The following is a 135607-nucleotide window of genomic DNA, read 5'->3' as shown; positions in this document are numbered from 1 at the left end:
AACCTTGTGCATGGAATCGGCCCTTCTTCCCGGCGTGTCCTCTACCTCAAACCTTGCTACAGAGCCGCTGTGCCCCAGGGCTCGTCCCAAATGCCCAAGCCTAGGCCCTGGAGACAGGCTCTGCCTGAAGAATTCAACTTGGATCTCCATGGCCTGGAGCCCCTGCCCAACTCTGCCCTCAGACCTCTACCTCCCTCACCCAGTCCGGAGCCCACAATCTGCCACGAGGTTCTATGGAGGCCAATGTGCAAGGCCCGAAGACGTCTCTTCTCAGGCTGATGGGCCGTGAACCCTCAGGCACCAGATGGCAATCAGAGATGCTCTGTTCAGAATGAAGCACGCCTGCGTTTTCATGGTGTCTGCCTGCACAGGTGTCTCTGCTCCTCGGAGGAGAGATGCTGCGCGAGCTGGAGAGGTGGAGAAATGCTCCGTCCTCTCACCTGAACCTTTGCTCTGCCTCAGATGCTCTTGATTTGTATAAAAGAGCAACCTTGAGATTGGGGCACAAAATATTTGCAAATCTATACACGCAAGGACTGCTCATACCCAGAATACACGGAGACTTGTCAATACTCCAATGGAACAAACAAACGATTCTGTTCAAAACCCAGCAAGAGACTTGAGCAGACATTTCCTCAAAGAGGATGCAAACAAACACTTCAGAAAGTGTTCAGTATCCCTCCCCGGGGAAATGTATGTCAAATACACCTTGAAATACAACCGAGAAGCTCTTAGAGAAGCCACCATGACAATGCCTGACCGTCCCAAGCGCTGCAGAGCATGTGGAGAAAGTGGAACGCTCTGACAGTGCCGGTTGAAATCCAAATGGGACAACCCGCAGGGAGAAAGAGTTTCATTGATTCCTAATCAATGCAATAGGCACTTCTTGGAACCATCTTTCCCACCCTGAGATAGTTGTTCTAAAGAAATTAGAACTCATGTGGACAAGGTTGAGGGCAGAGGCTTCTAGCACCTGTCCTCACCATCGCCAAAACATGGAAGGCACTTTAATGTCACTCAGCAGTGACTAGAAACAGGAACTGTGACCCATTCTTTCAATGGGATGCAATTCAGCAATGAATGGGCTGGGATTTTTGTTTGTAAATTCAGTTCCAAGAATGAGTAGTGAATAAGTTGTTGGAACACTTGAAGGTATGTTTGGACTCTTAGGCTATGTGAGACTTATCCCGAGATTGTAACTCTCATGAAATTGACACGCACATCAAGCCTGTGTGATCGACATTCAGTTTCCAATTGAGGTTTGCTGTAAAACACATACTAGATTTTGCATCAGATAATGAAGCCTTGTAGCATGTATCTTATTCATCACTGCAATGTAAATTCTATTGCTGTTGATTCTATCTGTATTTCTTGGGTTAAATAAAAATGTTAAAATGATTTTCGTCTATTTGCGTTTATTTGCTTTAATGTGTTTGCCCAAAAATCTCCATTTCTGGGCCGGGCGAGGTGGCTGATGCCTGTCATCCCAGCACTTCCGGAGACCGAGGCGGGTGGATCACGAGGTCAGGAGATCGAGACCTTCCTAGCTAACACAGCGAAACCCCATCTCTACGAAAAAACAAATACAAAAAAATCAGCTGGGTGTGGCGGCGGGCGCGCGTAGTCCCAGCTACTCGGGAGGCCGAGGCAGGAGAATGGCGTGAAGACAGGAGGCAGAGCCTGCAGTGAGCCGAGGTCACTCCACTGCACTCCAGCCTGGACGAGAGTGAAAGACCCTGTCTCAAAAAAAAAGAAAACTAAATCTCCATTTCTGCCCACGCCCAGTACTTCCCACTTGTAAACCCAGCACATCGGGAGGCTGAGGGGCGCTGATCACTAGAGCCCAGGAGATGGAAACCAGCCTGGGCAACATGAGGAAACCCCATATCTAGACACAATGCAAAAACTAGGCAGGTGTGGGATCTCCCCACTCCAGAGGCTGAGGAGGGAGGATGCCTTCAGTCCAGGAAGCAGAGGTTGCAGTGATCTGAGATCGTGCCATTGCACTCCATCCTGAGTGACAGAGTGAGACCCGCTCTAAAAATAATTATAATAATAAATAAAGTAAAATGAAATAAAACTCCATTTCTACAGCAAATTGTTTTATTTCTGTTGGGTACAAGGCACAGATGGTAGAGCCCACAGTAAGTGGATTGAGAGGAGCTTTCTCCAGGCAAAAGAGCATCCGCCACTCCACAGATAACAGCACACACACACACACACACACACACACACACACACACACTCAAACAATCACAAAAGACATCTACGAGTCCATTTATACCCCCACCACAGGTCATCTTCAGATTTCCCCCAGCGTTTCTCAAATGCATGAGTTTGCACTTCTAAGGAGTCTTTTGTGAATAGATCCCCAGAGGTGGTCTCTTTGGACTATTATAGGGGAGTCACAAATAGAAACTCTCTCACAACATCTCATATGCTGCCCCCTTTTTTTTTTTGAGACACAATCTCCCTCTGTCATCCAGGCTGGAGTGCAATGGGACCATCTCAGCTCATCTCACTACAACTTCCGCCTCCCAGGTTCAAGCAATTCTCGTGTCTCAGCCTCCCAAGTAGCTGGGTCTACAGGTGCACCCCACCATACTTGGCTAATTTTTATATTTTCAGTAGAGTTGGGGTTTCACCACATTGGTCAAGCTGCTCTTCAACTCCTGACATCTGGTGATCCGCCCGCCTCGACCTCCCAGAGTGCTGGGATTACAGGCATGTGCCATTGTGCTCGGCATACTTCCATTTTTTAGGAGTTCAAACAAATTCTGGGTAACAATCCCCAAAAGAGTCACTGTAAAAGTCAATTCATTTTGTACTATGGAAACATTAGTAAGACACATAAAAAAAAATCATTTCAGCCAATAAATAAAGAGGCTAGAGAAAAAGTGAGAATCACTCTTATGCCATGTCTACTGGAATGGGTGGGGGGTGGGGCAGGGCTCTCCTGGCCCACCAGGAAGCACCAACACTAGCCGATCAAATGGTCAACAAACAGCATTCTTTTTTTTTTTTTCTTTAATTTTTTGAGATAGAGTTTAGCTTTTGTTGCCCAGGCTGGAGTGCAATGGCGCGATCTCAGCTCACCACAACCTCTGCCTCCCAGGTTCAAGTGATTCTCCTGCCTCAGCCTCCCGAGTAGCTGGGATTAAAGGCACGTGCCACTATGACAGGCTGATTTGTATTTTTAGTAGAGTCAGGGTTTCTCCATGTTGGTCAGGCTGATCTTGAACTCCCGACTTCAGATGACTGGCCCCCTTGGCCTCCCAATGTGCTGGGATTACAGGGGTGAACGACCATTCCACCCTGGACAGTATTCTTTACTGATGTATTTATTAATTCACTAACATGAATATTCTAACATTACAAACTAGGCCATTCAACACAACTATGTATTAAGATATAGTTAAGGAAAGAATGTACTAAAAGCGATTGGGAACATTAACATTGCTTTCCACACATTTTCTTTTTAAGAACGGACATGTGTTTATCACAGTTCTGGAGGCTGGAAGTCCAAGATGAGGGTGCCAGCATTATCTGGGTCTGGTGAGGACCCTCTTCCAGGTTGGAGACTGTCATATCCTCCCTGTCTCCTCTCATGGAAGGTGCTGGCGAGCTCTCTTCTGTCACTTTCAGAAGGGCACTAATCCCATCTACGAGGGCTCCACCTTCATAATCTCATCATCTCCCAATGGCCCCACCTGCTAATACCTTCACATTGGAGGTTTGAGGGTTAAAATTTAAGCCTAAAGGAAAAAACCTTTTCTTTTTGAGACACGGGCTTGCTCTGTTGCCCAGGCTGAAGTTGAGTGGCACGATCTCGGCTCTCTGCAGCCTTGACATCCCAGGCTCAAGCGATCCTCCCACTTCACCTTCTGAAATACCTGCGACTACAGGCACTTACCACCACACTTGGCTGATTTTTAAATTTTTTGTAGAGGTGGGGACTCGCTACGTTGTCCTGGCTGGTCTCTACCTCCTGGGCCCTTGGGCTCAAGCCAGCCTCCTGCCTTTGCCTCCCAAAGTACTGGGATCACAGGCATTAGCCATCACTCCTAGCCCAAGATATTAATACAGTAAATATTAACACCTATCTCGGATTGGATATCTCATAACGATTACAGGTGGTCACAGGTTACAAGGGTAGTGATAATGGAATCACCACGATCTTGGTGATGCACCATCTAAAACTCCTGCCTTCCTCAATTCTGATCACAGAGATGAAGACCACATGAAACTCTTGCACATTTTCTTTCACGATTTGGCCTAGAAATGATACATCCAGTCTCCTGGATTTTAGAATGTCCATTTTGAAAATCAAGGAGATGAGGCCAAGACGGTCTTCTGTGTGTGCAGAATGAGATGAGAACTGCATAAATGTCTGAGGCAGTTATTCCATAATTCTCCTATTCACCAATTGTTTTTACACCCCAGATGGAAGGAAGGAAGGAAGGAAGGAAGGGAGGGAGGAGGGAAGGAAGGAAGTAAGGAAGCAGGGAAGGGGAAGGGAGGAAGAAAGGAAGTGCGGAAGGAGGGAGGGAGGGAGGGACAGAGGGAGGGAGGGAGGGAGGGACAAAGGGAGGGAGCGAGGGAGAGACGCAGGGATGGAGGGAGGGAGGCAGGAAGGGACGGAGGGACGGAGGGAGGGACGGAGGGAGGCAGGGAGGGAAGGGACTTAGGGAGGGAGGAAGGGAAGTGATGGAGGGAGGGTGGGAGGCAGGAAGGAAGGAGAAAATATCTGAAAGAAAGAAGAAAAGGAAAGATAGAAAGAGAAAATATCCACCGAAAACACAATGAGTTAACACCAATGGACTTTCTCCATTCAAAGAAGGGTCTGCACCCCAGGAACAGCCACTTCATCCTGGTTAAACGCACACACACACACACACACACACACACGCTTTCTTAGCACATTCAGAAATCCAATCCAAGTTTCCTTCGGGTCATCGTGAGATTCGCAGCAGTATTTGTCAAATGCTCTTAGATTGAACTCCTACAGCACCTTCTTACTTGGATAGGAAGAAAGAAGGCAGCTGATTTAGAAAAAATGGCAGGAATTCAAGGAGAGTCGCTCGGAGATGCTTGTGAATTTCCTTCCGCTTCTGTTCCCTTGACACTTCATTTCATATACATCACATGCCCCAGGACAGCCACTGTGAAAGTTAACATGTTTTTATTGCATGAAAATATAAAAGGCACACATTAAAATCTCTTTGAGCGATAGATGAATTGGGTATTACAGCAAGTGTCTATCATTATTAGGCAAGACCTAGAGGTTGGGAGGGGGCAGGAAACAGGTCGCCTGTTGATGGGATTAGGCAGCTTCTGTTGATTGGTCATCTATCGATTGAGCTATGGCTAAATCCTCCTTGAGGGCCCCTCCCATTGTCATACCGGGAACAGCCAATCACATCAGTTCCTGCTGACAAATCCCCTGGCTCCACACCCTGTTGACAGTATAAAGGATTCCCCCAAGAGCTCAGTTGTCAGAGCCTGATGCACCTGCCGCTGGCTGGCCACGGCCCCGTCGCTCCACAGCGCAAGTCTTCGGGAGCAGCTTTGGGGCTGACACCGCTCTCTCAAATTAAGTAAAGGATCCAGAAACCAAAAAGAAATCTTTGCAGGACACAGACAAACACTGGCATTGGCTGACTTGGAGAACCCTGGAAGTTTTCACCATGAAAGGTTCCCGGCGCCCAAGAAGCCCCAGTGATTCCTGCACGGAATCCAAGAGCGAACACGCGGGAGAGAGCGGGTGAGCTTTGCTATGTGCTGGGGACACCTGCAGGGTGACCTGCCTGTGGGGTGTGTGGGTGTGTGTTGGAGAGAGAGGGGAAGGGAAAGGAGACGCATGAACCTGCCATGAGATTGGGTGTTTTGAATTTGGGGCAAGAGGGAAGTGAGTTGCCCCTAAGTCATCACAAGGTGCTGGGAAGGCTTCTACAACCCAACCACACACATATCTCAGGGCAGCCCCACTTTCAATCCACCCAACCAGCTCCACAGGGAATGGGCTCTGTGGTCTGCAAGAAGGGAGATTGTAGGACCTGATGTCAGGAGTTCATGATCTACTGAGGAAAAAAAGAAAGAGCAGTTTCCCCCTTTTTTAATTTTTAATTTTTATATTTGTATTATTTACTGATTTATTTTATTGAGACAGCGTCTCACTCCGATGGTCCACACTGGAGTGCAGTGGCGCGGTTTTAGCTGACTGCAGGCTCCACCTCTGAGTCTCAGGCCATCCTCCCGCCTGAGCCTCCTGAGTAGGTGAGACCACAGGCGTGCACCACCGTGCCCCACTAATGTTTTGTATTTTTAGTAGAGACTAGGTTTCACCATGTTGCCCAGGCTGCTCTCAAACTCCTGGACTCAAGCAATCCTCCTACCTCGGCCTCCCAAAGTGCTGGGATTATAGGCGTGTGCCATCATGTCTGACAAATTCCTTCCTCTCTTCTTGCTTTTCTTGGAATCCTAAGACCCCGTTCCTATGTTACCTCTACAGACAGAGGTGCCACATTTCCGGCATCTCAACGTCTTTCTCCAGGTCCTCACACCCAAGGAGAGGTTTCTAACTCTCGCCTGCGTGAGCTCCTGAAAGGGTAAACTGCTCCCTGCGGGCACCGACCCTCCTTCCCTGCCTTTTCTTCACCCAGGGAAGCTCAGGTAGATGGGGTGAGAACAAGAACAGCTGGGAGTTAGGACAGATTGGGAGCAGGTCTCACAGGAAGTGGATGACGAGTCCGTGACCTTGAATGAAAGGCAGGGAAGTGGAGTGAATTCGTGGGGATTCGGGGAATTGGACGTCAGGTAACTGCCCGAAATCTGACTGTGTCTCTCTGTCCTACAGCTCCAGCAGCACGCAATCGAATGCCCCAAAACGCCAGAAAGTGGAGGAGCTGGGTCCTCAGCCAGGTGAGGCATCTTCTCTTTTTCATCCTGAGTCTCCTGCTAGGAAGCCTGTGTCCCATCACATCATGAGATGAGCAGCTGTGCTGTCCAGAGTGTCGGGAGCTTCCTCCTGCAGCTCCGTGGGCGGGTGTCCTGTACCTGGCTTCTTCTGCATTTGGTCTTTCTCACGGTGGCACCTTTAACCCTCAAGGGCATCCTGCATGACAAGGGCTTTCACCTGCACACTCTGCTCTCTCCACAGGTGTAGAACCAGCTCCAGTACAGCCAGGTCCCCACCACCCTGCACAGCAGCCCCTGGAGCTGCCCCAGGTAAGGTCGCTCCATCTAGGTGGGCGCGGGTGAGACAGGTCTGCCTGAGCTCCAGGCCCTAGGGGACTTCCAGGAAATGACCCTCCCAAGGGGCGTCAATGAAAGTGCAAATTCTGGGTGTCCCTGCAGGGTTTAATTTATGCCTGGGGAAGTTACCGACAGCTCTCCTGCCTTGGTCTGTCCCTGTTTGAGCCCCCCCTCAGAGGACAATGACTGACCCATGGCTTTTCTCCCCCAGGGCCCACAGCTTCCCCACAGGAAGCTGATCATCGTGGTCCTGGAACCAGGAATGCTCCTGCACCTGCGGCTGGGAGAGGAGGTCTTGCTGCTGGACCCACAGGGAGCCCTGCGACTCAGCCTCGTCAGTGTGCTCCTCCTGGTGGTCCCTGAGCAAGTCCTGATGTCCTTGAAGGATCTCTTGTACCCTGCCCATGCCCGCTGGCTCCTGTTCACGAGCACAGAGACTGTCTGGGAGATTGACATTGAAAATGGATCTGTGAGAGCCCAGAGAGCAGAGAATGTGTGCGTGGCGCCTTCAGTAAAAGAGAGTGAGGCTCCCCAAGGCTTCCTGCCCGTGATGGGACCCCCGTCAAACCTTGTGCATGGAATCGGCCCTTCTTCCCGGCGTGTCCTCTACCTCAAACCTTGCTACAGAGCCGCTGTGCCCCAGGGCTCGTCCCAAATGCCCAAGCCTAGGCCCTGGAGACAGGCTCTGCCTGAAGAATTCAACTTGGATCTCCATGGCCTGGAGCCCCTGCCCAACTCTGCCCTCAGACCTCTACCTCCCTCACCCAGTCCGGAGCCCACAATCTGCCACGAGGTTCTATGGAGGCCAATGTGCAAGGCCCGAAGACGTCTCTTCTCAGGCTGATGGGCCGTGAACCCTCAGGCACCAGATGGCAATCAGAGATGCTCTGTTCAGAATGAAGCACGCCTGCGTTTTCATGGTGTCTGCCTGCACAGGTGTCTCTGCTCCTCGGAGGAGAGATGCTGCGCGAGCTGGAGAGGTGGAGAAATGCTCCGTCCTCTCACCTGAACCTTTGCTCTGCCTCAGATGCTCTTGATTTGTATAAAAGAGCAACCTTGAGATTGGGGCACAAAATATTTGCAAATCTATACACGCAAGGACTGCTCATACCCAGAATACACGGAGACTTGTCAATACTCCAATGGAACAAACAAACGATTCTGTTCAAAACCCAGCAAGAGACTTGAGCAGACATTTCCTCAAAGAGGATGCAAACAAACACTTCAGAAAGTGTTCAGTATCCCTCCCCGGGGAAATGTATGTCAAATACACCTTGAAATACAACCGAGAAGCTCTTAGAGAAGCCACCATGACAATGCCTGACCGTCCCAAGCGCTGCAGAGCATGTGGAGAAAGTGGAACGCTCTGACAGTGCCGGTTGAAATCCAAATGGGACAACCCGCAGGGAGAAAGAGTTTCATTGATTCCTAATCAATGCAATAGGCACTTCTTGGAACCATCTTTCCCACCCTGAGATAGTTGTTCTAAAGAAATTAGAACTCATGTGGACAAGGTTGAGGGCAGAGGCTTCTAGCACCTGTCCTCACCATCGCCAAAACATGGAAGGCACTTTAATGTCACTCAGCAGTGACTAGAAACAGGAACTGTGACCCATTCTTTCAATGGGATGCAATTCAGCAATGAATGGGCTGGGATTTTTGTTTGTAAATTCAGTTCCAAGAATGAGTAGTGAATAAGTTGTTGGAACACTTGAAGGTATGTTTGGACTCTTAGGCTATGTGAGACTTATCCCGAGATTGTAACTCTCATGAAATTGACACGCACATCAAGCCTGTGTGATCGACATTCAGTTTCCAATTGAGGTTTGCTGTAAAACACATACTAGATTTTGCATCAGATAATGAAGCCTTGTAGCATGTATCTTATTCATCACTGCAATGTAAATTCTATTGCTGTTGATTCTATCTGTATTTCTTGGGTTAAATAAAAATGTTAAAATGATTTTCGTCTATTTGCGTTTATTTGCTTTAATGTGTTTGCCCAAAAATCTCCATTTCTGGGCCGGGCGAGGTGGCTGATGCCTGTCATCCCAGCACTTCCGGAGACCGAGGCGGGTGGATCACGAGGTCAGGAGATCGAGACCTTCCTAGCTAACACAGCGAAACCCCATCTCTACGAAAAAACAAATACAAAAAAATCAGCTGGGTGTGGCGGCGGGCGCGCGTAGTCCCAGCTACTCGGGAGGCCGAGGCAGGAGAATGGCGTGAAGACAGGAGGCAGAGCCTGCAGTGAGCCGAGGTCACTCCACTGCACTCCAGCCTGGACGAGAGTGAAAGACCCTGTCTCAAAAAAAAAGAAAACTAAATCTCCATTTCTGCCCACGCCCAGTACTTCCCACTTGTAAACCCAGCACATCGGGAGGCTGAGGGGCGCTGATCACTAGAGCCCAGGAGATGGAAACCAGCCTGGGCAACATGAGGAAACCCCATATCTAGACACAATGCAAAAACTAGGCAGGTGTGGGATCTCCCCACTCCAGAGGCTGAGGAGGGAGGATGCCTTCAGTCCAGGAAGCAGAGGTTGCAGTGATCTGAGATCGTGCCATTGCACTCCATCCTGAGTGACAGAGTGAGACCCGCTCTAAAAATAATTATAATAATAAATAAAGTAAAATGAAATAAAACTCCATTTCTACAGCAAATTGTTTTATTTCTGTTGGGTACAAGGCACAGATGGTAGAGCCCACAGTAAGTGGATTGAGAGGAGCTTTCTCCAGGCAAAAGAGCATCCGCCACTCCACAGATAACAGCACACACACACACACACACACACACACACACACACACACTCAAACAATCACAAAAGACATCTACGAGTCCATTTATACCCCCACCACAGGTCATCTTCAGATTTCCCCCAGCGTTTCTCAAATGCATGAGTTTGCACTTCTAAGGAGTCTTTTGTGAATAGATCCCCAGAGGTGGTCTCTTTGGACTATTATAGGGGAGTCACAAATAGAAACTCTCTCACAACATCTCATATGCTGCCCCCTTTTTTTTTTTGAGACACAATCTCCCTCTGTCATCCAGGCTGGAGTGCAATGGGACCATCTCAGCTCATCTCACTACAACTTCCGCCTCCCAGGTTCAAGCAATTCTCGTGTCTCAGCCTCCCAAGTAGCTGGGTCTACAGGTGCACCCCACCATACTTGGCTAATTTTTATATTTTCAGTAGAGTTGGGGTTTCACCACATTGGTCAAGCTGCTCTTCAACTCCTGACATCTGGTGATCCGCCCGCCTCGACCTCCCAGAGTGCTGGGATTACAGGCATGTGCCATTGTGCTCGGCATACTTCCATTTTTTAGGAGTTCAAACAAATTCTGGGTAACAATCCCCAAAAGAGTCACTGTAAAAGTCAATTCATTTTGTACTATGGAAACATTAGTAAGACACATAAAAAAAAATCATTTCAGCCAATAAATAAAGAGGCTAGAGAAAAAGTGAGAATCACTCTTATGCCATGTCTACTGGAATGGGTGGGGGGTGGGGCAGGGCTCTCCTGGCCCACCAGGAAGCACCAACACTAGCCGATCAAATGGTCAACAAACAGCATTCTTTTTTTTTTTTTCTTTAATTTTTTGAGATAGAGTTTAGCTTTTGTTGCCCAGGCTGGAGTGCAATGGCGCGATCTCAGCTCACCACAACCTCTGCCTCCCAGGTTCAAGTGATTCTCCTGCCTCAGCCTCCCGAGTAGCTGGGATTAAAGGCACGTGCCACTATGACAGGCTGATTTGTATTTTTAGTAGAGTCAGGGTTTCTCCATGTTGGTCAGGCTGATCTTGAACTCCCGACTTCAGATGACTGGCCCCCTTGGCCTCCCAATGTGCTGGGATTACAGGGGTGAACGACCATTCCACCCTGGACAGTATTCTTTACTGATGTATTTATTAATTCACTAACATGAATATTCTAACATTACAAACTAGGCCATTCAACACAACTATGTATTAAGATATAGTTAAGGAAAGAATGTACTAAAAGCGATTGGGAACATTAACATTGCTTTCCACACATTTTCTTTTTAAGAACGGACATGTGTTTATCACAGTTCTGGAGGCTGGAAGTCCAAGATGAGGGTGCCAGCATTATCTGGGTCTGGTGAGGACCCTCTTCCAGGTTGGAGACTGTCATATCCTCCCTGTCTCCTCTCATGGAAGGTGCTGGCGAGCTCTCTTCTGTCACTTTCAGAAGGGCACTAATCCCATCTACGAGGGCTCCACCTTCATAATCTCATCATCTCCCAATGGCCCCACCTGCTAATACCTTCACATTGGAGGTTTGAGGGTTAAAATTTAAGCCTAAAGGAAAAAACCTTTTCTTTTTGAGACACGGGCTTGCTCTGTTGCCCAGGCTGAAGTTGAGTGGCACGATCTCGGCTCTCTGCAGCCTTGACATCCCAGGCTCAAGCGATCCTCCCACTTCACCTTCTGAAATACCTGCGACTACAGGCACTTACCACCACACTTGGCTGATTTTTAAATTTTTTGTAGAGGTGGGGACTCGCTACGTTGTCCTGGCTGGTCTCTACCTCCTGGGCCCTTGGGCTCAAGCCAGCCTCCTGCCTTTGCCTCCCAAAGTACTGGGATCACAGGCATTAGCCATCACTCCTAGCCCAAGATATTAATACAGTAAATATTAACACCTATCTCGGATTGGATATCTCATAACGATTACAGGTGGTCACAGGTTACAAGGGTAGTGATAATGGAATCACCACGATCTTGGTGATGCACCATCTAAAACTCCTGCCTTCCTCAATTCTGATCACAGAGATGAAGACCACATGAAACTCTTGCACGTTTTCTTTCACGATTTGGCCTAGAAATGATACATCCAGTCTCCTGGATTTTAGAATGTCCATTTTGAAAATCAAGGAGATGAGGCCAAGACGGTCTTCTGTGTGTGCAGAATGAGATGAGAACTGCATAAATGTCTGAGGCAGTTATTCCATAATTCTCCTATTCACCAATTGTTTTTACACCCCAGATGGAAGGAAGGAAGGAAGGAAGGAAGGGAGGGAGGAGGGAAGGAAGGAAGTAAGGAAGCAGGGAAGGGGAAGGGAGGAAGAAAGGAAGTGCGGAAGGAGGGAGGGAGGGAGGGACAGAGGGAGGGAGGGAGGGAGGGACAAAGGGAGGGAGCGAGGGAGAGACGCAGGGATGGAGGGAGGGAGGCAGGAAGGGACGGAGGGACGGAGGGAGGGACGGAGGGAGGCAGGGAGGGAAGGGACTTAGGGAGGGAGGAAGGGAAGTGATGGAGGGAGGGTGGGAGGCAGGAAGGAAGGAGAAAATATCTGAAAGAAAGAAGAAAAGGAAAGATAGAAAGAGAAAATATCCACCGAAAACACAATGAGTTAACACCAATGGACTTTCTCCATTCAAAGAAGGGTCTGCACCCCAGGAACAGCCACTTCATCCTGGTTAAACGCACACACACACACACACACACACACACGCTTTCTTAGCACATTCAGAAATCCAATCCAAGTTTCCTTCGGGTCATCGTGAGATTCGCAGCAGTATTTGTCAAATGCTCTTAGATTGAACTCCTACAGCACCTTCTTACTTGGATAGGAAGAAAGAAGGCAGCTGATTTAGAAAAAATGGCAGGAATTCAAGGAGAGTCGCTCGGAGATGCTTGTGAATTTCCTTCCGCTTCTGTTCCCTTGACACTTCATTTCATATACATCACATGCCCCAGGACAGCCACTGTGAAAGTTAACATGTTTTTATTGCATGAAAATATAAAAGGCACACATTAAAATCTCTTTGAGCGATAGATGAATTGGGTATTACAGCAAGTGTCTATCATTATTAGGCAAGACCTAGAGGTTGGGAGGGGGCAGGAAACAGGTCGCCTGTTGATGGGATTAGGCAGCTTCTGTTGATTGGTCATCTATCGATTGAGCTATGGCTAAATCCTCCTTGAGGGCCCCTCCCATTGTCATACCGGGAACAGCCAATCACATCAGTTCCTGCTGACAAATCCCCTGGCTCCACACCCTGTTGACAGTATAAAGGATTCCCCCAAGAGCTCAGTTGTCAGAGCCTGATGCACCTGCCGCTGGCTGGCCACGGCCCCGTCGCTCCACAGCGCAAGTCTTCGGGAGCAGCTTTGGGGCTGACACCGCTCTCTCAAATTAAGTAAAGGATCCAGAAACCAAAAAGAAATCTTTGCAGGACACAGACAAACACTGGCATTGGCTGACTTGGAGAACCCTGGAAGTTTTCACCATGAAAGGTTCCCGGCGCCCAAGAAGCCCCAGTGATTCCTGCACGGAATCCAAGAGCGAACACGCGGGAGAGAGCGGGTGAGCTTTGCTATGTGCTGGGGACACCTGCAGGGTGACCTGCCTGTGGGGTGTGTGGGTGTGTGTTGGAGAGAGAGGGGAAGGGAAAGGAGACGCATGAACCTGCCATGAGATTGGGTGTTTTGAATTTGGGGCAAGAGGGAAGTGAGTTGCCCCTAAGTCATCACAAGGTGCTGGGAAGGCTTCTACAACCCAACCACACACATATCTCAGGGCAGCCCCACTTTCAATCCACCCAACCAGCTCCACAGGGAATGGGCTCTGTGGTCTGCAAGAAGGGAGATTGTAGGACCTGATGTCAGGAGTTCATGATCTACTGAGGAAAAAAAGAAAGAGCAGTTTCCCCCTTTTTTAATTTTTAATTTTTATATTTGTATTATTTACTGATTTATTTTATTGAGACAGCGTCTCACTCCGATGGTCCACACTGGAGTGCAGTGGCGCGGTTTTAGCTGACTGCAGGCTCCACCTCTGAGTCTCAGGCCATCCTCCCGCCTGAGCCTCCTGAGTAGGTGAGACCACAGGCGTGCACCACCGTGCCCCACTAATGTTTTGTATTTTTAGTAGAGACTAGGTTTCACCATGTTGCCCAGGCTGCTCTCAAACTCCTGGACTCAAGCAATCCTCCTACCTCGGCCTCCCAAAGTGCTGGGATTATAGGCGTGTGCCATCATGTCTGACAAATTCCTTCCTCTCTTCTTGCTTTTCTTGGAATCCTAAGACCCCGTTCCTATGTTACCTCTACAGACAGAGGTGCCACATTTCCGGCATCTCAACGTCTTTCTCCAGGTCCTCACACCCAAGGAGAGGTTTCTAACTCTCGCCTGCGTGAGCTCCTGAAAGGGTAAACTGCTCCCTGCGGGCACCGACCCTCCTTCCCTGCCTTTTCTTCACCCAGGGAAGCTCAGGTAGATGGGGTGAGAACAAGAACAGCTGGGAGTTAGGACAGATTGGGAGCAGGTCTCACAGGAAGTGGATGACGAGTCCGTGACCTTGAATGAAAGGCAGGGAAGTGGAGTGAATTCGTGGGGATTCGGGGAATTGGACGTCAGGTAACTGCCCGAAATCTGACTGTGTCTCTCTGTCCTACAGCTCCAGCAGCACGCAATCGAATGCCCCAAAACGCCAGAAAGTGGAGGAGCTGGGTCCTCAGCCAGGTGAGGCATCTTCTCTTTTTCATCCTGAGTCTCCTGCTAGGAAGCCTGTGTCCCATCACATCATGAGATGAGCAGCTGTGCTGTCCAGAGTGTCGGGAGCTTCCTCCTGCAGCTCCGTGGGCGGGTGTCCTGTACCTGGCTTCTTCTGCATTTGGTCTTTCTCACGGTGGCACCTTTAACCCTCAAGGGCATCCTGCATGACAAGGGCTTTCACCTGCACACTCTGCTCTCTCCACAGGTGTAGAACCAGCTCCAGTACAGCCAGGTCCCCACCACCCTGCACAGCAGCCCCTGGAGCTGCCCCAGGTAAGGTCGCTCCATCTAGGTGGGCGCGGGTGAGACAGGTCTGCCTGAGCTCCAGGCCCTAGGGGACTTCCAGGAAATGACCCTCCCAAGGGGCGTCAATGAAAGTGCAAATTCTGGGTGTCCCTGCAGGGTTTAATTTATGCCTGGGGAAGTTACCGACAGCTCTCCTGCCTTGGTCTGTCCCTGTTTGAGCCCCCCCTCAGAGGACAATGACTGACCCATGGCTTTTCTCCCCCAGGGCCCACAGCTTCCCCACAGGAAGCTGATCATCGTGGTCCTGGAACCAGGAATGCTCCTGCACCTGCGGCTGGGAGAGGAGGTCTTGCTGCTGGACCCACAGGGAGCCCTGCGACTCAGCCTCGTCAGTGTGCTCCTCCTGGTGGTCCCTGAGCAAGTCCTGATGTCCTTGAAGGATCTCTTGTACCCTGCCCATGCCCGCTGGCTCCTGTTCACGAGCACAGAGACTGTCTGGGAGATTGACATTGAAAATGGATCTGTGAGAGCCCAGAGAGCAGAGAATGTGTGCGTGGCGCCTTCAGTAAAAGAGAGTGAGGCTCCCCAAGGCTTCCTGCCCGTGATGGGACCCCCGTCAAACCTTGTGCATGGAATCGGCCCTTCTTCCCGGCGTGTCCTCTACCTCAAACCTTGCTACAGAGCCGCTGTGCCCCAGGGCTCGTCCCAAATGCCCAAGCCTAGGCCCTGGAGACAGGCTCTGCCTGAAGAATTCAACTTGGATCTCCATGGCCTGGAGCCCCTGCCCAACTCTGCCCTCAGACCTCTACCTCCCTCACCCAGTCCGGAGCCCACAATCTGCCACGAGGTTCTATGGAGGCCAATGTGCAAGGCCCGAAGACGTCTCTTCTCAGGCTGATGGGCCGTGAACCCTCAGGCACCAGATGGCAATCAGAGATGCTCTGTTCAGAATGAAGCACGCCTGCGTTTTCATGGTGTCTGCCTGCACAGGTGTCTCTGCTCCTCGGAGGAGAGATGCTGCGCGAGCTGGAGAGGTGGAGAAATGCTCCGTCCTCTCACCTGAACCTTTGCTCTGCCTCAGATGCTCTTGATTTGTATAAAAGAGCAACCTTGAGATTGGGGCACAAAATATTTGCAAATCTATACACGCAAGGACTGCTCATACCCAGAATACACGGAGACTTGTCAATACTCCAATGGAACAAACAAACGATTCTGTTCAAAACCCAGCAAGAGACTTGAGCAGACATTTCCTCAAAGAGGATGCAAACAAACACTTCAGAAAGTGTTCAGTATCCCTCCCCGGGGAAATGTATGTCAAATACACCTTGAAATACAACCGAGAAGCTCTTAGAGAAGCCACCATGACAATGCCTGACCGTCCCAAGCGCTGCAGAGCATGTGGAGAAAGTGGAACGCTCTGACAGTGCCGGTTGAAATCCAAATGGGACAACCCGCAGGGAGAAAGAGTTTCATTGATTCCTAATCAATGCAATAGGCACTTCTTGGAACCATCTTTCCCACCCTGAGATAGTTGTTCTAAAGAAATTAGAACTCATGTGGACAAGGTTGAGGGCAGAGGCTTCTAGCACCTGTCCTCACCATCGCCAAAACATGGAAGGCACTTTAATGTCACTCAGCAGTGACTAGAAACAGGAACTGTGACCCATTCTTTCAATGGGATGCAATTCAGCAATGAATGGGCTGGGATTTTTGTTTGTAAATTCAGTTCCAAGAATGAGTAGTGAATAAGTTGTTGGAACACTTGAAGGTATGTTTGGACTCTTAGGCTATGTGAGACTTATCCCGAGATTGTAACTCTCATGAAATTGACACGCACATCAAGCCTGTGTGATCGACATTCAGTTTCCAATTGAGGTTTGCTGTAAAACACATACTAGATTTTGCATCAGATAATGAAGCCTTGTAGCATGTATCTTATTCATCACTGCAATGTAAATTCTATTGCTGTTGATTCTATCTGTATTTCTTGGGTTAAATAAAAATGTTAAAATGATTTTCGTCTATTTGCGTTTATTTGCTTTAATGTGTTTGCCCAAAAATCTCCATTTCTGGGCCGGGCGAGGTGGCTGATGCCTGTCATCCCAGCACTTCCGGAGACCGAGGCGGGTGGATCACGAGGTCAGGAGATCGAGACCTTCCTAGCTAACACAGCGAAACCCCATCTCTACGAAAAAACAAATACAAAAAAATCAGCTGGGTGTGGCGGCGGGCGCGCGTAGTCCCAGCTACTCGGGAGGCCGAGGCAGGAGAATGGCGTGAAGACAGGAGGCAGAGCCTGCAGTGAGCCGAGGTCACTCCACTGCACTCCAGCCTGGACGAGAGTGAAAGACCCTGTCTCAAAAAAAAAGAAAACTAAATCTCCATTTCTGCCCACGCCCAGTACTTCCCACTTGTAAACCCAGCACATCGGGAGGCTGAGGGGCGCTGATCACTAGAGCCCAGGAGATGGAAACCAGCCTGGGCAACATGAGGAAACCCCATATCTAGACACAATGCAAAAACTAGGCAGGTGTGGGATCTCCCCACTCCAGAGGCTGAGGAGGGAGGATGCCTTCAGTCCAGGAAGCAGAGGTTGCAGTGATCTGAGATCGTGCCATTGCACTCCATCCTGAGTGACAGAGTGAGACCCGCTCTAAAAATAATTATAATAATAAATAAAGTAAAATGAAATAAAACTCCATTTCTACAGCAAATTGTTTTATTTCTGTTGGGTACAAGGCACAGATGGTAGAGCCCACAGTAAGTGGATTGAGAGGAGCTTTCTCCAGGCAAAAGAGCATCCGCCACTCCACAGATAACAGCACACACACACACACACACACACACACACACTCAAACAATCACAAAAGACATCTACGAGTCCATTTATACCCCCACCACAGGTCATCTTCAGATTTCCCCCAGCGTTTCTCAAATGCATGAGTTTGCACTTCTAAGGAGTCTTTTGTGAATAGATCCCCAGAGGTGGTCTCTTTGGACTATTATAGGGGAGTCACAAATAGAAACTCTCTCACAACATCTCATATGCTGCCCCCTTTTTTTTTTTGAGACACAATCTCCCTCTGTCATCCAGGCTGGAGTGCAATGGGACCATCTCAGCTCATCTCACTACAACTTCCGCCTCCCAGGTTCAAGCAATTCTCGTGTCTCAGCCTCCCAAGTAGCTGGGTCTACAGGTGCACCCCACCATACTTGGCTAATTTTTATATTTTCAGTAGAGTTGGGGTTTCACCACATTGGTCAAGCTGCTCTTCAACTCCTGACATCTGGTGATCCGCCCGCCTCGACCTCCCAGAGTGCTGGGATTACAGGCATGTGCCATTGTGCTCGGCATACTTCCATTTTTTAGGAGTTCAAACAAATTCTGGGTAACAATCCCCAAAAGAGTCACTGTAAAAGTCAATTCATTTTGTACTATGGAAACATTAGTAAGACACATAAAAAAAAATCATTTCAGCCAATAAATAAAGAGGCTAGAGAAAAAGTGAGAATCACTCTTATGCCATGTCTACTGGAATGGGTGGGGGGTGGGGCAGGGCTCTCCTGGCCCACCAGGAAGCACCAACACTAGCCGATCAAATGGTCAACAAACAGCATTCTTTTTTTTTTTTTCTTTAATTTTTTGAGATAGAGTTTAGCTTTTGTTGCCCAGGCTGGAGTGCAATGGCGCGATCTCAGCTCACCACAACCTCTGCCTCCCAGGTTCAAGTGATTCTCCTGCCTCAGCCTCCCGAGTAGCTGGGATTAAAGGCACGTGCCACTATGACAGGCTGATTTGTATTTTTAGTAGAGTCAGGGTTTCTCCATGTTGGTCAGGCTGATCTTGAACTCCCGACTTCAGATGACTGGCCCCCTTGGCCTCCCAATGTGCTGGGATTACAGGGGTGAACGACCATTCCACCCTGGACAGTATTCTTTACTGATGTATTTATTAATTCACTAACATGAATATTCTAACATTACAAACTAGGCCATTCAACACAACTATGTATTAAGATATAGTTAAGGAAAGAATGTACTAAAAGCGATTGGGAACATTAACATTGCTTTCCACACATTTTCTTTTTAAGAACGGACATGTGTTTATCACAGTTCTGGAGGCTGGAAGTCCAAGATGAGGGTGCCAGCATTATCTGGGTCTGGTGAGGACCCTCTTCCAGGTTGGAGACTGTCATATCCTCCCTGTCTCCTCTCATGGAAGGTGCTGGCGAGCTCTCTTCTGTCACTTTCAGAAGGGCACTAATCCCATCTACGAGGGCTCCACCTTCATAATCTCATCATCTCCCAATGGCCCCACCTGCTAATACCTTCACATTGGAGGTTTGAGGGTTAAAATTTAAGCCTAAAGGAAAAAACCTTTTCTTTTTGAGACACGGGCTTGCTCTGTTGCCCAGGCTGAAGTTGAGTGGCACGATCTCGGCTCTCTGCAGCCTTGACATCCCAGGCTCAAGCGATCCTCCCACTTCACCTTCTGAAATACCTGCGACTACAGGCACTTACCACCACACTTGGCTGATTTTTAAATTTTTTGTAGAGGTGGGGACTCGCTACGTTGTCCTGGCTGGTCTCTACCTCCTGGGCCCTTGGGCTCAAGCCAGCCTCCTGCCTTTGCCTCCCAAAGTACTGGGATCACAGGCATTAGCCATCACTCCTAGCCCAAGATATTAATACAGTAAATATTAACACCTATCTCGGATTGGATATCTCATAACGATTACAGGTGGTCACAGGTTACAAGGGTAGTGATAATGGAATCACCACGATCTTGGTGATGCACCATCTAAAACTCCTGCCTTCCTCAATTCTGATCACAGAGATGAAGACCACATGAAACTCTTGCACGTTTTCTTTCACGATTTGGCCTAGAAATGATACATCCAGTCTCCTGGATTTTAGAATGTCCATTTTGAAAATCAAGGAGATGAGGCCAAGACGGTCTTCTGTGTGTGCAGAATGAGATGAGAACTGCATAAATGTCTGAGGCAGTTATTCCATAATTCTCCTATTCACCAATTGTTTTTACACCCCAGATGGAAGGAAGGAAGGAAGGAAGGAAGGGAGGGAGGAGGGAAGGAAGGAAGTAAGGAAGCAGGGAAGGGGAAGGGAGGAAGAAAGGAAGTGCGGAAGGAGGGAGGGAGGGAGGGACAGAGGGAGGGAGGGAGGGAGGGACAAAGGGAGGGAGCGAGGGAGAGACGCAGGGATGGAGGGAGGGAGGCAGGAAGGGACGGAGGGACGGAGGGAGGGACGGAGGGAGGCAGGGAGGGAAGGGACTTAGGGAGGGAGGAAGGGAAGTGATGGAGGGAGGGTGGGAGGCAGGAAGGAAGGAGAAAATATCTGAAAGAAAGAAGAAAAGGAAAGATAGAAAGAGAAAATATCCACCGAAAACACAATGAGTTAACACCAATGGACTTTCTCCATTCAAAGAAGGGTCTGCACCCCAGGAACAGCCACTTCATCCTGGTTAAACGCACACACACACACACACACACACACACGCTTTCTTAGCACATTCAGAAATCCAATCCAAGTTTCCTTCGGGTCATCGTGAGATTCGCAGCAGTATTTGTCAAATGCTCTTAGATTGAACTCCTACAGCACCTTCTTACTTGGATAGGAAGAAAGAAGGCAGCTGATTTAGAAAAAATGGCAGGAATTCAAGGAGAGTCGCTCGGAGATGCTTGTGAATTTCCTTCCGCTTCTGTTCCCTTGACACTTCATTTCATATACATCACATGCCCCAGGACAGCCACTGTGAAAGTTAACATGTTTTTATTGCATGAAAATATAAAAGGCACACATTAAAATCTCTTTGAGCGATAGATGAATTGGGTATTACAGCAAGTGTCTATCATTATTAGGCAAGACCTAGAGGTTGGGAGGGGGCAGGAAACAGGTCGCCTGTTGATGGGATTAGGCAGCTTCTGTTGATTGGTCATCTATCGATTGAGCTATGGCTAAATCCTCCTTGAGGGCCCCTCCCATTGTCATACCGGGAACAGCCAATCACATCAGTTCCTGCTGACAAATCCCCTGGCTCCACACCCTGTTGACAGTATAAAGGATTCCCCCAAGAGCTCAGTTGTCAGAGCCTGATGCACCTGCCGCTGGCTGGCCACGGCCCCGTCGCTCCACAGCGCAAGTCTTCGGGAGCAGCTTTGGGGCTGACACCGCTCTCTCAAATTAAGTAAAGGATCCAGAAACCAAAAAGAAATCTTTGCAGGACACAGACAAACACTGGCATTGGCTGACTTGGAGAACCCTGGAAGTTTTCACCATGAAAGGTTCCCGGCGCCCAAGAAGCCCCAGTGATTCCTGCACGGAATCCAAGAGCGAACACGCGGGAGAGAGCGGGTGAGCTTTGCTATGTGCTGGGGACACCTGCAGGGTGACCTGCCTGTGGGGTGTGTGGGTGTGTGTTGGAGAGAGAGGGGAAGGGAAAGGAGACGCATGAACCTGCCATGAGATTGGGTGTTTTGAATTTGGGGCAAGAGGGAAGTGAGTTGCCCCTAAGTCATCACAAGGTGCTGGGAAGGCTTCTACAACCCAACCACACACATATCTCAGGGCAGCCCCACTTTCAATCCACCCAACCAGCTCCACAGGGAATGGGCTCTGTGGTCTGCAAGAAGGGAGATTGTAGGACCTGATGTCAGGAGTTCATGATCTACTGAGGAAAAAAAGAAAGAGCAGTTTCCCCCTTTTTTAATTTTTAATTTTTATATTTGTATTATTTACTGATTTATTTTATTGAGACAGCGTCTCACTCCGATGGTCCACACTGGAGTGCAGTGGCGCGGTTTTAGCTGACTGCAGGCTCCACCTCTGAGTCTCAGGCCATCCTCCCGCCTGAGCCTCCTGAGTAGGTGAGACCACAGGCGTGCACCACCGTGCCCCACTAATGTTTTGTATTTTTAGTAGAGACTAGGTTTCACCATGTTGCCCAGGCTGCTCTCAAACTCCTGGACTCAAGCAATCCTCCTACCTCGGCCTCCCAAAGTGCTGGGATTATAGGCGTGTGCCATCATGTCTGACAAATTCCTTCCTCTCTTCTTGCTTTTCTTGGAATCCTAAGACCCCGTTCCTATGTTACCTCTACAGACAGAGGTGCCACATTTCCGGCATCTCAACGTCTTTCTCCAGGTCCTCACACCCAAGGAGAGGTTTCTAACTCTCGCCTGCGTGAGCTCCTGAAAGGGTAAACTGCTCCCTGCGGGCACCGACCCTCCTTCCCTGCCTTTTCTTCACCCAGGGAAGCTCAGGTAGATGGGGTGAGAACAAGAACAGCTGGGAGTTAGGACAGATTGGGAGCAGGTCTCACAGGAAGTGGATGACGAGTCCGTGACCTTGAATGAAAGGCAGGGAAGTGGAGTGAATTCGTGGGGATTCGGGGAATTGGACGTCAGGTAACTGCCCGAAATCTGACTGTGTCTCTCTGTCCTACAGCTCCAGCAGCACGCAATCGAATGCCCCAAAACGCCAGAAAGTGGAGGAGCTGGGTCCTCAGCCAGGTGAGGCATCTTCTCTTTTTCATCCTGAGTCTCCTGCTAGGAAGCCTGTGTCCCATCACATCATGAGATGAGCAGCTGTGCTGTCCAGAGTGTCGGGAGCTTCCTCCTGCAGCTCCGTGGGCGGGTGTCCTGTACCTGGCTTCTTCTGCATTTGGTCTTTCTCACGGTGGCACCTTTAACCCTCAAGGGCATCCTGCATGACAAGGGCTTTCACCTGCACACTCTGCTCTCTCCACAGGTGTAGAACCAGCTCCAGTACAGCCAGGTCCCCACCACCCTGCACAGCAGCCCCTGGAGCTGCCCCAGGTAAGGTCGCTCCATCTAGGTGGGCGCGGGTGAGACAGGTCTGCCTGAGCTCCAGGCCCTAGGGGACTTCCAGGAAATGACCCTCCCAAGGGGCGTCAATGAAAGTGCAAATTCTGGGTGTCCCTGCAGGGTTTAATTTATGCCTGGGGAAGTTACCGACAGCTCTCCTGCCTTGGTCTGTCCCTGTTTGAGCCCCCCCTCAGAGGACAATGACTGACCCATGGCTTTTCTCCCCCAGGGCCCACAGCTTCCCCACAGGAAGCTGATCATCGTGGTCCTGGAACCAGGAATGCTCCTGCACCTGCGGCTGGGAGAGGAGGTCTTGCTGCTGGACCCACAGGGAGCCCTGCGACTCAGCCTCGTCAGTGTGCTCCTCCTGGTGGTCCCTGAGCAAGTCCTGATGTCCTTGAAGGATCTCTTGTACCCTGCCCATGCCCGCTGGCTCCTGTTCACGAGCACAGAGACTGTCTGGGAGATTGACATTGAAAATGGATCTGTGAGAGCCCAGAGAGCAGAGAATGTGTGCGTGGCGCCTTCAGTAAAAGAGAGTGAGGCTCCCCAAGGCTTCCTGCCCGTGATGGGACCCCCGTCAAACCTTGTGCATGGAATCGGCCCTTCTTCCCGGCGTGTCCTCTACCTCAAACCTTGCTACAGAGCCGCTGTGCCCCAGGGCTCGTCCCAAATGCCCAAGCCTAGGCCCTGGAGACAGGCTCTGCCTGAAGAATTCAACTTGGATCTCCATGGCCTGGAGCCCCTGCCCAACTCTGCCCTCAGACCTCTACCTCCCTCACCCAGTCCGGAGCCCACAATCTGCCACGAGGTTCTATGGAGGCCAATGTGCAAGGCCCGAAGACGTCTCTTCTCAGGCTGATGGGCCGTGAACCCTCAGGCACCAGATGGCAATCAGAGATGCTCTGTTCAGAATGAAGCACGCCTGCGTTTTCATGGTGTCTGCCTGCACAGGTGTCTCTGCTCCTCGGAGGAGAGATGCTGCGCGAGCTGGAGAGGTGGAGAAATGCTCCGTCCTCTCACCTGAACCTTTGCTCTGCCTCAGATGCTCTTGATTTGTATAAAAGAGCAACCTTGAGATTGGGGCACAAAATATTTGCAAATCTATACACGCAAGGACTGCTCATACCCAGAATACACGGAGACTTGTCAATACTCCAATGGAACAAACAAACGATTCTGTTCAAAACCCAGCAAGAGACTTGAGCAGACATTTCCTCAAAGAGGATGCAAACAAACACTTCAGAAAGTGTTCAGTATCCCTCCCCGGGGAAATGTATGTCAAATACACCTTGAAATACAACCGAGAAGCTCTTAGAGAAGCCACCATGACAATGCCTGACCGTCCCAAGCGCTGCAGAGCATGTGGAGAAAGTGGAACGCTCTGACAGTGCCGGTTGAAATCCAAATGGGACAACCCGCAGGGAGAAAGAGTTTCATTGATTCCTAATCAATGCAATAGGCACTTCTTGGAACCATCTTTCCCACCCTGAGATAGTTGTTCTAAAGAAATTAGAACTCATGTGGACAAGGTTGAGGGCAGAGGCTTCTAGCACCTGTCCTCACCATCGCCAAAACATGGAAGGCACTTTAATGTCACTCAGCAGTGACTAGAAACAGGAACTGTGACCCATTCTTTCAATGGGATGCAATTCAGCAATGAATGGGCTGGGATTTTTGTTTGTAAATTCAGTTCTAAGAATGAGTAGTGAATAAGTTGTTGGAACACTTGAAGGTATGTTTGGACTCTTAGGCTATGTGAGACTTATCCCGAGATTGTAACTCTCATGAAATTGACACGCACATCAAGCCTGTGTGATCGACATTCAGTTTCCAATTGAGGTTTGCTGTAAAACACATACTAGATTTTGCATCAGATAATGAAGCCTTGTAGCATGTATCTTATTCATCACTGCAATGTAAATTCTATTGCTGTTGATTCTATCTGTATTTCTTGGGTTAAATAAAAATGTTAAAATGATTTTCGTCTATTTGCGTTTATTTGCTTTAATGTGTTTGCCCAAAAATCTCCATTTCTGGGCCGGGCGAGGTGGCTGATGCCTGTCATCCCAGCACTTCCGGAGACCGAGGCGGGTGGATCACGAGGTCAGGAGATCGAGACCTTCCTAGCTAACACAGCGAAACCCCATCTCTACGAAAAAACAAATACAAAAAAATCAGCTGGGTGTGGCGGCGGGCGCGCGTAGTCCCAGCTACTCGGGAGGCCGAGGCAGGAGAATGGCGTGAAGACAGGAGGCAGAGCCTGCAGTGAGCCGAGGTCACTCCACTGCACTCCAGCCTGGACGAGAGTGAAAGACCCTGTCTCAAAAAAAAAGAAAACTAAATCTCCATTTCTGCCCACGCCCAGTACTTCCCACTTGTAAACCCAGCACATCGGGAGGCTGAGGGGCGCTGATCACTAGAGCCCAGGAGATGGAAACCAGCCTGGGCAACATGAGGAAACCCCATATCTAGACACAATGCAAAAACTAGGCAGGTGTGGGATCTCCCCACTCCAGAGGCTGAGGAGGGAGGATGCCTTCAGTCCAGGAAGCAGAGGTTGCAGTGATCTGAGATCGTGCCATTGCACTCCATCCTGAGTGACAGAGTGAGACCCGCTCTAAAAATAATTATAATAATAAATAAAGTAAAATGAAATAAAACTCCATTTCTACAGCAAATTGTTTTATTTCTGTTGGGTACAAGGCACAGATGGTAGAGCCCACAGTAAGTGGATTGAGAGGAGCTTTCTCCAGGCAAAAGAGCATCCGCCACTCCACAGATAACAGCACACACACACACACACACACACACACACACACACACACACTCAAACAATCACAAAAGACATCTACGAGTCCATTTATACCCCCACCACAGGTCATCTTCAGATTTCCCCCAGCGTTTCTCAAATGCATGAGTTTGCACTTCTAAGGAGTCTTTTGTGAATAGATCCCCAGAGGTGGTCTCTTTGGACTATTATAGGGGAGTCACAAATAGAAACTCTCTCACAACATCTCATATGCTGCCCCCTTTTTTTTTTTGAGACACAATCTCCCTCTGTCATCCAGGCTGGAGTGCAATGGGACCATCTCAGCTCATCTCACTACAACTTCCGCCTCCCAGGTTCAAGCAATTCTCGTGTCTCAGCCTCCCAAGTAGCTGGGTCTACAGGTGCACCCCACCATACTTGGCTAATTTTTATATTTTCAGTAGAGTTGGGGTTTCACCACATTGGTCAAGCTGCTCTTCAACTCCTGACATCTGGTGATCCGCCCGCCTCGACCTCCCAGAGTGCTGGGATTACAGGCATGTGCCATTGTGCTCGGCATACTTCCATTTTTTAGGAGTTCAAACAAATTCTGGGTAACAATCCCCAAAAGAGTCACTGTAAAAGTCAATTCATTTTGTACTATGGAAACATTAGTAAGACACATAAAAAAAAATCATTTCAGCCAATAAATAAAGAGGCTAGAGAAAAAGTGAGAATCACTCTTATGCCATGTCTACTGGAATGGGTGGGGGGTGGGGCAGGGCTCTCCTGGCCCACCAGGAAGCACCAACACTAGCCGATCAAATGGTCAACAAACAGCATTCTTTTTTTTTTTTCTTTAATTTTTTGAGATAGAGTTTAGCTTTTGTTGCCCAGGCTGGAGTGCAATGGCGCGATCTCAGCTCACCACAACCTCTGCCTCCCAGGTTCAAGTGATTCTCCTGCCTCAGCCTCCCGAGTAGCTGGGATTAAAGGCACGTGCCACTATGACAGGCTGATTTGTATTTTTAGTAGAGTCAGGGTTTCTCCATGTTGGTCAGGCTGATCTTGAACTCCCGACTTCAGATGACTGGCCCCCTTGGCCTCCCAATGTGCTGGGATTACAGGGGTGAACGACCATTCCACCCTGGACAGTATTCTTTACTGATGTATTTATTAATTCACTAACATGAATATTCTAACATTACAAACTAGGCCATTCAACACAACTATGTATTAAGATATAGTTAAGGAAAGAATGTAGTAAAAGCGATTGGGAACATTAACATTGCTTTCCACACATTTTCTTTTTAAGAACGGACATGTGTTTATCACAGTTCTGGAGGCTGGAAGTCCAAGATGAGGGTGCCAGCATTATCTGGGTCTGGTGAGGACCCTCTTCCAGGTTGGAGACTGTCATATCCTCCCTGTCTCCTCTCATGGAAGGTGCTGGCGAGCTCTCTTCTGTCACTTTCAGAAGGGCACTAATCCCATCTACGAGGGCTCCACCTTCATAATCTCATCATCTCCCAATGGCCCCACCTGCTAATACCTTCACATTGGAGGTTTGAGGGTTAAAATTTAAGCCTAAAGGAAAAAACCTTTTCTTTTTGAGACACAGGCTTGCTCTGTTGCCCAGGCTGAAGTTGAGTGGCACGATCTCGGCTCTCTGCAGCCTTGACATCCCAGGCTCAAGCGATCCTCCCACTTCACCTTCTGAAATACCTGCGACTACAGGCACTTACCACCACACTTGGCTGATTTTTAAATTTTTTGTAGAGGTGGGGACTCGCTACGTTGTCCTGGCTGGTCTCTACCTCCTGGGCCCTTGGGCTCAAGCCAGCCTCCTGCCTTTGCCTCCCAAAGTACTGGGATCACAGGCATTAGCCATCACTCCTAGCCCAAGATATTAATACAGTAAATATTAACACCTATCTCGGATTGGATATCTCATAACGATTACAGGTGGTCACAGGTTACAAGGGTAGTGATAATGGAATCACCACGATCTTGGTGATGCACCATCTAAAACTCCTGCCTTCCTCAATTCTGATCACAGAGATGAAGACCACATGAAACTCTTGCACGTTTTCTTTCACGATTTGGCCTAGAAATGATACATCCAGTCTCCTGGATTTTAGAATGTCCATTTTGAAAATCAAGGAGATGAGGCCAAGACGGTCTTCTGTGTGTGCAGAATGAGATGAGAACTGCATAAATGTCTGAGGCAGTTATTCCATAATTCTCCTATTCACCAATTGTTTTTACACCCCAGATGGAAGGAAGGAAGGAAGGAAGGAAGGGAGGGAGGAGGGAAGGAAGGAAGTAAGGAAGCAGGGAAGGGGAAGGGAGGAAGAAAGGAAGTGCGGAAGGAGGGAGGGAGGGAGGGACAGAGGGAGGGAGGGACAAAGGGAGGGAGCGAGGGAGAGACGCAGGGATGGAGGGAGGGAGGCAGGAAGGGACGGAGGGACGGAGGGAGGGACGGAGGGAGGCAGGGAGGGAAGGGACTTAGGGAGGGAGGAAGGGAAGTGATGGAGGGAGGGTGGGAGGCAGGAAGGAAGGAGAAAATATCTGAAAGAAAGAAGAAAAGGAAAGATAGAAAGAGAAAATATCCACCGAAAACACAATGAGTTAACACCAATGGACTTTCTCCATTCAAAGAAGGGTCTGCACCCCAGGAACAGCCACTTCATCCTGGTTAAACACACACACACACACACACACACACACACGCTTTCTTAGCACATTCAGAAATCCAATCCAAGTTTCCTTCGGGTCATCGTGAGATTCGCAGCAGTATTTGTCAAATGCTCTTAGATTGAACTCCTACAGCACCTTCTTACTTGGATAGGAAGAAAGAAGGCAGCTGATTTAGAAAAAATGGCAGGAATTCAAGGAGAGTCGCTCGGAGATGCTTGTGAATTTCCTTCCGCTTCTGTTCCCTTGACACTTCATTTCATATACATCACATGCCCCAGGACAGCCACTGTGAAAGTTAACATGTTTTTATTGCATGAAAATATAAAAGGCACACATTAAAATCTCCTTGAGCGATAGATGAATTGGGTATTACAGCAAGTGTCTATCATTATTAGGCAAGACCTAGAGGTTGGGAGGGGGCAGGAAACAGGTCGCCTGTTGATGGGATTAAGCAGCTTCTGTTGATTGGTCATCTATCGATTGAGCTATGGCTAAATCCTCCTTGAGGGCCCCTCCCATTGTCATACCGGGAACAGCCAATCACATCAGTTCCTGCTGACAAATCCCCTGGCTCCACACCCTGTTGACAGTATAAAGGATTCCCCCAAGAGCTCAGTTGTCAGAGCCTGATGCACCTGCCGCTGGCTGGCCACGGCCCCGTCGCTCCACAGCGCAAGTCTTCGGGAGCAGCTTTGGGGCTGACACCGCTCTCTCAAATTAAGTAAAGGATCCAGAAACCAAAAAGAAATCTTTGCAGGACACAGACAAACACTGGCATTGGCTGACTTGGAGAACCCTGGAAGTTTTCACCATGAAAGGTTCCCGGCGCCCAAGAAGCCCCAGTGATTCCTGCACGGAATCCAAGAGCGAACACGCGGGAGAGAGCGGGTGAGCTTTGCTATGTGCTGGGGACACCTGCAGGGTGACCTGCCTGTGGGGTGTGTGGGTGTGTGTTGGAGAGAGAGGGGAAGGGAAAGGAGACGCATGAACCTGCCATGAGATTGGGTGTTTTGAATTTGGGGCAAGAGGGAAGTGAGTTGCCCCTAAGTCATCACAAGGTGCTGGGAAGGCTTCTACAACCCAACCACACACATATCTCAGGGCAGCCCCACTTTCAATCCACCCAACCAGCTCCACAGGGAATGGGCTCTGTGGTCTGCAAGAAGGGAGATTGTAGGACCTGATGTCAGGAGTTCATGATCTACTGAGGAAAAAAAGAAAGAGCAGTTTCCCCCTTTTTTAATTTTTAATTTTTATATTTGTATTATTTACTGATTTATTTTATTGAGACAGCGTCTCACTCCGATGGTCCACACTGGAGTGCAGTGGCGCGGTTTTAGCTGACTGCAGGCTCCACCTCTGAGTCTCAGGCCATCCTCCCGCCTGAGCCTCCTGAGTAGGTGAGACCACAGGCGTGCACCACCGTGCCCCACTAATGTTTTGTATTTTTAGTAGAGACTAGGTTTCACCATGTTGCCCAGGCTGCTCTCAAACTCCTGGACTCAAGCAATCCTCCTACCTCGGCCTCCCAAAGTGCTGGGATTATAGGCGTGTGCCATCATGTCTGACAAATTCCTTCCTCTCTTCTTGCTTTTCTTGGAATCCTAAGACCCCGTTCCTATGTTACCTCTACAGACAGAGGTGCCACATTTCCGGCATCTCAACGTCTTTCTCCAGGTCCTCACACCCAAGGAGAGGTTTCTAACTCTCGCCTGCGTGAGCTCCTGAAAGGGTAAACTGCTCCCTGCGGGCACCGACCCTCCTTCCCTGCCTTTTCTTCACCCAGGGAAGCTCAGGTAGATGGGGTGAGAACAAGAACAGCTGGGAGTTAGGACAGATTGGGAGCAGGTCTCACAGGAAGTGGATGACGAGTCCGTGACCTTGAATGAAAGGCAGGGAAGTGGAGTGAATTCGTGGGGATTCGGGGAATTGGACGTCAGGTAACTGCCCGAAATCTGACTGTGTCTCTCTGTCCTACAGCTCCAGCAGCACGCAATCGAATGCCCCAAAACGCCAGAAAGTGGAGGAGCTGGGTCCTCAGCCAGGTGAGGCATCTTCTCTTTTTCATCCTGAGTCTCCTGCTAGGAAGCCTGTGTCCCATCACATCATGAGATGAGCAGCTGTGCTGTCCAGAGTGTCGGGAGCTTCCTCCTGCAGCTCCGTGGGCGGGTGTCCTGTACCTGGCTTCTTCTGCATTTGGTCTTTCTCACGGTGGCACCTTTAACCCTCAAGGGCATCCTGCATGACAAGGGCTTTCACCTGCACACTCTGCTCTCTCCACAGGTGTAGAACCAGCTCCAGTACAGCCAGGTCCCCACCACCCTGCACAGCAGCCCCTGGAGCTGCCCCAGGTAAGGTCGCTCCATCTAGGTGGGCGCGGGTGAGACAGGTCTGCCTGAGCTCCAGGCCCTAGGGGACTTCCAGGAAATGACCCTCCCAAGGGGCGTCAATGAAAGTGCAAATTCTGGGTGTCCCTGCAGGGTTTAATTTATGCCTGGGGAAGTTACCGACAGCTCTCCTGCCTTGGTCTGTCCCTGTTTGAGCCCCCCCTCAGAGGACAATGACTGACCCATGGCTTTTCTCCCCCAGGGCCCACAGCTTCCCCACAGGAAGCTGATCATCGTGGTCCTGGAACCAGGAATGCTCCTGCACCTGCGGCTGGGAGAGGAGGTCTTGCTGCTGGACCCACAGGGAGCCCTGCGACTCAGCCTCGTCAGTGTGCTCCTCCTGGTGGTCCCTGAGCAAGTCCTGATGTCCTTGAAGGACCTCTTGTACCCTGCCCATGCCCGCTGGCTCCTGTTCACGAGCACAGAGACTGTCTGGGAGATTGACATTGAAAATGGATCTGTGAGAGCCCAGAGAGCAGAGAATGTGTGCGTGGCGCCTTCAGTAAAAGAGAGTGAGGCTCCCCAAGGCTTCCTGCCCGTGATGGGACCCCCGTCAAACCTTGTGCATGGAATCGGCCCTTCTTCCCGGCGTGTCCTCTACCTCAAACCTTGCTACAGAGCCGCTGTGCCCCAGGGCTCGTCCCAAATGCCCAAGCCTAGGCCCTGGAGACAGGCTCTGCCTGAAGAATTCAACTTGGATCTCCATGGCCTGGAGCCCCTGCCCAACTCTGCCCTCAGACCTCTACCTCCCTCACCCAGTCCGGAGCCCACAATCTGCCACGAGGTTCTATGGAGGCCAATGTGCAAGGCCCGAAGACGTCTCTTCTCAGGCTGATGGGCCGTGAACCCTCAGGCACCAGATGGCAATCAGAGATGCTCTGTTCAGAATGAAGCACGCCTGCGTTTTCATGGTGTCTGCCTGCACAGGTGTCTCTGCTCCTCGGAGGAGAGATGCTGCGCGAGCTGGAGAGGTGGAGAAATGCTCCGTCCTCTCACCTGAACCTTTGCTCTGCCTCAGATGCTCTTGATTTGTATAAAAGAGCAACCTTGAGATTGGGGCACAAAATATTTGCAAATCTATACACGCAAGGACTGCTCATACCCAGAATACACGGAGACTTGTCAATACTCCAATGGAACAAACAAACGATTCTGTTCAAAACCCAGCAAGAGACTTGAGCAGACATTTCCTCAAAGAGGATGCAAACAAACACTTCAGAAAGTGTTCAGTATCCCTCCCCGGGGAAATGTATGTCAAATACACCTTGAAATACAACCGAGAAGCTCTTAGAGAAGCCACCATGACAATGCCTGACCGTCCCAAGCGCTGCAGAGCATGTGGAGAAAGTGGAACGCTCTGACAGTGCCGGTTGAAATCCAAATGGGACAACCCGCAGGGAGAAAGAGTTTCATTGATTCCTAATCAATGCAATAGGCACTTCTTGGAACCATCTTTCCCACCCTGAGATAGTTGTTCTAAAGAAATTAGAACTCATGTGGACAAGGTTGAGGGCAGAGGCTTCTAGCACCTGTCCTCACCATCGCCAAAACATGGAAGGCACTTTAATGTCACTCAGCAGTGACTAGAAACAGGAACTGTGACCCATTCTTTCAATGGGATGCAATTCAGCAATGAATGGGCTGGGATTTTTGTTTGTAAATTCAGTTCCAAGAATGAGTAGTGAATAAGTTGTTGGAACACTTGAAGGTATGTTTGGACTCTTAGGCTATGTGAGACTTATCCCGAGATTGTAACTCTCATGAAATTGACACGCACATCAAGCCTGTGTGATCGACATTCAGTTTCCAATTGAGGTTTGCTGTAAAACACATACTAGATTTTGCATCAGATAATGAAGCCTTGTAGCATGTATCTTATTCATCACTGCAATGTAAATTCTATTGCTGTTGATTCTATCTGTATTTCTTGGGTTAAATAAAAATGTTAAAATGATTTTCGTCTATTTGCGTTTATTTGCTTTAATGTGTTTGCCCAAAAATCTCCATTTCTGGGCCGGGCGAGGTGGCTGATGCCTGTCATCCCAGCACTTCCGGAGACCGAGGCGGGTGGATCACGAGGTCAGGAGATCGAGACCTTCCTAGCTAACACAGCGAAACCCCATCTCTACGAAAAAACAAATACAAAAAAATCAGCTGGGTGTGGCGGCGGGCGCGCGTAGTCCCAGCTACTCGGGAGGCCGAGGCAGGAGAATGGCGTGAAGACAGGAGGCAGAGCCTGCAGTGAGCCGAGGTCACTCCACTGCACTCCAGCCTGGACGAGAGTGAAAGACCCTGTCTCAAAAAAAAAGAAAACTAAATCTCCATTTCTGCCCACGCCCAGTACTTCCCACTTGTAAACCCAGCACATCGGGAGGCTGAGGGGCGCTGATCACTAGAGCCCAGGAGATGGAAACCAGCCTGGGCAACATGAGGAAACCCCATATCTAGACACAATGCAAAAACTAGGCAGGTGTGGGATCTCCCCACTCCAGAGGCTGAGGAGGGAGGATGCCTTCAGTCCAGGAAGCAGAGGTTGCAGTGATCTGAGATCGTGCCATTGCACTCCATCCTGAGTGACAGAGTGAGACCCGCTCTAAAAATAATTATAATAATAAATAAAGTAAAATGAAATAAAACTCCATTTCTACAGCAAATTGTTTTATTTCTGTTGGGTACAAGGCACAGATGGTAGAGCCCACAGTAAGTGGATTGAGAGGAGCTTTCTCCAGGCAAAAGAGCATCCGCCACTCCACAGATAACAGCACACACACACACACACACACACACACACACTCAAACAATCACAAAAGACATCTACGAGTCCATTTATACCCCCACCACAGGTCATCTTCAGATTTCCCCCAGCGTTTCTCAAATGCATGAGTTTGCACTTCTAAGGAGTCTTTTGTGAATAGATCCCCAGAGGTGGTCTCTTTGGACTATTATAGGGGAGTCACAAATAGAAACTCTCTCACAACATCTCATATGCTGCCCCCTTTTTTTTTTTGAGACACAATCTCCCTCTGTCATCCAGGCTGGAGTGCAATGGGACCATCTCAGCTCATCTCACTACAACTTCCGCCTCCCAGGTTCAAGCAATTCTCGTGTCTCAGCCTCCCAAGTAGCTGGGTCTACAGGTGCACCCCACCATACTTGGCTAATTTTTATATTTTCAGTAGAGTTGGGGTTTCACCACATTGGTCAAGCTGCTCTTCAACTCCTGACATCTGGTGATCCGCCCGCCTCGACCTCCCAGAGTGCTGGGATTACAGGCATGTGCCATTGTGCTCGGCATACTTCCATTTTTTAGGAGTTCAAACAAATTCTGGGTAACAATCCCCAAAAGAGTCACTGTAAAAGTCAATTCATTTTGTACTATGGAAACATTAGTAAGACACATAAAAAAAAATCATTTCAGCCAATAAATAAAGAGGCTAGAGAAAAAGTGAGAATCACTCTTATGCCATGTCTACTGGAATGGGTGGGGGGTGGGGCAGGGCTCTCCTGGCCCACCAGGAAGCACCAACACTAGCCGATCAAATGGTCAACAAACAGCATTCTTTTTTTTTTTTTCTTTAATTTTTTGAGATAGAGTTTAGCTTTTGTTGCCCAGGCTGGAGTGCAATGGCGCGATCTCAGCTCACCACAACCTCTGCCTCCCAGGTTCAAGTGATTCTCCTGCCTCAGCCTCCCGAGTAGCTGGGATTAAAGGCACGTGCCACTATGACAGGCTGATTTGTATTTTTAGTAGAGTCAGGGTTTCTCCATGTTGGTCAGGCTGATCTTGAACTCCCGACTTCAGATGACTGGCCCCCTTGGCCTCCCAATGTGCTGGGATTACAGGGGTGAACGACCATTCCACCCTGGACAGTATTCTTTACTGATGTATTTATTAATTCACTAACATGAATATTCTAACATTACAAACTAGGCCATTCAACACAACTATGTATTAAGATATAGTTAAGGAAAGAATGTACTAAAAGCGATTGGGAACATTAACATTGCTTTCCACACATTTTCTTTTTAAGAACGGACATGTGTTTATCACAGTTCTGGAGGCTGGAAGTCCAAGATGAGGGTGCCAGCATTATCTGGGTCTGGTGAGGACCCTCTTCCAGGTTGGAGACTGTCATATCCTCCCTGTCTCCTCTCATGGAAGGTGCTGGCGAGCTCTCTTCTGTCACTTTCAGAAGGGCACTAATCCCATCTACGAGGGCTCCACCTTCATAATCTCATCATCTCCCAATGGCCCCACCTGCTAATACCTTCACATTGGAGGTTTGAGGGTTAAAATTTAAGCCTAAAGGAAAAAACCTTTTCTTTTTGAGACACGGGCTTGCTCTGTTGCCCAGGCTGAAGTTGAGTGGCACGATCTCGGCTCTCTGCAGCCTTGACATCCCAGGCTCAAGCGATCCTCCCACTTCACCTTCTGAAATACCTGCGACTACAGGCACTTACCACCACACTTGGCTGATTTTTAAATTTTTTGTAGAGGTGGGGACTCGCTACGTTGTCCTGGCTGGTCTCTACCTCCTGGGCCCTTGGGCTCAAGCCAGCCTCCTGCCTTTGCCTCCCAAAGTACTGGGATCACAGGCATTAGCCATCACTCCTAGCCCAAGATATTAATACAGTAAATATTAACACCTATCTCGGATTGGATATCTCATAACGATTACAGGTGGTCACAGGTTACAAGGGTAGTGATAATGGAATCACCACGATCTTGGTGATGCACCATCTAAAACTCCTGCCTTCCTCAATTCTGATCACAGAGATGAAGACCACATGAAACTCTTGCACGTTTTCTTTCACGATTTGGCCTAGAAATGATACATCCAGTCTCCTGGATTTTAGAATGTCCATTTTGAAAATCAAGGAGATGAGGCCAAGACGGTCTTCTGTGTGTGCAGAATGAGATGAGAACTGCATAAATGTCTGAGGCAGTTATTCCATAATTCTCCTATTCACCAATTGTTTTTACACCCCAGATGGAAGGAAGGAAGGAAGGAAGGAAGGGAGGGAGGAGGGAAGGAAGGAAGTAAGGAAGCAGGGAAGGGGAAGGGAGGAAGAAAGGAAGTGCGGAAGGAGGGAGGGAGGGAGGGACAGAGGGAGGGAGGGAGGGAGGGACAAAGGGAGGGAGCGAGGGAGAGACGCAGGGATGGAGGGAGGGAGGCAGGAAGGGACGGAGGGACGGAGGGAGGGACGGAGGGAGGCAGGGAGGGAAGGGACTTAGGGAGGGAGGAAGGGAAGTGATGGAGGGAGGGTGGGAGGCAGGAAGGAAGGAGAAAATATCTGAAAGAAAGAAGAAAAGGAAAGATAGAAAGAGAAAATATCCACCGAAAACACAATGAGTTAACACCAATGGACTTTCTCCATTCAAAGAAGGGTCTGCACCCCAGGAACAGCCACTTCATCCTGGTTAAACGCACACACACACACACACACACACACACGCTTTCTTAGCACATTCAGAAATCCAATCCAAGTTTCCTTCGGGTCATCGTGAGATTCGCAGCAGTATTTGTCAAATGCTCTTAGATTGAACTCCTACAGCACCTTCTTACTTGGATAGGAAGAAAGAAGGCAGCTGATTTAGAAAAAATGGCAGGAATTCAAGGAGAGTCGCTCGGAGATGCTTGTGAATTTCCTTCCGCTTCTGTTCCCTTGACACTTCATTTCATATACATCACATGCCCCAGGACAGCCACTGTGAAAGTTAACATGTTTTTATTGCATGAAAATATAAAAGGCACACATTAAAATCTCTTTGAGCGATAGATGAATTGGGTATTACAGCAAGTGTCTATCATTATTAGGCAAGACCTAGAGGTTGGGAGGGGGCAGGAAACAGGTCGCCTGTTGATGGGATTAGGCAGCTTCTGTTGATTGGTCATCTATCGATTGAGCTATGGCTAAATCCTCCTTGAGGGCCCCTCCCATTGTCATACCGGGAACAGCCAATCACATCAGTTCCTGCTGACAAATCCCCTGGCTCCACACCCTGTTGACAGTATAAAGGATTCCCCCAAGAGCTCAGTTGTCAGAGCCTGATGCACCTGCCGCTGGCTGGCCACGGCCCCGTCGCTCCACAGCGCAAGTCTTCGGGAGCAGCTTTGGGGCTGACACCGCTCTCTCAAATTAAGTAAAGGATCCAGAAACCAAAAAGAAATCTTTGCAGGACACAGACAAACACTGGCATTGGCTGACTTGGAGAACCCTGGAAGTTTTCACCATGAAAGGTTCCCGGCGCCCAAGAAGCCCCAGTGATTCCTGCACGGAATCCAAGAGCGAACACGCGGGAGAGAGCGGGTGAGCTTTGCTATGTGCTGGGGACACCTGCAGGGTGACCTGCCTGTGGGGTGTGTGGGTGTGTGTTGGAGAGAGAGGGGAAGGGAAAGGAGACGCATGAACCTGCCATGAGATTGGGTGTTTTGAATTTGGGGCAAGAGGGAAGTGAGTTGCCCCTAAGTCATCACAAGGTGCTGGGAAGGCTTCTACAACCCAACCACACACATATCTCAGGGCAGCCCCACTTTCAATCCACCCAACCAGCTCCACAGGGAATGGGCTCTGTGGTCTGCAAGAAGGGAGATTGTAGGACCTGATGTCAGGAGTTCATGATCTACTGAGGAAAAAAAGAAAGAGCAGTTTCCCCCTTTTTTAATTTTTAATTTTTATATTTGTATTATTTACTGATTTATTTTATTGAGACAGCGTCTCACTCCGATGGTCCACACTGGAGTGCAGTGGCGCGGTTTTAGCTGACTGCAGGCTCCACCTCTGAGTCTCAGGCCATCCTCCCGCCTGAGCCTCCTGAGTAGGTGAGACCACAGGCGTGCACCACCGTGCCCCACTAATGTTTTGTATTTTTAGTAGAGACTAGGTTTCACCATGTTGCCCAGGCTGCTCTCAAACTCCTGGACTCAAGCAATCCTCCTACCTCGGCCTCCCAAAGTGCTGGGATTATAGGCGTGTGCCATCATGTCTGACAAATTCCTTCCTCTCTTCTTGCTTTTCTTGGAATCCTAAGACCCCGTTCCTATGTTACCTCTACAGACAGAGGTGCCACATTTCCGGCATCTCAACGTCTTTCTCCAGGTCCTCACACCCAAGGAGAGGTTTCTAACTCTCGCCTGCGTGAGCTCCTGAAAGGGTAAACTGCTCCCTGCGGGCACCGACCCTCCTTCCCTGCCTTTTCTTCACCCAGGGAAGCTCAGGTAGATGGGGTGAGAACAAGAACAGCTGGGAGTTAGGACAGATTGGGAGCAGGTCTCACAGGAAGTGGATGACGAGTCCGTGACCTTGAATGAAAGGCAGGGAAGTGGAGTGAATTCGTGGGGATTCGGGGAATTGGACGTCAGGTAACTGCCCGAAATCTGACTGTGTCTCTCTGTCCTACAGCTCCAGCAGCACGCAATCGAATGCCCCAAAACGCCAGAAAGTGGAGGAGCTGGGTCCTCAGCCAGGTGAGGCATCTTCTCTTTTTCATCCTGAGTCTCCTGCTAGGAAGCCTGTGTCCCATCACATCATGAGATGAGCAGCTGTGCTGTCCAGAGTGTCGGGAGCTTCCTCCTGCAGCTCCGTGGGCGGGTGTCCTGTACCTGGCTTCTTCTGCATTTGGTCTTTCTCACGGTGGCACCTTTAACCCTCAAGGGCATCCTGCATGACAAGGGCTTTCACCTGCACACTCTGCTCTCTCCACAGGTGTAGAACCAGCTCCAGTACAGCCAGGTCCCCACCACCCTGCACAGCAGCCCCTGGAGCTGCCCCAGGTAAGGTCGCTCCATCTAGGTGGGCGCGGGTGAGACAGGTCTGCCTGAGCTCCAGGCCCTAGGGGACTTCCAGGAAATGACCCTCCCAAGGGGCGTCAATGAAAGTGCAAATTCTGGGTGTCCCTGCAGGGTTTAATTTATGCCTGGGGAAGTTACCGACAGCTCTCCTGCCTTGGTCTGTCCCTGTTTGAGCCCCCCCTCAGAGGACAATGACTGACCCATGGCTTTTCTCCCCCAGGGCCCACAGCTTCCCCACAGGAAGCTGATCATCGTGGTCCTGGAACCAGGAATGCTCCTGCACCTGCGGCTGGGAGAGGAGGTCTTGCTGCTGGACCCACAGGGAGCCCTGCGACTCAGCCTCGTCAGTGTGCTCCTCCTGGTGGTCCCTGAGCAAGTCCTGATGTCCTTGAAGGATCTCTTGTACCCTGCCCATGCCCGCTGGCTCCTGTTCACGAGCACAGAGACTGTCTGGGAGATTGACATTGAAAATGGATCTGTGAGAGCCCAGAGAGCAGAGAATGTGTGCGTGGCGCCTTCAGTAAAAGAGAGTGAGGCTCCCCAAGGCTTCCTGCCCGTGATGGGACCCCCGTCAAACCTTGTGCATGGAATCGGCCCTTCTTCCCGGCGTGTCCTCTACCTCAAACCTTGCTACAGAGCCGCTGTGCCCCAGGGCTCGTCCCAAATGCCCAAGCCTAGGCCCTGGAGACAGGCTCTGCCTGAAGAATTCAACTTGGATCTCCATGGCCTGGAGCCCCTGCCCAACTCTGCCCTCAGACCTCTACCTCCCTCACCCAGTCCGGAGCCCACAATCTGCCACGAGGTTCTATGGAGGCCAATGTGCAAGGCCCGAAGACGTCTCTTCTCAGGCTGATGGGCCGTGAACCCTCAGGCACCAGATGGCAATCAGAGATGCTCTGTTCAGAATGAAGCACGCCTGCGTTTTCATGGTGTCTGCCTGCACAGGTGTCTCTGCTCCTCGGAGGAGAGATGCTGCGCGAGCTGGAGAGGTGGAGAAATGCTCCGTCCTCTCACCTGAACCTTTGCTCTGCCTCAGATGCTCTTGATTTGTATAAAAGAGCAACCTTGAGATTGGGGCACAAAATATTTGCAAATCTATACACGCAAGGACTGCTCATACCCAGAATACACGGAGACTTGTCAATACTCCAATGGAACAAACAAACGATTCTGTTCAAAACCCAGCAAGAGACTTGAGCAGACATTTCCTCAAAGAGGATGCAAACAAACACTTCAGAAAGTGTTCAGTATCCCTCCCCGGGGAAATGTATGTCAAATACACCTTGAAATACAACCGAGAAGCTCTTAGAGAAGCCACCATGACAATGCCTGACCGTCCCAAGCGCTGCAGAGCATGTGGAGAAAGTGGAACGCTCTGACAGTGCCGGTTGAAATCCAAATGGGACAACCCGCAGGGAGAAAGAGTTTCATTGATTCCTAATCAATGCAATAGGCACTTCTTGGAACCATCTTTCCCACCCTGAGATAGTTGTTCTAAAGAAATTAGAACTCATGTGGACAAGGTTGAGGGCAGAGGCTTCTAGCACCTGTCCTCACCATCGCCAAAACATGGAAGGCACTTTAATGTCACTCAGCAGTGACTAGAAACAGGAACTGTGACCCATTCTTTCAATGGGATGCAATTCAGCAATGAATGGGCTGGGATTTTTGTTTGTAAATTCAGTTCCAAGAATGAGTAGTGAATAAGTTGTTGGAACACTTGAAGGTATGTTTGGACTCTTAGGCTATGTGAGACTTATCCCGAGATTGTAACTCTCATGAAATTGACACGCACATCAAGCCTGTGTGATCGACATTCAGTTTCCAATTGAGGTTTGCTGTAAAACACATACTAGATTTTGCATCAGATAATGAAGCCTTGTAGCATGTATCTTATTCATCACTGCAATGTAAATTCTATTGCTGTTGATTCTATCTGTATTTCTTGGGTTAAATAAAAATGTTAAAATGATTTTCGTCTATTTGCGTTTATTTGCTTTAATGTGTTTGCCCAAAAATCTCCATTTCTGGGCCGGGCGAGGTGGCTGATGCCTGTCATCCCAGCACTTCCGGAGACCGAGGCGGGTGGATCACGAGGTCAGGAGATCGAGACCTTCCTAGCTAACACAGCGAAACCCCATCTCTACGAAAAAACAAATACAAAAAAATCAGCTGGGTGTGGCGGCGGGCGCGCGTAGTCCCAGCTACTCGGGAGGCCGAGGCAGGAGAATGGCGTGAAGACAGGAGGCAGAGCCTGCAGTGAGCCGAGGTCACTCCACTGCACTCCAGCCTGGACGAGAGTGAAAGACCCTGTCTCAAAAAAAAAGAAAACTAAATCTCCATTTCTGCCCACGCCCAGTACTTCCCACTTGTAAACCCAGCACATCGGGAGGCTGAGGGGCGCTGATCACTAGAGCCCAGGAGATGGAAACCAGCCTGGGCAACATGAGGAAACCCCATATCTAGACACAATGCAAAAACTAGGCAGGTGTGGGATCTCCCCACTCCAGAGGCTGAGGAGGGAGGATGCCTTCAGTCCAGGAAGCAGAGGTTGCAGTGATCTGAGATCGTGCCATTGCACTCCATCCTGAGTGACAGAGTGAGACCCGCTCTAAAAATAATTATAATAATAAATAAAGTAAAATGAAATAAAACTCCATTTCTACAGCAAATTGTTTTATTTCTGTTGGGTACAAGGCACAGATGGTAGAGCCCACAGTAAGTGGATTGAGAGGAGCTTTCTCCAGGCAAAAGAGCATCCGCCACTCCACAGATAACAGCACACACACACACACACACACACACACACACACACTCAAACAATCACAAAAGACATCTACGAGTCCATTTATACCCCCACCACAGGTCATCTTCAGATTTCCCCCAGCGTTTCTCAAATGCATGAGTTTGCACTTCTAAGGAGTCTTTTGTGAATAGATCCCCAGAGGTGGTCTCTTTGGACTATTATAGGGGAGTCACAAATAGAAACTCTCTCACAACATCTCATATGCTGCCCCCTTTTTTTTTTTGAGACACAATCTCCCTCTGTCATCCAGGCTGGAGTGCAATGGGACCATCTCAGCTCATCTCACTACAACTTCCGCCTCCCAGGTTCAAGCAATTCTCGTGTCTCAGCCTCCCAAGTAGCTGGGTCTACAGGTGCACCCCACCATACTTGGCTAATTTTTATATTTTCAGTAGAGTTGGGGTTTCACCACATTGGTCAAGCTGCTCTTCAACTCCTGACATCTGGTGATCCGCCCGCCTCGACCTCCCAGAGTGCTGGGATTACAGGCATGTGCCATTGTGCTCGGCATACTTCCATTTTTTAGGAGTTCAAACAAATTCTGGGTAACAATCCCCAAAAGAGTCACTGTAAAAGTCAATTCATTTTGTACTATGGAAACATTAGTAAGACACATAAAAAAAAATCATTTCAGCCAATAAATAAAGAGGCTAGAGAAAAAGTGAGAATCACTCTTATGCCATGTCTACTGGAATGGGTGGGGGGTGGGGCAGGGCTCTCCTGGCCCACCAGGAAGCACCAACACTAGCCGATCAAATGGTCAACAAACAGCATTCTTTTTTTTTTTTCTTTAATTTTTTGAGATAGAGTTTAGCTTTTGTTGCCCAGGCTGGAGTGCAATGGCGCGATCTCAGCTCACCACAACCTCTGCCTCCCAGGTTCAAGTGATTCTCCTGCCTCAGCCTCCCGAGTAGCTGGGATTAAAGGCACGTGCCACTATGACAGGCTGATTTGTATTTTTAGTAGAGTCAGGGTTTCTCCATGTTGGTCAGGCTGATCTTGAACTCCCGACTTCAGATGACTGGCCCCCTTGGCCTCCCAATGTGCTGGGATTACAGGGGTGAACGACCATTCCACCCTGGACAGTATTCTTTACTGATGTATTTATTAATTCACTAACATGAATATTCTAACATTACAAACTAGGCCATTCAACACAACTATGTATTAAGATATAGTTAAGGAAAGAATGTACTAAAAGCGATTGGGAACATTAACATTGCTTTCCACACATTTTCTTTTTAAGAACGGACATGTGTTTATCACAGTTCTGGAGGCTGGAAGTCCAAGATGAGGGTGCCAGCATTATCTGGGTCTGGTGAGGACCCTCTTCCAGGTTGGAGACTGTCATATCCTCCCTGTCTCCTCTCATGGAAGGTGCTGGCGAGCTCTCTTCTGTCACTTTCAGAAGGGCACTAATCCCATCTACGAGGGCTCCACCTTCATAATCTCATCATCTCCCAATGGCCCCACCTGCTAATACCTTCACATTGGAGGTTTGAGGGTTAAAATTTAAGCCTAAAGGAAAAAACCTTTTCTTTTTGAGACACAGGCTTGCTCTGTTGCCCAGGCTGAAGTTGAGTGGCACGATCTCGGCTCTCTGCAGCCTTGACATCCCAGGCTCAAGCGATCCTCCCACTTCACCTTCTGAAATACCTGCGACTACAGGCACTTACCACCACACTTGGCTGATTTTTAAATTTTTTGTAGAGGTGGGGACTCGCTACGTTGTCCTGGCTGGTCTCTACCTCCTGGGCCCTTGGGCTCAAGCCAGCCTCCTGCCTTTGCCTCCCAAAGTACTGGGATCACAGGCATTAGCCATCACTCCTAGCCCAAGATATTAATACAGTAAATATTAACACCTATCTCGGATTGGATATCTCATAACGATTACAGGTGGTCACAGGTTACAAGGGTAGTGATAATGGAATCACCACGATCTTGGTGATGCACCATCTAAAACTCCTGCCTTCCTCAATTCTGATCACAGAGATGAAGACCACATGAAACTCTTGCACGTTTTCTTTCACGATTTGGCCTAGAAATGATACATCCAGTCTCCTGGATTTTAGAATGTCCATTTTGAAAATCAAGGAGATGAGGCCAAGACGGTCTTCTGTGTGTGCAGAATGAGATGAGAACTGCATAAATGTCTGAGGCAGTTATTCCATAATTCTCCTATTCACCAATTGTTTTTACACCCCAGATGGAAGGAAGGAAGGAAGGAAGGAAGGAAGGGAGGGAGGAGGGAAGGAAGGAAGTAAGGAAGCAGGGAAGGGGAAGGGAGGAAGAAAGGAAGTGCGGAAGGAGGGAGGGAGGGAGGGACAGAGGGAGGGAGGGAGGGAGGGACAAAGGGAGGGAGCGAGGGAGAGACGCAGGGATGGAGGGAGGGAGGCAGGAAGGGACGGAGGGACGGAGGGAGGGACGGAGGGAGGCAGGGAGGGAAGGGACTTAGGGAGGGAGGAAGGGAAGTGATGGAGGGAGGGTGGGAGGCAGGAAGGAAGGAGAAAATATCTGAAAGAAAGAAGAAAAGGAAAGATAGAAAGAGAAAATATCCACCGAAAACACAATGAGTTAACACCAATGGACTTTCTCCATTCAAAGAAGGGTCTGCACCCCAGGAACAGCCACTTCATCCTGGTTAAACGCACACACACACACACACACACACACACGCTTTCTTAGCACATTCAGAAATCCAATCCAAGTTTCCTTCGGGTCATCGTGAGATTCGCAGCAGTATTTGTCAAATGCTCTTAGATTGAACTCCTACAGCACCTTCTTACTTGGATAGGAAGAAAGAAGGCAGCTGATTTAGAAAAAATGGCAGGAATTCAAGGAGAGTCGCTCGGAGATGCTTGTGAATTTCCTTCCGCTTCTGTTCCCTTGACACTTCATTTCATATACATCACATGCCCCAGGACAGCCACTGTGAAAGTTAACATGTTTTTATTGCATGAAAATATAAAAGGCACACATTAAAATCTCTTTGAGCGATAGATGAATTGGGTATTACAGCAAGTGTCTATCATTATTAGGCAAGACCTAGAGGTTGGGAGGGGGCAGGAAACAGGTCGCCTGTTGATGGGATTAGGCAGCTTCTGTTGATTGGTCATCTATCGATTGAGCTATGGCTAAATCCTCCTTGAGGGCCCCTCCCATTGTCATACCGGGAACAGCCAATCACATCAGTTCCTGCTGACAAATCCCCTGGCTCCACACCCTGTTGACAGTATAAAGGATTCCCCCAAGAGCTCAGTTGTCAGAGCCTGATGCACCTGCCGCTGGCTGGCCACGGCCCCGTCGCTCCACAGCGCAAGTCTTCGGGAGCAGCTTTGGGGCTGACACCGCTCTCTCAAATTAAGTAAAGGATCCAGAAACCAAAAAGAAATCTTTGCAGGACACAGACAAACACTGGCATTGGCTGACTTGGAGAACCCTGGAAGTTTTCACCATGAAAGGTTCCCGGCGCCCAAGAAGCCCCAGTGATTCCTGCACGGAATCCAAGAGCGAACACGCGGGAGAGAGCGGGTGAGCTTTGCTATGTGCTGGGGACACCTGCAGGGTGACCTGCCTGTGGGGTGTGTGGGTGTGTGTTGGAGAGAGAGGGGAAGGGAAAGGAGACGCATGAACCTGCCATGAGATTGGGTGTTTTGAATTTGGGGCAAGAGGGAAGTGAGTTGCCCCTAAGTCATCACAAGGTGCTGGGAAGGCTTCTACAACCCAACCACACACATATCTCAGGGCAGCCCCACTTTCAATCCACCCAACCAGCTCCACAGGGAATGGGCTCTGTGGTCTGCAAGAAGGGAGATTGTAGGACCTGATGTCAGGAGTTCATGATCTACTGAGGAAAAAAAGAAAGAGCAGTTTCCCCCTTTTTTAATTTTTAATTTTTATATTTGTATTATTTACTGATTTATTTTATTGAGACAGCGTCTCACTCCGATGGTCCACACTGGAGTGCAGTGGCGCGGTTTTAGCTGACTGCAGGCTCCACCTCTGAGTCTCAGGCCATCCTCCCGCCTGAGCCTCCTGAGTAGGTGAGACCACAGGCGTGCACCACCGTGCCCCACTAATGTTTTGTATTTTTAGTAGAGACTAGGTTTCACCATGTTGCCCAGGCTGCTCTCAAACTCCTGGACTCAAGCAATCCTCCTACCTCGGCCTCCCAAAGTGCTGGGATTATAGGCGTGTGCCATCATGTCTGACAAATTCCTTCCTCTCTTCTTGCTTTTCTTGGAATCCTAAGACCCCGTTCCTATGTTACCTCTACAGACAGAGGTGCCACATTTCCGGCATCTCAACGTCTTTCTCCAGGTCCTCACACCCAAGGAGAGGTTTCTAACTCTCGCCTGCGTGAGCTCCTGAAAGGGTAAACTGCTCCCTGCGGGCACCGACCCTCCTTCCCTGCCTTTTCTTCACCCAGGGAAGCTCAGGTAGATGGGGTGAGAACAAGAACAGCTGGGAGTTAGGACAGATTGGGAGCAGGTCTCACAGGAAGTGGATGACGAGTCCGTGACCTTGAATGAAAGGCAGGGAAGTGGAGTGAATTCGTGGGGATTCGGGGAATTGGACGTCAGGTAACTGCCCGAAATCTGACTGTGTCTCTCTGTCCTACAGCTCCAGCAGCACGCAATCGAATGCCCCAAAACGCCAGAAAGTGGAGGAGCTGGGTCCTCAGCCAGGTGAGGCATCTTCTCTTTTTCATCCTGAGTCTCCTGCTAGGAAGCCTGTGTCCCATCACATCATGAGATGAGCAGCTGTGCTGTCCAGAGTGTCGGGAGCTTCCTCCTGCAGCTCCGTGGGCGGGTGTCCTGTACCTGGCTTCTTCTGCATTTGGTCTTTCTCACGGTGGCACCTTTAACCCTCAAGGGCATCCTGCATGACAAGGGCTTTCACCTGCACACTCTGCTCTCTCCACAGGTGTAGAACCAGCTCCAGTACAGCCAGGTCCCCACCACCCTGCACAGCAGCCCCTGGAGCTGCCCCAGGTAAGGTCGCTCCATCTAGGTGGGCGCGGGTGAGACAGGTCTGCCTGAGCTCCAGGCCCTAGGGGACTTCCAGGAAATGACCCTCCCAAGGGGCGTCAATGAAAGTGCAAATTCTGGGTGTCCCTGCAGGGTTTAATTTATGCCTGGGGAAGTTACCGACAGCTCTCCTGCCTTGGTCTGTCCCTGTTTGAGCCCCCCCTCAGAGGACAATGACTGACCCATGGCTTTTCTCCCCCAGGGCCCACAGCTTCCCCACAGGAAGCTGATCATCGTGGTCCTGGAACCAGGAATGCTCCTGCACCTGCGGCTGGGAGAGGAGGTCTTGCTGCTGGACCCACAGGGAGCCCTGCGACTCAGCCTCGTCAGTGTGCTCCTCCTGGTGGTCCCTGAGCAAGTCCTGATGTCCTTGAAGGATCTCTTGTACCCTGCCCATGCCCGCTGGCTCCTGTTCACGAGCACAGAGACTGTCTGGGAGATTGACATTGAAAATGGATCTGTGAGAGCCCAGAGAGCAGAGAATGTGTGCGTGGCGCCTTCAGTAAAAGAGAGTGAGGCTCCCCAAGGCTTCCTGCCCGTGATGGGACCCCCGTCAAACCTTGTGCATGGAATCGGCCCTTCTTCCCGGCGTGTCCTCTACCTCAAACCTTGCTACAGAGCCGCTGTGCCCCAGGGCTCGTCCCAAATGCCCAAGCCTAGGCCCTGGAGACAGGCTCTGCCTGAAGAATTCAACTTGGATCTCCATGGCCTGGAGCCCCTGCCCAACTCTGCCCTCAGACCTCTACCTCCCTCACCCAGTCCGGAGCCCACAATCTGCCACGAGGTTCTATGGAGGCCAATGTGCAAGGCCCGAAGACGTCTCTTCTCAGGCTGATGGGCCGTGAACCCTCAGGCACCAGATGGCAATCAGAGATGCTCTGTTCAGAATGAAGCACGCCTGCGTTTTCATGGTGTCTGCCTGCACAGGTGTCTCTGCTCCTCGGAGGAGAGATGCTGCGCGAGCTGGAGAGGTGGAGAAATGCTCCGTCCTCTCACCTGAACCTTTGCTCTGCCTCAGATGCTCTTGATTTGTATAAAAGAGCAACCTTGAGATTGGGGCACAAAATATTTGCAAATCTATACACGCAAGGACTGCTCATACCCAGAATACACGGAGACTTGTCAATACTCCAATGGAACAAACAAACGATTCTGTTCAAAACCCAGCAAGAGACTTGAGCAGACATTTCCTCAAAGAGGATGCAAACAAACACTTCAGAAAGTGTTCAGTATCCCTCCCCGGGGAAATGTATGTCAAATACACCTTGAAATACAACCGAGAAGCTCTTAGAGAAGCCACCATGACAATGCCTGACCGTCCCAAGCGCTGCAGAGCATGTGGAGAAAGTGGAACGCTCTGACAGTGCCGGTTGAAATCCAAATGGGACAACCCGCAGGGAGAAAGAGTTTCATTGATTCCTAATCAATGCAATAGGCACTTCTTGGAACCATCTTTCCCACCCTGAGATAGTTGTTCTAAAGAAATTAGAACTCATGTGGACAAGGTTGAGGGCAGAGGCTTCTAGCACCTGTCCTCACCATCGCCAAAACATGGAAGGCACTTTAATGTCACTCAGCAGTGACTAGAAACAGGAACTGTGACCCATTCTTTCAATGGGATGCAATTCAGCAATGAATGGGCTGGGATTTTTGTTTGTAAATTCAGTTCCAAGAATGAGTAGTGAATAAGTTGTTGGAACACTTGAAGGTATGTTTGGACTCTTAGGCTATGTGAGACTTATCCCGAGATTGTAACTCTCATGAAATTGACACGCACATCAAGCCTGTGTGATCGACATTCAGTTTCCAATTGAGGTTTGCTGTAAAACACATACTAGATTTTGCATCAGATAATGAAGCCTTGTAGCATGTATCTTATTCATCACTGCAATGTAAATTCTATTGCTGTTGATTCTATCTGTATTTCTTGGGTTAAATAAAAATGTTAAAATGATTTTCGTCTATTTGCGTTTATTTGCTTTAATGTGTTTGCCCAAAAATCTCCATTTCTGGGCCGGGCGAGGTGGCTGATGCCTGTCATCCCAGCACTTCCGGAGACCGAGGCGGGTGGATCACGAGGTCAGGAGATCGAGACCTTCCTAGCTAACACAGCGAAACCCCATCTCTACGAAAAAACAAATACAAAAAAATCAGCTGGGTGTGGCGGCGGGCGCGCGTAGTCCCAGCTACTCGGGAGGCCGAGGCAGGAGAATGGCGTGAAGACAGGAGGCAGAGCCTGCAGTGAGCCGAGGTCACTCCACTGCACTCCAGCCTGGACGAGAGTGAAAGACCCTGTCTCAAAAAAAAAGAAAACTAAATCTCCATTTCTGCCCACGCCCAGTACTTCCCACTTGTAAACCCAGCACATCGGGAGGCTGAGGGGCGCTGATCACTAGAGCCCAGGAGATGGAAACCAGCCTGGGCAACATGAGGAAACCCCATATCTAGACACAATGCAAAAACTAGGCAGGTGTGGGATCTCCCCACTCCAGAGGCTGAGGAGGGAGGATGCCTTCAGTCCAGGAAGCAGAGGTTGCAGTGATCTGAGATCGTGCCATTGCACTCCATCCTGAGTGACAGAGTGAGACCCGCTCTAAAAATAATTATAATAATAAATAAAGTAAAATGAAATAAAACTCCATTTCTACAGCAAATTGTTTTATTTCTGTTGGGTACAAGGCACAGATGGTAGAGCCCACAGTAAGTGGATTGAGAGGAGCTTTCTCCAGGCAAAAGAGCATCCGCCACTCCACAGATAACAGCACACACACACACACACACACACACACACACTCAAACAATCACAAAAGACATCTACGAGTCCATTTATACCCCCACCACAGGTCATCTTCAGATTTCCCCCAGCGTTTCTCAAATGCATGAGTTTGCACTTCTAAGGAGTCTTTTGTGAATAGATCCCCAGAGGTGGTCTCTTTGGACTATTATAGGGGAGTCACAAATAGAAACTCTCTCACAACATCTCATATGCTGCCCCCTTTTTTTTTTTGAGACACAATCTCCCTCTGTCATCCAGGCTGGAGTGCAATGGGACCATCTCAGCTCATCTCACTACAACTTCCGCCTCCCAGGTTCAAGCAATTCTCGTGTCTCAGCCTCCCAAGTAGCTGGGTCTACAGGTGCACCCCACCATACTTGGCTAATTTTTATATTTTCAGTAGAGTTGGGGTTTCACCACATTGGTCAAGCTGCTCTTCAACTCCTGACATCTGGTGATCCGCCCGCCTCGACCTCCCAGAGTGCTGGGATTACAGGCATGTGCCATTGTGCTCGGCATACTTCCATTTTTTAGGAGTTCAAACAAATTCTGGGTAACAATCCCCAAAAGAGTCACTGTAAAAGTCAATTCATTTTGTACTATGGAAACATTAGTAAGACACATAAAAAAAAATCATTTCAGCCAATAAATAAAGAGGCTAGAGAAAAAGTGAGAATCACTCTTATGCCATGTCTACTGGAATGGGTGGGGGGTGGGGCAGGGCTCTCCTGGCCCACCAGGAAGCACCAACACTAGCCGATCAAATGGTCAACAAACAGCATTCTTTTTTTTTTTTCTTTAATTTTTTGAGATAGAGTTTAGCTTTTGTTGCCCAGGCTGGAGTGCAATGGCGCGATCTCAGCTCACCACAACCTCTGCCTCCCAGGTTCAAGTGATTCTCCTGCCTCAGCCTCCCGAGTAGCTGGGATTAAAGGCACGTGCCACTATGACAGGCTGATTTGTATTTTTAGTAGAGTCAGGGTTTCTCCATGTTGGTCAGGCTGATCTTGAACTCCCGACTTCAGATGACTGGCCCCCTTGGCCTCCCAATGTGCTGGGATTACAGGGGTGAACGACCATTCCACCCTGGACAGTATTCTTTACTGATGTATTTATTAATTCACTAACATGAATATTCTAACATTACAAACTAGGCCATTCAACACAACTATGTATTAAGATATAGTTAAGGAAAGAATGTACTAAAAGCGATTGGGAACATTAACATTGCTTTCCACACATTTTCTTTTTAAGAACGGACATGTGTTTATCACAGTTCTGGAGGCTGGAAGTCCAAGATGAGGGTGCCAGCATTATCTGGGTCTGGTGAGGACCCTCTTCCAGGTTGGAGACTGTCATATCCTCCCTGTCTCCTCTCATGGAAGGTGCTGGCGAGCTCTCTTCTGTCACTTTCAGAAGGGCACTAATCCCATCTACGAGGGCTCCACCTTCATAATCTCATCATCTCCCAATGGCCCCACCTGCTAATACCTTCACATTGGAGGTTTGAGGGTTAAAATTTAAGCCTAAAGGAAAAAACCTTTTCTTTTTGAGACACAGGCTTGCTCTGTTGCCCAGGCTGAAGTTGAGTGGCACGATCTCGGCTCTCTGCAGCCTTGACATCCCAGGCTCAAGCGATCCTCCCACTTCACCTTCTGAAATACCTGCGACTACAGGCACTTACCACCACACTTGGCTGATTTTTAAATTTTTTGTAGAGGTGGGGACTCGCTACGTTGTCCTGGCTGGTCTCTACCTCCTGGGCCCTTGGGCTCAAGCCAGCCTCCTGCCTTTGCCTCCCAAAGTACTGGGATCACAGGCATTAGCCATCACTCCTAGCCCAAGATATTAATACAGTAAATATTAACACCTATCTCGGATTGGATATCTCATAACGATTACAGGTGGTCACAGGTTACAAGGGTAGTGATAATGGAATCACCACGATCTTGGTGATGCACCATCTAAAACTCCTGCCTTCCTCAATTCTGATCACAGAGATGAAGACCACATGAAACTCTTGCACGTTTTCTTTCACGATTTGGCCTAGAAATGATACATCCAGTCTCCTGGATTTTAGAATGTCCATTTTGAAAATCAAGGAGATGAGGCCAAGACGGTCTTCTGTGTGTGCAGAATGAGATGAGAACTGCATAAATGTCTGAGGCAGTTATTCCATAATTCTCCTATTCACCAATTGTTTTTACACCCCAGATGGAAGGAAGGAAGGAAGGAAGGAAGGGAGGGAGGAGGGAAGGAAGGAAGTAAGGAAGCAGGGAAGGGGAAGGGAGGAAGAAAGGAAGTGCGGAAGGAGGGAGGGAGGGAGGGACAGAGGGAGGGAGGGAGGGAGGGACAAAGGGAGGGAGCGAGGGAGAGACGCAGGGATGGAGGGAGGGAGGCAGGAAGGGACGGAGGGACGGAGGGAGGGACGGAGGGAGGCAGGGAGGGAAGGGACTTAGGGAGGGAGGAAGGGAAGTGATGGAGGGAGGGTGGGAGGCAGGAAGGAAGGAGAAAATATCTGAAAGAAAGAAGAAAAGGAAAGATAGAAAGAGAAAATATCCACCGAAAACACAATGAGTTAACACCAATGGACTTTCTCCATTCAAAGAAGGGTCTGCACCCCAGGAACAGCCACTTCATCCTGGTTAAACACACACACACACACACACACACACGCTTTCTTAGCACATTCAGAAATCCAATCCAAGTTTCCTTCGGGTCATCGTGAGATTCGCAGCAGTATTTGTCAAATGCTCTTAGATTGAACTCCTACAGCACCTTCTTACTTGGATAGGAAGAAAGAAGGCAGCTGATTTAGAAAAAATGGCAGGAATTCAAGGAGAGTCGCTCGGAGATGCTTGTGAATTTCCTTCCGCTTCTGTTCCCTTGACACTTCATTTCATATACATCACATGCCCCAGGACAGCCACTGTGAAAGTTAACATGTTTTTATTGCATGAAAATATAAAAGGCACACATTAAAATCTCTTTGAGCGATAGATGAATTGGGTATTACAGCAAGTGTCTATCATTATTAGGCAAGACCTAGAGGTTGGGAGGGGGCAGGAAACAGGTCGCCTGTTGATGGGATTAGGCAGCTTCTGTTGATTGGTCATCTATCGATTGAGCTATGGCTAAATCCTCCTTGAGGGCCCCTCCCATTGTCATACCGGGAACAGCCAATCACATCAGTTCCTGCTGACAAATCCCCTGGCTCCACACCCTGTTGACAGTATAAAGGATTCCCCCAAGAGCTCAGTTGTCAGAGCCTGATGCACCTGCCGCTGGCTGGCCACGGCCCCGTCGCTCCACAGCGCAAGTCTTCGGGAGCAGCTTTGGGGCTGACACCGCTCTCTCAAATTAAGTAAAGGATCCAGAAACCAAAAAGAAATCTTTGCAGGACACAGACAAACACTGGCATTGGCTGACTTGGAGAACCCTGGAAGTTTTCACCATGAAAGGTTCCCGGCGCCCAAGAAGCCCCAGTGATTCCTGCACGGAATCCAAGAGCGAACACGCGGGAGAGAGCGGGTGAGCTTTGCTATGTGCTGGGGACACCTGCAGGGTGACCTGCCTGTGGGGTGTGTGGGTGTGTGTTGGAGAGAGAGGGGAAGGGAAAGGAGACGCATGAACCTGCCATGAGATTGGGTGTTTTGAATTTGGGGCAAGAGGGAAGTGAGTTGCCCCTAAGTCATCACAAGGTGCTGGGAAGGCTTCTACAACCCAACCACACACATATCTCAGGGCAGCCCCACTTTCAATCCACCCAACCAGCTCCACAGGGAATGGGCTCTGTGGTCTGCAAGAAGGGAGATTGTAGGACCTGATGTCAGGAGTTCATGATCTACTGAGGAAAAAAAGAAAGAGCAGTTTCCCCCTTTTTTAATTTTTAATTTTTATATTTGTATTATTTACTGATTTATTTTATTGAGACAGCGTCTCACTCCGATGGTCCACACTGGAGTGCAGTGGCGCGGTTTTAGCTGACTGCAGGCTCCACCTCTGAGTCTCAGGCCATCCTCCCGCCTGAGCCTCCTGAGTAGGTGAGACCACAGGCGTGCACCACCGTGCCCCACTAATGTTTTGTATTTTTAGTAGAGACTAGGTTTCACCATGTTGCCCAGGCTGCTCTCAAACTCCTGGACTCAAGCAATCCTCCTACCTCGGCCTCCCAAAGTGCTGGGATTATAGGCGTGTGCCATCATGTCTGACAAATTCCTTCCTCTCTTCTTGCTTTTCTTGGAATCCTAAGACCCCGTTCCTATGTTACCTCTACAGACAGAGGTGCCACATTTCCGGCATCTCAACGTCTTTCTCCAGGTCCTCACACCCAAGGAGAGGTTTCTAACTCTCGCCTGCGTGAGCTCCTGAAAGGGTAAACTGCTCCCTGCGGGCACCGACCCTCCTTCCCTGCCTTTTCTTCACCCAGGGAAGCTCAGGTAGATGGGGTGAGAACAAGAACAGCTGGGAGTTAGGACAGATTGGGAGCAGGTCTCACAGGAAGTGGATGACGAGTCCGTGACCTTGAATGAAAGGCAGGGAAGTGGAGTGAATTCGTGGGGATTCGGGGAATTGGACGTCAGGTAACTGCCCGAAATCTGACTGTGTCTCTCTGTCCTACAGCTCCAGCAGCACGCAATCGAATGCCCCAAAACGCCAGAAAGTGGAGGAGCTGGGTCCTCAGCCAGGTGAGGCATCTTCTCTTTTTCATCCTGAGTCTCCTGCTAGGAAGCCTGTGTCCCATCACATCATGAGATGAGCAGCTGTGCTGTCCAGAGTGTCGGGAGCTTCCTCCTGCAGCTCCGTGGGCGGGTGTCCTGTACCTGGCTTCTTCTGCATTTGGTCTTTCTCACGGTGGCACCTTTAACCCTCAAGGGCATCCTGCATGACAAGGGCTTTCACCTGCACACTCTGCTCTCTCCACAGGTGTAGAACCAGCTCCAGTACAGCCAGGTCCCCACCACCCTGCACAGCAGCCCCTGGAGCTGCCCCAGGTAAGGTCGCTCCATCTAGGTGGGCGCGGGTGAGACAGGTCTGCCTGAGCTCCAGGCCCTAGGGGACTTCCAGGAAATGACCCTCCCAAGGGGCGTCAATGAAAGTGCAAATTCTGGGTGTCCCTGCAGGGTTTAATTTATGCCTGGGGAAGTTACCGACAGCTCTCCTGCCTTGGTCTGTCCCTGTTTGAGCCCCCCCTCAGAGGACAATGACTGACCCATGGCTTTTCTCCCCCAGGGCCCACAGCTTCCCCACAGGAAGCTGATCATCGTGGTCCTGGAACCAGGAATGCTCCTGCACCTGCGGCTGGGAGAGGAGGTCTTGCTGCTGGACCCACAGGGAGCCCTGCGACTCAGCCTCGTCAGTGTGCTCCTCCTGGTGGTCCCTGAGCAAGTCCTGATGTCCTTGAAGGATCTCTTGTACCCTGCCCATGCCCGCTGGCTCCTGTTCACGAGCACAGAGACTGTCTGGGAGATTGACATTGAAAATGGATCTGTGAGAGCCCAGAGAGCAGAGAATGTGTGCGTGGCGCCTTCAGTAAAAGAGAGTGAGGCTCCCCAAGGCTTCCTGCCCGTGATGGGACCCCCGTCAAACCTTGTGCATGGAATCGGCCCTTCTTCCCGGCGTGTCCTCTACCTCAAACCTTGCTACAGAGCCGCTGTGCCCCAGGGCTCGTCCCAAATGCCCAAGCCTAGGCCCTGGAGACAGGCTCTGCCTGAAGAATTCAACTTGGATCTCCATGGCCTGGAGCCCCTGCCCAACTCTGCCCTCAGACCTCTACCTCCCTCACCCAGTCCGGAGCCCACAATCTGCCACGAGGTTCTATGGAGGCCAATGTGCAAGGCCCGAAGACGTCTCTTCTCAGGCTGATGGGCCGTGAACCCTCAGGCACCAGATGGCAATCAGAGATGCTCTGTTCAGAATGAAGCACGCCTGCGTTTTCATGGTGTCTGCCTGCACAGGTGTCTCTGCTCCTCGGAGGAGAGATGCTGCGCGAGCTGGAGAGGTGGAGAAATGCTCCGTCCTCTCACCTGAACCTTTGCTCTGCCTCAGATGCTCTTGATTTGTATAAAAGAGCAACCTTGAGATTGGGGCACAAAATATTTGCAAATCTATACACGCAAGGACTGCTCATACCCAGAATACACGGAGACTTGTCAATACTCCAATGGAACAAACAAACGATTCTGTTCAAAACCCAGCAAGAGACTTGAGCAGACATTTCCTCAAAGAGGATGCAAACAAACACTTCAGAAAGTGTTCAGTATCCCTCCCCGGGGAAATGTATGTCAAATACACCTTGAAATACAACCGAGAAGCTCTTAGAGAAGCCACCATGACAATGCCTGACCGTCCCAAGCGCTGCAGAGCATGTGGAGAAAGTGGAACGCTCTGACAGTGCCGGTTGAAATCCAAATGGGACAACCCGCAGGGAGAAAGAGTTTCATTGATTCCTAATCAATGCAATAGGCACTTCTTGGAACCATCTTTCCCACCCTGAGATAGTTGTTCTAAAGAAATTAGAACTCATGTGGACAAGGTTGAGGGCAGAGGCTTCTAGCACCTGTCCTCACCATCGCCAAAACATGGAAGGCACTTTAATGTCACTCAGCAGTGACTAGAAACAGGAACTGTGACCCATTCTTTCAATGGGATGCAATTCAGCAATGAATGGGCTGGGATTTTTGTTTGTAAATTCAGTTCCAAGAATGAGTAGTGAATAAGTTGTTGGAACACTTGAAGGTATGTTTGGACTCTTAGGCTATGTGAGACTTATCCCGAGATTGTAACTCTCATGAAATTGACACGCACATCAAGCCTGTGTGATCGACATTCAGTTTCCAATTGAGGTTTGCTGTAAAACACATACTAGATTTTGCATCAGATAATGAAGCCTTGTAGCATGTATCTTATTCATCACTGCAATGTAAATTCTATTGCTGTTGATTCTATCTGTATTTCTTGGGTTAAATAAAAATGTTAAAATGATTTTCGTCTATTTGCGTTTATTTGCTTTAATGTGTTTGCCCAAAAATCTCCATTTCTGGGCCGGGCGAGGTGGCTGATGCCTGTCATCCCAGCACTTCCGGAGACCGAGGCGGGTGGATCACGAGGTCAGGAGATCGAGACCTTCCTAGCTAACACAGCGAAACCCCATCTCTACGAAAAAACAAATACAAAAAAATCAGCTGGGTGTGGCGGCGGGCGCGCGTAGTCCCAGCTACTCGGGAGGCCGAGGCAGGAGAATGGCGTGAAGACAGGAGGCAGAGCCTGCAGTGAGCCGAGGTCACTCCACTGCACTCCAGCCTGGACGAGAGTGAAAGACCCTGTCTCAAAAAAAAAGAAAACTAAATCTCCATTTCTGCCCACGCCCAGTACTTCCCACTTGTAAACCCAGCACATCGGGAGGCTGAGGGGCGCTGATCACTAGAGCCCAGGAGATGGAAACCAGCCTGGGCAACATGAGGAAACCCCATATCTAGACACAATGCAAAAACTAGGCAGGTGTGGGATCTCCCCACTCCAGAGGCTGAGGAGGGAGGATGCCTTCAGTCCAGGAAGCAGAGGTTGCAGTGATCTGAGATCGTGCCATTGCACTCCATCCTGAGTGACAGAGTGAGACCCGCTCTAAAAATAATTATAATAATAAATAAAGTAAAATGAAATAAAACTCCATTTCTACAGCAAATTGTTTTATTTCTGTTGGGTACAAGGCACAGATGGTAGAGCCCACAGTAAGTGGATTGAGAGGAGCTTTCTCCAGGCAAAAGAGCATCCGCCACTCCACAGATAACAGCACACACACACACACACACACACACACACACACACTCAAACAATCACAAAAGACATCTACGAGTCCATTTATACCCCCACCACAGGTCATCTTCAGATTTCCCCCAGCGTTTCTCAAATGCATGAGTTTGCACTTCTAAGGAGTCTTTTGTGAATAGATCCCCAGAGGTGGTCTCTTTGGACTATTATAGGGGAGTCACAAATAGAAACTCTCTCACAACATCTCATATGCTGCCCCCTTTTTTTTTTTGAGACACAATCTCCCTCTGTCATCCAGGCTGGAGTGCAATGGGACCATCTCAGCTCATCTCACTACAACTTCCGCCTCCCAGGTTCAAGCAATTCTCGTGTCTCAGCCTCCCAAGTAGCTGGGTCTACAGGTGCACCCCACCATACTTGGCTAATTTTTATATTTTCAGTAGAGTTGGGGTTTCACCACATTGGTCAAGCTGCTCTTCAACTCCTGACATCTGGTGATCCGCCCGCCTCGACCTCCCAGAGTGCTGGGATTACAGGCATGTGCCATTGTGCTCGGCATACTTCCATTTTTTAGGAGTTCAAACAAATTCTGGGTAACAATCCCCAAAAGAGTCACTGTAAAAGTCAATTCATTTTGTACTATGGAAACATTAGTAAGACACATAAAAAAAAATCATTTCAGCCAATAAATAAAGAGGCTAGAGAAAAAGTGAGAATCACTCTTATGCCATGTCTACTGGAATGGGTGGGGGGTGGGGCAGGGCTCTCCTGGCCCACCAGGAAGCACCAACACTAGCCGATCAAATGGTCAACAAACAGCATTCTTTTTTTTTTTTCTTTAATTTTTTGAGATAGAGTTTAGCTTTTGTTGCCCAGGCTGGAGTGCAATGGCGCGATCTCAGCTCACCACAACCTCTGCCTCCCAGGTTCAAGTGATTCTCCTGCCTCAGCCTCCCGAGTAGCTGGGATTAAAGGCACGTGCCACTATGACAGGCTGATTTGTATTTTTAGTAGAGTCAGGGTTTCTCCATGTTGGTCAGGCTGATCTTGAACTCCCGACTTCAGATGACTGGCCCCCTTGGCCTCCCAATGTGCTGGGATTACAGGGGTGAACGACCATTCCACCCTGGACAGTATTCTTTACTGATGTATTTATTAATTCACTAACATGAATATTCTAACATTACAAACTAGGCCATTCAACACAACTATGTATTAAGATATAGTTAAGGAAAGAATGTACTAAAAGCGATTGGGAACATTAACATTGCTTTCCACACATTTTCTTTTTAAGAACGGACATGTGTTTATCACAGTTCTGGAGGCTGGAAGTCCAAGATGAGGGTGCCAGCATTATCTGGGTCTGGTGAGGACCCTCTTCCAGGTTGGAGACTGTCATATCCTCCCTGTCTCCTCTCATGGAAGGTGCTGGCGAGCTCTCTTCTGTCACTTTCAGAAGGGCACTAATCCCATCTACGAGGGCTCCACCTTCATAATCTCATCATCTCCCAATGGCCCCACCTGCTAATACCTTCACATTGGAGGTTTGAGGGTTAAAATTTAAGCCTAAAGGAAAAAACCTTTTCTTTTTGAGACACAGGCTTGCTCTGTTGCCCAGGCTGAAGTTGAGTGGCACGATCTCGGCTCTCTGCAGCCTTGACATCCCAGGCTCAAGCGATCCTCCCACTTCACCTTCTGAAATACCTGCGACTACAGGCACTTACCACCACACTTGGCTGATTTTTAAATTTTTTGTAGAGGTGGGGACTCGCTACGTTGTCCTGGCTGGTCTCTACCTCCTGGGCCCTTGGGCTCAAGCCAGCCTCCTGCCTTTGCCTCCCAAAGTACTGGGATCACAGGCATTAGCCATCACTCCTAGCCCAAGATATTAATACAGTAAATATTAACACCTATCTCGGATTGGATATCTCATAACGATTACAGGTGGTCACAGGTTACAAGGGTAGTGATAATGGAATCACCACGATCTTGGTGATGCACCATCTAAAACTCCTGCCTTCCTCAATTCTGATCACAGAGATGAAGACCACATGAAACTCTTGCACGTTTTCTTTCACGATTTGGCCTAGAAATGATACATCCAGTCTCCTGGATTTTAGAATGTCCATTTTGAAAATCAAGGAGATGAGGCCAAGACGGTCTTCTGTGTGTGCAGAATGAGATGAGAACTGCATAAATGTCTGAGGCAGTTATTCCATAATTCTCCTATTCACCAATTGTTTTTACACCCCAGATGGAAGGAAGGAAGGAAGGAAGGAAGGGAGGGAGGAGGGAAGGAAGGAAGTAAGGAAGCAGGGAAGGGGAAGGGAGGAAGAAAGGAAGTGCGGAAGGAGGGAGGGAGGGAGGGACAGAGGGAGGGAGGGAGGGAGGGACAAAGGGAGGGAGCGAGGGAGAGACGCAGGGATGGAGGGAGGGAGGCAGGAAGGGACGGAGGGACGGAGGGAGGGACGGAGGGAGGCAGGGAGGGAAGGGACTTAGGGAGGGAGGAAGGGAAGTGATGGAGGGAGGGTGGGAGGCAGGAAGGAAGGAGAAAATATCTGAAAGAAAGAAGAAAAGGAAAGATAGAAAGAGAAAATATCCACCGAAAACACAATGAGTTAACACCAATGGACTTTCTCCATTCAAAGAAGGGTCTGCACCCCAGGAACAGCCACTTCATCCTGGTTAAACACACACACACACACACACACACACGCTTTCTTAGCACATTCAGAAATCCAATCCAAGTTTCCTTCGGGTCATCGTGAGATTCGCAGCAGTATTTGTCAAATGCTCTTAGATTGAACTCCTACAGCACCTTCTTACTTGGATAGGAAGAAAGAAGGCAGCTGATTTAGAAAAAATGGCAGGAATTCAAGGAGAGTCGCTCGGAGATGCTTGTGAATTTCCTTCCGCTTCTGTTCCCTTGACACTTCATTTCATATACATCACATGCCCCAGGACAGCCACTGTGAAAGTTAACATGTTTTTATTGCATGAAAATATAAAAGGCACACATTAAAATCTCTTTGAGCGATAGATGAATTGGGTATTACAGCAAGTGTCTATCATTATTAGGCAAGACCTAGAGGTTGGGAGGGGGCAGGAAACAGGTCGCCTGTTGATGGGATTAGGCAGCTTCTGTTGATTGGTCATCTATCGATTGAGCTATGGCTAAATCCTCCTTGAGGGCCCCTCCCATTGTCATACCGGGAACAGCCAATCACATCAGTTCCTGCTGACAAATCCCCTGGCTCCACACCCTGTTGACAGTATAAAGGATTCCCCCAAGAGCTCAGTTGTCAGAGCCTGATGCACCTGCCGCTGGCTGGCCACGGCCCCGTCGCTCCACAGCGCAAGTCTTCGGGAGCAGCTTTGGGGCTGACACCGCTCTCTCAAATTAAGTAAAGGATCCAGAAACCAAAAAGAAATCTTTGCAGGACACAGACAAACACTGGCATTGGCTGACTTGGAGAACCCTGGAAGTTTTCACCATGAAAGGTTCCCGGCGCCCAAGAAGCCCCAGTGATTCCTGCACGGAATCCAAGAGCGAACACGCGGGAGAGAGCGGGTGAGCTTTGCTATGTGCTGGGGACACCTGCAGGGTGACCTGCCTGTGGGGTGTGTGGGTGTGTGTTGGAGAGAGAGGGGAAGGGAAAGGAGACGCATGAACCTGCCATGAGATTGGGTGTTTTGAATTTGGGGCAAGAGGGAAGTGAGTTGCCCCTAAGTCATCACAAGGTGCTGGGAAGGCTTCTACAACCCAACCACACACATATCTCAGGGCAGCCCCACTTTCAATCCACCCAACCAGCTCCACAGGGAATGGGCTCTGTGGTCTGCAAGAAGGGAGATTGTAGGACCTGATGTCAGGAGTTCATGATCTACTGAGGAAAAAAAGAAAGAGCAGTTTCCCCCTTTTTTAATTTTTAATTTTTATATTTGTATTATTTACTGATTTATTTTATTGAGACAGCGTCTCACTCCGATGGTCCACACTGGAGTGCAGTGGCGCGGTTTTAGCTGACTGCAGGCTCCACCTCTGAGTCTCAGGCCATCCTCCCGCCTGAGCCTCCTGAGTAGGTGAGACCACAGGCGTGCACCACCGTGCCCCACTAATGTTTTGTATTTTTAGTAGAGACTAGGTTTCACCATGTTGCCCAGGCTGCTCTCAAACTCCTGGACTCAAGCAATCCTCCTACCTCGGCCTCCCAAAGTGCTGGGATTATAGGCGTGTGCCATCATGTCTGACAAATTCCTTCCTCTCTTCTTGCTTTTCTTGGAATCCTAAGACCCCGTTCCTATGTTACCTCTACAGACAGAGGTGCCACATTTCCGGCATCTCAACGTCTTTCTCCAGGTCCTCACACCCAAGGAGAGGTTTCTAACTCTCGCCTGCGTGAGCTCCTGAAAGGGTAAACTGCTCCCTGCGGGCACCGACCCTCCTTCCCTGCCTTTTCTTCACCCAGGGAAGCTCAGGTAGATGGGGTGAGAACAAGAACAGCTGGGAGTTAGGACAGATTGGGAGCAGGTCTCACAGGAAGTGGATGACGAGTCCGTGACCTTGAATGAAAGGCAGGGAAGTGGAGTGAATTCGTGGGGATTCGGGGAATTGGACGTCAGGTAACTGCCCGAAATCTGACTGTGTCTCTCTGTCCTACAGCTCCAGCAGCACGCAATCGAATGCCCCAAAACGCCAGAAAGTGGAGGAGCTGGGTCCTCAGCCAGGTGAGGCATCTTCTCTTTTTCATCCTGAGTCTCCTGCTAGGAAGCCTGTGTCCCATCACATCATGAGATGAGCAGCTGTGCTGTCCAGAGTGTCGGGAGCTTCCTCCTGCAGCTCCGTGGGCGGGTGTCCTGTACCTGGCTTCTTCTGCATTTGGTCTTTCTCACGGTGGCACCTTTAACCCTCAAGGGCATCCTGCATGACAAGGGCTTTCACCTGCACACTCTGCTCTCTCCACAGGTGTAGAACCAGCTCCAGTACAGCCAGGTCCCCACCACCCTGCACAGCAGCCCCTGGAGCTGCCCCAGGTAAGGTCGCTCCATCTAGGTGGGCGCGGGTGAGACAGGTCTGCCTGAGCTCCAGGCCCTAGGGGACTTCCAGGAAATGACCCTCCCAAGGGGCGTCAATGAAAGTGCAAATTCTGGGTGTCCCTGCAGGGTTTAATTTATGCCTGGGGAAGTTACCGACAGCTCTCCTGCCTTGGTCTGTCCCTGTTTGAGCCCCCCCTCAGAGGACAATGACTGACCCATGGCTTTTCTCCCCCAGGGCCCACAGCTTCCCCACAGGAAGCTGATCATCGTGGTCCTGGAACCAGGAATGCTCCTGCACCTGCGGCTGGGAGAGGAGGTCTTGCTGCTGGACCCACAGGGAGCCCTGCGACTCAGCCTCGTCAGTGTGCTCCTCCTGGTGGTCCCTGAGCAAGTCCTGATGTCCTTGAAGGATCTCTTGTACCCTGCCCATGCCCGCTGGCTCCTGTTCACGAGCACAGAGACTGTCTGGGAGATTGACATTGAAAATGGATCTGTGAGAGCCCAGAGAGCAGAGAATGTGTGCGTGGCGCCTTCAGTAAAAGAGAGTGAGGCTCCCCAAGGCTTCCTGCCCGTGATGGGACCCCCGTCAAACCTTGTGCATGGAATCGGCCCTTCTTCCCGGCGTGTCCTCTACCTCAAACCTTGCTACAGAGCCGCTGTGCCCCAGGGCTCGTCCCAAATGCCCAAGCCTAGGCCCTGGAGACAGGCTCTGCCTGAAGAATTCAACTTGGATCTCCATGGCCTGGAGCCCCTGCCCAACTCTGCCCTCAGACCTCTACCTCCCTCACCCAGTCCGGAGCCCACAATCTGCCACGAGGTTCTATGGAGGCCAATGTGCAAGGCCCGAAGACGTCTCTTCTCAGGCTGATGGGCCGTGAACCCTCAGGCACCAGATGGCAATCAGAGATGCTCTGTTCAGAATGAAGCACGCCTGCGTTTTCATGGTGTCTGCCTGCACAGGTGTCTCTGCTCCTCGGAGGAGAGATGCTGCGCGAGCTGGAGAGGTGGAGAAATGCTCCGTCCTCTCACCTGAACCTTTGCTCTGCCTCAGATGCTCTTGATTTGTATAAAAGAGCAACCTTGAGATTGGGGCACAAAATATTTGCAAATCTATACACGCAAGGACTGCTCATACCCAGAATACACGGAGACTTGTCAATACTCCAATGGAACAAACAAACGATTCTGTTCAAAACCCAGCAAGAGACTTGAGCAGACATTTCCTCAAAGAGGATGCAAACAAACACTTCAGAAAGTGTTCAGTATCCCTCCCCGGGGAAATGTATGTCAAATACACCTTGAAATACAACCGAGAAGCTCTTAGAGAAGCCACCATGACAATGCCTGACCGTCCCAAGCGCTGCAGAGCATGTGGAGAAAGTGGAACGCTCTGACAGTGCCGGTTGAAATCCAAATGGGACAACCCGCAGGGAGAAAGAGTTTCATTGATTCCTAATCAATGCAATAGGCACTTCTTGGAACCATCTTTCCCACCCTGAGATAGTTGTTCTAAAGAAATTAGAACTCATGTGGACAAGGTTGAGGGCAGAGGCTTCTAGCACCTGTCCTCACCATCGCCAAAACATGGAAGGCACTTTAATGTCACTCAGCAGTGACTAGAAACAGGAACTGTGACCCATTCTTTCAATGGGATGCAATTCAGCAATGAATGGGCTGGGATTTTTGTTTGTAAATTCAGTTCTAAGAATGAGTAGTGAATAAGTTGTTGGAACACTTGAAGGTATGTTTGGACTCTTAGGCTATGTGAGACTTATCCCGAGATTGTAACTCTCATGAAATTGACACGCACATCAAGCCTGTGTGATCGACATTCAGTTTCCAATTGAGGTTTGCTGTAAAACACATACTAGATTTTGCATCAGATAATGAAGCCTTGTAGCATGTATCTTATTCATCACTGCAATGTAAATTCTATTGCTGTTGATTCTATCTGTATTTCTTGGGTTAAATAAAAATGTTAAAATGATTTTCGTCTATTTGCGTTTATTTGCTTTAATGTGTTTGCCCAAAAATCTCCATTTCTGGGCCGGGCGAGGTGGCTGATGCCTGTCATCCCAGCACTTCCGGAGACCGAGGCGGGTGGATCACGAGGTCAGGAGATCGAGACCTTCCTAGCTAACACAGCGAAACCCCATCTCTACGAAAAAACAAATACAAAAAAATCAGCTGGGTGTGGCGGCGGGCGCGCGTAGTCCCAGCTACTCGGGAGGCCGAGGCAGGAGAATGGCGTGAAGACAGGAGGCAGAGCCTGCAGTGAGCCGAGGTCACTCCACTGCACTCCAGCCTGGACGAGAGTGAAAGACCCTGTCTCAAAAAAAAAGAAAACTAAATCTCCATTTCTGCCCACGCCCAGTACTTCCCACTTGTAAACCCAGCACATCGGGAGGCTGAGGGGCGCTGATCACTAGAGCCCAGGAGATGGAAACCAGCCTGGGCAACATGAGGAAACCCCATATCTAGACACAATGCAAAAACTAGGCAGGTGTGGGATCTCCCCACTCCAGAGGCTGAGGAGGGAGGATGCCTTCAGTCCAGGAAGCAGAGGTTGCAGTGATCTGAGATCGTGCCATTGCACTCCATCCTGAGTGACAGAGTGAGACCCGCTCTAAAAATAATTATAATAATAAATAAAGTAAAATGAAATAAAACTCCATTTCTACAGCAAATTGTTTTATTTCTGTTGGGTACAAGGCACAGATGGTAGAGCCCACAGTAAGTGGATTGAGAGGAGCTTTCTCCAGGCAAAAGAGCATCCGCCACTCCACAGATAACAGCACACACACACACACACACACACACACACACACACACACACTCAAACAATCACAAAAGACATCTACGAGTCCATTTATACCCCCACCACAGGTCATCTTCAGATTTCCCCCAGCGTTTCTCAAATGCATGAGTTTGCACTTCTAAGGAGTCTTTTGTGAATAGATCCCCAGAGGTGGTCTCTTTGGACTATTATAGGGGAGTCACAAATAGAAACTCTCTCACAACATCTCATATGCTGCCCCCTTTTTTTTTTTGAGACACAATCTCCCTCTGTCATCCAGGCTGGAGTGCAATGGGACCATCTCAGCTCATCTCACTACAACTTCCGCCTCCCAGGTTCAAGCAATTCTCGTGTCTCAGCCTCCCAAGTAGCTGGGTCTACAGGTGCACCCCACCATACTTGGCTAATTTTTATATTTTCAGTAGAGTTGGGGTTTCACCACATTGGTCAAGCTGCTCTTCAACTCCTGACATCTGGTGATCCGCCCGCCTCGACCTCCCAGAGTGCTGGGATTACAGGCATGTGCCATTGTGCTCGGCATACTTCCATTTTTTAGGAGTTCAAACAAATTCTGGGTAACAATCCCCAAAAGAGTCACTGTAAAAGTCAATTCATTTTGTACTATGGAAACATTAGTAAGACACATAAAAAAAAATCATTTCAGCCAATAAATAAAGAGGCTAGAGAAAAAGTGAGAATCACTCTTATGCCATGTCTACTGGAATGGGTGGGGGGTGGGGCAGGGCTCTCCTGGCCCACCAGGAAGCACCAACACTAGCCGATCAAATGGTCAACAAACAGCATTCTTTTTTTTTTTTCTTTAATTTTTTGAGATAGAGTTTAGCTTTTGTTGCCCAGGCTGGAGTGCAATGGCGCGATCTCAGCTCACCACAACCTCTGCCTCCCAGGTTCAAGTGATTCTCCTGCCTCAGCCTCCCGAGTAGCTGGGATTAAAGGCACGTGCCACTATGACAGGCTGATTTGTATTTTTAGTAGAGTCAGGGTTTCTCCATGTTGGTCAGGCTGATCTTGAACTCCCGACTTCAGATGACTGGCCCCCTTGGCCTCCCAATGTGCTGGGATTACAGGGGTGAACGACCATTCCACCCTGGACAGTATTCTTTACTGATGTATTTATTAATTCACTAACATGAATATTCTAACATTACAAACTAGGCCATTCAACACAACTATGTATTAAGATATAGTTAAGGAAAGAATGTACTAAAAGCGATTGGGAACATTAACATTGCTTTCCACACATTTTCTTTTTAAGAACGGACATGTGTTTATCACAGTTCTGGAGGCTGGAAGTCCAAGATGAGGGTGCCAGCATTATCTGGGTCTGGTGAGGACCCTCTTCCAGGTTGGAGACTGTCATATCCTCCCTGTCTCCTCTCATGGAAGGTGCTGGCGAGCTCTCTTCTGTCACTTTCAGAAGGGCACTAATCCCATCTACGAGGGCTCCACCTTCATAATCTCATCATCTCCCAATGGCCCCACCTGCTAATACCTTCACATTGGAGGTTTGAGGGTTAAAATTTAAGCCTAAAGGAAAAAACCTTTTCTTTTTGAGACACAGGCTTGCTCTGTTGCCCAGGCTGAAGTTGAGTGGCACGATCTCGGCTCTCTGCAGCCTTGACATCCCAGGCTCAAGCGATCCTCCCACTTCACCTTCTGAAATACCTGCGACTACAGGCACTTACCACCACACTTGGCTGATTTTTAAATTTTTTGTAGAGGTGGGGACTCGCTACGTTGTCCTGGCTGGTCTCTACCTCCTGGGCCCTTGGGCTCAAGCCAGCCTCCTGCCTTTGCCTCCCAAAGTACTGGGATCACAGGCATTAGCCATCACTCCTAGCCCAAGATATTAATACAGTAAATATTAACACCTATCTCGGATTGGATATCTCATAACGATTACAGGTGGTCACAGGTTACAAGGGTAGTGATAATGGAATCACCACGATCTTGGTGATGCACCATCTAAAACTCCTGCCTTCCTCAATTCTGATCACAGAGATGAAGACCACATGAAACTCTTGCACGTTTTCTTTCACGATTTGGCCTAGAAATGATACATCCAGTCTCCTGGATTTTAGAATGTCCATTTTGAAAATCAAGGAGATGAGGCCAAGACGGTCTTCTGTGTGTGCAGAATGAGATGAGAACTGCATAAATGTCTGAGGCAGTTATTCCATAATTCTCCTATTCACCAATTGTTTTTACACCCCAGATGGAAGGAAGGAAGGAAGGAAGGAAGGGAGGGAGGAGGGAAGGAAGGAAGTAAGGAAGCAGGGAAGGGGAAGGGAGGAAGAAAGGAAGTGCGGAAGGAGGGAGGGAGGGAGGGACAGAGGGAGGGAGGGACAAAGGGAGGGAGCGAGGGAGAGACGCAGGGATGGAGGGAGGGAGGCAGGAAGGGACGGAGGGACGGAGGGAGGGACGGAGGGAGGCAGGGAGGGAAGGGACTTAGGGAGGGAGGAAGGGAAGTGATGGAGGGAGGGTGGGAGGCAGGAAGGAAGGAGAAAATATCTGAAAGAAAGAAGAAAAGGAAAGATAGAAAGAGAAAATATCCACCGAAAACACAATGAGTTAACACCAATGGACTTTCTCCATTCAAAGAAGGGTCTGCACCCCAGGAACAGCCACTTCATCCTGGTTAAACACACACACACACACACACACACACACACGCTTTCTTAGCACATTCAGAAATCCAATCCAAGTTTCCTTCGGGTCATCGTGAGATTCGCAGCAGTATTTGTCAAATGCTCTTAGATTGAACTCCTACAGCACCTTCTTACTTGGATAGGAAGAAAGAAGGCAGCTGATTTAGAAAAAATGGCAGGAATTCAAGGAGAGTCGCTCGGAGATGCTTGTGAATTTCCTTCCGCTTCTGTTCCCTTGACACTTCATTTCATATACATCACATGCCCCAGGACAGCCACTGTGAAAGTTAACATGTTTTTATTGCATGAAAATATAAAAGGCACACATTAAAATCTCTTTGAGCGATAGATGAATTGGGTATTACAGCAAGTGTCTATCATTATTAGGCAAGACCTAGAGGTTGGGAGGGGGCAGGAAACAGGTCGCCTGTTGATGGGATTAGGCAGCTTCTGTTGATTGGTCATCTATCGATTGAGCTATGGCTAAATCCTCCTTGAGGGCCCCTCCCATTGTCATACCGGGAACAGCCAATCACATCAGTTCCTGCTGACAAATCCCCTGGCTCCACACCCTGTTGACAGTATAAAGGATTCCCCCAAGAGCTCAGTTGTCAGAGCCTGATGCACCTGCCGCTGGCTGGCCACGGCCCCGTCGCTCCACAGCGCAAGTCTTCGGGAGCAGCTTTGGGGCTGACACCGCTCTCTCAAATTAAGTAAAGGATCCAGAAACCAAAAAGAAATCTTTGCAGGACACAGACAAACACTGGCATTGGCTGACTTGGAGAACCCTGGAAGTTTTCACCATGAAAGGTTCCCGGCGCCCAAGAAGCCCCAGTGATTCCTGCACGGAATCCAAGAGCGAACACGCGGGAGAGAGCGGGTGAGCTTTGCTATGTGCTGGGGACACCTGCAGGGTGACCTGCCTGTGGGGTGTGTGGGTGTGTGTTGGAGAGAGAGGGGAAGGGAAAGGAGACGCATGAACCTGCCATGAGATTGGGTGTTTTGAATTTGGGGCAAGAGGGAAGTGAGTTGCCCCTAAGTCATCACAAGGTGCTGGGAAGGCTTCTACAACCCAACCACACACATATCTCAGGGCAGCCCCACTTTCAATCCACCCAACCAGCTCCACAGGGAATGGGCTCTGTGGTCTGCAAGAAGGGAGATTGTAGGACCTGATGTCAGGAGTTCATGATCTACTGAGGAAAAAAAGAAAGAGCAGTTTCCCCCTTTTTTAATTTTTAATTTTTATATTTGTATTATTTACTGATTTATTTTATTGAGACAGCGTCTCACTCCGATGGTCCACACTGGAGTGCAGTGGCGCGGTTTTAGCTGACTGCAGGCTCCACCTCTGAGTCTCAGGCCATCCTCCCGCCTGAGCCTCCTGAGTAGGTGAGACCACAGGCGTGCACCACCGTGCCCCACTAATGTTTTGTATTTTTAGTAGAGACTAGGTTTCACCATGTTGCCCAGGCTGCTCTCAAACTCCTGGACTCAAGCAATCCTCCTACCTCGGCCTCCCAAAGTGCTGGGATTATAGGCGTGTGCCATCATGTCTGACAAATTCCTTCCTCTCTTCTTGCTTTTCTTGGAATCCTAAGACCCCGTTCCTATGTTACCTCTACAGACAGAGGTGCCACATTTCCGGCATCTCAACGTCTTTCTCCAGGTCCTCACACCCAAGGAGAGGTTTCTAACTCTCGCCTGCGTGAGCTCCTGAAAGGGTAAACTGCTCCCTGCGGGCACCGACCCTCCTTCCCTGCCTTTTCTTCACCCAGGGAAGCTCAGGTAGATGGGGTGAGAACAAGAACAGCTGGGAGTTAGGACAGATTGGGAGCAGGTCTCACAGGAAGTGGATGACGAGTCCGTGACCTTGAATGAAAGGCAGGGAAGTGGAGTGAATTCGTGGGGATTCGGGGAATTGGACGTCAGGTAACTGCCCGAAATCTGACTGTGTCTCTCTGTCCTACAGCTCCAGCAGCACGCAATCGAATGCCCCAAAACGCCAGAAAGTGGAGGAGCTGGGTCCTCAGCCAGGTGAGGCATCTTCTCTTTTTCATCCTGAGTCTCCTGCTAGGAAGCCTGTGTCCCATCACATCATGAGATGAGCAGCTGTGCTGTCCAGAGTGTCGGGAGCTTCCTCCTGCAGCTCCGTGGGCGGGTGTCCTGTACCTGGCTTCTTCTGCATTTGGTCTTTCTCACGGTGGCACCTTTAACCCTCAAGGGCATCCTGCATGACAAGGGCTTTCACCTGCACACTCTGCTCTCTCCACAGGTGTAGAACCAGCTCCAGTACAGCCAGGTCCCCACCACCCTGCACAGCAGCCCCTGGAGCTGCCCCAGGTAAGGTCGCTCCATCTAGGTGGGCGCGGGTGAGACAGGTCTGCCTGAGCTCCAGGCCCTAGGGGACTTCCAGGAAATGACCCTCCCAAGGGGCGTCAATGAAAGTGCAAATTCTGGGTGTCCCTGCAGGGTTTAATTTATGCCTGGGGAAGTTACCGACAGCTCTCCTGCCTTGGTCTGTCCCTGTTTGAGCCCCCCCTCAGAGGACAATGACTGACCCATGGCTTTTCTCCCCCAGGGCCCACAGCTTCCCCACAGGAAGCTGATCATCGTGGTCCTGGAACCAGGAATGCTCCTGCACCTGCGGCTGGGAGAGGAGGTCTTGCTGCTGGACCCACAGGGAGCCCTGCGACTCAGCCTCGTCAGTGTGCTCCTCCTGGTGGTCCCTGAGCAAGTCCTGATGTCCTTGAAGGATCTCTTGTACCCTGCCCATGCCCGCTGGCTCCTGTTCACGAGCACAGAGACTGTCTGGGAGATTGACATTGAAAATGGATCTGTGAGAGCCCAGAGAGCAGAGAATGTGTGCGTGGCGCCTTCAGTAAAAGAGAGTGAGGCTCCCCAAGGCTTCCTGCCCGTGATGGGACCCCCGTCAAACCTTGTGCATGGAATCGGCCCTTCTTCCCGGCGTGTCCTCTACCTCAAACCTTGCTACAGAGCCGCTGTGCCCCAGGGCTCGTCCCAAATGCCCAAGCCTAGGCCCTGGAGACAGGCTCTGCCTGAAGAATTCAACTTGGATCTCCATGGCCTGGAGCCCCTGCCCAACTCTGCCCTCAGACCTCTACCTCCCTCACCCAGTCCGGAGCCCACAATCTGCCACGAGGTTCTATGGAGGCCAATGTGCAAGGCCCGAAGACGTCTCTTCTCAGGCTGATGGGCCGTGAACCCTCAGGCACCAGATGGCAATCAGAGATGCTCTGTTCAGAATGAAGCACGCCTGCGTTTTCATGGTGTCTGCCTGCACAGGTGTCTCTGCTCCTCGGAGGAGAGATGCTGCGCGAGCTGGAGAGGTGGAGAAATGCTCCGTCCTCTCACCTGAACCTTTGCTCTGCCTCAGATGCTCTTGATTTGTATAAAAGAGCAACCTTGAGATTGGGGCACAAAATATTTGCAAATCTATACACGCAAGGACTGCTCATACCCAGAATACACGGAGACTTGTCAATACTCCAATGGAACAAACAAACGATTCTGTTCAAAACCCAGCAAGAGACTTGAGCAGACATTTCCTCAAAGAGGATGCAAACAAACACTTCAGAAAGTGTTCAGTATCCCTCCCCGGGGAAATGTATGTCAAATACACCTTGAAATACAACCGAGAAGCTCTTAGAGAAGCCACCATGACAATGCCTGACCGTCCCAAGCGCTGCAGAGCATGTGGAGAAAGTGGAACGCTCTGACAGTGCCGGTTGAAATCCAAATGGGACAACCCGCAGGGAGAAAGAGTTTCATTGATTCCTAATCAATGCAATAGGCACTTCTTGGAACCATCTTTCCCACCCTGAGATAGTTGTTCTAAAGAAATTAGAACTCATGTGGACAAGGTTGAGGGCAGAGGCTTCTAGCACCTGTCCTCACCATCGCCAAAACATGGAAGGCACTTTAATGTCACTCAGCAGTGACTAGAAACAGGAACTGTGACCCATTCTTTCAATGGGATGCAATTCAGCAATGAATGGGCTGGGATTTTTGTTTGTAAATTCAGTTCTAAGAATGAGTAGTGAATAAGTTGTTGGAACACTTGAAGGTATGTTTGGACTCTTAGGCTATGTGAGACTTATCCCGAGATTGTAACTCTCATGAAATTGACACGCACATCAAGCCTGTGTGATCGACATTCAGTTTCCAATTGAGGTTTGCTGTAAAACACATACTAGATTTTGCATCAGATAATGAAGCCTTGTAGCATGTATCTTATTCATCACTGCAATGTAAATTCTATTGCTGTTGATTCTATCTGTATTTCTTGGGTTAAATAAAAATGTTAAAATGATTTTCGTCTATTTGCGTTTATTTGCTTTAATGTGTTTGCCCAAAAATCTCCATTTCTGGGCCGGGCGAGGTGGCTGATGCCTGTCATCCCAGCACTTCCGGAGACCGAGGCGGGTGGATCACGAGGTCAGGAGATCGAGACCTTCCTAGCTAACACAGCGAAACCCCATCTCTACGAAAAAACAAATACAAAAAAATCAGCTGGGTGTGGCGGCGGGCGCGCGTAGTCCCAGCTACTCGGGAGGCCGAGGCAGGAGAATGGCGTGAAGACAGGAGGCAGAGCCTGCAGTGAGCCGAGGTCACTCCACTGCACTCCAGCCTGGACGAGAGTGAAAGACCCTGTCTCAAAAAAAAAGAAAACTAAATCTCCATTTCTGCCCACGCCCAGTACTTCCCACTTGTAAACCCAGCACATCGGGAGGCTGAGGGGCGCTGATCACTAGAGCCCAGGAGATGGAAACCAGCCTGGGCAACATGAGGAAACCCCATATCTAGACACAATGCAAAAACTAGGCAGGTGTGGGATCTCCCCACTCCAGAGGCTGAGGAGGGAGGATGCCTTCAGTCCAGGAAGCAGAGGTTGCAGTGATCTGAGATCGTGCCATTGCACTCCATCCTGAGTGACAGAGTGAGACCCGCTCTAAAAATAATTATAATAATAAATAAAGTAAAATGAAATAAAACTCCATTTCTACAGCAAATTGTTTTATTTCTGTTGGGTACAAGGCACAGATGGTAGAGCCCACAGTAAGTGGATTGAGAGGAGCTTTCTCCAGGCAAAAGAGCATCCGCCACTCCACAGATAACAGCACACACACACACACACACACACACACACACACACACACACTCAAACAATCACAAAAGACATCTACGAGTCCATTTATACCCCCACCACAGGTCATCTTCAGATTTCCCCCAGCGTTTCTCAAATGCATGAGTTTGCACTTCTAAGGAGTCTTTTGTGAATAGATCCCCAGAGGTGGTCTCTTTGGACTATTATAGGGGAGTCACAAATAGAAACTCTCTCACAACATCTCATATGCTGCCCCCTTTTTTTTTTTGAGACACAATCTCCCTCTGTCATCCAGGCTGGAGTGCAATGGGACCATCTCAGCTCATCTCACTACAACTTCCGCCTCCCAGGTTCAAGCAATTCTCGTGTCTCAGCCTCCCAAGTAGCTGGGTCTACAGGTGCACCCCACCATACTTGGCTAATTTTTATATTTTCAGTAGAGTTGGGGTTTCACCACATTGGTCAAGCTGCTCTTCAACTCCTGACATCTGGTGATCCGCCCGCCTCGACCTCCCAGAGTGCTGGGATTACAGGCATGTGCCATTGTGCTCGGCATACTTCCATTTTTTAGGAGTTCAAACAAATTCTGGGTAACAATCCCCAAAAGAGTCACTGTAAAAGTCAATTCATTTTGTACTATGGAAACATTAGTAAGACACATAAAAAAAAATCATTTCAGCCAATAAATAAAGAGGCTAGAGAAAAAGTGAGAATCACTCTTATGCCATGTCTACTGGAATGGGTGGGGGGTGGGGCAGGGCTCTCCTGGCCCACCAGGAAGCACCAACACTAGCCGATCAAATGGTCAACAAACAGCATTCTTTTTTTTTTTTTCTTTAATTTTTTGAGATAGAGTTTAGCTTTTGTTGCCCAGGCTGGAGTGCAATGGCGCGATCTCAGCTCACCACAACCTCTGCCTCCCAGGTTCAAGTGATTCTCCTGCCTCAGCCTCCCGAGTAGCTGGGATTAAAGGCACGTGCCACTATGACAGGCTGATTTGTATTTTTAGTAGAGTCAGGGTTTCTCCATGTTGGTCAGGCTGATCTTGAACTCCCGACTTCAGATGACTGGCCCCCTTGGCCTCCCAATGTGCTGGGATTACAGGGGTGAACGACCATTCCACCCTGGACAGTATTCTTTACTGATGTATTTATTAATTCACTAACATGAATATTCTAACATTACAAACTAGGCCATTCAACACAACTATGTATTAAGATATAGTTAAGGAAAGAATGTACTAAAAGCGATTGGGAACATTAACATTGCTTTCCACACATTTTCTTTTTAAGAACGGACATGTGTTTATCACAGTTCTGGAGGCTGGAAGTCCAAGATGAGGGTGCCAGCATTATCTGGGTCTGGTGAGGACCCTCTTCCAGGTTGGAGACTGTCATATCCTCCCTGTCTCCTCTCATGGAAGGTGCTGGCGAGCTCTCTTCTGTCACTTTCAGAAGGGCACTAATCCCATCTACGAGGGCTCCACCTTCATAATCTCATCATCTCCCAATGGCCCCACCTGCTAATACCTTCACATTGGAGGTTTGAGGGTTAAAATTTAAGCCTAAAGGAAAAAACCTTTTCTTTTTGAGACACGGGCTTGCTCTGTTGCCCAGGCTGAAGTTGAGTGGCACGATCTCGGCTCTCTGCAGCCTTGACATCCCAGGCTCAAGCGATCCTCCCACTTCACCTTCTGAAATACCTGCGACTACAGGCACTTACCACCACACTTGGCTGATTTTTAAATTTTTTGTAGAGGTGGGGACTCGCTACGTTGTCCTGGCTGGTCTCTACCTCCTGGGCCCTTGGGCTCAAGCCAGCCTCCTGCCTTTGCCTCCCAAAGTACTGGGATCACAGGCATTAGCCATCACTCCTAGCCCAAGATATTAATACAGTAAATATTAACACCTATCTCGGATTGGATATCTCATAACGATTACAGGTGGTCACAGGTTACAAGGGTAGTGATAATGGAATCACCACGATCTTGGTGATGCACCATCTAAAACTCCTGCCTTCCTCAATTCTGATCACAGAGATGAAGACCACATGAAACTCTTGCACGTTTTCTTTCACGATTTGGCCTAGAAATGATACATCCAGTCTCCTGGATTTTAGAATGTCCATTTTGAAAATCAAGGAGATGAGGCCAAGACGGTCTTCTGTGTGTGCAGAATGAGATGAGAACTGCATAAATGTCTGAGGCAGTTATTCCATAATTCTCCTATTCACCAATTGTTTTTACACCCCAGATGGAAGGAAGGAAGGAAGGAAGGAAGGAAGGGAGGGAGGAGGGAAGGAAGGAAGTAAGGAAGCAGGGAAGGGGAAGGGAGGAAGAAAGGAAGTGCGGAAGGAGGGAGGGAGGGAGGGACAGAGGGAGGGAGGGAGGGAGGGACAAAGGGAGGGAGCGAGGGAGAGACGCAGGGATGGAGGGAGGGAGGCAGGAAGGGACGGAGGGACGGAGGGAGGGACGGAGGGAGGCAGGGAGGGAAGGGACTTAGGGAGGGAGGAAGGGAAGTGATGGAGGGAGGGTGGGAGGCAGGAAGGAAGGAGAAAATATCTGAAAGAAAGAAGAAAAGGAAAGATAGAAAGAGAAAATATCCACCGAAAACACAATGAGTTAACACCAATGGACTTTCTCCATTCAAAGAAGGGTCTGCACCCCAGGAACAGCCACTTCATCCTGGTTAAACGCACACACACACACACACACACACACACGCTTTCTTAGCACATTCAGAAATCCAATCCAAGTTTCCTTCGGGTCATCGTGAGATTCGCAGCAGTATTTGTCAAATGCTCTTAGATTGAACTCCTACAGCACCTTCTTACTTGGATAGGAAGAAAGAAGGCAGCTGATTTAGAAAAAATGGCAGGAATTCAAGGAGAGTCGCTCGGAGATGCTTGTGAATTTCCTTCCGCTTCTGTTCCCTTGACACTTCATTTCATATACATCACATGCCCCAGGACAGCCACTGTGAAAGTTAACATGTTTTTATTGCATGAAAATATAAAAGGCACACATTAAAATCTCTTTGAGCGATAGATGAATTGGGTATTACAGCAAGTGTCTATCATTATTAGGCAAGACCTAGAGGTTGGGAGGGGGCAGGAAACAGGTCGCCTGTTGATGGGATTAGGCAGCTTCTGTTGATTGGTCATCTATCGATTGAGCTATGGCTAAATCCTCCTTGAGGGCCCCTCCCATTGTCATACCGGGAACAGCCAATCACATCAGTTCCTGCTGACAAATCCCCTGGCTCCACACCCTGTTGACAGTATAAAGGATTCCCCCAAGAGCTCAGTTGTCAGAGCCTGATGCACCTGCCGCTGGCTGGCCACGGCCCCGTCGCTCCACAGCGCAAGTCTTCGGGAGCAGCTTTGGGGCTGACACCGCTCTCTCAAATTAAGTAAAGGATCCAGAAACCAAAAAGAAATCTTTGCAGGACACAGACAAACACTGGCATTGGCTGACTTGGAGAACCCTGGAAGTTTTCACCATGAAAGGTTCCCGGCGCCCAAGAAGCCCCAGTGATTCCTGCACGGAATCCAAGAGCGAACACGCGGGAGAGAGCGGGTGAGCTTTGCTATGTGCTGGGGACACCTGCAGGGTGACCTGCCTGTGGGGTGTGTGGGTGTGTGTTGGAGAGAGAGGGGAAGGGAAAGGAGACGCATGAACCTGCCATGAGATTGGGTGTTTTGAATTTGGGGCAAGAGGGAAGTGAGTTGCCCCTAAGTCATCACAAGGTGCTGGGAAGGCTTCTACAACCCAACCACACACATATCTCAGGGCAGCCCCACTTTCAATCCACCCAACCAGCTCCACAGGGAATGGGCTCTGTGGTCTGCAAGAAGGGAGATTGTAGGACCTGATGTCAGGAGTTCATGATCTACTGAGGAAAAAAAGAAAGAGCAGTTTCCCCCTTTTTTAATTTTTAATTTTTATATTTGTATTATTTACTGATTTATTTTATTGAGACAGCGTCTCACTCCGATGGTCCACACTGGAGTGCAGTGGCGCGGTTTTAGCTGACTGCAGGCTCCACCTCTGAGTCTCAGGCCATCCTCCCGCCTGAGCCTCCTGAGTAGGTGAGACCACAGGCGTGCACCACCGTGCCCCACTAATGTTTTGTATTTTTAGTAGAGACTAGGTTTCACCATGTTGCCCAGGCTGCTCTCAAACTCCTGGACTCAAGCAATCCTCCTACCTCGGCCTCCCAAAGTGCTGGGATTATAGGCGTGTGCCATCATGTCTGACAAATTCCTTCCTCTCTTCTTGCTTTTCTTGGAATCCTAAGACCCCGTTCCTATGTTACCTCTACAGACAGAGGTGCCACATTTCCGGCATCTCAACGTCTTTCTCCAGGTCCTCACACCCAAGGAGAGGTTTCTAACTCTCGCCTGCGTGAGCTCCTGAAAGGGTAAACTGCTCCCTGCGGGCACCGACCCTCCTTCCCTGCCTTTTCTTCACCCAGGGAAGCTCAGGTAGATGGGGTGAGAACAAGAACAGCTGGGAGTTAGGACAGATTGGGAGCAGGTCTCACAGGAAGTGGATGACGAGTCCGTGACCTTGAATGAAAGGCAGGGAAGTGGAGTGAATTCGTGGGGATTCGGGGAATTGGACGTCAGGTAACTGCCCGAAATCTGACTGTGTCTCTCTGTCCTACAGCTCCAGCAGCACGCAATCGAATGCCCCAAAACGCCAGAAAGTGGAGGAGCTGGGTCCTCAGCCAGGTGAGGCATCTTCTCTTTTTCATCCTGAGTCTCCTGCTAGGAAGCCTGTGTCCCATCACATCATGAGATGAGCAGCTGTGCTGTCCAGAGTGTCGGGAGCTTCCTCCTGCAGCTCCGTGGGCGGGTGTCCTGTACCTGGCTTCTTCTGCATTTGGTCTTTCTCACGGTGGCACCTTTAACCCTCAAGGGCATCCTGCATGACAAGGGCTTTCACCTGCACACTCTGCTCTCTCCACAGGTGTAGAACCAGCTCCAGTACAGCCAGGTCCCCACCACCCTGCACAGCAGCCCCTGGAGCTGCCCCAGGTAAGGTCGCTCCATCTAGGTGGGCGCGGGTGAGACAGGTCTGCCTGAGCTCCAGGCCCTAGGGGACTTCCAGGAAATGACCCTCCCAAGGGGCGTCAATGAAAGTGCAAATTCTGGGTGTCCCTGCAGGGTTTAATTTATGCCTGGGGAAGTTACCGACAGCTCTCCTGCCTTGGTCTGTCCCTGTTTGAGCCCCCCCTCAGAGGACAATGACTGACCCATGGCTTTTCTCCCCCAGGGCCCACAGCTTCCCCACAGGAAGCTGATCATCGTGGTCCTGGAACCAGGAATGCTCCTGCACCTGCGGCTGGGAGAGGAGGTCTTGCTGCTGGACCCACAGGGAGCCCTGCGACTCAGCCTCGTCAGTGTGCTCCTCCTGGTGGTCCCTGAGCAAGTCCTGATGTCCTTGAAGGATCTCTTGTACCCTGCCCATGCCCGCTGGCTCCTGTTCACGAGCACAGAGACTGTCTGGGAGATTGACATTGAAAATGGATCTGTGAGAGCCCAGAGAGCAGAGAATGTGTGCGTGGCGCCTTCAGTAAAAGAGAGTGAGGCTCCCCAAGGCTTCCTGCCCGTGATGGGACCCCCGTCAAACCTTGTGCATGGAATCGGCCCTTCTTCCCGGCGTGTCCTCTACCTCAAACCTTGCTACAGAGCCGCTGTGCCCCAGGGCTCGTCCCAAATGCCCAAGCCTAGGCCCTGGAGACAGGCTCTGCCTGAAGAATTCAACTTGGATCTCCATGGCCTGGAGCCCCTGCCCAACTCTGCCCTCAGACCTCTACCTCCCTCACCCAGTCCGGAGCCCACAATCTGCCACGAGGTTCTATGGAGGCCAATGTGCAAGGCCCGAAGACGTCTCTTCTCAGGCTGATGGGCCGTGAACCCTCAGGCACCAGATGGCAATCAGAGATGCTCTGTTCAGAATGAAGCACGCCTGCGTTTTCATGGTGTCTGCCTGCACAGGTGTCTCTGCTCCTCGGAGGAGAGATGCTGCGCGAGCTGGAGAGGTGGAGAAATGCTCCGTCCTCTCACCTGAACCTTTGCTCTGCCTCAGATGCTCTTGATTTGTATAAAAGAGCAACCTTGAGATTGGGGCACAAAATATTTGCAAATCTATACACGCAAGGACTGCTCATACCCAGAATACACGGAGACTTGTCAATACTCCAATGGAACAAACAAACGATTCTGTTCAAAACCCAGCAAGAGACTTGAGCAGACATTTCCTCAAAGAGGATGCAAACAAACACTTCAGAAAGTGTTCAGTATCCCTCCCCGGGGAAATGTATGTCAAATACACCTTGAAATACAACCGAGAAGCTCTTAGAGAAGCCACCATGACAATGCCTGACCGTCCCAAGCGCTGCAGAGCATGTGGAGAAAGTGGAACGCTCTGACAGTGCCGGTTGAAATCCAAATGGGACAACCCGCAGGGAGAAAGAGTTTCATTGATTCCTAATCAATGCAATAGGCACTTCTTGGAACCATCTTTCCCACCCTGAGATAGTTGTTCTAAAGAAATTAGAACTCATGTGGACAAGGTTGAGGGCAGAGGCTTCTAGCACCTGTCCTCACCATCGCCAAAACATGGAAGGCACTTTAATGTCACTCAGCAGTGACTAGAAACAGGAACTGTGACCCATTCTTTCAATGGGATGCAATTCAGCAATGAATGGGCTGGGATTTTTGTTTGTAAATTCAGTTCCAAGAATGAGTAGTGAATAAGTTGTTGGAACACTTGAAGGTATGTTTGGACTCTTAGGCTATGTGAGACTTATCCCGAGATTGTAACTCTCATGAAATTGACACGCACATCAAGCCTGTGTGATCGACATTCAGTTTCCAATTGAGGTTTGCTGTAAAACACATACTAGATTTTGCATCAGATAATGAAGCCTTGTAGCATGTATCTTATTCATCACTGCAATGTAAATTCTATTGCTGTTGATTCTATCTGTATTTCTTGGGTTAAATAAAAATGTTAAAATGATTTTCGTCTATTTGCGTTTATTTGCTTTAATGTGTTTGCCCAAAAATCTCCATTTCTGGGCCGGGCGAGGTGGCTGATGCCTGTCATCCCAGCACTTCCGGAGACCGAGGCGGGTGGATCACGAGGTCAGGAGATCGAGACCTTCCTAGCTAACACAGCGAAACCCCATCTCTACGAAAAAACAAATACAAAAAAATCAGCTGGGTGTGGCGGCGGGCGCGCGTAGTCCCAGCTACTCGGGAGGCCGAGGCAGGAGAATGGCGTGAAGACAGGAGGCAGAGCCTGCAGTGAGCCGAGGTCACTCCACTGCACTCCAGCCTGGACGAGAGTGAAAGACCCTGTCTCAAAAAAAAAGAAAACTAAATCTCCATTTCTGCCCACGCCCAGTACTTCCCACTTGTAAACCCAGCACATCGGGAGGCTGAGGGGCGCTGATCACTAGAGCCCAGGAGATGGAAACCAGCCTGGGCAACATGAGGAAACCCCATATCTAGACACAATGCAAAAACTAGGCAGGTGTGGGATCTCCCCACTCCAGAGGCTGAGGAGGGAGGATGCCTTCAGTCCAGGAAGCAGAGGTTGCAGTGATCTGAGATCGTGCCATTGCACTCCATCCTGAGTGACAGAGTGAGACCCGCTCTAAAAATAATTATAATAATAAATAAAGTAAAATGAAATAAAACTCCATTTCTACAGCAAATTGTTTTATTTCTGTTGGGTACAAGGCACAGATGGTAGAGCCCACAGTAAGTGGATTGAGAGGAGCTTTCTCCAGGCAAAAGAGCATCCGCCACTCCACAGATAACAGCACACACACACACACACACACACACACACACTCAAACAATCACAAAAGACATCTACGAGTCCATTTATACCCCCACCACAGGTCATCTTCAGATTTCCCCCAGCGTTTCTCAAATGCATGAGTTTGCACTTCTAAGGAGTCTTTTGTGAATAGATCCCCAGAGGTGGTCTCTTTGGACTATTATAGGGGAGTCACAAATAGAAACTCTCTCACAACATCTCATATGCTGCCCCCTTTTTTTTTTTGAGACACAATCTCCCTCTGTCATCCAGGCTGGAGTGCAATGGGACCATCTCAGCTCATCTCACTACAACTTCCGCCTCCCAGGTTCAAGCAATTCTCGTGTCTCAGCCTCCCAAGTAGCTGGGTCTACAGGTGCACCCCACCATACTTGGCTAATTTTTATATTTTCAGTAGAGTTGGGGTTTCACCACATTGGTCAAGCTGCTCTTCAACTCCTGACATCTGGTGATCCGCCCGCCTCGACCTCCCAGAGTGCTGGGATTACAGGCATGTGCCATTGTGCTCGGCATACTTCCATTTTTTAGGAGTTCAAACAAATTCTGGGTAACAATCCCCAAAAGAGTCACTGTAAAAGTCAATTCATTTTGTACTATGGAAACATTAGTAAGACACATAAAAAAAAATCATTTCAGCCAATAAATAAAGAGGCTAGAGAAAAAGTGAGAATCACTCTTATGCCATGTCTACTGGAATGGGTGGGGGGTGGGGCAGGGCTCTCCTGGCCCACCAGGAAGCACCAACACTAGCCGATCAAATGGTCAACAAACAGCATTCTTTTTTTTTTTTCTTTAATTTTTTGAGATAGAGTTTAGCTTTTGTTGCCCAGGCTGGAGTGCAATGGCGCGATCTCAGCTCACCACAACCTCTGCCTCCCAGGTTCAAGTGATTCTCCTGCCTCAGCCTCCCGAGTAGCTGGGATTAAAGGCACGTGCCACTATGACAGGCTGATTTGTATTTTTAGTAGAGTCAGGGTTTCTCCATGTTGGTCAGGCTGATCTTGAACTCCCGACTTCAGATGACTGGCCCCCTTGGCCTCCCAATGTGCTGGGATTACAGGGGTGAACGACCATTCCACCCTGGACAGTATTCTTTACTGATGTATTTATTAATTCACTAACATGAATATTCTAACATTACAAACTAGGCCATTCAACACAACTATGTATTAAGATATAGTTAAGGAAAGAATGTAGTAAAAGCGATTGGGAACATTAACATTGCTTTCCACACATTTTCTTTTTAAGAACGGACATGTGTTTATCACAGTTCTGGAGGCTGGAAGTCCAAGATGAGGGTGCCAGCATTATCTGGGTCTGGTGAGGACCCTCTTCCAGGTTGGAGACTGTCATATCCTCCCTGTCTCCTCTCATGGAAGGTGCTGGCGAGCTCTCTTCTGTCACTTTCAGAAGGGCACTAATCCCATCTACGAGGGCTCCACCTTCATAATCTCATCATCTCCCAATGGCCCCACCTGCTAATACCTTCACATTGGAGGTTTGAGGGTTAAAATTTAAGCCTAAAGGAAAAAACCTTTTCTTTTTGAGACACAGGCTTGCTCTGTTGCCCAGGCTGAAGTTGAGTGGCACGATCTCGGCTCTCTGCAGCCTTGACATCCCAGGCTCAAGCGATCCTCCCACTTCACCTTCTGAAATACCTGCGACTACAGGCACTTACCACCACACTTGGCTGATTTTTAAATTTTTTGTAGAGGTGGGGACTCGCTACGTTGTCCTGGCTGGTCTCTACCTCCTGGGCCCTTGGGCTCAAGCCAGCCTCCTGCCTTTGCCTCCCAAAGTACTGGGATCACAGGCATTAGCCATCACTCCTAGCCCAAGATATTAATACAGTAAATATTAACACCTATCTCGGATTGGATATCTCATAACGATTACAGGTGGTCACAGGTTACAAGGGTAGTGATAATGGAATCACCACGATCTTGGTGATGCACCATCTAAAACTCCTGCCTTCCTCAATTCTGATCACAGAGATGAAGACCACATGAAACTCTTGCACGTTTTCTTTCACGATTTGGCCTAGAAATGATACATCCAGTCTCCTGGATTTTAGAATGTCCATTTTGAAAATCAAGGAGATGAGGCCAAGACGGTCTTCTGTGTGTGCAGAATGAGATGAGAACTGCATAAATGTCTGAGGCAGTTATTCCATAATTCTCCTATTCACCAATTGTTTTTACACCCCAGATGGAAGGAAGGAAGGAAGGAAGGAAGGAAGGGAGGGAGGAGGGAAGGAAGGAAGTAAGGAAGCAGGGAAGGGGAAGGGAGGAAGAAAGGAAGTGCGGAAGGAGGGAGGGAGGGAGGGACAGAGGGAGGGAGGGAGGGAGGGACAAAGGGAGGGAGCGAGGGAGAGACGCAGGGATGGAGGGAGGGAGGCAGGAAGGGACGGAGGGACGGAGGGAGGGACGGAGGGAGGCAGGGAGGGAAGGGACTTAGGGAGGGAGGAAGGGAAGTGATGGAGGGAGGGTGGGAGGCAGGAAGGAAGGAGAAAATATCTGAAAGAAAGAAGAAAAGGAAAGATAGAAAGAGAAAATATCCACCGAAAACACAATGAGTTAACACCAATGGACTTTCTCCATTCAAAGAAGGGTCTGCACCCCAGGAACAGCCACTTCATCCTGGTTAAACGCACACACACACACACACACACACACACGCTTTCTTAGCACATTCAGAAATCCAATCCAAGTTTCCTTCGGGTCATCGTGAGATTCGCAGCAGTATTTGTCAAATGCTCTTAGATTGAACTCCTACAGCACCTTCTTACTTGGATAGGAAGAAAGAAGGCAGCTGATTTAGAAAAAATGGCAGGAATTCAAGGAGAGTCGCTCGGAGATGCTTGTGAATTTCCTTCCGCTTCTGTTCCCTTGACACTTCATTTCATATACATCACATGCCCCAGGACAGCCACTGTGAAAGTTAACATGTTTTTATTGCATGAAAATATAAAAGGCACACATTAAAATCTCTTTGAGCGATAGATGAATTGGGTATTACAGCAAGTGTCTATCATTATTAGGCAAGACCTAGAGGTTGGGAGGGGGCAGGAAACAGGTCGCCTGTTGATGGGATTAGGCAGCTTCTGTTGATTGGTCATCTATCGATTGAGCTATGGCTAAATCCTCCTTGAGGGCCCCTCCCATTGTCATACCGGGAACAGCCAATCACATCAGTTCCTGCTGACAAATCCCCTGGCTCCACACCCTGTTGACAGTATAAAGGATTCCCCCAAGAGCTCAGTTGTCAGAGCCTGATGCACCTGCCGCTGGCTGGCCACGGCCCCGTCGCTCCACAGCGCAAGTCTTCGGGAGCAGCTTTGGGGCTGACACCGCTCTCTCAAATTAAGTAAAGGATCCAGAAACCAAAAAGAAATCTTTGCAGGACACAGACAAACACTGGCATTGGCTGACTTGGAGAACCCTGGAAGTTTTCACCATGAAAGGTTCCCGGCGCCCAAGAAGCCCCAGTGATTCCTGCACGGAATCCAAGAGCGAACACGCGGGAGAGAGCGGGTGAGCTTTGCTATGTGCTGGGGACACCTGCAGGGTGACCTGCCTGTGGGGTGTGTGGGTGTGTGTTGGAGAGAGAGGGGAAGGGAAAGGAGACGCATGAACCTGCCATGAGATTGGGTGTTTTGAATTTGGGGCAAGAGGGAAGTGAGTTGCCCCTAAGTCATCACAAGGTGCTGGGAAGGCTTCTACAACCCAACCACACACATATCTCAGGGCAGCCCCACTTTCAATCCACCCAACCAGCTCCACAGGGAATGGGCTCTGTGGTCTGCAAGAAGGGAGATTGTAGGACCTGATGTCAGGAGTTCATGATCTACTGAGGAAAAAAAGAAAGAGCAGTTTCCCCCTTTTTTAATTTTTAATTTTTATATTTGTATTATTTACTGATTTATTTTATTGAGACAGCGTCTCACTCCGATGGTCCACACTGGAGTGCAGTGGCGCGGTTTTAGCTGACTGCAGGCTCCACCTCTGAGTCTCAGGCCATCCTCCCGCCTGAGCCTCCTGAGTAGGTGAGACCACAGGCGTGCACCACCGTGCCCCACTAATGTTTTGTATTTTTAGTAGAGACTAGGTTTCACCATGTTGCCCAGGCTGCTCTCAAACTCCTGGACTCAAGCAATCCTCCTACCTCGGCCTCCCAAAGTGCTGGGATTATAGGCGTGTGCCATCATGTCTGACAAATTCCTTCCTCTCTTCTTGCTTTTCTTGGAATCCTAAGACCCCGTTCCTATGTTACCTCTACAGACAGAGGTGCCACATTTCCGGCATCTCAACGTCTTTCTCCAGGTCCTCACACCCAAGGAGAGGTTTCTAACTCTCGCCTGCGTGAGCTCCTGAAAGGGTAAACTGCTCCCTGCGGGCACCGACCCTCCTTCCCTGCCTTTTCTTCACCCAGGGAAGCTCAGGTAGATGGGGTGAGAACAAGAACAGCTGGGAGTTAGGACAGATTGGGAGCAGGTCTCACAGGAAGTGGATGACGAGTCCGTGACCTTGAATGAAAGGCAGGGAAGTGGAGTGAATTCGTGGGGATTCGGGGAATTGGACGTCAGGTAACTGCCCGAAATCTGACTGTGTCTCTCTGTCCTACAGCTCCAGCAGCACGCAATCGAATGCCCCAAAACGCCAGAAAGTGGAGGAGCTGGGTCCTCAGCCAGGTGAGGCATCTTCTCTTTTTCATCCTGAGTCTCCTGCTAGGAAGCCTGTGTCCCATCACATCATGAGATGAGCAGCTGTGCTGTCCAGAGTGTCGGGAGCTTCCTCCTGCAGCTCCGTGGGCGGGTGTCCTGTACCTGGCTTCTTCTGCATTTGGTCTTTCTCACGGTGGCACCTTTAACCCTCAAGGGCATCCTGCATGACAAGGGCTTTCACCTGCACACTCTGCTCTCTCCACAGGTGTAGAACCAGCTCCAGTACAGCCAGGTCCCCACCACCCTGCACAGCAGCCCCTGGAGCTGCCCCAGGTAAGGTCGCTCCATCTAGGTGGGCGCGGGTGAGACAGGTCTGCCTGAGCTCCAGGCCCTAGGGGACTTCCAGGAAATGACCCTCCCAAGGGGCGTCAATGAAAGTGCAAATTCTGGGTGTCCCTGCAGGGTTTAATTTATGCCTGGGGAAGTTACCGACAGCTCTCCTGCCTTGGTCTGTCCCTGTTTGAGCCCCCCCTCAGAGGACAATGACTGACCCATGGCTTTTCTCCCCCAGGGCCCACAGCTTCCCCACAGGAAGCTGATCATCGTGGTCCTGGAACCAGGAATGCTCCTGCACCTGCGGCTGGGAGAGGAGGTCTTGCTGCTGGACCCACAGGGAGCCCTGCGACTCAGCCTCGTCAGTGTGCTCCTCCTGGTGGTCCCTGAGCAAGTCCTGATGTCCTTGAAGGATCTCTTGTACCCTGCCCATGCCCGCTGGCTCCTGTTCACGAGCACAGAGACTGTCTGGGAGATTGACATTGAAAATGGATCTGTGAGAGCCCAGAGAGCAGAGAATGTGTGCGTGGCGCCTTCAGTAAAAGAGAGTGAGGCTCCCCAAGGCTTCCTGCCCGTGATGGGACCCCCGTCAAACCTTGTGCATGGAATCGGCCCTTCTTCCCGGCGTGTCCTCTACCTCAAACCTTGCTACAGAGCCGCTGTGCCCCAGGGCTCGTCCCAAATGCCCAAGCCTAGGCCCTGGAGACAGGCTCTGCCTGAAGAATTCAACTTGGATCTCCATGGCCTGGAGCCCCTGCCCAACTCTGCCCTCAGACCTCTACCTCCCTCACCCAGTCCGGAGCCCACAATCTGCCACGAGGTTCTATGGAGGCCAATGTGCAAGGCCCGAAGACGTCTCTTCTCAGGCTGATGGGCCGTGAACCCTCAGGCACCAGATGGCAATCAGAGATGCTCTGTTCAGAATGAAGCACGCCTGCGTTTTCATGGTGTCTGCCTGCACAGGTGTCTCTGCTCCTCGGAGGAGAGATGCTGCGCGAGCTGGAGAGGTGGAGAAATGCTCCGTCCTCTCACCTGAACCTTTGCTCTGCCTCAGATGCTCTTGATTTGTATAAAAGAGCAACCTTGAGATTGGGGCACAAAATATTTGCAAATCTATACACGCAAGGACTGCTCATACCCAGAATACACGGAGACTTGTCAATACTCCAATGGAACAAACAAACGATTCTGTTCAAAACCCAGCAAGAGACTTGAGCAGACATTTCCTCAAAGAGGATGCAAACAAACACTTCAGAAAGTGTTCAGTATCCCTCCCCGGGGAAATGTATGTCAAATACACCTTGAAATACAACCGAGAAGCTCTTAGAGAAGCCACCATGACAATGCCTGACCGTCCCAAGCGCTGCAGAGCATGTGGAGAAAGTGGAACGCTCTGACAGTGCCGGTTGAAATCCAAATGGGACAACCCGCAGGGAGAAAGAGTTTCATTGATTCCTAATCAATGCAATAGGCACTTCTTGGAACCATCTTTCCCACCCTGAGATAGTTGTTCTAAAGAAATTAGAACTCATGTGGACAAGGTTGAGGGCAGAGGCTTCTAGCACCTGTCCTCACCATCGCCAAAACATGGAAGGCACTTTAATGTCACTCAGCAGTGACTAGAAACAGGAACTGTGACCCATTCTTTCAATGGGATGCAATTCAGCAATGAATGGGCTGGGATTTTTGTTTGTAAATTCAGTTCCAAGAATGAGTAGTGAATAAGTTGTTGGAACACTTGAAGGTATGTTTGGACTCTTAGGCTATGTGAGACTTATCCCGAGATTGTAACTCTCATGAAATTGACACGCACATCAAGCCTGTGTGATCGACATTCAGTTTCCAATTGAGGTTTGCTGTAAAACACATACTAGATTTTGCATCAGATAATGAAGCCTTGTAGCATGTATCTTATTCATCACTGCAATGTAAATTCTATTGCTGTTGATTCTATCTGTATTTCTTGGGTTAAATAAAAATGTTAAAATGATTTTCGTCTATTTGCGTTTATTTGCTTTAATGTGTTTGCCCAAAAATCTCCATTTCTGGGCCGGGCGAGGTGGCTGATGCCTGTCATCCCAGCACTTCCGGAGACCGAGGCGGGTGGATCACGAGGTCAGGAGATCGAGACCTTCCTAGCTAACACAGCGAAACCCCATCTCTACGAAAAAACAAATACAAAAAAATCAGCTGGGTGTGGCGGCGGGCGCGCGTAGTCCCAGCTACTCGGGAGGCCGAGGCAGGAGAATGGCGTGAAGACAGGAGGCAGAGCCTGCAGTGAGCCGAGGTCACTCCACTGCACTCCAGCCTGGACGAGAGTGAAAGACCCTGTCTCAAAAAAAAAGAAAACTAAATCTCCATTTCTGCCCACGCCCAGTACTTCCCACTTGTAAACCCAGCACATCGGGAGGCTGAGGGGCGCTGATCACTAGAGCCCAGGAGATGGAAACCAGCCTGGGCAACATGAGGAAACCCCATATCTAGACACAATGCAAAAACTAGGCAGGTGTGGGATCTCCCCACTCCAGAGGCTGAGGAGGGAGGATGCCTTCAGTCCAGGAAGCAGAGGTTGCAGTGATCTGAGATCGTGCCATTGCACTCCATCCTGAGTGACAGAGTGAGACCCGCTCTAAAAATAATTATAATAATAAATAAAGTAAAATGAAATAAAACTCCATTTCTACAGCAAATTGTTTTATTTCTGTTGGGTACAAGGCACAGATGGTAGAGCCCACAGTAAGTGGATTGAGAGGAGCTTTCTCCAGGCAAAAGAGCATCCGCCACTCCACAGATAACAGCACACACACACACACACACACACACACACACTCAAACAATCACAAAAGACATCTACGAGTCCATTTATACCCCCACCACAGGTCATCTTCAGATTTCCCCCAGCGTTTCTCAAATGCATGAGTTTGCACTTCTAAGGAGTCTTTTGTGAATAGATCCCCAGAGGTGGTCTCTTTGGACTATTATAGGGGAGTCACAAATAGAAACTCTCTCACAACATCTCATATGCTGCCCCCTTTTTTTTTTTGAGACACAATCTCCCTCTGTCATCCAGGCTGGAGTGCAATGGGACCATCTCAGCTCATCTCACTACAACTTCCGCCTCCCAGGTTCAAGCAATTCTCGTGTCTCAGCCTCCCAAGTAGCTGGGTCTACAGGTGCACCCCACCATACTTGGCTAATTTTTATATTTTCAGTAGAGTTGGGGTTTCACCACATTGGTCAAGCTGCTCTTCAACTCCTGACATCTGGTGATCCGCCCGCCTCGACCTCCCAGAGTGCTGGGATTACAGGCATGTGCCATTGTGCTCGGCATACTTCCATTTTTTAGGAGTTCAAACAAATTCTGGGTAACAATCCCCAAAAGAGTCACTGTAAAAGTCAATTCATTTTGTACTATGGAAACATTAGTAAGACACATAAAAAAAAATCATTTCAGCCAATAAATAAAGAGGCTAGAGAAAAAGTGAGAATCACTCTTATGCCATGTCTACTGGAATGGGTGGGGGGTGGGGCAGGGCTCTCCTGGCCCACCAGGAAGCACCAACACTAGCCGATCAAATGGTCAACAAACAGCATTCTTTTTTTTTTTTCTTTAATTTTTTGAGATAGAGTTTAGCTTTTGTTGCCCAGGCTGGAGTGCAATGGCGCGATCTCAGCTCACCACAACCTCTGCCTCCCAGGTTCAAGTGATTCTCCTGCCTCAGCCTCCCGAGTAGCTGGGATTAAAGGCACGTGCCACTATGACAGGCTGATTTGTATTTTTAGTAGAGTCAGGGTTTCTCCATGTTGGTCAGGCTGATCTTGAACTCCCGACTTCAGATGACTGGCCCCCTTGGCCTCCCAATGTGCTGGGATTACAGGGGTGAACGACCATTCCACCCTGGACAGTATTCTTTACTGATGTATTTATTAATTCACTAACATGAATATTCTAACATTACAAACTAGGCCATTCAACACAACTATGTATTAAGATATAGTTAAGGAAAGAATGTAGTAAAAGCGATTGGGAACATTAACATTGCTTTCCACACATTTTCTTTTTAAGAACGGACATGTGTTTATCACAGTTCTGGAGGCTGGAAGTCCAAGATGAGGGTGCCAGCATTATCTGGGTCTGGTGAGGACCCTCTTCCAGGTTGGAGACTGTCATATCCTCCCTGTCTCCTCTCATGGAAGGTGCTGGCGAGCTCTCTTCTGTCACTTTCAGAAGGGCACTAATCCCATCTACGAGGGCTCCACCTTCATAATCTCATCATCTCCCAATGGCCCCACCTGCTAATACCTTCACATTGGAGGTTTGAGGGTTAAAATTTAAGCCTAAAGGAAAAAACCTTTTCTTTTTGAGACACAGGCTTGCTCTGTTGCCCAGGCTGAAGTTGAGTGGCACGATCTCGGCTCTCTGCAGCCTTGACATCCCAGGCTCAAGCGATCCTCCCACTTCACCTTCTGAAATACCTGCGACTACAGGCACTTACCACCACACTTGGCTGATTTTTAAATTTTTTGTAGAGGTGGGGACTCGCTACGTTGTCCTGGCTGGTCTCTACCTCCTGGGCCCTTGGGCTCAAGCCAGCCTCCTGCCTTTGCCTCCCAAAGTACTGGGATCACAGGCATTAGCCATCACTCCTAGCCCAAGATATTAATACAGTAAATATTAACACCTATCTCGGATTGGATATCTCATAACGATTACAGGTGGTCACAGGTTACAAGGGTAGTGATAATGGAATCACCACGATCTTGGTGATGCACCATCTAAAACTCCTGCCTTCCTCAATTCTGATCACAGAGATGAAGACCACATGAAACTCTTGCACGTTTTCTTTCACGATTTGGCCTAGAAATGATACATCCAGTCTCCTGGATTTTAGAATGTCCATTTTGAAAATCAAGGAGATGAGGCCAAGACGGTCTTCTGTGTGTGCAGAATGAGATGAGAACTGCATAAATGTCTGAGGCAGTTATTCCATAATTCTCCTATTCACCAATTGTTTTTACACCCCAGATGGAAGGAAGGAAGGAAGGAAGGAAGGAAGGGAGGGAGGAGGGAAGGAAGGAAGTAAGGAAGCAGGGAAGGGGAAGGGAGGAAGAAAGGAAGTGCGGAAGGAGGGAGGGAGGGAGGGACAGAGGGAGGGAGGGAGGGAGGGACAAAGGGAGGGAGCGAGGGAGAGACGCAGGGATGGAGGGAGGGAGGCAGGAAGGGACGGAGGGACGGAGGGAGGGACGGAGGGAGGCAGGGAGGGAAGGGACTTAGGGAGGGAGGAAGGGAAGTGATGGAGGGAGGGTGGGAGGCAGGAAGGAAGGAGAAAATATCTGAAAGAAAGAAGAAAAGGAAAGATAGAAAGAGAAAATATCCACCGAAAACACAATGAGTTAACACCAATGGACTTTCTCCATTCAAAGAAGGGTCTGCACCCCAGGAACAGCCACTTCATCCTGGTTAAACGCACACACACACACACACACACACACACGCTTTCTTAGCACATTCAGAAATCCAATCCAAGTTTCCTTCGGGTCATCGTGAGATTCGCAGCAGTATTTGTCAAATGCTCTTAGATTGAACTCCTACAGCACCTTCTTACTTGGATAGGAAGAAAGAAGGCAGCTGATTTAGAAAAAATGGCAGGAATTCAAGGAGAGTCGCTCGGAGATGCTTGTGAATTTCCTTCCGCTTCTGTTCCCTTGACACTTCATTTCATATACATCACATGCCCCAGGACAGCCACTGTGAAAGTTAACAGGTTTTTATTGCATGAAAATATAAAAGGCACACATTAAAATCTCTTTGAGCGATAGATGAATTGGGTATTACAGCAAGTGTCTATCATTATTAGGCAAGACCTAGAGGTTGGGAGGGGGCAGGAAACAGGTCGCCTGTTGATGGGATTAGGCAGCTTCTGTTGATTGGTCATCTATCGATTGAGCTATGGCTAAATCCTCCTTGAGGGCCCCTCCCATTGTCATACCGGGAACAGCCAATCACATCAGTTCCTGCTGACAAATCCCCTGGCTCCACACCCTGTTGACAGTATAAAGGATTCCCCCAAGAGCTCAGTTGTCAGAGCCTGATGCACCTGCCGCTGGCTGGCCACGGCCCCGTCGCTCCACAGCGCAAGTCTTCGGGAGCAGCTTTGGGGCTGACACCGCTCTCTCAAATTAAGTAAAGGATCCAGAAACCAAAAAGAAATCTTTGCAGGACACAGACAAACACTGGCATTGGCTGACTTGGAGAACCCTGGAAGTTTTCACCATGAAAGGTTCCCGGCGCCCAAGAAGCCCCAGTGATTCCTGCACGGAATCCAAGAGCGAACACGCGGGAGAGAGCGGGTGAGCTTTGCTATGTGCTGGGGACACCTGCAGGGTGACCTGCCTGTGGGGTGTGTGGGTGTGTGTTGGAGAGAGAGGGGAAGGGAAAGGAGACGCATGAACCTGCCATGAGATTGGGTGTTTTGAATTTGGGGCAAGAGGGAAGTGAGTTGCCCCTAAGTCATCACAAGGTGCTGGGAAGGCTTCTACAACCCAACCACACACATATCTCAGGGCAGCCCCACTTTCAATCCACCCAACCAGCTCCACAGGGAATGGGCTCTGTGGTCTGCAAGAAGGGAGATTGTAGGACCTGATGTCAGGAGTTCATGATCTACTGAGGAAAAAAAGAAAGAGCAGTTTCCCCCTTTTTTAATTTTTAATTTTTATATTTGTATTATTTACTGATTTATTTTATTGAGACAGCGTCTCACTCCGATGGTCCACACTGGAGTGCAGTGGCGCGGTTTTAGCTGACTGCAGGCTCCACCTCTGAGTCTCAGGCCATCCTCCCGCCTGAGCCTCCTGAGTAGGTGAGACCACAGGCGTGCACCACCGTGCCCCACTAATGTTTTGTATTTTTAGTAGAGACTAGGTTTCACCATGTTGCCCAGGCTGCTCTCAAACTCCTGGACTCAAGCAATCCTCCTACCTCGGCCTCCCAAAGTGCTGGGATTATAGGCGTGTGCCATCATGTCTGACAAATTCCTTCCTCTCTTCTTGCTTTTCTTGGAATCCTAAGACCCCGTTCCTATGTTACCTCTACAGACAGAGGTGCCACATTTCCGGCATCTCAACGTCTTTCTCCAGGTCCTCACACCCAAGGAGAGGTTTCTAACTCTCGCCTGCGTGAGCTCCTGAAAGGGTAAACTGCTCCCTGCGGGCACCGACCCTCCTTCCCTGCCTTTTCTTCACCCAGGGAAGCTCAGGTAGATGGGGTGAGAACAAGAACAGCTGGGAGTTAGGACAGATTGGGAGCAGGTCTCACAGGAAGTGGATGACGAGTCCGTGACCTTGAATGAAAGGCAGGGAAGTGGAGTGAATTCGTGGGGATTCGGGGAATTGGACGTCAGGTAACTGCCCGAAATCTGACTGTGTCTCTCTGTCCTACAGCTCCAGCAGCACGCAATCGAATGCCCCAAAACGCCAGAAAGTGGAGGAGCTGGGTCCTCAGCCAGGTGAGGCATCTTCTCTTTTTCATCCTGAGTCTCCTGCTAGGAAGCCTGTGTCCCATCACATCATGAGATGAGCAGCTGTGCTGTCCAGAGTGTCGGGAGCTTCCTCCTGCAGCTCCGTGGGCGGGTGTCCTGTACCTGGCTTCTTCTGCATTTGGTCTTTCTCACGGTGGCACCTTTAACCCTCAAGGGCATCCTGCATGACAAGGGCTTTCACCTGCACACTCTGCTCTCTCCACAGGTGTAGAACCAGCTCCAGTACAGCCAGGTCCCCACCACCCTGCACAGCAGCCCCTGGAGCTGCCCCAGGTAAGGTCGCTCCATCTAGGTGGGCGCGGGTGAGACAGGTCTGCCTGAGCTCCAGGCCCTAGGGGACTTCCAGGAAATGACCCTCCCAAGGGGCGTCAATGAAAGTGCAAATTCTGGGTGTCCCTGCAGGGTTTAATTTATGCCTGGGGAAGTTACCGACAGCTCTCCTGCCTTGGTCTGTCCCTGTTTGAGCCCCCCCTCAGAGGACAATGACTGACCCATGGCTTTTCTCCCCCAGGGCCCACAGCTTCCCCACAGGAAGCTGATCATCGTGGTCCTGGAACCAGGAATGCTCCTGCACCTGCGGCTGGGAGAGGAGGTCTTGCTGCTGGACCCACAGGGAGCCCTGCGACTCAGCCTCGTCAGTGTGCTCCTCCTGGTGGTCCCTGAGCAAGTCCTGATGTCCTTGAAGGATCTCTTGTACCCTGCCCATGCCCGCTGGCTCCTGTTCACGAGCACAGAGACTGTCTGGGAGATTGACATTGAAAATGGATCTGTGAGAGCCCAGAGAGCAGAGAATGTGTGCGTGGCGCCTTCAGTAAAAGAGAGTGAGGCTCCCCAAGGCTTCCTGCCCGTGATGGGACCCCCGTCAAACCTTGTGCATGGAATCGGCCCTTCTTCCCGGCGTGTCCTCTACCTCAAACCTTGCTACAGAGCCGCTGTGCCCCAGGGCTCGTCCCAAATGCCCAAGCCTAGGCCCTGGAGACAGGCTCTGCCTGAAGAATTCAACTTGGATCTCCATGGCCTGGAGCCCCTGCCCAACTCTGCCCTCAGACCTCTACCTCCCTCACCCAGTCCGGAGCCCACAATCTGCCACGAGGTTCTATGGAGGCCAATGTGCAAGGCCCGAAGACGTCTCTTCTCAGGCTGATGGGCCGTGAACCCTCAGGCACCAGATGGCAATCAGAGATGCTCTGTTCAGAATGAAGCACGCCTGCGTTTTCATGGTGTCTGCCTGCACAGGTGTCTCTGCTCCTCGGAGGAGAGATGCTGCGCGAGCTGGAGAGGTGGAGAAATGCTCCGTCCTCTCACCTGAACCTTTGCTCTGCCTCAGATGCTCTTGATTTGTATAAAAGAGCAACCTTGAGATTGGGGCACAAAATATTTGCAAATCTATACACGCAAGGACTGCTCATACCCAGAATACACGGAGACTTGTCAATACTCCAATGGAACAAACAAACGATTCTGTTCAAAACCCAGCAAGAGACTTGAGCAGACATTTCCTCAAAGAGGATGCAAACAAACACTTCAGAAAGTGTTCAGTATCCCTCCCCGGGGAAATGTATGTCAAATACACCTTGAAATACAACCGAGAAGCTCTTAGAGAAGCCACCATGACAATGCCTGACCGTCCCAAGCGCTGCAGAGCATGTGGAGAAAGTGGAACGCTCTGACAGTGCCGGTTGAAATCCAAATGGGACAACCCGCAGGGAGAAAGAGTTTCATTGATTCCTAATCAATGCAATAGGCACTTCTTGGAACCATCTTTCCCACCCTGAGATAGTTGTTCTAAAGAAATTAGAACTCATGTGGACAAGGTTGAGGGCAGAGGCTTCTAGCACCTGTCCTCACCATCGCCAAAACATGGAAGGCACTTTAATGTCACTCAGCAGTGACTAGAAACAGGAACTGTGACCCATTCTTTCAATGGGATGCAATTCAGCAATGAATGGGCTGGGATTTTTGTTTGTAAATTCAGTTCCAAGAATGAGTAGTGAATAAGTTGTTGGAACACTTGAAGGTATGTTTGGACTCTTAGGCTATGTGAGACTTATCCCGAGATTGTAACTCTCATGAAATTGACACGCACATCAAGCCTGTGTGATCGACATTCAGTTTCCAATTGAGGTTTGCTGTAAAACACATACTAGATTTTGCATCAGATAATGAAGCCTTGTAGCATGTATCTTATTCATCACTGCAATGTAAATTCTATTGCTGTTGATTCTATCTGTATTTCTTGGGTTAAATAAAAATGTTAAAATGATTTTCGTCTATTTGCGTTTATTTGCTTTAATGTGTTTGCCCAAAAATCTCCATTTCTGGGCCGGGCGAGGTGGCTGATGCCTGTCATCCCAGCACTTCCGGAGACCGAGGCGGGTGGATCACGAGGTCAGGAGATCGAGACCTTCCTAGCTAACACAGCGAAACCCCATCTCTACGAAAAAACAAATACAAAAAAATCAGCTGGGTGTGGCGGCGGGCGCGCGTAGTCCCAGCTACTCGGGAGGCCGAGGCAGGAGAATGGCGTGAAGACAGGAGGCAGAGCCTGCAGTGAGCCGAGGTCACTCCACTGCACTCCAGCCTGGACGAGAGTGAAAGACCCTGTCTCAAAAAAAAAGAAAACTAAATCTCCATTTCTGCCCACGCCCAGTACTTCCCACTTGTAAACCCAGCACATCGGGAGGCTGAGGGGCGCTGATCACTAGAGCCCAGGAGATGGAAACCAGCCTGGGCAACATGAGGAAACCCCATATCTAGACACAATGCAAAAACTAGGCAGGTGTGGGATCTCCCCACTCCAGAGGCTGAGGAGGGAGGATGCCTTCAGTCCAGGAAGCAGAGGTTGCAGTGATCTGAGATCGTGCCATTGCACTCCATCCTGAGTGACAGAGTGAGACCCGCTCTAAAAATAATTATAATAATAAATAAAGTAAAATGAAATAAAACTCCATTTCTACAGCAAATTGTTTTATTTCTGTTGGGTACAAGGCACAGATGGTAGAGCCCACAGTAAGTGGATTGAGAGGAGCTTTCTCCAGGCAAAAGAGCATCCGCCACTCCACAGATAACAGCACACACACACACACACACACACACACACACACTCAAACAATCACAAAAGACATCTACGAGTCCATTTATACCCCCACCACAGGTCATCTTCAGATTTCCCCCAGCGTTTCTCAAATGCATGAGTTTGCACTTCTAAGGAGTCTTTTGTGAATAGATCCCCAGAGGTGGTCTCTTTGGACTATTATAGGGGAGTCACAAATAGAAACTCTCTCACAACATCTCATATGCTGCCCCCTTTTTTTTTTTGAGACACAATCTCCCTCTGTCATCCAGGCTGGAGTGCAATGGGACCATCTCAGCTCATCTCACTACAACTTCCGCCTCCCAGGTTCAAGCAATTCTCGTGTCTCAGCCTCCCAAGTAGCTGGGTCTACAGGTGCACCCCACCATACTTGGCTAATTTTTATATTTTCAGTAGAGTTGGGGTTTCACCACATTGGTCAAGCAGCTCTTCAACTCCTGACATCTGGTGATCCGCCCGCCTCGACCTCCCAGAGTGCTGGGATTACAGGCATGTGCCATTGTGCTCGGCATACTTCCATTTTTTAGGAGTTCAAACAAATTCTGGGTAACAATCCCCAAAAGAGTCACTGTAAAAGTCAATTCATTTTGTACTATGGAAACATTAGTAAGACACATAAAAAAAAATCATTTCAGCCAATAAATAAAGAGGCTAGAGAAAAAGTGAGAATCACTCTTATGCCATGTCTACTGGAATGGGTGGGGGGTGGGGCAGGGCTCTCCTGGCCCACCAGGAAGCACCAACACTAGCCGATCAAATGGTCAACAAACAGCATTCTTTTTTTTTTTTCTTTAATTTTTTGAGATAGAGTTTAGCTTTTGTTGCCCAGGCTGGAGTGCAATGGCGCGATCTCAGCTCACCACAACCTCTGCCTCCCAGGTTCAAGTGATTCTCCTGCCTCAGCCTCCCGAGTAGCTGGGATTAAAGGCACGTGCCACTATGACAGGCTGATTTGTATTTTTAGTAGAGTCAGGGTTTCTCCATGTTGGTCAGGCTGATCTTGAACTCCCGACTTCAGATGACTGGCCCCCTTGGCCTCCCAATGTGCTGGGATTACAGGGGTGAACGACCATTCCACCCTGGACAGTATTCTTTACTGATGTATTTATTAATTCACTAACATGAATATTCTAACATTACAAACTAGGCCATTCAACACAACTATGTATTAAGATATAGTTAAGGAAAGAATGTACTAAAAGCGATTGGGAACATTAACATTGCTTTCCACACATTTTCTTTTTAAGAACGGACATGTGTTTATCACAGTTCTGGAGGCTGGAAGTCCAAGATGAGGGTGCCAGCATTATCTGGGTCTGGTGAGGACCCTCTTCCAGGTTGGAGACTGTCATATCCTCCCTGTCTCCTCTCATGGAAGGTGCTGGCGAGCTCTCTTCTGTCACTTTCAGAAGGGCACTAATCCCATCTACGAGGGCTCCACCTTCATAATCTCATCATCTCCCAATGGCCCCACCTGCTAATACCTTCACATTGGAGGTTTGAGGGTTAAAATTTAAGCCTAAAGGAAAAAACCTTTTCTTTTTGAGACACGGGCTTGCTCTGTTGCCCAGGCTGAAGTTGAGTGGCACGATCTCGGCTCTCTGCAGCCTTGACATCCCAGGCTCAAGCGATCCTCCCACTTCACCTTCTGAAATACCTGCGACTACAGGCACTTACCACCACACTTGGCTGATTTTTAAATTTTTTGTAGAGGTGGGGACTCGCTACGTTGTCCTGGCTGGTCTCTACCTCCTGGGCCCTTGGGCTCAAGCCAGCCTCCTGCCTTTGCCTCCCAAAGTACTGGGATCACAGGCATTAGCCATCACTCCTAGCCCAAGATATTAATACAGTAAATATTAACACCTATCTCGGATTGGATATCTCATAACGATTACAGGTGGTCACAGGTTACAAGGGTAGTGATAATGGAATCACCACGATCTTGGTGATGCACCATCTAAAACTCCTGCCTTCCTCAATTCTGATCACAGAGATGAAGACCACATGAAACTCTTGCACGTTTTCTTTCACGATTTGGCCTAGAAATGATACATCCAGTCTCCTGGATTTTAGAATGTCCATTTTGAAAATCAAGGAGATGAGGCCAAGACGGTCTTCTGTGTGTGCAGAATGAGATGAGAACTGCATAAATGTCTGAGGCAGTTATTCCATAATTCTCCTATTCACCAATTGTTTTTACACCCCAGATGGAAGGAAGGAAGGAAGGAAGGAAGGGAGGGAGGAGGGAAGGAAGGAAGTAAGGAAGCAGGGAAGGGGAAGGGAGGAAGAAAGGAAGTGCGGAAGGAGGGAGGGAGGGAGGGACAGAGGGAGGGAGGGAGGGAGGGACAAAGGGAGGGAGCGAGGGAGAGACGCAGGGATGGAGGGAGGGAGGCAGGAAGGGACGGAGGGACGGAGGGAGGGACGGAGGGAGGCAGGGAGGGAAGGGACTTAGGGAGGGAGGAAGGGAAGTGATGGAGGGAGGGTGGGAGGCAGGAAGGAAGGAGAAAATATCTGAAAGAAAGAAGAAAAGGAAAGATAGAAAGAGAAAATATCCACCGAAAACACAATGAGTTAACACCAATGGACTTTCTCCATTCAAAGAAGGGTCTGCACCCCAGGAACAGCCACTTCATCCTGGTTAAACGCACACACACACACACACACACACACACGCTTTCTTAGCACATTCAGAAATCCAATCCAAGTTTCCTTCGGGTCATCGTGAGATTCGCAGCAGTATTTGTCAAATGCTCTTAGATTGAACTCCTACAGCACCTTCTTACTTGGATAGGAAGAAAGAAGGCAGCTGATTTAGAAAAAATGGCAGGAATTCAAGGAGAGTCGCTCGGAGATGCTTGTGAATTTCCTTCCGCTTCTGTTCCCTTGACACTTCATTTCATATACATCACATGCCCCAGGACAGCCACTGTGAAAGTTAACATGTTTTTATTGCATGAAAATATAAAAGGCACACATTAAAATCTCTTTGAGCGATAGATGAATTGGGTATTACAGCAAGTGTCTATCATTATTAGGCAAGACCTAGAGGTTGGGAGGGGGCAGGAAACAGGTCGCCTGTTGATGGGATTAGGCAGCTTCTGTTGATTGGTCATCTATCGATTGAGCTATGGCTAAATCCTCCTTGAGGGCCCCTCCCATTGTCATACCGGGAACAGCCAATCACATCAGTTCCTGCTGACAAATCCCCTGGCTCCACACCCTGTTGACAGTATAAAGGATTCCCCCAAGAGCTCAGTTGTCAGAGCCTGATGCACCTGCCGCTGGCTGGCCACGGCCCCGTCGCTCCACAGCGCAAGTCTTCGGGAGCAGCTTTGGGGCTGACACCGCTCTCTCAAATTAAGTAAAGGATCCAGAAACCAAAAAGAAATCTTTGCAGGACACAGACAAACACTGGCATTGGCTGACTTGGAGAACCCTGGAAGTTTTCACCATGAAAGGTTCCCGGCGCCCAAGAAGCCCCAGTGATTCCTGCACGGAATCCAAGAGCGAACACGCGGGAGAGAGCGGGTGAGCTTTGCTATGTGCTGGGGACACCTGCAGGGTGACCTGCCTGTGGGGTGTGTGGGTGTGTGTTGGAGAGAGAGGGGAAGGGAAAGGAGACGCATGAACCTGCCATGAGATTGGGTGTTTTGAATTTGGGGCAAGAGGGAAGTGAGTTGCCCCTAAGTCATCACAAGGTGCTGGGAAGGCTTCTACAACCCAACCACACACATATCTCAGGGCAGCCCCACTTTCAATCCACCCAACCAGCTCCACAGGGAATGGGCTCTGTGGTCTGCAAGAAGGGAGATTGTAGGACCTGATGTCAGGAGTTCATGATCTACTGAGGAAAAAAAGAAAGAGCAGTTTCCCCCTTTTTTAATTTTTAATTTTTATATTTGTATTATTTACTGATTTATTTTATTGAGACAGCGTCTCACTCCGATGGTCCACACTGGAGTGCAGTGGCGCGGTTTTAGCTGACTGCAGGCTCCACCTCTGAGTCTCAGGCCATCCTCCCGCCTGAGCCTCCTGAGTAGGTGAGACCACAGGCGTGCACCACCGTGCCCCACTAATGTTTTGTATTTTTAGTAGAGACTAGGTTTCACCATGTTGCCCAGGCTGCTCTCAAACTCCTGGACTCAAGCAATCCTCCTACCTCGGCCTCCCAAAGTGCTGGGATTATAGGCGTGTGCCATCATGTCTGACAAATTCCTTCCTCTCTTCTTGCCTTTCTTGGAATCCTAAGACCCCGTTCCTATGTTACCTCTACAGACAGAGGTGCCACATTTCCGGCATCTCAACGTCTTTCTCCAGGTCCTCACACCCAAGGAGAGGTTTCTAACTCTCGCCTGCGTGAGCTCCTGAAAGGGTAAACTGCTCCCTGCGGGCACCGACCCTCCTTCCCTGCCTTTTCTTCACCCAGGGAAGCTCAGGTAGATGGGGTGAGAACAAGAACAGCTGGGAGTTAGGACAGATTGGGAGCAGGTCTCACAGGAAGTGGATGACGAGTCCGTGACCTTGAATGAAAGGCAGGGAAGTGGAGTGAATTCGTGGGGATTCGGGGAATTGGACGTCAGGTAACTGCCCGAAATCTGACTGTGTCTCTCTGTCCTACAGCTCCAGCAGCACGCAATCGAATGCCCCAAAACGCCAGAAAGTGGAGGAGCTGGGTCCTCAGCCAGGTGAGGCATCTTCTCTTTTTCATCCTGAGTCTCCTGCTAGGAAGCCTGTGTCCCATCACATCATGAGATGAGCAGCTGTGCTGTCCAGAGTGTCGGGAGCTTCCTCCTGCAGCTCCGTGGGCGGGTGTCCTGTACCTGGCTTCTTCTGCATTTGGTCTTTCTCACGGTGGCACCTTTAACCCTCAAGGGCATCCTGCATGACAAGGGCTTTCACCTGCACACTCTGCTCTCTCCACAGGTGTAGAACCAGCTCCAGTACAGCCAGGTCCCCACCACCCTGCACAGCAGCCCCTGGAGCTGCCCCAGGTAAGGTCGCTCCATCTAGGTGGGCGCGGGTGAGACAGGTCTGCCTGAGCTCCAGGCCCTAGGGGACTTCCAGGAAATGACCCTCCCAAGGGGCGTCAATGAAAGTGCAAATTCTGGGTGTCCCTGCAGGGTTTAATTTATGCCTGGGGAAGTTACCGACAGCTCTCCTGCCTTGGTCTGTCCCTGTTTGAGCCCCCCCTCAGAGGACAATGACTGACCCATGGCTTTTCTCCCCCAGGGCCCACAGCTTCCCCACAGGAAGCTGATCATCGTGGTCCTGGAACCAGGAATGCTCCTGCACCTGCGGCTGGGAGAGGAGGTCTTGCTGCTGGACCCACAGGGAGCCCTGCGACTCAGCCTCGTCAGTGTGCTCCTCCTGGTGGTCCCTGAGCAAGTCCTGATGTCCTTGAAGGATCTCTTGTACCCTGCCCATGCCCGCTGGCTCCTGTTCACGAGCACAGAGACTGTCTGGGAGATTGACATTGAAAATGGATCTGTGAGAGCCCAGAGAGCAGAGAATGTGTGCGTGGCGCCTTCAGTAAAAGAGAGTGAGGCTCCCCAAGGCTTCCTGCCCGTGATGGGACCCCCGTCAAACCTTGTGCATGGAATCGGCCCTTCTTCCCGGCGTGTCCTCTACCTCAAACCTTGCTACAGAGCCGCTGTGCCCCAGGGCTCGTCCCAAATGCCCAAGCCTAGGCCCTGGAGACAGGCTCTGCCTGAAGAATTCAACTTGGATCTCCATGGCCTGGAGCCCCTGCCCAACTCTGCCCTCAGACCTCTACCTCCCTCACCCAGTCCGGAGCCCACAATCTGCCACGAGGTTCTATGGAGGCCAATGTGCAAGGCCCGAAGACGTCTCTTCTCAGGCTGATGGGCCGTGAACCCTCAGGCACCAGATGGCAATCAGAGATGCTCTGTTCAGAATGAAGCACGCCTGCGTTTTCATGGTGTCTGCCTGCACAGGTGTCTCTGCTCCTCGGAGGAGAGATGCTGCGCGAGCTGGAGAGGTGGAGAAATGCTCCGTCCTCTCACCTGAACCTTTGCTCTGCCTCAGATGCTCTTGATTTGTATAAAAGAGCAACCTTGAGATTGGGGCACAAAATATTTGCAAATCTATACACGCAAGGACTGCTCATACCCAGAATACACGGAGACTTGTCAATACTCCAATGGAACAAACAAACGATTCTGTTCAAAACCCAGCAAGAGACTTGAGCAGACATTTCCTCAAAGAGGATGCAAACAAACACTTCAGAAAGTGTTCAGTATCCCTCCCCGGGGAAATGTATGTCAAATACACCTTGAAATACAACCGAGAAGCTCTTAGAGAAGCCACCATGACAATGCCTGACCGTCCCAAGCGCTGCAGAGCATGTGGAGAAAGTGGAACGCTCTGACAGTGCCGGTTGAAATCCAAATGGGACAACCCGCAGGGAGAAAGAGTTTCATTGATTCCTAATCAATGCAATAGGCACTTCTTGGAACCATCTTTCCCACCCTGAGATAGTTGTTCTAAAGAAATTAGAACTCATGTGGACAAGGTTGAGGGCAGAGGCTTCTAGCACCTGTCCTCACCATCGCCAAAACATGGAAGGCACTTTAATGTCACTCAGCAGTGACTAGAAACAGGAACTGTGACCCATTCTTTCAATGGGATGCAATTCAGCAATGAATGGGCTGGGATTTTTGTTTGTAAATTCAGTTCCAAGAATGAGTAGTGAATAAGTTGTTGGAACACTTGAAGGTATGTTTGGACTCTTAGGCTATGTGAGACTTATCCCGAGATTGTAACTCTCATGAAATTGACACGCACATCAAGCCTGTGTGATCGACATTCAGTTTCCAATTGAGGTTTGCTGTAAAACACATACTAGATTTTGCATCAGATAATGAAGCCTTGTAGCATGTATCTTATTCATCACTGCAATGTAAATTCTATTGCTGTTGATTCTATCTGTATTTCTTGGGTTAAATAAAAATGTTAAAATGATTTTCGTCTATTTGCGTTTATTTGCTTTAATGTGTTTGCCCAAAAATCTCCATTTCTGGGCCGGGCGAGGTGGCTGATGCCTGTCATCCCAGCACTTCCGGAGACCGAGGCGGGTGGATCACGAGGTCAGGAGATCGAGACCTTCCTAGCTAACACAGCGAAACCCCATCTCTACGAAAAAACAAATACAAAAAAATCAGCTGGGTGTGGCGGCGGGCGCGCGTAGTCCCAGCTACTCGGGAGGCCGAGGCAGGAGAATGGCGTGAAGACAGGAGGCAGAGCCTGCAGTGAGCCGAGGTCACTCCACTGCACTCCAGCCTGGACGAGAGTGAAAGACCCTGTCTCAAAAAAAAAGAAAACTAAATCTCCATTTCTGCCCACGCCCAGTACTTCCCACTTGTAAACCCAGCACATCGGGAGGCTGAGGGGCGCTGATCACTAGAGCCCAGGAGATGGAAACCAGCCTGGGCAACATGAGGAAACCCCATATCTAGACACAATGCAAAAACTAGGCAGGTGTGGGATCTCCCCACTCCAGAGGCTGAGGAGGGAGGATGCCTTCAGTCCAGGAAGCAGAGGTTGCAGTGATCTGAGATCGTGCCATTGCACTCCATCCTGAGTGACAGAGTGAGACCCGCTCTAAAAATAATTATAATAATAAATAAAGTAAAATGAAATAAAACTCCATTTCTACAGCAAATTGTTTTATTTCTGTTGGGTACAAGGCACAGATGGTAGAGCCCACAGTAAGTGGATTGAGAGGAGCTTTCTCCAGGCAAAAGAGCATCCGCCACTCCACAGATAACAGCACACACACACACACACACACACACACACACTCAAACAATCACAAAAGACATCTACGAGTCCATTTATACCCCCACCACAGGTCATCTTCAGATTTCCCCCAGCGTTTCTCAAATGCATGAGTTTGCACTTCTAAGGAGTCTTTTGTGAATAGATCCCCAGAGGTGGTCTCTTTGGACTATTATAGGGGAGTCACAAATAGAAACTCTCTCACAACATCTCATATGCTGCCCCCTTTTTTTTTTTGAGACACAATCTCCCTCTGTCATCCAGGCTGGAGTGCAATGGGACCATCTCAGCTCATCTCACTACAACTTCCGCCTCCCAGGTTCAAGCAATTCTCGTGTCTCAGCCTCCCAAGTAGCTGGGTCTACAGGTGCACCCCACCATACTTGGCTAATTTTTATATTTTCAGTAGAGTTGGGGTTTCACCACATTGGTCAAGCAGCTCTTCAACTCCTGACATCTGGTGATCCGCCCGCCTCGACCTCCCAGAGTGCTGGGATTACAGGCATGTGCCATTGTGCTCGGCATACTTCCATTTTTTAGGAGTTCAAACAAATTCTGGGTAACAATCCCCAAAAGAGTCACTGTAAAAGTCAATTCATTTTGTACTATGGAAACATTAGTAAGACACATAAAAAAAAATCATTTCAGCCAATAAATAAAGAGGCTAGAGAAAAAGTGAGAATCACTCTTATGCCATGTCTACTGGAATGGGTGGGGGGTGGGGCAGGGCTCTCCTGGCCCACCAGGAAGCACCAACACTAGCCGATCAAATGGTCAACAAACAGCATTCTTTTTTTTTTTTCTTTAATTTTTTGAGATAGAGTTTAGCTTTTGTTGCCCAGGCTGGAGTGCAATGGCGCGATCTCAGCTCACCACAACCTCTGCCTCCCAGGTTCAAGTGATTCTCCTGCCTCAGCCTCCCGAGTAGCTGGGATTAAAGGCACGTGCCACTATGACAGGCTGATTTGTATTTTTAGTAGAGTCAGGGTTTCTCCATGTTGGTCAGGCTGATCTTGAACTCCCGACTTCAGATGACTGGCCCCCTTGGCCTCCCAATGTGCTGGGATTACAGGGGTGAACGACCATTCCACCCTGGACAGTATTCTTTACTGATGTATTTATTAATTCACTAACATGAATATTCTAACATTACAAACTAGGCCATTCAACACAACTATGTATTAAGATATAGTTAAGGAAAGAATGTACTAAAAGCGATTGGGAACATTAACATTGCTTTCCACACATTTTCTTTTTAAGAACGGACATGTGTTTATCACAGTTCTGGAGGCTGGAAGTCCAAGATGAGGGTGCCAGCATTATCTGGGTCTGGTGAGGACCCTCTTCCAGGTTGGAGACTGTCATATCCTCCCTGTCTCCTCTCATGGAAGGTGCTGGCGAGCTCTCTTCTGTCACTTTCAGAAGGGCACTAATCCCATCTACGAGGGCTCCACCTTCATAATCTCATCATCTCCCAATGGCCCCACCTGCTAATACCTTCACATTGGAGGTTTGAGGGTTAAAATTTAAGCCTAAAGGAAAAAACCTTTTCTTTTTGAGACACGGGCTTGCTCTGTTGCCCAGGCTGAAGTTGAGTGGCACGATCTCGGCTCTCTGCAGCCTTGACATCCCAGGCTCAAGCGATCCTCCCACTTCACCTTCTGAAATACCTGCGACTACAGGCACTTACCACCACACTTGGCTGATTTTTAAATTTTTTGTAGAGGTGGGGACTCGCTACGTTGTCCTGGCTGGTCTCTACCTCCTGGGCCCTTGGGCTCAAGCCAGCCTCCTGCCTTTGCCTCCCAAAGTACTGGGATCACAGGCATTAGCCATCACTCCTAGCCCAAGATATTAATACAGTAAATATTAACACCTATCTCGGATTGGATATCTCATAACGATTACAGGTGGTCACAGGTTACAAGGGTAGTGATAATGGAATCACCACGATCTTGGTGATGCACCATCTAAAACTCCTGCCTTCCTCAATTCTGATCACAGAGATGAAGACCACATGAAACTCTTGCACGTTTTCTTTCACGATTTGGCCTAGAAATGATACATCCAGTCTCCTGGATTTTAGAATGTCCATTTTGAAAATCAAGGAGATGAGGCCAAGACGGTCTTCTGTGTGTGCAGAATGAGATGAGAACTGCATAAATGTCTGAGGCAGTTATTCCATAATTCTCCTATTCACCAATTGTTTTTACACCCCAGATGGAAGGAAGGAAGGAAGGAAGGAAGGGAGGGAGGAGGGAAGGAAGGAAGTAAGGAAGCAGGGAAGGGGAAGGGAGGAAGAAAGGAAGTGCGGAAGGAGGGAGGGAGGGAGGGACAGAGGGAGGGAGGGAGGGAGGGACAAAGGGAGGGAGCGAGGGAGAGACGCAGGGATGGAGGGAGGGAGGCAGGAAGGGACGGAGGGACGGAGGGAGGGACGGAGGGAGGCAGGGAGGGAAGGGACTTAGGGAGGGAGGAAGGGAAGTGATGGAGGGAGGGTGGGAGGCAGGAAGGAAGGAGAAAATATCTGAAAGAAAGAAGAAAAGGAAAGATAGAAAGAGAAAATATCCACCGAAAACACAATGAGTTAACACCAATGGACTTTCTCCATTCAAAGAAGGGTCTGCACCCCAGGAACAGCCACTTCATCCTGGTTAAACGCACACACACACACACACACACACACACGCTTTCTTAGCACATTCAGAAATCCAATCCAAGTTTCCTTCGGGTCATCGTGAGATTCGCAGCAGTATTTGTCAAATGCTCTTAGATTGAACTCCTACAGCACCTTCTTACTTGGATAGGAAGAAAGAAGGCAGCTGATTTAGAAAAAATGGCAGGAATTCAAGGAGAGTCGCTCGGAGATGCTTGTGAATTTCCTTCCGCTTCTGTTCCCTTGACACTTCATTTCATATACATCACATGCCCCAGGACAGCCACTGTGAAAGTTAACATGTTTTTATTGCATGAAAATATAAAAGGCACACATTAAAATCTCTTTGAGCGATAGATGAATTGGGTATTACAGCAAGTGTCTATCATTATTAGGCAAGACCTAGAGGTTGGGAGGGGGCAGGAAACAGGTCGCCTGTTGATGGGATTAGGCAGCTTCTGTTGATTGGTCATCTATCGATTGAGCTATGGCTAAATCCTCCTTGAGGGCCCCTCCCATTGTCATACCGGGAACAGCCAATCACATCAGTTCCTGCTGACAAATCCCCTGGCTCCACACCCTGTTGACAGTATAAAGGATTCCCCCAAGAGCTCAGTTGTCAGAGCCTGATGCACCTGCCGCTGGCTGGCCACGGCCCCGTCGCTCCACAGCGCAAGTCTTCGGGAGCAGCTTTGGGGCTGACACCGCTCTCTCAAATTAAGTAAAGGATCCAGAAACCAAAAAGAAATCTTTGCAGGACACAGACAAACACTGGCATTGGCTGACTTGGAGAACCCTGGAAGTTTTCACCATGAAAGGTTCCCGGCGCCCAAGAAGCCCCAGTGATTCCTGCACGGAATCCAAGAGCGAACACGCGGGAGAGAGCGGGTGAGCTTTGCTATGTGCTGGGGACACCTGCAGGGTGACCTGCCTGTGGGGTGTGTGGGTGTGTGTTGGAGAGAGAGGGGAAGGGAAAGGAGACGCATGAACCTGCCATGAGATTGGGTGTTTTGAATTTGGGGCAAGAGGGAAGTGAGTTGCCCCTAAGTCATCACAAGGTGCTGGGAAGGCTTCTACAACCCAACCACACACATATCTCAGGGCAGCCCCACTTTCAATCCACCCAACCAGCTCCACAGGGAATGGGCTCTGTGGTCTGCAAGAAGGGAGATTGTAGGACCTGATGTCAGGAGTTCATGATCTACTGAGGAAAAAAAGAAAGAGCAGTTTCCCCCTTTTTTAATTTTTAATTTTTATATTTGTATTATTTACTGATTTATTTTATTGAGACAGCGTCTCACTCCGATGGTCCACACTGGAGTGCAGTGGCGCGGTTTTAGCTGACTGCAGGCTCCACCTCTGAGTCTCAGGCCATCCTCCCGCCTGAGCCTCCTGAGTAGGTGAGACCACAGGCGTGCACCACCGTGCCCCACTAATGTTTTGTATTTTTAGTAGAGACTAGGTTTCACCATGTTGCCCAGGCTGCTCTCAAACTCCTGGACTCAAGCAATCCTCCTACCTCGGCCTCCCAAAGTGCTGGGATTATAGGCGTGTGCCATCATGTCTGACAAATTCCTTCCTCTCTTCTTGCTTTTCTTGGAATCCTAAGACCCCGTTCCTATGTTACCTCTACAGACAGAGGTGCCACATTTCCGGCATCTCAACGTCTTTCTCCAGGTCCTCACACCCAAGGAGAGGTTTCTAACTCTCGCCTGCGTGAGCTCCTGAAAGGGTAAACTGCTCCCTGCGGGCACCGACCCTCCTTCCCTGCCTTTTCTTCACCCAGGGAAGCTCAGGTAGATGGGGTGAGAACAAGAACAGCTGGGAGTTAGGACAGATTGGGAGCAGGTCTCACAGGAAGTGGATGACGAGTCCGTGACCTTGAATGAAAGGCAGGGAAGTGGAGTGAATTCGTGGGGATTCGGGGAATTGGACGTCAGGTAACTGCCCGAAATCTGACTGTGTCTCTCTGTCCTACAGCTCCAGCAGCACGCAATCGAATGCCCCAAAACGCCAGAAAGTGGAGGAGCTGGGTCCTCAGCCAGGTGAGGCATCTTCTCTTTTTCATCCTGAGTCTCCTGCTAGGAAGCCTGTGTCCCATCACATCATGAGATGAGCAGCTGTGCTGTCCAGAGTGTCGGGAGCTTCCTCCTGCAGCTCCGTGGGCGGGTGTCCTGTACCTGGCTTCTTCTGCATTTGGTCTTTCTCACGGTGGCACCTTTAACCCTCAAGGGCATCCTGCATGACAAGGGCTTTCACCTGCACACTCTGCTCTCTCCACAGGTGTAGAACCAGCTCCAGTACAGCCAGGTCCCCACCACCCTGCACAGCAGCCCCTGGAGCTGCCCCAGGTAAGGTCGCTCCATCTAGGTGGGCGCGGGTGAGACAGGTCTGCCTGAGCTCCAGGCCCTAGGGGACTTCCAGGAAATGACCCTCCCAAGGGGCGTCAATGAAAGTGCAAATTCTGGGTGTCCCTGCAGGGTTTAATTTATGCCTGGGGAAGTTACCGACAGCTCTCCTGCCTTGGTCTGTCCCTGTTTGAGCCCCCCCTCAGAGGACAATGACTGACCCATGGCTTTTCTCCCCCAGGGCCCACAGCTTCCCCACAGGAAGCTGATCATCGTGGTCCTGGAACCAGGAATGCTCCTGCACCTGCGGCTGGGAGAGGAGGTCTTGCTGCTGGACCCACAGGGAGCCCTGCGACTCAGCCTCGTCAGTGTGCTCCTCCTGGTGGTCCCTGAGCAAGTCCTGATGTCCTTGAAGGATCTCTTGTACCCTGCCCATGCCCGCTGGCTCCTGTTCACGAGCACAGAGACTGTCTGGGAGATTGACATTGAAAATGGATCTGTGAGAGCCCAGAGAGCAGAGAATGTGTGCGTGGCGCCTTCAGTAAAAGAGAGTGAGGCTCCCCAAGGCTTCCTGCCCGTGATGGGACCCCCGTCAAACCTTGTGCATGGAATCGGCCCTTCTTCCCGGCGTGTCCTCTACCTCAAACCTTGCTACAGAGCCGCTGTGCCCCAGGGCTCGTCCCAAATGCCCAAGCCTAGGCCCTGGAGACAGGCTCTGCCTGAAGAATTCAACTTGGATCTCCATGGCCTGGAGCCCCTGCCCAACTCTGCCCTCAGACCTCTACCTCCCTCACCCAGTCCGGAGCCCACAATCTGCCACGAGGTTCTATGGAGGCCAATGTGCAAGGCCCGAAGACGTCTCTTCTCAGGCTGATGGGCCGTGAACCCTCAGGCACCAGATGGCAATCAGAGATGCTCTGTTCAGAATGAAGCACGCCTGCGTTTTCATGGTGTCTGCCTGCACAGGTGTCTCTGCTCCTCGGAGGAGAGATGCTGCGCGAGCTGGAGAGGTGGAGAAATGCTCCGTCCTCTCACCTGAACCTTTGCTCTGCCTCAGATGCTCTTGATTTGTATAAAAGAGCAACCTTGAGATTGGGGCACAAAATATTTGCAAATCTATACACGCAAGGACTGCTCATACCCAGAATACACGGAGACTTGTCAATACTCCAATGGAACAAACAAACGATTCTGTTCAAAACCCAGCAAGAGACTTGAGCAGACATTTCCTCAAAGAGGATGCAAACAAACACTTCAGAAAGTGTTCAGTATCCCTCCCCGGGGAAATGTATGTCAAATACACCTTGAAATACAACCGAGAAGCTCTTAGAGAAGCCACCATGACAATGCCTGACCGTCCCAAGCGCTGCAGAGCATGTGGAGAAAGTGGAACGCTCTGACAGTGCCGGTTGAAATCCAAATGGGACAACCCGCAGGGAGAAAGAGTTTCATTGATTCCTAATCAATGCAATAGGCACTTCTTGGAACCATCTTTCCCACCCTGAGATAGTTGTTCTAAAGAAATTAGAACTCATGTGGACAAGGTTGAGGGCAGAGGCTTCTAGCACCTGTCCTCACCATCGCCAAAACATGGAAGGCACTTTAATGTCACTCAGCAGTGACTAGAAACAGGAACTGTGACCCATTCTTTCAATGGGATGCAATTCAGCAATGAATGGGCTGGGATTTTTGTTTGTAAATTCAGTTCCAAGAATGAGTAGTGAATAAGTTGTTGGAACACTTGAAGGTATGTTTGGACTCTTAGGCTATGTGAGACTTATCCCGAGATTGTAACTCTCATGAAATTGACACGCACATCAAGCCTGTGTGATCGACATTCAGTTTCCAATTGAGGTTTGCTGTAAAACACATACTAGATTTTGCATCAGATAATGAAGCCTTGTAGCATGTATCTTATTCATCACTGCAATGTAAATTCTATTGCTGTTGATTCTATCTGTATTTCTTGGGTTAAATAAAAATGTTAAAATGATTTTCGTCTATTTGCGTTTATTTGCTTTAATGTGTTTGCCCAAAAATCTCCATTTCTGGGCCGGGCGAGGTGGCTGATGCCTGTCATCCCAGCACTTCCGGAGACCGAGGCGGGTGGATCACGAGGTCAGGAGATCGAGACCTTCCTAGCTAACACAGCGAAACCCCATCTCTACGAAAAAACAAATACAAAAAAATCAGCTGGGTGTGGCGGCGGGCGCGCGTAGTCCCAGCTACTCGGGAGGCCGAGGCAGGAGAATGGCGTGAAGACAGGAGGCAGAGCCTGCAGTGAGCCGAGGTCACTCCACTGCACTCCAGCCTGGACGAGAGTGAAAGACCCTGTCTCAAAAAAAAAGAAAACTAAATCTCCATTTCTGCCCACGCCCAGTACTTCCCACTTGTAAACCCAGCACATCGGGAGGCTGAGGGGCGCTGATCACTAGAGCCCAGGAGATGGAAACCAGCCTGGGCAACATGAGGAAACCCCATATCTAGACACAATGCAAAAACTAGGCAGGTGTGGGATCTCCCCACTCCAGAGGCTGAGGAGGGAGGATGCCTTCAGTCCAGGAAGCAGAGGTTGCAGTGATCTGAGATCGTGCCATTGCACTCCATCCTGAGTGACAGAGTGAGACCCGCTCTAAAAATAATTATAATAATAAATAAAGTAAAATGAAATAAAACTCCATTTCTACAGCAAATTGTTTTATTTCTGTTGGGTACAAGGCACAGATGGTAGAGCCCACAGTAAGTGGATTGAGAGGAGCTTTCTCCAGGCAAAAGAGCATCCGCCACTCCACAGATAACAGCACACACACACACACACACACACACACACACACACACACTCAAACAATCACAAAAGACATCTACGAGTCCATTTATACCCCCACCACAGGTCATCTTCAGATTTCCCCCAGCGTTTCTCAAATGCATGAGTTTGCACTTCTAAGGAGTCTTTTGTGAATAGATCCCCAGAGGTGGTCTCTTTGGACTATTATAGGGGAGTCACAAATAGAAACTCTCTCACAACATCTCATATGCTGCCCCCTTTTTTTTTTTGAGACACAATCTCCCTCTGTCATCCAGGCTGGAGTGCAATGGGACCATCTCAGCTCATCTCACTACAACTTCCGCCTCCCAGGTTCAAGCAATTCTCGTGTCTCAGCCTCCCAAGTAGCTGGGTCTACAGGTGCACCCCACCATACTTGGCTAATTTTTATATTTTCAGTAGAGTTGGGGTTTCACCACATTGGTCAAGCTGCTCTTCAACTCCTGACATCTGGTGATCCGCCCGCCTCGACCTCCCAGAGTGCTGGGATTACAGGCATGTGCCATTGTGCTCGGCATACTTCCATTTTTTAGGAGTTCAAACAAATTCTGGGTAACAATCCCCAAAAGAGTCACTGTAAAAGTCAATTCATTTTGTACTATGGAAACATTAGTAAGACACATAAAAAAAAATCATTTCAGCCAATAAATAAAGAGGCTAGAGAAAAAGTGAGAATCACTCTTATGCCATGTCTACTGGAATGGGTGGGGGGTGGGGCAGGGCTCTCCTGGCCCACCAGGAAGCACCAACACTAGCCGATCAAATGGTCAACAAACAGCATTCTTTTTTTTTTTTCTTTAATTTTTTGAGATAGAGTTTAGCTTTTGTTGCCCAGGCTGGAGTGCAATGGCGCGATCTCAGCTCACCACAACCTCTGCCTCCCAGGTTCAAGTGATTCTCCTGCCTCAGCCTCCCGAGTAGCTGGGATTAAAGGCACGTGCCACTATGACAGGCTGATTTGTATTTTTAGTAGAGTCAGGGTTTCTCCATGTTGGTCAGGCTGATCTTGAACTCCCGACTTCAGATGACTGGCCCCCTTGGCCTCCCAATGTGCTGGGATTACAGGGGTGAACGACCATTCCACCCTGGACAGTATTCTTTACTGATGTATTTATTAATTCACTAACATGAATATTCTAACATTACAAACTAGGCCATTCAACACAACTATGTATTAAGATATAGTTAAGGAAAGAATGTAGTAAAAGCGATTGGGAACATTAACATTGCTTTCCACACATTTTCTTTTTAAGAACGGACATGTGTTTATCACAGTTCTGGAGGCTGGAAGTCCAAGATGAGGGTGCCAGCATTATCTGGGTCTGGTGAGGACCCTCTTCCAGGTTGGAGACTGTCATATCCTCCCTGTCTCCTCTCATGGAAGGTGCTGGCGAGCTCTCTTCTGTCACTTTCAGAAGGGCACTAATCCCATCTACGAGGGCTCCACCTTCATAATCTCATCATCTCCCAATGGCCCCACCTGCTAATACCTTCACATTGGAGGTTTGAGGGTTAAAATTTAAGCCTAAAGGAAAAAACCTTTTCTTTTTGAGACACAGGCTTGCTCTGTTGCCCAGGCTGAAGTTGAGTGGCACGATCTCGGCTCTCTGCAGCCTTGACATCCCAGGCTCAAGCGATCCTCCCACTTCACCTTCTGAAATACCTGCGACTACAGGCACTTACCACCACACTTGGCTGATTTTTAAATTTTTTGTAGAGGTGGGGACTCGCTACGTTGTCCTGGCTGGTCTCTACCTCCTGGGCCCTTGGGCTCAAGCCAGCCTCCTGCCTTTGCCTCCCAAAGTACTGGGATCACAGGCATTAGCCATCACTCCTAGCCCAAGATATTAATACAGTAAATATTAACACCTATCTCGGATTGGATATCTCATAACGATTACAGGTGGTCACAGGTTACAAGGGTAGTGATAATGGAATCACCACGATCTTGGTGATGCACCATCTAAAACTCCTGCCTTCCTCAATTCTGATCACAGAGATGAAGACCACATGAAACTCTTGCACGTTTTCTTTCACGATTTGGCCTAGAAATGATACATCCAGTCTCCTGGATTTTAGAATGTCCATTTTGAAAATCAAGGAGATGAGGCCAAGACGGTCTTCTGTGTGTGCAGAATGAGATGAGAACTGCATAAATGTCTGAGGCAGTTATTCCATAATTCTCCTATTCACCAATTGTTTTTACACCCCAGATGGAAGGAAGGAAGGAAGGAAGGAAGGAAGGGAGGGAGGAGGGAAGGAAGGAAGTAAGGAAGCAGGGAAGGGGAAGGGAGGAAGAAAGGAAGTGCGGAAGGAGGGAGGGAGGGAGGGACAGAGGGAGGGAGGGAGGGAGGGACAAAGGGAGGGAGCGAGGGAGAGACGCAGGGATGGAGGGAGGGAGGCAGGAAGGGACGGAGGGACGGAGGGAGGGACGGAGGGAGGCAGGGAGGGAAGGGACTTAGGGAGGGAGGAAGGGAAGTGATGGAGGGAGGGTGGGAGGCAGGAAGGAAGGAGAAAATATCTGAAAGAAAGAAGAAAAGGAAAGATAGAAAGAGAAAATATCCACCGAAAACACAATGAGTTAACACCAATGGACTTTCTCCATTCAAAGAAGGGTCTGCACCCCAGGAACAGCCACTTCATCCTGGTTAAACGCACACACACACACACACACACACACACGCTTTCTTAGCACATTCAGAAATCCAATCCAAGTTTCCTTCGGGTCATCGTGAGATTCGCAGCAGTATTTGTCAAATGCTCTTAGATTGAACTCCTACAGCACCTTCTTACTTGGATAGGAAGAAAGAAGGCAGCTGATTTAGAAAAAATGGCAGGAATTCAAGGAGAGTCGCTCGGAGATGCTTGTGAATTTCCTTCCGCTTCTGTTCCCTTGACACTTCATTTCATATACATCACATGCCCCAGGACAGCCACTGTGAAAGTTAACATGTTTTTATTGCATGAAAATATAAAAGGCACACATTAAAATCTCTTTGAGCGATAGATGAATTGGGTATTACAGCAAGTGTCTATCATTATTAGGCAAGACCTAGAGGTTGGGAGGGGGCAGGAAACAGGTCGCCTGTTGATGGGATTAGGCAGCTTCTGTTGATTGGTCATCTATCGATTGAGCTATGGCTAAATCCTCCTTGAGGGCCCCTCCCATTGTCATACCGGGAACAGCCAATCACATCAGTTCCTGCTGACAAATCCCCTGGCTCCACACCCTGTTGACAGTATAAAGGATTCCCCCAAGAGCTCAGTTGTCAGAGCCTGATGCACCTGCCGCTGGCTGGCCACGGCCCCGTCGCTCCACAGCGCAAGTCTTCGGGAGCAGCTTTGGGGCTGACACCGCTCTCTCAAATTAAGTAAAGGATCCAGAAACCAAAAAGAAATCTTTGCAGGACACAGACAAACACTGGCATTGGCTGACTTGGAGAACCCTGGAAGTTTTCACCATGAAAGGTTCCCGGCGCCCAAGAAGCCCCAGTGATTCCTGCACGGAATCCAAGAGCGAACACGCGGGAGAGAGCGGGTGAGCTTTGCTATGTGCTGGGGACACCTGCAGGGTGACCTGCCTGTGGGGTGTGTGGGTGTGTGTTGGAGAGAGAGGGGAAGGGAAAGGAGACGCATGAACCTGCCATGAGATTGGGTGTTTTGAATTTGGGGCAAGAGGGAAGTGAGTTGCCCCTAAGTCATCACAAGGTGCTGGGAAGGCTTCTACAACCCAACCACACACATATCTCAGGGCAGCCCCACTTTCAATCCACCCAACCAGCTCCACAGGGAATGGGCTCTGTGGTCTGCAAGAAGGGAGATTGTAGGACCTGATGTCAGGAGTTCATGATCTACTGAGGAAAAAAAGAAAGAGCAGTTTCCCCCTTTTTTAATTTTTAATTTTTATATTTGTATTATTTACTGATTTATTTTATTGAGACAGCGTCTCACTCCGATGGTCCACACTGGAGTGCAGTGGCGCGGTTTTAGCTGACTGCAGGCTCCACCTCTGAGTCTCAGGCCATCCTCCCGCCTGAGCCTCCTGAGTAGGTGAGACCACAGGCGTGCACCACCGTGCCCCACTAATGTTTTGTATTTTTAGTAGAGACTAGGTTTCACCATGTTGCCCAGGCTGCTCTCAAACTCCTGGACTCAAGCAATCCTCCTACCTCGGCCTCCCAAAGTGCTGGGATTATAGGCGTGTGCCATCATGTCTGACAAATTCCTTCCTCTCTTCTTGCTTTTCTTGGAATCCTAAGACCCCGTTCCTATGTTACCTCTACAGACAGAGGTGCCACATTTCCGGCATCTCAACGTCTTTCTCCAGGTCCTCACACCCAAGGAGAGGTTTCTAACTCTCGCCTGCGTGAGCTCCTGAAAGGGTAAACTGCTCCCTGCGGGCACCGACCCTCCTTCCCTGCCTTTTCTTCACCCAGGGAAGCTCAGGTAGATGGGGTGAGAACAAGAACAGCTGGGAGTTAGGACAGATTGGGAGCAGGTCTCACAGGAAGTGGATGACGAGTCCGTGACCTTGAATGAAAGGCAGGGAAGTGGAGTGAATTCGTGGGGATTCGGGGAATTGGACGTCAGGTAACTGCCCGAAATCTGACTGTGTCTCTCTGTCCTACAGCTCCAGCAGCACGCAATCGAATGCCCCAAAACGCCAGAAAGTGGAGGAGCTGGGTCCTCAGCCAGGTGAGGCATCTTCTCTTTTTCATCCTGAGTCTCCTGCTAGGAAGCCTGTGTCCCATCACATCATGAGATGAGCAGCTGTGCTGTCCAGAGTGTCGGGAGCTTCCTCCTGCAGCTCCGTGGGCGGGTGTCCTGTACCTGGCTTCTTCTGCATTTGGTCTTTCTCACGGTGGCACCTTTAACCCTCAAGGGCATCCTGCATGACAAGGGCTTTCACCTGCACACTCTGCTCTCTCCACAGGTGTAGAACCAGCTCCAGTACAGCCAGGTCCCCACCACCCTGCACAGCAGCCCCTGGAGCTGCCCCAGGTAAGGTCGCTCCATCTAGGTGGGCGCGGGTGAGACAGGTCTGCCTGAGCTCCAGGCCCTAGGGGACTTCCAGGAAATGACCCTCCCAAGGGGCGTCAATGAAAGTGCAAATTCTGGGTGTCCCTGCAGGGTTTAATTTATGCCTGGGGAAGTTACCGACAGCTCTCCTGCCTTGGTCTGTCCCTGTTTGAGCCCCCCCTCAGAGGACAATGACTGACCCATGGCTTTTCTCCCCCAGGGCCCACAGCTTCCCCACAGGAAGCTGATCATCGTGGTCCTGGAACCAGGAATGCTCCTGCACCTGCGGCTGGGAGAGGAGGTCTTGCTGCTGGACCCACAGGGAGCCCTGCGACTCAGCCTCGTCAGTGTGCTCCTCCTGGTGGTCCCTGAGCAAGTCCTGATGTCCTTGAAGGATCTCTTGTACCCTGCCCATGCCCGCTGGCTCCTGTTCACGAGCACAGAGACTGTCTGGGAGATTGACATTGAAAATGGATCTGTGAGAGCCCAGAGAGCAGAGAATGTGTGCGTGGCGCCTTCAGTAAAAGAGAGTGAGGCTCCCCAAGGCTTCCTGCCCGTGATGGGACCCCCGTCAAACCTTGTGCATGGAATCGGCCCTTCTTCCCGGCGTGTCCTCTACCTCAAACCTTGCTACAGAGCCGCTGTGCCCCAGGGCTCGTCCCAAATGCCCAAGCCTAGGCCCTGGAGACAGGCTCTGCCTGAAGAATTCAACTTGGATCTCCATGGCCTGGAGCCCCTGCCCAACTCTGCCCTCAGACCTCTACCTCCCTCACCCAGTCCGGAGCCCACAATCTGCCACGAGGTTCTATGGAGGCCAATGTGCAAGGCCCGAAGACGTCTCTTCTCAGGCTGATGGGCCGTGAACCCTCAGGCACCAGATGGCAATCAGAGATGCTCTGTTCAGAATGAAGCACGCCTGCGTTTTCATGGTGTCTGCCTGCACAGGTGTCTCTGCTCCTCGGAGGAGAGATGCTGCGCGAGCTGGAGAGGTGGAGAAATGCTCCGTCCTCTCACCTGAACCTTTGCTCTGCCTCAGATGCTCTTGATTTGTATAAAAGAGCAACCTTGAGATTGGGGCACAAAATATTTGCAAATCTATACACGCAAGGACTGCTCATACCCAGAATACACGGAGACTTGTCAATACTCCAATGGAACAAACAAACGATTCTGTTCAAAACCCAGCAAGAGACTTGAGCAGACATTTCCTCAAAGAGGATGCAAACAAACACTTCAGAAAGTGTTCAGTATCCCTCCCCGGGGAAATGTATGTCAAATACACCTTGAAATACAACCGAGAAGCTCTTAGAGAAGCCACCATGACAATGCCTGACCGTCCCAAGCGCTGCAGAGCATGTGGAGAAAGTGGAACGCTCTGACAGTGCCGGTTGAAATCCAAATGGGACAACCCGCAGGGAGAAAGAGTTTCATTGATTCCTAATCAATGCAATAGGCACTTCTTGGAACCATCTTTCCCACCCTGAGATAGTTGTTCTAAAGAAATTAGAACTCATGTGGACAAGGTTGAGGGCAGAGGCTTCTAGCACCTGTCCTCACCATCGCCAAAACATGGAAGGCACTTTAATGTCACTCAGCAGTGACTAGAAACAGGAACTGTGACCCATTCTTTCAATGGGATGCAATTCAGCAATGAATGGGCTGGGATTTTTGTTTGTAAATTCAGTTCTAAGAATGAGTAGTGAATAAGTTGTTGGAACACTTGAAGGTATGTTTGGACTCTTAGGCTATGTGAGACTTATCCCGAGATTGTAACTCTCATGAAATTGACACGCACATCAAGCCTGTGTGATCGACATTCAGTTTCCAATTGAGGTTTGCTGTAAAACACATACTAGATTTTGCATCAGATAATGAAGCCTTGTAGCATGTATCTTATTCATCACTGCAATGTAAATTCTATTGCTGTTGATTCTATCTGTATTTCTTGGGTTAAATAAAAATGTTAAAATGATTTTCGTCTATTTGCGTTTATTTGCTTTAATGTGTTTGCCCAAAAATCTCCATTTCTGGGCCGGGCGAGGTGGCTGATGCCTGTCATCCCAGCACTTCCGGAGACCGAGGCGGGTGGATCACGAGGTCAGGAGATCGAGACCTTCCTAGCTAACACAGCGAAACCCCATCTCTACGAAAAAACAAATACAAAAAAATCAGCTGGGTGTGGCGGCGGGCGCGCGTAGTCCCAGCTACTCGGGAGGCCGAGGCAGGAGAATGGCGTGAAGACAGGAGGCAGAGCCTGCAGTGAGCCGAGGTCACTCCACTGCACTCCAGCCTGGACGAGAGTGAAAGACCCTGTCTCAAAAAAAAAGAAAACTAAATCTCCATTTCTGCCCACGCCCAGTACTTCCCACTTGTAAACCCAGCACATCGGGAGGCTGAGGGGCGCTGATCACTAGAGCCCAGGAGATGGAAACCAGCCTGGGCAACATGAGGAAACCCCATATCTAGACACAATGCAAAAACTAGGCAGGTGTGGGATCTCCCCACTCCAGAGGCTGAGGAGGGAGGATGCCTTCAGTCCAGGAAGCAGAGGTTGCAGTGATCTGAGATCGTGCCATTGCACTCCATCCTGAGTGACAGAGTGAGACCCGCTCTAAAAATAATTATAATAATAAATAAAGTAAAATGAAATAAAACTCCATTTCTACAGCAAATTGTTTTATTTCTGTTGGGTACAAGGCACAGATGGTAGAGCCCACAGTAAGTGGATTGAGAGGAGCTTTCTCCAGGCAAAAGAGCATCCGCCACTCCACAGATAACAGCACACACACACACACACACACACACACACACACACACACACTCAAACAATCACAAAAGACATCTACGAGTCCATTTATACCCCCACCACAGGTCATCTTCAGATTTCCCCCAGCGTTTCTCAAATGCATGAGTTTGCACTTCTAAGGAGTCTTTTGTGAATAGATCCCCAGAGGTGGTCTCTTTGGACTATTATAGGGGAGTCACAAATAGAAACTCTCTCACAACATCTCATATGCTGCCCCCTTTTTTTTTTTGAGACACAATCTCCCTCTGTCATCCAGGCTGGAGTGCAATGGGACCATCTCAGCTCATCTCACTACAACTTCCGCCTCCCAGGTTCAAGCAATTCTCGTGTCTCAGCCTCCCAAGTAGCTGGGTCTACAGGTGCACCCCACCATACTTGGCTAATTTTTATATTTTCAGTAGAGTTGGGGTTTCACCACATTGGTCAAGCTGCTCTTCAACTCCTGACATCTGGTGATCCGCCCGCCTCGACCTCCCAGAGTGCTGGGATTACAGGCATGTGCCATTGTGCTCGGCATACTTCCATTTTTTAGGAGTTCAAACAAATTCTGGGTAACAATCCCCAAAAGAGTCACTGTAAAAGTCAATTCATTTTGTACTATGGAAACATTAGTAAGACACATAAAAAAAAATCATTTCAGCCAATAAATAAAGAGGCTAGAGAAAAAGTGAGAATCACTCTTATGCCATGTCTACTGGAATGGGTGGGGGGTGGGGCAGGGCTCTCCTGGCCCACCAGGAAGCACCAACACTAGCCGATCAAATGGTCAACAAACAGCATTCTTTTTTTTTTTTCTTTAATTTTTTGAGATAGAGTTTAGCTTTTGTTGCCCAGGCTGGAGTGCAATGGCGCGATCTCAGCTCACCACAACCTCTGCCTCCCAGGTTCAAGTGATTCTCCTGCCTCAGCCTCCCGAGTAGCTGGGATTAAAGGCACGTGCCACTATGACAGGCTGATTTGTATTTTTAGTAGAGTCAGGGTTTCTCCATGTTGGTCAGGCTGATCTTGAACTCCCGACTTCAGATGACTGGCCCCCTTGGCCTCCCAATGTGCTGGGATTACAGGGGTGAACGACCATTCCACCCTGGACAGTATTCTTTACTGATGTATTTATTAATTCACTAACATGAATATTCTAACATTACAAACTAGGCCATTCAACACAACTATGTATTAAGATATAGTTAAGGAAAGAATGTAGTAAAAGCGATTGGGAACATTAACATTGCTTTCCACACATTTTCTTTTTAAGAACGGACATGTGTTTATCACAGTTCTGGAGGCTGGAAGTCCAAGATGAGGGTGCCAGCATTATCTGGGTCTGGTGAGGACCCTCTTCCAGGTTGGAGACTGTCATATCCTCCCTGTCTCCTCTCATGGAAGGTGCTGGCGAGCTCTCTTCTGTCACTTTCAGAAGGGCACTAATCCCATCTACGAGGGCTCCACCTTCATAATCTCATCATCTCCCAATGGCCCCACCTGCTAATACCTTCACATTGGAGGTTTGAGGGTTAAAATTTAAGCCTAAAGGAAAAAACCTTTTCTTTTTGAGACACAGGCTTGCTCTGTTGCCCAGGCTGAAGTTGAGTGGCACGATCTCGGCTCTCTGCAGCCTTGACATCCCAGGCTCAAGCGATCCTCCCACTTCACCTTCTGAAATACCTGCGACTACAGGCACTTACCACCACACTTGGCTGATTTTTAAATTTTTTGTAGAGGTGGGGACTCGCTACGTTGTCCTGGCTGGTCTCTACCTCCTGGGCCCTTGGGCTCAAGCCAGCCTCCTGCCTTTGCCTCCCAAAGTACTGGGATCACAGGCATTAGCCATCACTCCTAGCCCAAGATATTAATACAGTAAATATTAACACCTATCTCGGATTGGATATCTCATAACGATTACAGGTGGTCACAGGTTACAAGGGTAGTGATAATGGAATCACCACGATCTTGGTGATGCACCATCTAAAACTCCTGCCTTCCTCAATTCTGATCACAGAGATGAAGACCACATGAAACTCTTGCACGTTTTCTTTCACGATTTGGCCTAGAAATGATACATCCAGTCTCCTGGATTTTAGAATGTCCATTTTGAAAATCAAGGAGATGAGGCCAAGACGGTCTTCTGTGTGTGCAGAATGAGATGAGAACTGCATAAATGTCTGAGGCAGTTATTCCATAATTCTCCTATTCACCAATTGTTTTTACACCCCAGATGGAAGGAAGGAAGGAAGGAAGGAAGGAAGGGAGGGAGGAGGGAAGGAAGGAAGTAAGGAAGCAGGGAAGGGGAAGGGAGGAAGAAAGGAAGTGCGGAAGGAGGGAGGGAGGGAGGGACAGAGGGAGGGAGGGAGGGAGGGACAAAGGGAGGGAGCGAGGGAGAGACGCAGGGATGGAGGGAGGGAGGCAGGAAGGGACGGAGGGACGGAGGGAGGGACGGAGGGAGGCAGGGAGGGAAGGGACTTAGGGAGGGAGGAAGGGAAGTGATGGAGGGAGGGTGGGAGGCAGGAAGGAAGGAGAAAATATCTGAAAGAAAGAAGAAAAGGAAAGATAGAAAGAGAAAATATCCACCGAAAACACAATGAGTTAACACCAATGGACTTTCTCCATTCAAAGAAGGGTCTGCACCCCAGGAACAGCCACTTCATCCTGGTTAAACACACACACACACACACACACACACACACGCTTTCTTAGCACATTCAGAAATCCAATCCAAGTTTCCTTCGGGTCATCGTGAGATTCTTAGCAGTATTTGTCAAATGCTCTTAGATTGAACTCCTACAGCACCTTCTTACTTGGATAGGAAGAAAGAAGGCAGCTGATTTAGAAAAAATGGCAGGAATTCAAGGAGAGTCGCTCGGAGATGCTTGTGAATTTCCTTCCGCTTCTGTTCCCTTGACACTTCATTTCATATACATCACATGCCCCAGGACAGCCACTGTGAAAGTTAACATGTTTTTATTGCATGAAAATATAAAAGGCACACATTAAAATCTCTTTGAGCGATAGATGAATTGGGTATTACAGCAAGTGTCTATCATTATTAGGCAAGACCTAGAGGTTGGGAGGGGGCAGGAAACAGGTCGCCTGTTGATGGGATTAGGCAGCTTCTGTTGATCGGTCATCTATCGATTGAGCTATGGCTAAATCCTCCTTGAGGGCCCCTCCCATTGTCATACCGGGAACAGCCAATCACATCAGTTCCTGCTGACAAATCCCCTGGCTCCACACCCTGTTGACAGTATAAAGGATTCCCCCAAGAGCTCAGTTGTCAGAGCCTGATGCACCTGCCGCTGGCTGGCCACGGCCCCGTCGCTCCACAGCGCAAGTCTTCGGGAGCAGCTTTGGGGCTGACACCGCTCTCTCAAATTAAGTAAAGGATCCAGAAACCAAAAAGAAATCTTTGCAGGACACAGACAAACACTGGCATTGGCTGACTTGGAGAACCCTGGAAGTTTTCACCATGAAAGGTTCCCGGCGCCCAAGAAGCCCCAGTGATTCCTGCACGGAATCCAAGAGCGAACACGCGGGAGAGAGCGGGTGAGCTTTGCTATGTGCTGGGGACACCTGCAGGGTGACCTGCCTGTGGGGTGTGTGGGTGTGTGTTGGAGAGAGAGGGGAAGGGAAAGGAGACGCATGAACCTGCCATGAGATTGGGTGTTTTGAATTTGGGGCAAGAGGGAAGTGAGTTGCCCCTAAGTCATCACAAGGTGCTGGGAAGGCTTCTACAACCCAACCACACACATATCTCAGGGCAGCCCCACTTTCAATCCACCCAACCAGCTCCACAGGGAATGGGCTCTGTGGTCTGCAAGAAGGGAGATTGTAGGACCTGATGTCAGGAGTTCATGATCTACTGAGGAAAAAAAGAAAGAGCAGTTTCCCCCTTTTTTAATTTTTAATTTTTATATTTGTATTATTTACTGATTTATTTTATTGAGACAGCGTCTCACTCCGATGGTCCACACTGGAGTGCAGTGGCGCGGTTTTAGCTGACTGCAGGCTCCACCTCTGAGTCTCAGGCCATCCTCCCGCCTGAGCCTCCTGAGTAGGTGAGACCACAGGCGTGCACCACCGTGCCCCACTAATGTTTTGTATTTTTAGTAGAGACTAGGTTTCACCATGTTGCCCAGGCTGCTCTCAAACTCCTGGACTCAAGCAATCCTCCTACCTCGGCCTCCCAAAGTGCTGGGATTATAGGCGTGTGCCATCATGTCTGACAAATTCCTTCCTCTCTTCTTGCTTTTCTTGGAATCCTAAGACCCCGTTCCTATGTTACCTCTACAGACAGAGGTGCCACATTTCCGGCATCTCAACGTCTTTCTCCAGGTCCTCACACCCAAGGAGAGGTTTCTAACTCTCGCCTGCGTGAGCTCCTGAAAGGGTAAACTGCTCCCTGCGGGCACCGACCCTCCTTCCCTGCCTTTTCTTCACCCAGGGAAGCTCAGGTAGATGGGGTGAGAACAAGAACAGCTGGGAGTTAGGACAGATTGGGAGCAGGTCTCACAGGAAGTGGATGACGAGTCCGTGACCTTGAATGAAAGGCAGGGAAGTGGAGTGAATTCGTGGGGATTCGGGGAATTGGACGTCAGGTAACTGCCCGAAATCTGACTGTGTCTCTCTGTCCTACAGCTCCAGCAGCACGCAATCGAATGCCCCAAAACGCCAGAAAGTGGAGGAGCTGGGTCCTCAGCCAGGTGAGGCATCTTCTCTTTTTCATCCTGAGTCTCCTGCTAGGAAGCCTGTGTCCCATCACATCATGAGATGAGCAGCTGTGCTGTCCAGAGTGTCGGGAGCTTCCTCCTGCAGCTCCGTGGGCGGGTGTCCTGTACCTGGCTTCTTCTGCATTTGGTCTTTCTCACGGTGGCACCTTTAACCCTCAAGGGCATCCTGCATGACAAGGGCTTTCACCTGCACACTCTGCTCTCTCCACAGGTGTAGAACCAGCTCCAGTACAGCCAGGTCCCCACCACCCTGCACAGCAGCCCCTGGAGCTGCCCCAGGTAAGGTCGCTCCATCTAGGTGGGCGCGGGTGAGACAGGTCTGCCTGAGCTCCAGGCCCTAGGGGACTTCCAGGAAATGACCCTCCCAAGGGGCGTCAATGAAAGTGCAAATTCTGGGTGTCCCTGCAGGGTTTAATTTATGCCTGGGGAAGTTACCGACAGCTCTCCTGCCTTGGTCTGTCCCTGTTTGAGCCCCCCCTCAGAGGACAATGACTGACCCATGGCTTTTCTCCCCCAGGGCCCACAGCTTCCCCACAGGAAGCTGATCATCGTGGTCCTGGAACCAGGAATGCTCCTGCACCTGCGGCTGGGAGAGGAGGTCTTGCTGCTGGACCCACAGGGAGCCCTGCGACTCAGCCTCGTCAGTGTGCTCCTCCTGGTGGTCCCTGAGCAAGTCCTGATGTCCTTGAAGGATCTCTTGTACCCTGCCCATGCCCGCTGGCTCCTGTTCACGAGCACAGAGACTGTCTGGGAGATTGACATTGAAAATGGATCTGTGAGAGCCCAGAGAGCAGAGAATGTGTGCGTGGCGCCTTCAGTAAAAAAGAGTGAGGCTCCCCAAGGCTTCCTGCCCGTGATGGGACCCCCGTCAAACCTTGTGCATGGAATCGGCCCTTCTTCCCGGCGTGTCCTCTACCTCAAACCTTGCTACAGAGCCGCTGTGCCCCAGGGCTCGTCCCAAATGCCCAAGCCTAGGCCCTGGAGACAGGCTCTGCCTGAAGAATTCAACTTGGATCTCCATGGCCTGGAGCCCCTGCCCAACTCTGCCCTCAGACCTCTACCTCCCTCACCCAGTCCGGAGCCCACAATCTGCCACGAGGTTCTATGGAGGCCAATGTGCAAGGCCCGAAGACGTCTCTTCTCAGGCTGATGGGCCGTGAACCCTCAGGCACCAGATGGCAATCAGAGATGCTCTGTTCAGAATGAAGCACGCCTGCGTTTTCATGGTGTCTGCCTGCACAGGTGTCTCTGCTCCTCGGAGGAGAGATGCTGCGCGAGCTGGAGAGGTGGAGAAATGCTCCGTCCTCTCACCTGAACCTTTGCTCTGCCTCAGATGCTCTTGATTTGTATAAAAGAGCAACCTTGAGATTGGGGCACAAAATATTTGCAAATCTATACACGCAAGGACTGCTCATACCCAGAATACACGGAGACTTGTCAATACTCCAATGGAACAAACAAACGATTCTGTTCAAAACCCAGCAAGAGACTTGAGCAGACATTTCCTCAAAGAGGATGCAAACAAACACTTCAGAAAGTGTTCAGTATCCCTCCCCGGGGAAATGTATGTCAAATACACCTTGAAATACAACCGAGAAGCTCTTAGAGAAGCCACCATGACAATGCCTGACCGTCCCAAGCGCTGCAGAGCATGTGGAGAAAGTGGAACGCTCTGACAGTGCCGGTTGAAATCCAAATGGGACAACCCGCAGGGAGAAAGAGTTTCATTGATTCCTAATCAATGCAATAGGCACTTCTTGGAACCATCTTTCCCACCCTGAGATAGTTGTTCTAAAGAAATTAGAACTCATGTGGACAAGGTTGAGGGCAGAGGCTTCTAGCACCTGTCCTCACCATCGCCAAAACATGGAAGGCACTTTAATGTCACTCAGCAGTGACTAGAAACAGGAACTGTGACCCATTCTTTCAATGGGATGCAATTCAGCAATGAATGGGCTGGGATTTTTGTTTGTAAATTCAGTTCCAAGAATGAGTAGTGAATAAGTTGTTGGAACACTTGAAGGTATGTTTGGACTCTTAGGCTATGTGAGACTTATCCCGAGATTGTAACTCTCATGAAATTGACACGCACATCAAGCCTGTGTGATCGACATTCAGTTTCCAATTGAGGTTTGCTGTAAAACACATACTAGATTTTGCATCAGATAATGAAGCCTTGTAGCATGTATCTTATTCATCACTGCAATGTAAATTCTATTGCTGTTGATTCTATCTGTATTTCTTGGGTTAAATAAAAATGTTAAAATGATTTTCGTCTATTTGCGTTTATTTGCTTTAATGTGTTTGCCCAAAAATCTCCATTTCTGGGCCGGGCGAGGTGGCTGATGCCTGTCATCCCAGCACTTCCGGAGACCGAGGCGGGTGGATCACGAGGTCAGGAGATCGAGACCTTCCTAGCTAACACAGCGAAACCCCATCTCTACGAAAAAACAAATACAAAAAAATCAGCTGGGTGTGGCGGCGGGCGCGCGTAGTCCCAGCTACTCGGGAGGCCGAGGCAGGAGAATGGCGTGAAGACAGGAGGCAGAGCCTGCAGTGAGCCGAGGTCACTCCACTGCACTCCAGCCTGGACGAGAGTGAAAGACCCTGTCTCAAAAAAAAAGAAAACTAAATCTCCATTTCTGCCCACGCCCAGTACTTCCCACTTGTAAACCCAGCACATCGGGAGGCTGAGGGGCGCTGATCACTAGAGCCCAGGAGATGGAAACCAGCCTGGGCAACATGAGGAAACCCCATATCTAGACACAATGCAAAAACTAGGCAGGTGTGGGATCTCCCCACTCCAGAGGCTGAGGAGGGAGGATGCCTTCAGTCCAGGAAGCAGAGGTTGCAGTGATCTGAGATCGTGCCATTGCACTCCATCCTGAGTGACAGAGTGAGACCCGCTCTAAAAATAATTATAATAATAAATAAAGTAAAATGAAATAAAACTCCATTTCTACAGCAAATTGTTTTATTTCTGTTGGGTACAAGGCACAGATGGTAGAGCCCACAGTAAGTGGATTGAGAGGAGCTTTCTCCAGGCAAAAGAGCATCCGCCACTCCACAGATAACAGCACACACACACACACACACACACACACACACACTCAAACAATCACAAAAGACATCTACGAGTCCATTTATACCCCCACCACAGGTCATCTTCAGATTTCCCCCAGCGTTTCTCAAATGCATGAGTTTGCACTTCTAAGGAGTCTTTTGTGAATAGATCCCCAGAGGTGGTCTCTTTGGACTATTATAGGGGAGTCACAAATAGAAACTCTCTCACAACATCTCATATGCTGCCCCCTTTTTTTTTTTGAGACACAATCTCCCTCTGTCATCCAGGCTGGAGTGCAATGGGACCATCTCAGCTCATCTCACTACAACTTCCGCCTCCCAGGTTCAAGCAATTCTCGTGTCTCAGCCTCCCAAGTAGCTGGGTCTACAGGTGCACCCCACCATACTTGGCTAATTTTTATATTTTCAGTAGAGTTGGGGTTTCACCACATTGGTCAAGCTGCTCTTCAACTCCTGACATCTGGTGATCCGCCCGCCTCGACCTCCCAGAGTGCTGGGATTACAGGCATGTGCCATTGTGCTCGGCATACTTCCATTTTTTAGGAGTTCAAACAAATTCTGGGTAACAATCCCCAAAAGAGTCACTGTAAAAGTCAATTCATTTTGTACTATGGAAACATTAGTAAGACACATAAAAAAAAATCATTTCAGCCAATAAATAAAGAGGCTAGAGAAAAAGTGAGAATCACTCTTATGCCATGTCTACTGGAATGGGTGGGGGGTGGGGCAGGGCTCTCCTGGCCCACCAGGAAGCACCAACACTAGCCGATCAAATGGTCAACAAACAGCATTCTTTTTTTTTTTTTCTTTAATTTTTTGAGATAGAGTTTAGCTTTTGTTGCCCAGGCTGGAGTGCAATGGCGCGATCTCAGCTCACCACAACCTCTGCCTCCCAGGTTCAAGTGATTCTCCTGCCTCAGCCTCCCGAGTAGCTGGGATTAAAGGCACGTGCCACTATGACAGGCTGATTTGTATTTTTAGTAGAGTCAGGGTTTCTCCATGTTGGTCAGGCTGATCTTGAACTCCCGACTTCAGATGACTGGCCCCCTTGGCCTCCCAATGTGCTGGGATTACAGGGGTGAACGACCATTCCACCCTGGACAGTATTCTTTACTGATGTATTTATTAATTCACTAACATGAATATTCTAACATTACAAACTAGGCCATTCAACACAACTATGTATTAAGATATAGTTAAGGAAAGAATGTACTAAAAGCGATTGGGAACATTAACATTGCTTTCCACACATTTTCTTTTTAAGAACGGACATGTGTTTATCACAGTTCTGGAGGCTGGAAGTCCAAGATGAGGGTGCCAGCATTATCTGGGTCTGGTGAGGACCCTCTTCCAGGTTGGAGACTGTCATATCCTCCCTGTCTCCTCTCATGGAAGGTGCTGGCGAGCTCTCTTCTGTCACTTTCAGAAGGGCACTAATCCCATCTACGAGGGCTCCACCTTCATAATCTCATCATCTCCCAATGGCCCCACCTGCTAATACCTTCACATTGGAGGTTTGAGGGTTAAAATTTAAGCCTAAAGGAAAAAACCTTTTCTTTTTGAGACACAGGCTTGCTCTGTTGCCCAGGCTGAAGTTGAGTGGCACGATCTCGGCTCTCTGCAGCCTTGACATCCCAGGCTCAAGCGATCCTCCCACTTCACCTTCTGAAATACCTGCGACTACAGGCACTTACCACCACACTTGGCTGATTTTTAAATTTTTTGTAGAGGTGGGGACTCGCTACGTTGTCCTGGCTGGTCTCTACCTCCTGGGCCCTTGGGCTCAAGCCAGCCTCCTGCCTTTGCCTCCCAAAGTGCTGGGATCACAGGCATTAGCCATCACTCCTAGCCCAAGATATTAATACAGTAAATATTAACACCTATCTCGGATTGGATATCTCATAACGATTACAGGTGGTCACAGGTTACAAGGGTAGTGATAATGGAATCACCACGATCTTGGTGATGCACCATCTAAAACTCCTGCCTTCCTCAATTCTGATCACAGAGATGAAGACCACATGAAACTCTTGCACGTTTTCTTTCACGATTTGGCCTAGAAATGATACATCCAGTCTCCTGGATTTTAGAATGTCCATTTTGAAAATCAAGGAGATGAGGCCAAGACGGTCTTCTGTGTGTGCAGAATGAGATGAGAACTGCATAAATGTCTGAGGCAGTTATTCCATAATTCTCCTATTCACCAATTGTTTTTACACCCCAGATGGAAGGAAGGAAGGAAGGAAGGAAGGGAGGGAGGAGGGAAGGAAGGAAGTAAGGAAGCAGGGAAGGGGAAGGGAGGAAGAAAGGAAGTGCGGAAGGAGGGAGGGAGGGAGGGACAGAGGGAGGGAGGGACAAAGGGAGGGAGCGAGGGAGAGACGCAGGGATGGAGGGAGGGAGGCAGGAAGGGACGGAGGGACGGAGGGAGGGACGGAGGGAGGCAGGGAGGGAAGGGACTTAGGGAGGGAGGAAGGGAAGTGATGGAGGGAGGGTGGGAGGCAGGAAGGAAGGAGAAAATATCTGAAAGAAAGAAGAAAAGGAAAGATAGAAAGAGAAAATATCCACCGAAAACACAATGAGTTAACACCAATGGACTTTCTCCATTCAAAGAAGGGTCTGCACCCCAGGAACAGCCACTTCATCCTGGTTAAACACACACACACACACACACACACACACACGCTTTCTTAGCACATTCAGAAATCCAATCCAAGTTTCCTTCGGGTCATCGTGAGATTCGCAGCAGTATTTGTCAAATGCTCTTAGATTGAACTCCTACAGCACCTTCTTACTTGGATAGGAAGAAAGAAGGCAGCTGATTTAGAAAAAATGGCAGGAATTCAAGGAGAGTCGCTCGGAGATGCTTGTGAATTTCCTTCCGCTTCTGTTCCCTTGACACTTCATTTCATATACATCACATGCCCCAGGACAGCCACTGTGAAAGTTAACATGTTTTTATTGCATGAAAATATAAAAGGCACACATTAAAATCTCTTTGAGCGATAGATGAATTGGGTATTACAGCAAGTGTCTATCATTATTAGGCAAGACCTAGAGGTTGGGAGGGGGCAGGAAACAGGTCGCCTGTTGATGGGATTAGGCAGCTTCTGTTGATTGGTCATCTATCGATTGAGCTATGGCTAAATCCTCCTTGAGGGCCCCTCCCATTGTCATACCGGGAACAGCCAATCACATCAGTTCCTGCTGACAAATCCCCTGGCTCCACACCCTGTTGACAGTATAAAGGATTCCCCCAAGAGCTCAGTTGTCAGAGCCTGATGCACCTGCCGCTGGCTGGCCACGGCCCCGTCGCTCCACAGCGCAAGTCTTCGGGAGCAGCTTTGGGGCTGACACCGCTCTCTCAAATTAAGTAAAGGATCCAGAAACCAAAAAGAAATCTTTGCAGGACACAGACAAACACTGGCATTGGCTGACTTGGAGAACCCTGGAAGTTTTCACCATGAAAGGTTCCCGGCGCCCAAGAAGCCCCAGTGATTCCTGCACGGAATCCAAGAGCGAACACGCGGGAGAGAGCGGGTGAGCTTTGCTATGTGCTGGGGACACCTGCAGGGTGACCTGCCTGTGGGGTGTGTGGGTGTGTGTTGGAGAGAGAGGGGAAGGGAAAGGAGACGCATGAACCTGCCATGAGATTGGGTGTTTTGAATTTGGGGCAAGAGGGAAGTGAGTTGCCCCTAAGTCATCACAAGGTGCTGGGAAGGCTTCTACAACCCAACCACACACATATCTCAGGGCAGCCCCACTTTCAATCCACCCAACCAGCTCCACAGGGAATGGGCTCTGTGGTCTGCAAGAAGGGAGATTGTAGGACCTGATGTCAGGAGTTCATGATCTACTGAGGAAAAAAAGAAAGAGCAGTTTCCCCCTTTTTTAATTTTTAATTTTTATATTTGTATTATTTACTGATTTATTTTATTGAGACAGCGTCTCACTCCGATGGTCCACACTGGAGTGCAGTGGCGCGGTTTTAGCTGACTGCAGGCTCCACCTCTGAGTCTCAGGCCATCCTCCCGCCTGAGCCTCCTGAGTAGGTGAGACCACAGGCGTGCACCACCGTGCCCCACTAATGTTTTGTATTTTTAGTAGAGACTAGGTTTCACCATGTTGCCCAGGCTGCTCTCAAACTCCTGGACTCAAGCAATCCTCCTACCTCGGCCTCCCAAAGTGCTGGGATTATAGGCGTGTGCCATCATGTCTGACAAATTCCTTCCTCTCTTCTTGCTTTTCTTGGAATCCTAAGACCCCGTTCCTATGTTACCTCTACAGACAGAGGTGCCACATTTCCGGCATCTCAACGTCTTTCTCCAGGTCCTCACACCCAAGGAGAGGTTTCTAACTCTCGCCTGCGTGAGCTCCTGAAAGGGTAAACTGCTCCCTGCGGGCACCGACCCTCCTTCCCTGCCTTTTCTTCACCCAGGGAAGCTCAGGTAGATGGGGTGAGAACAAGAACAGCTGGGAGTTAGGACAGATTGGGAGCAGGTCTCACAGGAAGTGGATGACGAGTCCGTGACCTTGAATGAAAGGCAGGGAAGTGGAGTGAATTCGTGGGGATTCGGGGAATTGGACGTCAGGTAACTGCCCGAAATCTGACTGTGTCTCTCTGTCCTACAGCTCCAGCAGCACGCAATCGAATGCCCCAAAACGCCAGAAAGTGGAGGAGCTGGGTCCTCAGCCAGGTGAGGCATCTTCTCTTTTTCATCCTGAGTCTCCTGCTAGGAAGCCTGTGTCCCATCACATCATGAGATGAGCAGCTGTGCTGTCCAGAGTGTCGGGAGCTTCCTCCTGCAGCTCCGTGGGCGGGTGTCCTGTACCTGGCTTCTTCTGCATTTGGTCTTTCTCACGGTGGCACCTTTAACCCTCAAGGGCATCCTGCATGACAAGGGCTTTCACCTGCACACTCTGCTCTCTCCACAGGTGTAGAACCAGCTCCAGTACAGCCAGGTCCCCACCACCCTGCACAGCAGCCCCTGGAGCTGCCCCAGGTAAGGTCGCACCATCTAGGTGGGCGCGGGTGAGACAGGTCTGCCTGAGCTCCAGGCCCTAGGGGACTTCCAGGAAATGACCCTCCCAAGGGGCGTCAATGAAAGTGCAAATTCTGGGTGTCCCTGCAGGGTTTAATTTATGCCTGGGGAAGTTACCGACAGCTCTCCTGCCTTGGTCTGTCCCTGTTTGAGCCCCCCCTCAGAGGACAATGACTGACCCATGGCTTTTCTCCCCCAGGGCCCACAGCTTCCCCACAGGAAGCTGATCATCGTGGTCCTGGAACCAGGAATGCTCCTGCACCTGCGGCTGGGAGAGGAGGTCTTGCTGCTGGACCCACAGGGAGCCCTGCGACTCAGCCTCGTCAGTGTGCTCCTCCTGGTGGTCCCTGAGCAAGTCCTGATGTCCTTGAAGGATCTCTTGTACCCTGCCCATGCCCGCTGGCTCCTGTTCACGAGCACAGAGACTGTCTGGGAGATTGACATTGAAAATGGATCTGTGAGAGCCCAGAGAGCAGAGAATGTGTGCGTGGCGCCTTCAGTAAAAGAGAGTGAGGCTCCCCAAGGCTTCCTGCCCGTGATGGGACCCCCGTCAAACCTTGTGCATGGAATCGGCCCTTCTTCCCGGCGTGTCCTCTACCTCAAACCTTGCTACAGAGCCGCTGTGCCCCAGGGCTCGTCCCAAATGCCCAAGCCTAGGCCCTGGAGACAGGCTCTGCCTGAAGAATTCAACTTGGATCTCCATGGCCTGGAGCCCCTGCCCAACTCTGCCCTCAGACCTCTACCTCCCTCACCCAGTCCGGAGCCCACAATCTGCCACGAGGTTCTATGGAGGCCAATGTGCAAGGCCCGAAGACGTCTCTTCTCAGGCTGATGGGCCGTGAACCCTCAGGCACCAGATGGCAATCAGAGATGCTCTGTTCAGAATGAAGCACGCCTGCGTTTTCATGGTGTCTGCCTGCACAGGTGTCTCTGCTCCTCGGAGGAGAGATGCTGCGCGAGCTGGAGAGGTGGAGAAATGCTCCGTCCTCTCACCTGAACCTTTGCTCTGCCTCAGATGCTCTTGATTTGTATAAAAGAGCAACCTTGAGATTGGGGCACAAAATATTTGCAAATCTATACACGCAAGGACTGCTCATACCCAGAATACACGGAGACTTGTCAATACTCCAATGGAACAAACAAACGATTCTGTTCAAAACCCAGCAAGAGACTTGAGCAGACATTTCCTCAAAGAGGATGCAAACAAACACTTCAGAAAGTGTTCAGTATCCCTCCCCGGGGAAATGTATGTCAAATACACCTTGAAATACAACCGAGAAGCTCTTAGAGAAGCCACCATGACAATGCCTGACCGTCCCAAGCGCTGCAGAGCATGTGGAGAAAGTGGAACGCTCTGACAGTGCCGGTTGAAATCCAAATGGGACAACCCGCAGGGAGAAAGAGTTTCATTGATTCCTAATCAATGCAATAGGCACTTCTTGGAACCATCTTTCCCACCCTGAGATAGTTGTTCTAAAGAAATTAGAACTCATGTGGACAAGGTTGAGGGCAGAGGCTTCTAGCACCTGTCCTCACCATCGCCAAAACATGGAAGGCACTTTAATGTCACTCAGCAGTGACTAGAAACAGGAACTGTGACCCATTCTTTCAATGGGATGCAATTCAGCAATGAATGGGCTGGGATTTTTGTTTGTAAATTCAGTTCTAAGAATGAGTAGTGAATAAGTTGTTGGAACACTTGAAGGTATGTTTGGACTCTTAGGCTATGTGAGACTTATCCCGAGATTGTAACTCTCATGAAATTGACACGCACATCAAGCCTGTGTGATCGACATTCAGTTTCCAATTGAGGTTTGCTGTAAAACACATACTAGATTTTGCATCAGATAATGAAGCCTTGTAGCATGTATCTTATTCATCACTGCAATGTAAATTCTATTGCTGTTGATTCTATCTGTATTTCTTGGGTTAAATAAAAATGTTAAAATGATTTTCGTCTATTTGCGTTTATTTGCTTTAATGTGTTTGCCCAAAAATCTCCATTTCTGGGCCGGGCGAGGTGGCTGATGCCTGTCATCCCAGCACTTCCGGAGACCGAGGCGGGTGGATCACGAGGTCAGGAGATCGAGACCTTCCTAGCTAACACAGCGAAACCCCATCTCTACGAAAAAACAAATACAAAAAAATCAGCTGGGTGTGGCGGCGGGCGCGCGTAGTCCCAGCTACTCGGGAGGCCGAGGCAGGAGAATGGCGTGAAGACAGGAGGCAGAGCCTGCAGTGAGCCGAGGTCACTCCACTGCACTCCAGCCTGGACGAGAGTGAAAGACCCTGTCTCAAAAAAAAAAAAAATCTCCATTTCTGCCCACGCCCAGTGGCTCCCACTTGTAAACCCAGAACTATGGGAGGCCGAGGCGGGTGGATCACGAGGTCAGGAGATCGAGACCATCCTGGCTAACACGGTGAAACCCCGTCTCTACCAAAAATACAAAAAAAATTAGCCGGGCATGGTGGCGGGCACCTATAGTCCCAGCTACTCAGGAGGCTGAGGCAGGAGAATGGCGTGAACCCAGGAGGCAGAGCTTGCAGTGAGCCGAGATTGCGCCACTGCACTCCAGCCTGGGCGACAGAGCGAGACTCCGTCTCAAAAAAAAAAAAAAAAAGGAAAGAAAAGAAAAGCCCAGGACCAAATGGCTTTATTGATGAATTCTACCAAACAAATGTACAGAAGAATTAATGTCAGTCCTTCTCAAATTCTTATTAAAAAAAAGAAAATGAAGAGGAGCGAACACTTCCAAACTCATTTTACAAAGCCAGAATTACCCTGACACTACAACCAGAAAAAGACACTTTAAGAAAACTATAGGTCTTTTATCTTGGACACCCCCATTGTGTCACCAAAGCGTAAGTATTTGCAGAAATAACAGCCTCAAGGGCCTTGAATATCACTGACACGCAATAAAGTTCCTTTCTCTTCCTTCACACCTTCTTCTTCTACCACTCACCCACCCCACCATTGCCAGCACCTTTCAAAACAGGGACGGCCATCAAAGACTACCTGCAATGCCACCTTCTCAGTGAAGACCACCCTAGTTTCTCCCACCTGACACTCTTCCTGACAGATTCACCTGACCTTGTTTAAAGAATCAATTAATGTTCAACTTGGTTTATGTTGCGATGGTGTGTATCTAGAAGTGTAGCAACTTGGCAAGAATGCAGACGTGAGAGCAGACTTCTTGGGTTGAAAATTTGATTCCACCCCTCATAAGCTATTAGATTCCAGGCAAGCTGCTTAATACCTCTGTGCCTGGTTTTCCTCCCCTGCAATGTGAGAATAAAGATTAAATGGGCTAACTGT

At 49.5% G+C, this 135607-nt stretch overlaps 17 protein-coding genes across 21 annotated transcripts in view; all 17 read left to right on the top strand.

Annotated features, from left to right (window-relative positions):
• Positions 1-1398, top strand: part of LOC134732117 (proline-rich protein 23D1-like) — a 3723-nt gene extending 2325 nt beyond the window's left edge. The window contains exon 4 of the mRNA XM_063614855.1: positions 1-1398. This exon is cut by the window's left edge and continues 354 nt beyond it. Coding sequence (XP_063470925.1) covers positions 1-279 — 279 coding nt within the window. The 3' untranslated portion in view covers positions 280-1398.
• Positions 1399-5494: 4096 nt separating this feature from the next.
• Positions 5495-9217, top strand: LOC134732116 (proline-rich protein 23D1-like). The gene is made up of 4 exons (XM_063614854.1): positions 5495-5764; positions 6857-6921; positions 7160-7227; positions 7466-9217. Exons 1-4 carry the CDS (start codon positions 5688-5690, stop codon positions 8096-8098), a joined length of 843 nt encoding a protein of 280 aa, XP_063470924.1. The 5' UTR covers positions 5495-5687; the 3' UTR covers positions 8099-9217.
• A 4096-nt stretch (positions 9218-13313) lies between these two features.
• Positions 13314-17036, top strand: LOC134732115 (proline-rich protein 23D1-like). Its single transcript, XM_063614853.1, has 4 exons — positions 13314-13583; positions 14676-14740; positions 14979-15046; positions 15285-17036. Exons 1-4 carry the CDS (start codon positions 13507-13509, stop codon positions 15915-15917), a joined length of 843 nt encoding a protein of 280 aa, XP_063470923.1. The 5' UTR covers positions 13314-13506; the 3' UTR covers positions 15918-17036.
• A 4088-nt stretch (positions 17037-21124) lies between these two features.
• LOC134732114 (proline-rich protein 23D1-like) lies at positions 21125-24847 on the top strand. Of its 2 annotated transcripts, XM_063614852.1 has the most exons (3): positions 21128-21394; positions 22487-22857; positions 23096-24847. In XM_063614852.1, exon 3 carries the CDS (start codon positions 23147-23149, stop codon positions 23726-23728), a length of 582 nt encoding a protein of 193 aa, XP_063470922.1. In that variant the 5' UTR covers positions 21128-21394; positions 22487-22857; positions 23096-23146; the 3' UTR covers positions 23729-24847. The 2 variants fall into 2 exon arrangements, with proteins under 2 accessions (XP_063470921.1, XP_063470922.1); XM_063614851.1 differs by having other exon boundaries at positions 21125-21394; positions 22487-24847.
• A 4092-nt stretch (positions 24848-28939) lies between these two features.
• LOC134732113 (proline-rich protein 23D1-like) lies at positions 28940-32639 on the top strand. The gene is made up of 2 exons (XM_063614850.1): positions 28940-29206; positions 30299-32639. Exon 2 carries the CDS (start codon positions 30890-30892, stop codon positions 31538-31540), a length of 651 nt encoding a protein of 216 aa, XP_063470920.1. The 5' UTR covers positions 28940-29206; positions 30299-30889; the 3' UTR covers positions 31541-32639.
• Positions 32640-36747: 4108 nt separating this feature from the next.
• Positions 36748-40470, top strand: LOC134732112 (proline-rich protein 23D1-like). The gene is made up of 4 exons (XM_063614849.1): positions 36748-37017; positions 38110-38174; positions 38413-38480; positions 38719-40470. The coding sequence occupies exons 1-4, from the start codon at positions 36941-36943 to the stop codon at positions 39349-39351; spliced, it is 843 nt and encodes a 280-aa protein (XP_063470919.1). The 5' UTR covers positions 36748-36940; the 3' UTR covers positions 39352-40470.
• A 4095-nt stretch (positions 40471-44565) lies between these two features.
• Positions 44566-48288, top strand: LOC134732111 (proline-rich protein 23D1-like). The gene is made up of 4 exons (XM_063614848.1): positions 44566-44835; positions 45928-45992; positions 46231-46298; positions 46537-48288. Exons 1-4 carry the CDS (start codon positions 44759-44761, stop codon positions 47167-47169), a joined length of 843 nt encoding a protein of 280 aa, XP_063470918.1. The 5' UTR covers positions 44566-44758; the 3' UTR covers positions 47170-48288.
• A 4083-nt stretch (positions 48289-52371) lies between these two features.
• LOC134732110 (proline-rich protein 23D1-like) lies at positions 52372-56094 on the top strand. Its single transcript, XM_063614847.1, has 4 exons — positions 52372-52641; positions 53734-53798; positions 54037-54104; positions 54343-56094. The coding sequence occupies exons 1-4, from the start codon at positions 52565-52567 to the stop codon at positions 54973-54975; spliced, it is 843 nt and encodes a 280-aa protein (XP_063470917.1). The 5' UTR covers positions 52372-52564; the 3' UTR covers positions 54976-56094.
• A 4087-nt stretch (positions 56095-60181) lies between these two features.
• Positions 60182-63904, top strand: LOC134732109 (proline-rich protein 23D1-like). Of its 2 annotated transcripts, XM_063614846.1 has the most exons (3): positions 60185-60451; positions 61544-61914; positions 62153-63904. In XM_063614846.1, the coding sequence occupies exon 3, from the start codon at positions 62204-62206 to the stop codon at positions 62783-62785; it is 582 nt and encodes a 193-aa protein (XP_063470916.1). In that variant the 5' UTR covers positions 60185-60451; positions 61544-61914; positions 62153-62203; the 3' UTR covers positions 62786-63904. The 2 variants fall into 2 exon arrangements, with proteins under 2 accessions (XP_063470915.1, XP_063470916.1); XM_063614845.1 differs by having other exon boundaries at positions 60182-60451; positions 61544-63904.
• Positions 63905-67993: 4089 nt separating this feature from the next.
• LOC134732108 (proline-rich protein 23D1-like) lies at positions 67994-71716 on the top strand. Of its 2 annotated transcripts, XM_063614844.1 has the most exons (3): positions 67997-68263; positions 69356-69726; positions 69965-71716. In XM_063614844.1, exon 3 carries the CDS (start codon positions 70016-70018, stop codon positions 70595-70597), a length of 582 nt encoding a protein of 193 aa, XP_063470914.1. In that variant the 5' UTR covers positions 67997-68263; positions 69356-69726; positions 69965-70015; the 3' UTR covers positions 70598-71716. The 2 variants fall into 2 exon arrangements, with proteins under 2 accessions (XP_063470913.1, XP_063470914.1); XM_063614843.1 differs by having other exon boundaries at positions 67994-68263; positions 69356-71716.
• A 4102-nt stretch (positions 71717-75818) lies between these two features.
• On the top strand, positions 75819-79541 carry LOC134732107 (proline-rich protein 23D1-like). The gene is made up of 4 exons (XM_063614842.1): positions 75819-76088; positions 77181-77245; positions 77484-77551; positions 77790-79541. The coding sequence occupies exons 1-4, from the start codon at positions 76012-76014 to the stop codon at positions 78420-78422; spliced, it is 843 nt and encodes a 280-aa protein (XP_063470912.1). The 5' UTR covers positions 75819-76011; the 3' UTR covers positions 78423-79541.
• A 4091-nt stretch (positions 79542-83632) lies between these two features.
• On the top strand, positions 83633-87355 carry LOC134732106 (proline-rich protein 23D1-like). The gene is made up of 4 exons (XM_063614841.1): positions 83633-83902; positions 84995-85059; positions 85298-85365; positions 85604-87355. Exons 1-4 carry the CDS (start codon positions 83826-83828, stop codon positions 86234-86236), a joined length of 843 nt encoding a protein of 280 aa, XP_063470911.1. The 5' UTR covers positions 83633-83825; the 3' UTR covers positions 86237-87355.
• A 4091-nt stretch (positions 87356-91446) lies between these two features.
• Positions 91447-95169, top strand: LOC134732105 (proline-rich protein 23D1-like). Its single transcript, XM_063614840.1, has 4 exons — positions 91447-91716; positions 92809-92873; positions 93112-93179; positions 93418-95169. The coding sequence occupies exons 1-4, from the start codon at positions 91640-91642 to the stop codon at positions 94048-94050; spliced, it is 843 nt and encodes a 280-aa protein (XP_063470910.1). The 5' UTR covers positions 91447-91639; the 3' UTR covers positions 94051-95169.
• A 4089-nt stretch (positions 95170-99258) lies between these two features.
• On the top strand, positions 99259-102981 carry LOC134732104 (proline-rich protein 23D1-like). Its single transcript, XM_063614839.1, has 4 exons — positions 99259-99528; positions 100621-100685; positions 100924-100991; positions 101230-102981. The coding sequence occupies exons 1-4, from the start codon at positions 99452-99454 to the stop codon at positions 101860-101862; spliced, it is 843 nt and encodes a 280-aa protein (XP_063470909.1). The 5' UTR covers positions 99259-99451; the 3' UTR covers positions 101863-102981.
• Positions 102982-107068: 4087 nt separating this feature from the next.
• LOC134732103 (proline-rich protein 23D1-like) lies at positions 107069-110791 on the top strand. The gene is made up of 4 exons (XM_063614838.1): positions 107069-107338; positions 108431-108495; positions 108734-108801; positions 109040-110791. The coding sequence occupies exons 1-4, from the start codon at positions 107262-107264 to the stop codon at positions 109670-109672; spliced, it is 843 nt and encodes a 280-aa protein (XP_063470908.1). The 5' UTR covers positions 107069-107261; the 3' UTR covers positions 109673-110791.
• Positions 110792-114890: 4099 nt separating this feature from the next.
• On the top strand, positions 114891-118613 carry LOC134732101 (proline-rich protein 23D1-like). Of its 2 annotated transcripts, XM_063614837.1 has the most exons (3): positions 114894-115160; positions 116253-116623; positions 116862-118613. In XM_063614837.1, the coding sequence occupies exon 3, from the start codon at positions 116913-116915 to the stop codon at positions 117492-117494; it is 582 nt and encodes a 193-aa protein (XP_063470907.1). In that variant the 5' UTR covers positions 114894-115160; positions 116253-116623; positions 116862-116912; the 3' UTR covers positions 117495-118613. The 2 variants fall into 2 exon arrangements, with proteins under 2 accessions (XP_063470906.1, XP_063470907.1); XM_063614836.1 differs by having other exon boundaries at positions 114891-115160; positions 116253-118613.
• Positions 118614-130522: 11909 nt separating this feature from the next.
• Positions 130523-134235, top strand: LOC134732100 (proline-rich protein 23D1-like). The gene is made up of 3 exons (XM_063614835.1): positions 130523-130789; positions 131882-132252; positions 132491-134235. Exon 3 carries the CDS (start codon positions 132542-132544, stop codon positions 133121-133123), a length of 582 nt encoding a protein of 193 aa, XP_063470905.1. The 5' UTR covers positions 130523-130789; positions 131882-132252; positions 132491-132541; the 3' UTR covers positions 133124-134235.
• The last annotated feature ends 1372 nt before the right edge of the window (positions 134236-135607 follow it).

This window comes from Symphalangus syndactylus, chromosome 13 (genome assembly GCF_028878055.3).
Source record: "Symphalangus syndactylus isolate Jambi chromosome 13, NHGRI_mSymSyn1-v2.1_pri, whole genome shotgun sequence".
Classification (NCBI taxonomy): Eukaryota; Metazoa; Chordata; class Mammalia; order Primates; family Hylobatidae; genus Symphalangus; species Symphalangus syndactylus.
The sequence above is the reverse complement of the archived record's forward strand: the minus strand, read 5'-3'. Positions and strand labels throughout refer to the sequence as shown.

Excerpts from the sequence above, each read along its gene's own strand:
- LOC134732116 (XM_063614854.1), top strand. The coding sequence starts at position 5,688 with ATGAAAGGTTCCCGGCGCCCAAGAAGCCCCAGTGATTCCTGCACGGAA. Across the intron at positions 5,765-6,856 it reads GAACACGCGGGAGAGAGCGG|CTCCAGCAGCACGCAATCGA; the intron begins GTGAGCTTTGCT and ends TCTGTCCTACAG. Across the intron at positions 6,922-7,159 it reads GGAGCTGGGTCCTCAGCCAG|GTGTAGAACCAGCTCCAGTA; the intron begins GTGAGGCATCTT and ends CTCTCTCCACAG.
- LOC134732115 (XM_063614853.1), top strand. The coding sequence starts at position 13,507 with ATGAAAGGTTCCCGGCGCCCAAGAAGCCCCAGTGATTCCTGCACGGAA. Across the intron at positions 13,584-14,675 it reads GAACACGCGGGAGAGAGCGG|CTCCAGCAGCACGCAATCGA; the intron begins GTGAGCTTTGCT and ends TCTGTCCTACAG. Across the intron at positions 14,741-14,978 it reads GGAGCTGGGTCCTCAGCCAG|GTGTAGAACCAGCTCCAGTA; the intron begins GTGAGGCATCTT and ends CTCTCTCCACAG.
- LOC134732114 (XM_063614851.1), top strand. The coding sequence starts at position 23,078 with ATGGCTTTTCTCCCCCAGGGCCCACAGCTTCCCCACAGGAAGCTGATC.
- LOC134732113 (XM_063614850.1), top strand. The coding sequence starts at position 30,890 with ATGGCTTTTCTCCCCCAGGGCCCACAGCTTCCCCACAGGAAGCTGATC.
- LOC134732112 (XM_063614849.1), top strand. The coding sequence starts at position 36,941 with ATGAAAGGTTCCCGGCGCCCAAGAAGCCCCAGTGATTCCTGCACGGAA. Across the intron at positions 38,175-38,412 it reads GGAGCTGGGTCCTCAGCCAG|GTGTAGAACCAGCTCCAGTA; the intron begins GTGAGGCATCTT and ends CTCTCTCCACAG. Across the intron at positions 38,481-38,718 it reads AGCCCCTGGAGCTGCCCCAG|GGCCCACAGCTTCCCCACAG; the intron begins GTAAGGTCGCTC and ends TTTCTCCCCCAG.
- LOC134732111 (XM_063614848.1), top strand. The coding sequence starts at position 44,759 with ATGAAAGGTTCCCGGCGCCCAAGAAGCCCCAGTGATTCCTGCACGGAA. Across the intron at positions 44,836-45,927 it reads GAACACGCGGGAGAGAGCGG|CTCCAGCAGCACGCAATCGA; the intron begins GTGAGCTTTGCT and ends TCTGTCCTACAG. Across the intron at positions 45,993-46,230 it reads GGAGCTGGGTCCTCAGCCAG|GTGTAGAACCAGCTCCAGTA; the intron begins GTGAGGCATCTT and ends CTCTCTCCACAG.
- LOC134732110 (XM_063614847.1), top strand. The coding sequence starts at position 52,565 with ATGAAAGGTTCCCGGCGCCCAAGAAGCCCCAGTGATTCCTGCACGGAA. Across the intron at positions 52,642-53,733 it reads GAACACGCGGGAGAGAGCGG|CTCCAGCAGCACGCAATCGA; the intron begins GTGAGCTTTGCT and ends TCTGTCCTACAG. Across the intron at positions 53,799-54,036 it reads GGAGCTGGGTCCTCAGCCAG|GTGTAGAACCAGCTCCAGTA; the intron begins GTGAGGCATCTT and ends CTCTCTCCACAG.
- LOC134732109 (XM_063614845.1), top strand. The coding sequence starts at position 62,135 with ATGGCTTTTCTCCCCCAGGGCCCACAGCTTCCCCACAGGAAGCTGATC.
- LOC134732108 (XM_063614843.1), top strand. The coding sequence starts at position 69,947 with ATGGCTTTTCTCCCCCAGGGCCCACAGCTTCCCCACAGGAAGCTGATC.
- LOC134732107 (XM_063614842.1), top strand. The coding sequence starts at position 76,012 with ATGAAAGGTTCCCGGCGCCCAAGAAGCCCCAGTGATTCCTGCACGGAA. Across the intron at positions 76,089-77,180 it reads GAACACGCGGGAGAGAGCGG|CTCCAGCAGCACGCAATCGA; the intron begins GTGAGCTTTGCT and ends TCTGTCCTACAG. Across the intron at positions 77,246-77,483 it reads GGAGCTGGGTCCTCAGCCAG|GTGTAGAACCAGCTCCAGTA; the intron begins GTGAGGCATCTT and ends CTCTCTCCACAG.
- LOC134732106 (XM_063614841.1), top strand. The coding sequence starts at position 83,826 with ATGAAAGGTTCCCGGCGCCCAAGAAGCCCCAGTGATTCCTGCACGGAA. Across the intron at positions 83,903-84,994 it reads GAACACGCGGGAGAGAGCGG|CTCCAGCAGCACGCAATCGA; the intron begins GTGAGCTTTGCT and ends TCTGTCCTACAG. Across the intron at positions 85,060-85,297 it reads GGAGCTGGGTCCTCAGCCAG|GTGTAGAACCAGCTCCAGTA; the intron begins GTGAGGCATCTT and ends CTCTCTCCACAG.
- LOC134732105 (XM_063614840.1), top strand. The coding sequence starts at position 91,640 with ATGAAAGGTTCCCGGCGCCCAAGAAGCCCCAGTGATTCCTGCACGGAA. Across the intron at positions 91,717-92,808 it reads GAACACGCGGGAGAGAGCGG|CTCCAGCAGCACGCAATCGA; the intron begins GTGAGCTTTGCT and ends TCTGTCCTACAG. Across the intron at positions 92,874-93,111 it reads GGAGCTGGGTCCTCAGCCAG|GTGTAGAACCAGCTCCAGTA; the intron begins GTGAGGCATCTT and ends CTCTCTCCACAG.
- LOC134732104 (XM_063614839.1), top strand. The coding sequence starts at position 99,452 with ATGAAAGGTTCCCGGCGCCCAAGAAGCCCCAGTGATTCCTGCACGGAA. Across the intron at positions 99,529-100,620 it reads GAACACGCGGGAGAGAGCGG|CTCCAGCAGCACGCAATCGA; the intron begins GTGAGCTTTGCT and ends TCTGTCCTACAG. Across the intron at positions 100,686-100,923 it reads GGAGCTGGGTCCTCAGCCAG|GTGTAGAACCAGCTCCAGTA; the intron begins GTGAGGCATCTT and ends CTCTCTCCACAG.
- LOC134732103 (XM_063614838.1), top strand. The coding sequence starts at position 107,262 with ATGAAAGGTTCCCGGCGCCCAAGAAGCCCCAGTGATTCCTGCACGGAA. Across the intron at positions 107,339-108,430 it reads GAACACGCGGGAGAGAGCGG|CTCCAGCAGCACGCAATCGA; the intron begins GTGAGCTTTGCT and ends TCTGTCCTACAG. Across the intron at positions 108,802-109,039 it reads AGCCCCTGGAGCTGCCCCAG|GGCCCACAGCTTCCCCACAG; the intron begins GTAAGGTCGCTC and ends TTTCTCCCCCAG.
- LOC134732101 (XM_063614836.1), top strand. The coding sequence starts at position 116,844 with ATGGCTTTTCTCCCCCAGGGCCCACAGCTTCCCCACAGGAAGCTGATC.
- LOC134732100 (XM_063614835.1), top strand. The coding sequence starts at position 132,542 with ATGCTCCTGCACCTGCGGCTGGGAGAGGAGGTCTTGCTGCTGGACCCA.